Below are 115,499 nucleotides of genomic sequence, written 5' to 3'. Positions count from 1 at the left end.
CTGTAAAATTAAAGGATTCACCTCGAATCCTTTGATTTTTTCGGCGTACACTCGAGGGTTTTGAGCTGCTCCTGGTTTCAAGCCACCAGAGCCGAAACGGTTCGCTATCAAATCCGGGAAACTCTTCGATGTTTTGGGAGCTTCCATTGGTTTGCTTATCCGATTCGGCATAAATTCGTTCCTTTCTCTTTTCCCCTAAATTTGATGAGTTTCTGGGTCACTCTTTAGTTTGAGCTTGAATTGTGTGTCTGTGTGGTCGTATTGATACTTTTTATGACCATATTGAGAACACTTCTGGATTTGCAACTAGGTTGATGGGTGTGAAAGTCTTAGTGCTTGATGAAGCTGATCATCTCTTGGACATGGGTTTCCGAAGGGACATTGAGAGGATAATTTCCGCTGTCAGTTTTTTTGTACATAGGCTCTCAAAATTTGGGTTGGAATCTTGACTGTGTTTTTTGGTGTCAAGGTCCGTCAAATATGCCATGTTTCTCTGAAACGGGATCATGAGTTCATCAATTTTGTACAAGAGGGTACTGGGGAGACGCACCAAAAGGTAAAAGATTTCTTTAGGTTGATTTGAGTGAATGACCTGTCGTATGATTGGATTTATCGGTTTCTTGTGTCTGTTATATCTTTCACACAAATGTACATGATTGCATCACTGGATAGACATTTTTCGCTTCTATATGTGCTTCTTAAAGAACACATCGCTGATAATGTGGACTATAAGCTAACACTGTTCCTCTATTGCCATTCTGAATCACCAATGTCTGTATTTCTGAACTAACACAACCTAATATTAATTAATTATATGTTTAATATTAATTATATGTTTAATTTAATTTTGAGCAACCTAATACAAGTGAGATGGTCTTATGACGTCAAAGCTGACTTATTAATTAATTACTAGAGAGAAACTAGCCGTTAATGATTTCCCCAACGGTCGGCCGAGAAGAACTAGTCTATATTCACATAATAGCCTTTGTCTGTTTCGCGCTACAAAAGACACACAATTCATATCAAGCCATCGAGGATGATCACTCTAGCAACCGTAAACTCACAGGTTTCAAACCGCTTCTAAGCGATTGTTTCAAAGCTCTCATGGATTTTTGCTTGTTGTATTCTATCTTTTTATCTTTTGCTTTGGGGAAAGCTTTGCTTTGTAATCCTTTAAACTTTGGATGTTTAATCTCCCTCTTTGTTTCTGGCTTGATTTGAATGAATGAAGTCACCTGTTTGTCAAAAAAAAAAAAAATTAACTCGGCTATATATTCTAATCCAAAAGATGTAAACCTTAAAAACCGAGCAGTCTTTCTCAGACTCAGTCTCTCGTCTCTTCATATACCCAAATCGTAGGTTAGTTGCTCTCATTAATTAGTGTGTTTTATTTGATAATTGATTTTTCACTACAAGAAAACAGTCGATTTGCGACGGAAATTTGAATCCCTCGCAAATTTGCGACGGAATTGCAAGTACTTTGCTAGGAAGACGAGGGAACTTGCAATTCCCTCGCAAAATTTGCGACGGCACAGTCCCTCGCAAATTTGCGAGGGATTTAATACAGACTTGCGACTCTGCGGAGTTTCCTCGTAAACAACTCGCAACTCTCTCGCAAATTGCGACGAATTAGAGATGACGTTATCTATAGCAAATTTGCGAGGGAGTTGCAAGGGACGAAGATGTCGGCAGCCACGTTTTCCCCGAGTTTAACTGTTTTGTCGGCAAAACAGTAAAAGCCTCGCAAATCCCTTGCAAAAAAATAAACTTTTTAAATATCCCTCGCAAATCCCTTGCAAATTTCCCTAGCAAATACATATCAGTTATTTTTAGTAAGCCTATAAATAGCAAGTTCATGATCCATGGAAACCACAACACAAAACACTTGCAACAAAAACACTTTTACTACCAAAAAAAATCTTGTGAAAGACAAAAAATGCTGCAAAAAAAGGCCTAAAAACATTTAAATTCCATAATAATGTTTGGAGGCAGGCAGCATGAGATATACACAATGCGACAGTGGATGTACAATCCCAGAGATCCGGAGACCGGTGATGTGACGAGAGAGTTTTGTGATGGGTTGCGCGCTTTCATGTACCAGGCGACAAACCAAGACTTTGCTCGTGAAAACGGTACAATATTTTGTCCATGTCCTAAGTGCTGCAACGATAAATATTTGGAATTTAATCTAGTGAAGAAGCATCTCTATAATAGAGGATTTATGCCAAATTACTATGTATGGTTTCGTCATGGAAATGGTTGTAGCAGTAATGTTGGAAGTAGTAGTATGAATTATGCTGATGATCAACCTAGTAATTATGGGCATCAAGAATCTGATCAATTGTGTTTTTATGGGTATAATGAGGAAAATAGATTTCATGATATGGTTAATGATGCATTTCATGAAACTATTGCTGCACAACATTTTTATAATATGTTAGATGCTGCAAATCAACCTATCACGATGGATGTAGAGAAGGGCATTCTAAGTTATCTTTGGCATCTAGGATGATGACAATTAAAGCTGATAATAACTTAAGTGAGAATTGCATGGATTCTTGGGCTGAACTCATTAAAGAGTATTTGCCAGCTGATAATGTATCGGCTGAGAACTACTATGAAATACAGAAGTTGGTTGCGAGTCTTGGATTACCATCTGAAATGATTGATGTGTGCGTTGACTATTGCATGATTTTCTGGAAAGATGATGATAAGTTGCAGGAATGTCGGTTTTGCGGGAAGTCGAGATATCAGCCTACTGAAGGAAGGACGCGAGTGCCATATAAACGTATGTGGTACTTGTCTGTTGCTGATAGATTGAAACGCCTATACCAATCAAAACGGACTGCAGCGGCAATGAGATGGCATGCAGAACATTCTACTAAAGAAGGAGAAATTACATACCCATCTGATGCAAAGGCGTGGAAACATTTTCAAACGGTATATCCTGACTTTGCTCAAGAGTGTAGGAATGTTTATCTTGGGTTGTGTATAGATGGTTTTAGTCCATTTGGTATGTCAGGGAGGCAGTATTCTTTATGGCCTGTTATATTGACGCCATACAACCTTCCTCCAGATATGTGTATGCAAAGCGAATTTCTATTCTTGAGTATTTTGGTATCAGGTCCAAAGCATCCAAAACAAGCTCTAGAAATCTTTTTGCAACCTATGATTCATGAGCTGAAGCAGTTGTGGTATGAAGGTGTTCAGACATTCGATTCGTCGCGAAAACAGAATTTCAATATGCGGGTAGTGCTAATGTGGACGATTAGTGACTTCCATGCGTACGGAATGTTATCTGGGTGGATCACACACGGAATATTATCATGTCCTTATTGTATGGATCGTACCGAGGCGTTTCAGTTAAAGTATGGGCGAAAACCTTGTTGGTTTGATTGTCATCGTCGGTTTCTTCCCTTGCATCATCCGTACCGGAAGAACAAGAAGTTGTTTAGAAAGAATAAAGTTGTGCGTGTTCCACCACCAACTTATGTCTCTGGAAATGATTTGTTTGAGCAGATTGATTACTCTGGCGCTCAAGAAACATGTAAACGTGGGGGTAACTATCACACACCAGCAAACATGCCGGATGGATATGGAAGCGCTCACAATTGGCACAAGCAGAGTATTTTTTGGAAGCTTCCATATTGGAAAGATCTTCTATTGCGGCACAACCTTGACGTGATGCACATCGAGAAAAACTTTTTTGATAATTTCATCGTTACGCTTCTGAATGTGCAAGGTAAAACAAAAGATAGCAGGAGATCTAGGTTGGATTTGGCGGAAATATGTACAAGGATCGATTTACATATTACAAGAGATGGGAAATTACCATTACCCCAATTTCGATTGTCAGCAGAGGCTAAGAAGGTGTTGTTCGAGTGGGTTAAATCTGAAGTGAAGTTTCGAGATGGATTTGTCTCAAAATTTTCAAGATGTGTGGAGCAAGGCCAAAAATTTTCAGGTATGAAGAGCCACGATTGTCATGTCTTCATGCAACGGCTACTACCATTTGTATTTTTTGAGCTCTTGCCAACACACGTTCATGAAGCTATTGCAGGTATATAAGTATATAAAGATATATATATATATATATATATATTTTATGTATTGATATATACTTATTTAATTAATTCACCCGTGAATTTATTATACATTGGTTCGTAGGTATCAGAGTTTTTTTCTGGGACTTATGCACTAGAACATTGACCAGTGATGGCATAGAGCAGTTACGAATAAATATTCCAGTGCTAATTTGTAACTTGGAGAAAATCTTTCCCCTGCCTTTTTTGACGTGATGGAACATCTTCCAATCCATCTACCACATGAAGCTGATCTTGGTGGGCCAGTGCAATTCGCTGGATGTTTCCTTTTGAGCGGTTTATGAAAGCTCTTAAAGGAAAGACCAAAAATCTTGCCAGAGTTGAGGGGTCGATAGTCGCCGGGAGTTTAACAGAGGAAACGTCTCACTTCACATCATATTACTTTAGCCCCACCGTGAGAACCAAAAAAACACGTACTCGACGATATGATGACGAAGGCATTGCACCTACATATAACGTTCCTGATGTTCCAGATATCTTTGCTCAGATAGGAAGACTTGCTCGAAAGTTAAAGGAAGTTTGGTGGGAAGATCATAGCTATTGTCGAGCAGCTCACAATTATATCTTGAGAAATCTAGATTATGTTCAACCTTTTGAGAGGTATTCTTTTTTAAAAACTAAAATGAATTTGATTTTATAAGATAACGAACTAACAAATCTCCATTTTTTTAGACTTTTTGAAATACAGATTCGTGAAGCATATCCTAATTTAGAAGAATCTGACTATGAGGCTTACAAAGAGCGGAATTTCGCTAATTGGTTAAAATACTATGTAAGTATATATATGAAATAAATTTAAATTATATGGTCAAAAAATCTTATTCGTTTATATAGGTTCAGAATGGATGTGGAAATGAACCCTTGCCTCTTTGGTTGCATGAGCTTGTTCAAGAACCAAGAGCGAAGATCACTACTACTCCGATGTACTTTACTCGCGGTTATACTTTTCATACGTACGTACACGGAAGTCGCAAAGCTACAGCAAATTATGGAATCTATGTACAAGCTGGTGATAGCGATTTCTATGGCGTTTTGGAACAAATATTAGAAGTTGATTATCCAGGAAATCTGAATCTGAGATGCGTACTTTTCAAGTGTAAATGGTACGATCCATCGGCCCGAGGCGTGCTAGTAAATAATTGGGGAGTGGTTGATGTGAATGCGAATAGATCGTACGCCAAATTCGATCATTTCATCCTAGCATCACAAGCACAACAAGTGAGCTTTCTGTCCTATCCTCGTTTAAGGCAAAGACGTGAAATGTGGTTATCAGTTATTAAAGTTAATCCTCGAGGCCGTATAATCGGGTTAGTTGATGATCAAGTCGTGTTGCAACAAGATAGAGTCGGTGAAATTTCCATTCCAAACATGTTAACAGAAGATGTTATCCACACTGATCCACAAAACATGCAATTTGAAGATGTTGATGATGTTACTGAAGAAGAGGATGAATTAGACGAATTCGAAGAGTCCGATGATGGAGAAGATTCTAATGATGACAATGTAATTTCTAGTAGTTCAGAAAATGAATCTGATTAACAATTGTACTTTTTTTGTTTTTTAAAAAAAAAAGAATTTTTAAATTGCGAGGGATTTGCATTGGAATTGCGAGGGTATTACTGCCTTCCCTTGCAAAATGGTCGTTAATCACTTGCAAAACCTATACCCTAAAGGTCATTTGCGAGAGACTTGCAAGGGACTCCTTGCAGATTCCTCGCAAATTGCGATGGATGTGCGATGTTTACTCGCTAATCCCTCGCTACTGCCTCACGGTTCCCTCGCAAATGTATATATTCATTGTAATAAACATGTTAATATGGTTAGTGAACATCATTAACATTTTCAAACTAAAGGAGAGCATCACTAACCAACATCAAGAGACAAGAAACTTTTGATTGGTTATTGATAAATGTTGTTTAGGGTATAGGGTTGATAAATGTTAGGGTATAGGGTTGATAAATGTTGTTTAGGGTATAGCTAGGGTTTATAAGATATATATGTTTAGGGATTTCTTTTGAGCTTTTGATTGAGTAAATTTGAATGAGGAGATGTGATGACTATTACTTACCTTTTCTCTTTGCATGTTCTTGAGTTTATAAAAATTTTCATCCATGGTTTATGAATTTGGTTAAAATAGTATATAGATTTGCGAGGGACTTGCGAGGGATTTGTTACATATCCTTGCAGATCCCTCGCAAATTGCGAGGGATGGACGATGTGCACTCGCTAAACCCTCGCAACTGCCTCACTGTTCCCTCACAAATGTATATATTCATTTGAAAAAAGATGTTACTATGGTTAGTAATATTGTTTAGGGTAGGGTTTATAAGATATATATGTGTAGTATACTGATAAATGTATAGTATATAGTCTAGTAAATAATGAGTATATTTCATAAACAAGTCTCTCTTGAGCTTTTGATTGTGTAAAATGAATTTGATTAAAAATATAGTATACAAATTTGCGAGGGCCTTGCGAGTGCCTTACGATGATGTTACTTATGCCGCCTTGCAGATCCCTCGCAATTTGTGAGGGATATGCGATGTGTTCTCGCTAAACCCTCGCAACGTTGGTGTATTTTTATTAGTTAGTTTATCGGCAATATGTGATACGTTTGCGAGGGATGTGAGTTGGTCCCTCGCAAATCACTCGCAAAGTTAGGCGTATTTTTATAGGTCAATTTGTCGGATTGTTGCGAGTGATTTGCGAGGGACCGTAGTTAGTCCGTCGCAATAGTTGCGAGGCATTTGCGATATCGCAAAATATTTATATATACAATCGAGAGACGGTTTGAGCGAAGCTCAAACTCACTCTCCCAAACCTTCTCTCTCAAACCCTAGCCGCACAAACCCTTTCTCCGGCAAACCCTAATTCTCCGATCTCTGTTCAACCTACTTCCCGATCTCTGTTTCAATCTTCTTCGTCTTCTCCGTCCTCTCGATTTCCCGATTTCCCGATCTCCTTCTCCGTCTTCTTCGTCTTCTCGATTTCCCGATTTCCTGATCTCCTTCTCCGTCTTCTCGATTTCCCGATTTTCCAATCTACTTCTCCATCTTCTCTGTCTTGTTCGTCTTCTCCGTAAAGGTATTTCTTAGTTCTTTCTAAACCCAAACCCTAATTTTTAGTTATTTCTATTTCAAGTATTTCTAGTAATTTTCGTAGATCTGATTAATTTTTTTTTTTGATTTTCGGAGGGATTTCTTTGATTATTCTGATTAGTTATTTCTATTTCAAGTATTTCTAGTTTTCTCTGCTTCTTCTTTACAAAAATAAAATTCTACAGACTTTGAAGCAAATTATTTTAGGAGTTTTCTCCTTAATCGAATTTTAAAGCTGGTGAATTGAATATATACATATGATTGTTGTTTAAAGCCTTAATTTCGAGTGTTTGATTTCTGATTTTATTATTCTGATTAATTATTATTCTGATTTTAATTGTAGATGTTTCATGGTAATGATTACACAAGGTTTCTCACTAATCAACGTGTACCCAAACCCACCAGTTCAAACCGTAGTCGGGGCTCCGCCGGTTCTCAGAACATAACGGCGGTCCAAAATAACCGCTGTTCATCGTCGCAACCACTGCCCTCTCATCAACCATCTCCCTCTTGTCAACCACTGCCCTCTCATCAACCGCCCCCTACTAATGGGGATCTAGAGATTGGTACGTCTCCACCTGCTCGCTCGACTTCTACAAGAGCTTCTGCCCAACTGAACAGTCTAACTCTGGAAGAGTTGCTCGATAGTCCTGGGCGTGCAGGTTTAACGAGGCTAGATCCGCGCTGACCTCAAGGAACTCTCTGGTAATGTCTTTAATTTCATATTAGAATTCTAATGTTTTTAATTTCATTTTCGAATTCTAAGGTTGATTCATATTTTTATTTATCCGTAAGTTTGAAAGTTTGATCAAGATCCTGCTGTTGCGGCTACTGTACGAAGCATCTTTGAAAGAGATTTCAAAGAGCCTTATGCCAATTGGACACAAACGCCGAGTGCAGTGGTTGACCGTTGGTATGAAACTTTTGCAGTAAGTCATTTTTTTTGTTTTCAATTTTTACATATACTTATTTGTTGTGGTTGACTCATACTAATTTACTTTTTTTTCTTGGAAGCAAACATATAATTGGGACGAGCCATTAACGAGAGAGTAAGGCAGGAGTTTGAAGACAAGTTGAAGGAAAGGATGTGTGATCAAGTGTCGAGGTGGAAGTTAAAGTGGAAGAAAAAAGGTGATGAGGCAAAGCCACGGTGGATTGATCCAAAAGTATGGGATGGTATAGTACAGTATTGGCCTGATCCCAAATCAAAAACCAAGAGCATCAACAGCCGTAATGCTCGATACCATGACCCAGATGGCACAGGAATATATAAGCACCGCTCAGGCCAAACTTCTTTTAAAGCTTGTGCTCGTAAACATGTTAGTGTAGTTATTTAAATTTAGGCCTTCTTTTACCTTATGCACAATTATTATTTGACTAATCAATTCTCTTTTTCTCTTTTTCAGTCTCAGCTAACCGGTGAGTTAACTCCTGACTTTCTACGCATCTTAGAAGACAGTCATCGAAAGCCTGATGGCTCATTTATGGATGGAAAGTCCGAGTCTCTGTTCAATGAGGTTTCTTCCAAGATTCAAGAGTTGGAATCTGAGCTTTATACAAGGGATAATGGAGAGAGTGCTTCTGCTGGGGTGCACTCGGTAAGTTTTATACACTTTATATACTATATGGATGCAATCGTATAGTAATGTAGAGTACTGTGTAGAGTACTGTTGGGGTTGCCAATCGTATGATAGTAATTGTGTCTCTCTTTCTTTGATTTTCTTATGTTTAACTTACAAGTTCTTTTTTTGTTTTGTTATTAGGTTGCTCCTAAGAAAAAAACAGGATTTTTGGGGTTGGTTCTATGCAATTTGAAGCGTCATCTTCCAGTGGCTGTCCACCGCCTTCGTCTCCGTCTAATGATCCGGTCATTTTGGCTCAGAAACTAGCACAAGCTGAGGAGTGTATTCAGACACAAGCGACACAAGCGAGTCAAATCCAAGAGAGTACACAAAGGATACATTGCTATGATGCTTACTTCGACTATCTCGCTGCAAAAGATCCTGAGTTTGCTGCACAGTTCCGAAACCTGACAATGAACAACCCACCAGAAAATTCTCCAAACCCGACAATGAACAACCCACCACCTGAAGCCAACCTAGTAGCCGGAGCAGAGGGCAACACCGATGAAACCAACATCGGTAGCGGAACTGGAACCAGAAACATCACCTCTCTCTCGCTATCTTTTTAAGACAATTTGAATCTTCTCTCTCTCTATCAATCTTTGACATTATGTTTGTAAATTTTTTTTTAAGACAATATGAATTTTCAGTTTAAATTTTAATTCTATTCGTAATTTTATTTAAAGTTCACCTCAATTTTAATTGTATTTGTAATTCTGGATTAATATCAATTTAATCCGAATTTAATCTAGAAAAAGCAAAACAAAATTTCGTTTTAAAATTTGAGTTGTTGCATGTTGCAACGTATTTGCGATGGATTTAGTTCGTCGCAAATTCCTTCAGACTTGCGATGGAACTGGTTTCTCGCAAAATGCTACGGACTTGCGAGAGAAAATGTCCTCGCAAATTGCTTCGGAATTGCGACAGAAATTGTTTCTCGCTAATTGCTAGGTATTTGCGAGGGATTTGCGATATTTGAAATTTGCGAGATGTGGTTTGCGAGGAACTTTTGTGTCTCGCAAATCCCTTGCGAATGTCGTTTTGCGAGGGAGTTGCGATGAATTCTTCCATCGCAAATCGGTTGTTTTCTTGTAGTGTTTCCAGTCGTACACGATTGTATCCATATTTTTGTTTTACATCACTCTGTAGTTTTAGAGATACCCATGTTGATTTGATTTCTCTGCTAATTCTAAAAGCTTAGATAGATTTCAAAGTTGAAACGGTGGACAATGTACAGTACTAAAATATAAGTCTCATATTTTTGTTGTTATTTCTTTGATTTTATAATGTCAAGAGGCTCCCATCTTTGATTCATCTTCCATTCTCACGACAAGAAGAATGGGCGGCCGTACGAACAAGTACAAAATATCCCTTTCTTTTTAACTTTTGAAATTTCATCTATTTTAACTTTTGAAATTTCATCTATAAAGCTCTTGGTTTCAACATTCTTCTCCCCCTTGTTAATTTTTGTATGTGCAGCACAATCGTAGAGAACTTGCAACTCCACATCATCATACGATTCTAAATTGATAACGATAAACACACTTTATTAGAAATCTCAAATAAGAACCAATGTTCGTGAATAAACAAAGATTCAATCTCGAGCTTACATGAGTTTGATAATAAGAAAACCACTCTAGTAAACAAGAGCAACACACCGATTACAGAGAAAAGCAGAGAAGCGATTACAAAATCAATCTTTGGTAAAATTTCGTAATAATCCGAGTGATGACTCACTTCACTCTTTTATCGTCCACCTTGAACCGCCTTTGACTCCTCACTCTTGATCACGTGCTATGCTCTCATCCAAAACCACCGACAATACGTGTCACACCAACACTGAAGGAACGCGTCACTCCTTTATTCACTCAACTTTCTTTATTCAAAAACTCCCTCCGAACTTCTTTTATTTGCTGAACACCCTCCAGCTTCTTTTCTTTATCTTTATTAGCTCAGCATTGGAATTCCTGTAACAAAACTCCCCTGCTGAAAGAACCTTGACCTCAAGGTTTGAAAGAAGGGAAACGCCTCTGCAGATCAAACAAGAACTCCCATGTGGCATCCTCTTCTCCTTCATTAGTCCACTTAACCAGAACCTTGGTTGCGGCTTGCCCCTGTCGCTTTACCAACTTCCTCTCCAACACATACTCTGGCTCTTTAAGCAAGACATCATGCAATGCAGTAGGCAACTCAGTGGAAGTGTGATAGTTACCAACCAAGACATTTAACTGAGAAACATGAAAAACCGGATGAACTTGAGAACCCGCAGGAAGCAACAACTTGTACGCCACCTTGCCACATTTATCAATCACCTTGTAAGGACCGTAAAACTTAGGAGCCAGCATCTCATTTCCCCTTAGCACCACAGACTGTTGCCTATAGGGCTGTAACTTCACATACACATCATCGCCAATCTCCAAGTTTCTCTCCGTACGATGTTGATTGGCAAAGACCTGCATTCTGTGCTGAGCCCTGAGCAAGTGAAATATCAGAATGAGAATCATGCTTTCTCGTTCCTGTAAACTCTTGGCCACCACTGCAACTGTAGACTCGCCAGGCAGGTAAGGAAGGTGTATAGGAGGAGGTTGACCATAGACAGCTTCAAACGGAGTAATCTGAGAAGCGGAATGAAAGGTGGTGTTGTACCATAATTCGGCGAGAGGCAGCCATTTACTCCATTCATACGGCCTGTCACTACTCATACAGCGCAGGTACGTTTCGAGGCATCGATTCACCACTTATGTCTGACCATCACTTTGGGGGTGGTAGGCACTCGAACAGTTAAGAGCCACGCCTTCTAGAGTAAACAGTTCCATCCAAAAGTGCTCAAGAACACAGTGTCTCGATCATTGACAATGGATTTCGGACATCCATGTAGCTTGAAGACGTTATCCATGAAAGCTTGGGCGACTGTCAGTGCTGAGTAAGGGTGAGCCAAAGCCATGAAATGAGCAGCTTTACTCAATCTATCCACCACTATAAAAATGACTGACTTTCTCGTGGAAACCAGCAATCCATCAATGAAGTCCATGGAGATATCAGTCCAAATCGTTTCTGGAATCGGCAATGGCTGTAATAGCCTAGAGAAGCCACTGTTTCATATTTGCAACGTTGGCAGACTTCACAGCTTCGAATGTACTGTTGTATGTCTTTAGACATACCCTTCCAATTGAATAAACTCTTGATTCTCTAATGAGTCGCCTCTCTACCCGAATGACCACTACTACCAGCACTGTGAAGCCATTGCATAATTGACACTCGAACTTCCTTCTTAGAAGGAACCACTATCTTGCTTTTCCTGCGTTGGAATCCTTGAACCCATGAGAAGTTTGGTTTGGCCTTCGGATTCTGTTTGAGTGCAGAAATAGTGTCGCGTAACTCATCCTCGGCTTCATACTGTTCTTGTATCTCCTTAAGTAGGTCACACTCCACCACCGATAATGCCATATGCAATTCTTCTGAACCTTCCATTCGTGGCAGTGCGTCCGCCACCAAATTTTCCTTCCCTCCCTTATATTGTATCTCGTAATCGAACTCGAGAAGCTTAGGTAACCATTGTTGTTGAATTGGTGTATTCAACCTCTGCTCAAGAAGGTACTTGAGACTACAGTGGTCATTCTTGATGATAAAATGCCCTGGAAGCAAATAATGACGCCATTTTTGAACAGCAAAAACAACGGCTAGCAACTCCTTTTCGTAAATAGAGAGATGCAACTGTTTTCCCTTCAAATGCCTAATAATGTACGCCACTGGATGACCCTCTTGCATCAATACTGCACCAATGCCCTGAGAACAAGCATTTGTTTCCACCACAAAAGGTTTGTCAAAACATGGTAGAGCTAACACCGGTGATGCACAGAGAGCTTTCTTCAATGCTTCAAACGCTTCTTGTGCCTCACCCGACCACACAAAAGCGTCCTTCTTAGTTAAAGCTGTCAAGGGTCTTGCTATGGAACGGAAGTTCCGCAGAAAACGCATGGAATAGCCAGCTAACCCCAAAAACCCCCTCAATTGTTTCAAAGTAGAAGGAATCACCCAAGACTCCACTGCTGCAACCTTACTTGGGTCTGTGGACACCCCTCTTCCCTCTATGTAGTGTCCCAAATACTCAACTTTGTTAGCCGCAAAACTGCATGTATTTCTCTTGGCAAACAACTAATTCTCATCCATTAATTGAAACACAATGCACAAATGCTCTGCATGCTCTTCTTCATTAGCACTGTAAACCAAGATATCATCAAAAAGGATGAGTACGAACTTCCTGAGATGCTCCCTGAACACGGAGTTCATAAGGTTTTGGAAGGTAGCTGGAGCATTGGTGAGGCCGAAAGGCATCACCAAATACTCATAGTGTCCACTACGCGTCTTGAAGGCTGTTTTGTGAACATCAGCCAGATCCATACGCACCTGATGGTATCCAGCTCGCAAGTCAATCTTAGAATAGACTTTGGATCCCCCAAGCTCATCTAACAGATCCTCAATGAATGGAATAGGGAATCTGTCTTTCACTATTAAGTCGTTTAACCCTCGGTAATCCACACACAACCGCCATGTACCATCTTTTTTCTTCACCAACACCACTGGAGAGGCATACGGACTAGAGCTTCCTTGTATTGTTCCCGCGCTTAACATCTCTCCCACAATCTTTTCAATTTCATTTTTCTGATGCACCGCATAACGGTAGGGACGAAGATTCACCGAATCAGCTCCATCCTTCAGCGGAATCTTATGGTTATGATTGGCACGGAAAAGAGGTAAGGTGGTTAGCTCCTTGAAAACTTTTTCAAACTCCTGCAGAACATCATGGACTCCCTTTGATTCTTTTTGAGTTTGCATCTCAACTTCCATATTAAACAATCTACCATCTTCAGAGTGTCCTAACTCAGTTGCATATATCATAGATATTTGTGCCTCCTGCTCTCTGATTTTTTTCAACTTATTGGCCTTTACTTCACGAACCGAACCAGGTTTAATACCATGCAGAACCACTCTTTGTTTACCATACTTAAAGCTCATCTCCAACTGTGTAAACTCCTATGAAATTACTCCTAAAATCCTTAGCCACTGTACACCCAACACCATGTCACAATTACCTAAAGGAATCAACATGAAATCTGCAGTAAAGGTAGTGTTTTGGAGTTTCCATTGGAAGTTGTTGACCACACCACTCACGGGAAGCCGTCTACCATCTGCCACTGACACCCGAGTTAGTTGTGAGACATCAACCACACAGCCGAGTTTCTCTGCCAATCGTGGGTCCATAAAGTTGTGAGTGGACCCTGAGTCGACCAATATGAAGATGATTTTTTTCCCAAACACTCCTTTCACCCGCATTGTATAATATTCCTCTACTCCTGATACTGCACTGACTGACACCCGAGGTTTAATTTCCTCATCATTAGAACGTATCTCTTCACTCTCACTGTCATCGTCTCCACCATCTACTTCAATCAGGAACAACTGCTTCTTCTTGTGCTTGAGATAATGATTTGGTGTGTATTTCTCATTGCAAAAGTAACATAACCCTTTTGCTCGCCTCTCACTCATCTCCACATTAGAAAGAAACTTCTTTGCTCCCAAGCTCTCACCCTTGTCTACTGGTTTCTTCTCCGTTTGGTACTCCTTTTTAGGTGAAACACCAAGCAATCCCTTGCTATTGTAACCCTATCCACCATATGACTTACTCGCAACAATATTCTGCTGAGTAGGTTTAAGAGGGTGAGCCTTCTCATAAAGCCTTCCTAACATTAAGCAGTGATGAACCGTCTGAGGCTGAAACATCCTGACGTGCATCTGCGTATGCATACGAAGACCCGCCAGATAAGCACTCACCAAGTAGTCCTCTGACATGTTCACCCGTGTACGGAGCAGCTCAAATTTCTGGTGGTAGTCAACTATGCCATCGGTCTCAGCAATCGGATCCTCCAACACATCGTCGAACCTCTCTTTCAGCTTCATCTTGTATGCATCCCAATCATGAAGAAAATGATAGTAGAGACCGGACTGTACCAGTGCATTATGCCAGTGTGCAGCATGACCATCAAAATAAACCGTCGTCGTCCTTATCTTCCTCATCTGTGGCATTTTATCCAGCTCAAAGAATTCTTCTACCTTGAACAGCCACTCCTTAACACCACTACCATCAAATCTGGGGAATCGATCTTACCAAGCCTGGTTAAGCCATCAGGATACTCAGGAGATGTTGCATGAGCTCCACATTCCACCCTTTGAGCTTCTGTACACACGTCCTGTGAGGTTGAAGCCCGTGGTGGACTCAGATCTTGAACCAAATCTACGTGAACTGGCTCCTTCGATATTCTTATCGATCATCCGGTTTTGATCCAGCAATTTTTCCTCCAACGCTTCAGTTTTCGAGATCACTTGGCAGATCTGAGAAATGAATACTTCTTACGCCTCGCAAACCACAACTCCAGCTTCGCGAGCCACCGTCCACTAGTAAAAACTTGTCATATAGTTATAAATAATTCCGTAGGTATCTCATGATAATTGTAGCAAAAAAAGGTTTGTTACAGATTTGCAACAAAAAAAGTTAATAACTATTTGGTCGTAGCAAATTTCTCCATCGTAACTAATTGTCGCAAAGTGCTACAAATTAGAGACTACACAATTTGTAGGCAAATGCTACCATTATCTACGATTTACTGTGTATGTTTGATACACAAAGCGACTGAAAGCTGCCTAACAATTAGCGTCATATAGCCACGAAGTAATCATTAACTAATCGGTGGCCTCCTCACATAGTTTTAATAAAAAAAAAAGAATTGGCGATTGGCAATTAAAATATCAAAACAATTTGTTTATAAAATTGCGAAAATGATTTTAATTATACAAAATGCTCCGCCACCTCTCTGCCGCTCTCTTCCTTTCGCTGGATAGATTCTTCTCTATATGCATTCCTTTCTTTGGATCCTAAGAAATAAAATAAAACCCAATTGTTTTTTTGTTGATTTGAGAAGTAAAAACGAGAGATTTACCTTTTAAACATCAAAGAGTGTTGACGGCAACGAGATCTGAAAATAAATGGTCAGATATAAAGGTCATATCTGAAAAAAATGCTTAGTTATAAATGTCAAATCTGAAACGAAATAGTTAGATCTGAAACAGAGGAAAAGAGAGATTGAAAGAGAAGAAGGAGATGAAGAAAGAAGACGTATCGGCGGATTCAGGTCGGAGGTTCGTAAGCGATGACAGTCAGAGACTTGGCCGGATGAAGGAATTAGAGGATGAAAAAAAGATTAAGGAACAATCGGGAAATTAAAAATGAAATGTGGCCAAACCTTTGGGACTCGTCGAGAGAGTGATATCGGCAAAGTAAAGAAAGCAATCGAGAAATGGGTGAAGTGAAGAGAGGCTTGAGAGGCAAAGTAACATAAGAGAGAAAATTTAGGGTTTTTTGTATATTTTTTTTAATTGCCACTGTTTATGGCTATGAGTAGAATTTTGGGCCCATATTTTGGATCTAGCCACAACAATTTATGTGCTACTCGTGGCTATGTTATTTAATTTTTTCACAGCCCATAACCGGGAACCTAATTTTTTTGTCTATGACTTAGCAACAAATAAACTCATGGCTATCCATGGTGTAAGAAAAATATAAAATTTTAATTTTTAATATTTGGGTTTGGATATAAACATATATTGATTAGATCTTTGGTTTATTTTTACAATTTAAAAACAAACTTAGTATGATTTAATTTAGGATATAATAAATATATTTATAATTTTGTTAAAAAATGCATTACTGTGATGTTTAGTTAGAATAAACACAATGTGTTGAAATTTTTATGAAATAACTACAAATTGTTAGAAACAGAATGTATGGATAATTAGCTACGAGAAACTTATGATTTTGATTGTAGCAAAATAGCCACATACTAATTTCTTGCTAATTTGTGGCGAATTAGCTATAAATAGACACAAAAACAAAAATTGTGGCTAAATAGACACAAAGGTTCTACACAACTACAAGTTATTACGATTAGTCAAGTGCTACAAAAAATTTAGTTTCTAAGTTTGTAGTAAATTAGCTACAAATCTAAGCTGTATCTTTTTGTAATTGTTTTCTGATAGAAACTTACAAATTTGTCACAAAATAACCTATCTAAAAATTTGTGACTATTTTGTAATTTCGTGCAGGTAATATTTGTTATAAATGATTTCGTAGCAATTTTTCGTAACTATATGACCAGTTTTTACTAGTGGTGTCTCCTTCAACATCGTCTGTGAATGTGTTTCAGCCATAGATTTTGAGGTCGTTTAGCTCTAATACCTTTAATAATGATAAACAAACTTTATTAGAAATCTCAAATAAAAACCAATGTTCGTGAATAAACAAAGATATCTCGAGCTTACAAGAGTTTGATAATAAGAAAATCACTCTAGTAAACAAGAGCAACACACCGATTATAGAGAAAAGCAGAGAAGCGATTACAAAATCAATCTTTGGTAAAATTTCGTAATAATTCGAGTGATGACTCACTTCTAGATCACGTGCTATGCTCTCATCCAAAACCACCGACAATACGTGTCACACCAACACTGAAGGAACGCTTCACTCCTTTATTTCACTCAACTTTCTTTATTCAAAAACTCCCTCCAAACTTCTTTTATTTGCTGAACACCCTCCATCTTCTTTTATTTAGCTTTATTACCTCAGCATTGGAAGACCATCAATCTCTAAGGTGTTGGCGAGTGTCTATATCTACTCTCAGGTGTCTCGATTTGATCTGCACAATCGAGCCTTTAATTACATCTAGTTTCCTTCCTTCGATCTTCACAAACTCGTTAAACCTAATCAAGATTCTTCTTAAACCAACCGGCTATCTCTTGGTTTAAATTAAGTAACCACAATGATCAGACCCAAGGGAACGTCAAGCTCCCCAAGTAATCTCGAGAGACCTGTAGAGAGACGACTGACTACTTTATTAGAATTTTCCTCATATCAAATAGAAATTATAAAGTAATTTAAAGCTCTCAAGTAACTAAGAAGAGAAGAAACCCCTTGCATATGTCTCTTTTGTTTCCAGACCAGATACAATTTCACTGGTTACTGGATTGTTAACCTGTCAGTGGAAGGCAAACAATACAATTACAATAAAACCATAACTTTATTTCAATTACATAAATCCAATAACCAAATAAGAAAGCTGGAAAGTTTCAACTAGAACCAATCGCCACACAACTAGATGCAAGATAAAGTTATTACCAAGTGAACAACTACTTAAATTCGTTTTAACTTTTCAGATCATTTCTGTAAATTTGAGTATTTGACAAACGCAGGAAAAAAAAAACAAAACAAAAAGGCAGATCAAAAGTACATAAACATTGCATCAAATCAATAAGTATTAGTAAATATGAATATCCAACCCAAAACCAATTGGCAATGAGTAGAGGGATCCATGTAATATGTATATCGCCCCACAAATCTTAGTTATCTCCATGTGGGATATTGTCTAATAATAAGAGATTGGAGAATAGTTCAATGAATGCATAACCTCCAGATATTTAAACTCATGCAACCTGCACCACAAATTTAAGGGCCAGTCATACATAGGGTGTCCAAGTTTCTACTACAATGTAATTCCTAAACAATTCAATTGGCAATTCATGTAAATCTCAGAGAAAGCGTTGTCTGTCTTATTGATATGTAAAGAGTATATATAGATACAATAGACTTTGATGTACAAGTAGAGAATATTGACTAAAGATATACAAAATAAGATATGGAACATATCCTTTTCCCTAACACTCCCCCTCAAGGTGGAGCGTGTAAGTTTAGAACGCCCAACTTGGACCGTAGATACTTGAATTGATCACAGCCGAGGGCTTTAGTGAAGATGTCAGCCGGCTGTTCTTCAGTAGGAATATGAGCGATAGTATTGGTACCGGAAGTAATTTCATCACGAATGAAGTGACAATCACTCTCAATATGCTTTGTGCGTTCATGAAAAACAGAGTTTGCTGCGATTTGGAGAGCTGCTTGACTATCACTGAATAAACGCATTGGCTGAGAATGATCGACACCAAGGAACTACAAAACTTCCTTTAGCCACAATAGCTCCGTACAAGTCATAGTCATGGCACGATACTCTGCTTCAGCCGATGAAAGCGACACACGACTTTGCTTCTTTGTCTTCCATTGAAGAGGAGAATCACCAAGCATTACTATATAACCTGTAAGGGACCGCCTAGTAGAAGGACATTTATTAAAATCAGAATCGCAATAGGCATTCACTTGAAGAGGAGTCGTGGAAGATAGAACAACACCCTGGCCAGGTGAAGACTTCAAGTAAGACCAAACGTTGAGCCGCATCCCAATGATCCATAAGAGGTGTTTGCATAAACTGTGCAAGAATGTTGACAGCATAACTTAACTCAGGACGCGTATGAGTGAGATAAACAAGACGTACAACTAGACGGCGATACTGTGGCGGATCCGAGTGCGGTGCACTTTTAGAATCCAACAACGTATGATTTTGCTCCAAAGGAATATCAACCGGACACGAGCTAGACAAACCACACTCGTCGATGATATCAAGACAATATTTGCGTTGCGAGAGAAATATGCCATCAGGTCCACGAGCCAAGAAAGTATTTCAACATGCCTAGATCCTTCATCTTGAAACAGCGACATAAGTAAGCTTTAAACGATTTGAGAACCGCCGAATCAGCACCACAAACAATCAAGTCATCAACATAGACAAGGACATGAAGAACAACAGCATCACGCCGATAGGTAAACAGTGAATTGTCTTTGTGAGAATGGACAAAGCCATAGTCGAGAAGAGCCGTAGATAACTTGGAAAACAAGCAGCGATGAGCTTGCCGAACACCATAAATGGACTTTTTAAGTTTGCACACAAGAGACGGACCAGCAGGAAGAAAGCCTGGAGGTGGTTTCATGTAGATATCCTCGTCAAGATCGCCATGTAATAATGCATTGTGAACATCCATCTGATGGAGTTCCCAATTTTTAACCGAAGCAACACCAAGCAAGGTACGAAAGGTTTGAAGTTTAGCTACCAGAGCAAATGTCTCCGAAAAATCAACACCCTCTTTTTGGTGATTACCAAGAGCTACTAACCTCGCCTTATACCGTTCAAGTGTACCATCCGAATTAAACTTAAGCTGATACACCCATTTAGAGCCAAGAGCTTTTATGCCCAGTGGGAGACGTTCAAGCGTCCAGGTCTGGTTAAGTTCGAGTGTGTCGATCTCCTTGCGCATAGCGCCACGCCATTCTAATAGTTGACTGCTTGCTTATAAGTAACCGGTTCATCAACCATAGTCACGGCTGCAAGAAACTGTTGATGGGCAAAGCTAAATTTGTCACAAGAAACATAGTGTGCTATAGGATAGAAACAAGTACCTGAAGATGTTGGAGCAGACGAAGGTTTGAGAGAGATGAGAGTTTCAGCATGACGGGCAGAATAAGTAACATAAGGTTTAAGCCGAGTAGACGGCAACTTCGTGCGATGACCACGACCAAGTGGTTCAGTACCAACATCAAAATCATCAGAATTCTCATCAGGGACAGCAGCGGATTAAGGAGGTATAACAACAGTATTACCAGGAGACAGAGGAGAGAAAATAGCTGGAGGAGGCGGAGAATCAACAACTGTAGTAGGGATAGGTGTGGGAAGACTCCCCCTGTTTTCGAGATTTGGAAGTGTTGTCTCGTCAACGTAATCATTTGCGGAGATAAGCGGCAGTGGAATGACCGGAGACGCAACAGGCTGTTCAGAGATAGAAGGTGAACAATAAGGAAAAATATCTTCGTTGAAGATAACATCACGCGAGACGAAAATATCTTTGGTCTCCATATCATAAACATGCCAACCTTTTTGATTAGGAGGATAACCGAGAAAGATACATTTTTGACCTCGTTCTTGGAACTTATCACTACGAGAAGAATGGCGTTTGGCAAAACACAAGCGACCAAATACGCGAAGTTGTGCAAAATTCGGAGGAGTAGAATGAAGAAGCTCATGAGGGGTTTTGCCTTGTAGAAGCGGAGTGGGAGTGCGATTGATTAAATACGCAGTCGTGAGGACACTCTCGCCCCAAAAACAAATTGGTAAGTCAGCTTGAAAGAGCAAAGAACGCGCCATGTTGAGAATATGACGATGTTTGCGCTCAACTCTCCCATTTTGTTGTGGGGTATAAACGCAAGAAGTCTGATGTAGAATGCCATGATCTTTAAAAAAATGACGAAGACCAAGATACTCACTCCCATTGTCACTACGAATGACTTTGATCTTTTTTCCAAATTGGTGATGAGCCATGGCCACAAACTGTTTAATATGAATGGCAACTTCGCTTTTGGCAAGAAGCAGATAAGTCCACACGGCCCGAGAGTAGTCATCGACAATAGTAAGAAAATAGTGTGCTCCACACGTAGAAGCAATTTTGTATGGTCCCCAAATATCACAGTGTATCAAAGAAAAACATGCGTCCGCTTTATTAGTACTCTTGGGAAAAACTAACCATGTTTGTTAGCTTGAATACAAACTTCGCAAAACTCATTACTATCACTACTATGGTGTGCAGAATCCGGTAAAGTAGATAAAAAAACTAGATAAAATCTTCGTAGATGGATGCCCCAAGCGAAAGTATGTTTTCCATTGGGAAGAACAACAATACTTCGAGGAATGTCATGCACATCCATAAGAAGATCATCATCACCTGTCATATGATGAGACGCTCCAGAGTCAAGTAAAAACTCAACATAAGAATGCTTACTGGAGAGCTTATCGGAACTAGAGGTTTGGTCAGGTTTTAACAAGTTCACAATAGCAGACCATGTGGCCTTACTAACACCAGGTAAGTCAGGGAGTTCAGCTTCAGAAAGAACTTGAGCATTGTTAGCATGATAGGAAGCAAGAGAGGAACGCCCACGACCGCGTTTGCGATAAGAGCCACGACCTCTACCTCGAGCTGAGTCTGATCGTGATCCTCCTCTAGTGTCACCATGTTTCTCGATCCACCAATCGGGCAAGCCGTGAAGTTCGAAACATGTATCCACCGAGTGATTGGTACGGCCATAGTGAGTACATGGTCCTTGAGTAAGACGTGCAGCGGATGCAATAGCATTGACACTAGCTTTCACAGCAAAGCTGACAACATCAATACGTGGTCAAGTGTCATGTCGGTGTCGCGGTTGAGACGGCTAAGAATATTGGTACATGTAGTACCAAACCGAAAAGTGTCGAGACCCATGAGAAATTGATGAATGCGCTCAAGATCTCGACGTGCTGGCTGCTTGAGACGTTGAGGACAAGATGGAGAATTGCAACAGCAATCAATAAAGGGCTGAAAATCATCAAGATCATCCCACATCACCTTGAGTTGGCTGAAATAATCAGCAACAGGCTGACCATCTTGAGCACATCGAGCAATAGAAGATTTTATTTGGTGAACACCAGAAGCATTCCCAATAGAGTAACAAACACGCAAATTGTCCCATAGGACTTTTGCGTTGTCAACAAACGAGATCACCTTCTGGACTTGCATAGAGCCAGCTGCATAACATCGATTTGACTTGAACCCACCATTGGTAATCGGGAGAATCAGTAGCAGGTTTAAGAAGAGTACCATCGACAAGACCAATTTTCTGCTTTGTTGCGAGATTGTTGCGTGCAATCTTAGCTCACTTCTCATAGTTTTCACCATTAAGGAGAAACGGAGTAAGAACATAATGATGCGGCTGAACATTAGAGGATAGGTGGTAAGGAGAAGACGTGATCAATTCCTTAGTAGTAGTAGTAGAAAGAGTCGATGTTGTAGCCATCGTGTAGATAGGAGACAAAGAGTAGAATTAGAAAACCTGTTTCCTTGAAAAACAAGAAATAGCGGAGAAGAAAGAAAATTTAGGTATTTAGGGTTTTGTAACTTGGCTTTGATGCCATGTAAATATCAGAGAGAGCATTGTCTGTCTTATTGATATGTAAAGAGTATATATAGATACAATAGACTTGATGCACAAGTAGAGAATATTGACTAAAGATATACACAATAAGATATGGAACATATCCTTTTCCCTAACAATTCACTTACAATTTGAATAATGCAACAACAACATTTCAAATCAGTGAACAAAAACTGAATTTTACCTGACATTCACAGACATATTGAAGCAACCTAATATATTTTAAGTTCACGCTGAAATCCCTACCTAGATAGATAACTTTAACGAATCCATCATTCTAAATACGAATACTTGTTAGAGAAATTCTCGAGCAACTTTTCGATTCAATCGAAAAGCACAAAATATTCTACCATACGAATCTTATCGATCTCGAGCAACTGAAAAAGAGAAACTCTCTTAAGATAGGATCAGATTGAGAAAGTAACTTTACCTCATTCTATCTGAATCCCAAAAGATTTTTGGAATAGATAGATCCATCAACGCACAAAAGGCCTTCGAGATCTGCGTTTTTTCTTTTTTTTTCTTTTTTGTTCTTCTGAAAGTGTTAGATCCGTATTGGTTCACAAACTTTATAAAGATTGGTATAATAAAAATTTACGTCGGTTGTTAACTAAAGTGACGTTAAATCCCATCCCATTGTAACATTTTGGTAACGACGATTGAGAGAGAGAGTACTTCTCGACGGGAGTAGGGGACGGCTCGATAGTTACATAATAGAGTTATAGAGATGATATATACTTAGTTATAGTGAAAAAACACGACTTGGAAACCGGAAAGAGTATGAAACGGTATGTCGATGCATGGCTGATCAAGCGTTATCTAAATTAATAGTTTTTTTGGTTATTATTGAGCCTTACAAAAGAGGATGAGTAGGATCACCAATCATATGGGGACCAACCAAACTACTATGGTCGGACTAAAGAAGAAGCTCTGAATATATATAGAGATACCGGTTTATATAAATCTGAGAAACAAAAAGAAGAGTTACAGCCGTGCCGAGCTGCTCTTTGAGTTCAGGAACATAATAAAAGTTAATAGAATTTTTTTTTTTTAAAGGAAAGTTATAGAAGCTCTGAATATTGTTGTATGTATATATATAAATAGGTTTGGTATGAATTCCTTTGCATATATATATATATAGTTAGAAAACTAAATGAGTGAAATAATTTATAGTTTCTTCTACATTATTTAGTACATTTTGAATATTTGATAGTATTTCTACTATATAACTAATCAATATACGAAATTTAACTAAAGTACCATGTAAACAACGGTCTGTTTTGCTTTCATCATTTGGTCAGTGTTCTTTTTGTTGTTTCGTTTTCATAGTTAGATCATATCAATCTTTAATCTTTTGTAAAGAGTTTTATTCATTATTAATATTATATACTGGTACAAGGAGAATAAGATAAAAGTGATAACAACGAGAGCGTGCATGCAAACTACTAAAGAGGCAACGTGCATGCAGTGCTAAATTGTTAACAGTAACTTGCTGTTTCTGATTTAGTGTCGTTAGTTTCCAACGCCACCACCAGCTCCTCCTTCTGCACTGCCTCCGGCTCCAACTCCTCCACCGGCACCGGCTCCAACTCCTCCACCCGCACCGGCTCCAACTCCTACACCAACATTTGCTCCGCCACCAGCACCACCACCGAGACCTCCACCTCCTCCAACAGCACCACCAAGTCCTCCTCCGCCGCCTCCAACACCACCACCAAGTCCTCCTCCGCCACCACCTCCAGCACTACCTCCGGAACCACTTCCACCACCAAGTCCTCCTCCTCCACCCCCTCCAATACCACCGCCTAAACCACCACCAAGTCCTCCTCCACCCCCTCCAACACCACCGCCTAAACCAACTCCACCACCTATAGCACCTCCAACAGCGCCACCAACTCCTCCTCCGACACCACCTCCAAAAGCACCACCGGCACCAGCTCCACCTCCGACACCACCTCCACCAGCGCCACCGCCTCCAACAGCGCCTCCGGCACCCCCTCCAACAGTGCCACCAACTCCTCCTCCGACACCACCTCCAACAGCACCACCGGCACCACCTCCAACAGCACCACGGACACCACCTCCAGCAGCACCACCGGCACTACCTCTAGCACCACCTCCAACACCACCTCCGGCACCGCCTCCAACAGCACCACCGGCACCGCCTCCAACAGTGCCACCGGCACCAATTCCACCTCCGACAGCACCACCAACACTACCTCTAGCACCACCTCCAACTGCACCACTAGAACCACCTCCACCTCCAACAGCACCACCGACACCGCCTCCAACAGCGCCTCCGACACCACCTCCAACAGTGCCACCGGCACCAACTCCACCTCCAACAGCGCCACCAACATTACCTCTAGCACCTCCTCCAACTGCACCACCGGCACCACCTCCAACTGCACCAGCACCAGCTCCACCTCCAACAACGCCTCCGGCACCACCTCCAACAACACCACCGGCACCAACAGCGCCTCTGGCACCCCCTCCAACAGCCCCACCAACTGCTCCTCCTACACCACCTCCAACAGCACCACCAGTACTACCTCCAGCAGCGCCACCAGCTCCACCTCTAACACCACCTCCAACAGCGCCACCGGCACTACCTCTAGCACCACCTCCGGCACCGCCTCCAACAGCACCACCGACACCGCCTCCAACAGTGCCTCCAGCACCAACTCCACCTCCAACAGCGCCACCAACACTACCTCTAGCACCGCCTCCAACTGCACCACTAGCTCCACCTCCAACAGCACCTCCGGCACCACCTCCAACAGCACCACCGACACCGCCTCCAACAGCACCTCTAGCACCACCTCCAACAGCGCCACCGGCACCAACCCCACCTCCAACAGCGCCACCAACACTACCTGTAGCACCTCCTCCAACTACACCACCGGCACCACCTCCAACTGCACCACCGGCACCACCTCCAACTACACCAGCACCAGCCCCACCTCCAACAGCGCCTCCGGCACCACCTCCAACACTACCTCTAGCACCACCGGCACCACCTCCAACTACACCAGCACCAGCTCCACCTCCAACAGCGCCTCCGACACCACCTCCAACAGAACCACTGGCACCTCCAGCAGCGCCACCTCCAACTGCACCACCGACACCACCTCTAACTGCACCACCAACACCAGCTCCACCTCCAACAGCACCTCCGGCACGACCTCCAACAGCGCCACCAGTACCAGCCCCGATACCACCTCCAACAGAGCCACTAGCACCACCTCCCACTACGCCACCGGCACCAATTCCACCTCCAACAGAGCCACCAGCACCACCTCCGATTGTGCCACCAACACCACTTCCTCCGCCTACTTTGCCTCCAGCTCCTACACCTCCCCCAACACCTCCACTAGCACCACCACCACGACGTCCTCCGCGAGCTGCACCACGTCCACCACCACGACCTCCTCCACCAACACCAACACCACCACCGGCACCTCCGCCGATCCCACCTCCTAAACCACCACCAACTCCTCCTCCGGCTCCTACCCTACCACCAGCTCCTCCTCCGGCTCCTATGCTACCACCAGCTCCTCCTCCGACTCCAATGCCACCGCTAGCACCACCTGCGGCTCCTATACCAACCCTGGCACCTCCACCGGCACCAGCACCATGACCACCTCCTCCATGTTTATGATGCCGGTTTTTGCCACTGCCGTGACTATCTGTATCATATAATCTTCCCAAAACTTGAGTCGACATCAGTAAAACCATCATACACGCCACTACCCAACCCTTTTTCACGAACTGCCCCATATTTACTCTTTGTTTTCTTCTTAAAATACGCACAAGATGATCAGTCAGACAGAAAGATATATATATTCCTAAACAATAATATTTATAAGCTCTCTCAGGACTAGCTAGCTATTTGATTACATACCATGGCGTTAAACCCTATTTATAGCCCAAACCCCCCCCCCCCCAAATCACACACACGTGTCCTTAAATCACAGGTTCCTGAAAAATGATGAAACCCCACTCAACACTCTTAAATCTGGAAGACGCGTCCAGCCTCCTTGGTCGACATGAATATACCCAACTTAGTCTTCTATAAGCACTAACATATTTATTAAAGCTGATAATGATGATCACTTATAAGAAAACTCATGCACTCTCTTTGCTCTGTATGTGCATGTTACAGTGGTTTTTACTTAGTGGGATATTATACGTGCCTCTTTTCACCTCCCGCCAATACGCACTTCCATATATCATTATGCTATTTTAGTTAGTGCCTTTTTTTTTTGGATATTTATGTTTCACAAGGTCAAAAGGGTTTTACTATCACAAACGCGTGACACACAAGGTTTCACATTACAATCAAACTGCGTTTTTAAAACGGAAGATTTCACAATGAATATTTTAAGATTAATTTGTTATATATGAATTTGTATTCAAATGTTTAGATAACTGCAATGGATTGATTACCATCTCAAATCTTATTATGTAAAGTTTGGTTTTCAAAATTTAGTAACTTGCGATATGTGTTAATTTTTTTGACATGTGTAAGAAGAGATTTTAATAAAATTATCGAACAAACTAAAAATTTTAGGTTAGTAATACATATATGATCGCTACATATCAAATCTATTAAGATTTTCGCACGTGTAAAAAATATAAAAAGAAAAGTTTACAATAAACTAAAACTCCTAATAATAAAAGGATTATTATTCAGACTGTGAACACGAATTGGATTCATGAAATCCATGTGAACTAGTTCTAGGACATGTCTAGTGCGAACATCAGGAACAGCTTTGTGTTTGTGTGACACTTTTACCTGTTTCCCTTTGTTGCATAGTACACACACGGACAATTTTTTGATGTGCAAATTTTTGAATAGTGTGAATGTTCAGATGACCCAGCTTATGGTGCCACAATTCAGTGTGTGTCCCTGTTGACGCATGATAACAATGATTTGTTGATTTCCACATATAGCAGTTATTACCAGATCGCTTGCCTTCGAGTTTCACAGACCCTTGTTGATCAACAGCTTGGCAGTCCCACTTAGTAAAAATAACATCCAAACCTTCATCACACAGCTGACTGACACTGATGAGGTTCGCCTTCAGACCATCAACAAGAAACACATCTTTGAGATTGGGTTGGGTATTTCCACCAGTAACACCTTTACCTTTGATTACTCCTTTTGCTCCATCTCCAAAGGTAACACGCCCAGTAGCTACATTCTCAAACTCTGACAAATTGGTGTGAGCCCAAATCATATGTCTAGAACAACCACTATCAAAATACCACTTCTTCTGTTCAGACCCAAATTTATCCTCAGCATGAGCTACATTACAGTAAATATCACTCTTCTTGACATACAGCGGCTCTTGTTGGGTAACCCTTGACATGCGATTGTTGTACCCATAACATTGTGCCTTAAAGTGACTGAGATTTCCACAATACCAACACCCATTCCTTCGACTTCGAAGAACACTGAAGACTGGTCCATATGCCTGCTGAGCTAAATAGGGATTCCCAGCAAAACCGTATGCAGCAAACGGGTGAGTCTCAGGAGTAGCTCTGTACTGAGCTCTTTAAGAAGACTGAATTCTCCTCTGAGAATGAATACCTCTTGTCTGCTGATGATTATCCTTAGATGGTACCGTTACTTGTGCCTTTGGTTCGGTAGGTGCAACATCTTTGTTCACTGAGCTCAGGCCCTTGACAAACTTAGTGGATGTTGAGGCATCATTACCTTGATAACCGAGTCCCCACTTCATATTGCCCACTCTCCCACTACTTAGAATGGTGTCAAGATCCTTTGTTCCTTTGCTCAATATTTTGATGTTTTTCAGCTGCTCATCCAGTTGCTTCTCAAGTCTCTAAGACTTTTCTTCCTCGATTTCGGTGGATAACAATGTGAGTTTTGAAGTCAAAGCCTCTTTTTCAGCTACCAGTTTATCATATTCCTGTTTTTTCTGAACCATAATTGAAATGAGCAGGGTAACTTGTTCTTCAGCTGACACTTCTGCTTTGTCATCTTCTGAGTCTGATACAACAGCTGGTTGAACTTTCACAGCCTGCTCTACCACTTCATCTTCCTCAATGACTCCCAATAAGGCCACATAGTTATTGAGCACTTCACCATCTTGCTCATCATCGCCAGATTCACTATCACTCCAGACAACAAACGATTTGGATCTACTCTCTTTGGTAGGACATTCAGCCTTGGTGTGTCCATATCCTTTGCACCCATAACACTGCATTGATCCTTTGCGCTTGTTGTTAGGACACTCCACCCTGAGATGTATGTATTCTTCACACTCCATGCATTGACGTTCTTGCTTTTCACCCCTCTTAAAGTCCTTTTCTGAATCAGCTCTAATCGTAGATGAAGATCCTCTGCGCTGACTACGCTCCATCTTCTGAAAAAACTTCCTCACTAGTAACCCAACCTTTTCTTCATCTGCAATATCCTGTGCCTCAGTATTCTTCTGTGTTTCAACATCCTTCAGAGCAAATGATCGTTCAGCACGTTGTTCCTTCTTCTTCAGCTGCATGTCAAACGATTGCATCATTCCAACGACTTGACTGAACTTCAATTCATCCAAGTTTAAAGAGACATCAATAGTAGATCTGTGTGGTTGAAACTTATCTGGTAAACTCCTGAGGAACTTCTTCACCAACTTCTTATCTTTATAATGCTTACCCATGACTACCGCCTCCTGTGAGATAGAACTTAAATGACTGCTACAACCAGCAATGGTTTCACCCTCTTCCATGGACAGAATTTCGAAATTTGAGGCCAGATTGTCCAGGCATGTCCGCTTCACATTGCTAGTTCCTTCGAAGGTAACTTGGAGAATATCCCAAGCTTCTTTCACAAACACACATAATTGGACACTGTTAAACTGATCCGTAGCAATGAGTTGAAGATCACTGACAGAGTTTGTGAATTGTGCTTAGCCTCAGCCTTCTCTTCCGCAGTGCATTGTTTCCGAGGTTTGGCCATCAACACACCATTGTCATCTTTAACCATCGGTTGAGTCCAGCCATCTTCAACAGCAAACCAGGCTTCCATGTCAATGCTTTGAATAGCCTGTTTGACTGACACTTTCCAATGTCCATAGTGCTCTGGATCCAGTTTCAGAACTTTTGGTAGCGCAACATACCCTTGTGGTTTCAACATACCTTTTGTCGCAAGATCTCACCTGTCGAAAAGACAAACAGACTTTTATCAGGTGTCTGCTCTGATACCAATTGAAAAGGTATAGAGGATTTACACCACAAACTTCTGCTTGGAAAACACCAAGCAAATGCTTCTGTATTTATTCTTATTATACACGTTAATGATTACAAGAATAAATCTAACCACACTCCTCTTTTCTATCTAAACTAACCCTAGTGTAGATCTAAGAGAATACCCCCACACTAATCTTCTTAGCTTTCTTTGATCAGCCTTGAAGTTTACAATCTTTCACCAAAGGTTTTCAAAGTGTTAAAAACCCTACGACTAACCCATCGGTCTTTTATACTTGACCTAACAAAATCCCAACTACAAGATCTTCCAATCTTTGTCTAAGGCAATTACTTGTTTGCCAAGATCTCTCCTTCCTTAATCGTCGAGAAGAATATCCTCCAAATATCTTCTCTTCTGATTCTACGTTATCTCCATATCCAACTCACAACAACCATGACACGTCAGCTGCGCTTTCTTGTCATGCATCACCTGTCTGATCACAGATGCAGAGTCATGTTTCTTTGCAGCTCGTTGTTCCAACAACAGCCTGCTACGGCAACTGCATCTTCACTTGTGTTGTGCCTCAAGCTGAGAAATGGTAAACACATTTTATGTATGCATGCTTCTAAGTTAGATTTTTGTATTACTTATTTATTTTATATATTTTTACTAACAAATAAGTAAAAATTGTAGGTTATGGAAATTGGTGGTTGGGTCTAGAAATCAATACCATGTCAATTGGGTATTGGCCAGCTGCGATTTGCACGCTCTTATCTAATCGGTTGAGTGGGGAGGCGAAGTACTACACAATAACTTTTCGAGGCAAACATGTTGGCCCAAATGGGATTGGGAGAATTTGCTGACAAAAGATTTAGAAAAGCAGCTTATTTCTGCAATCTTGAAGTCGCTGAGAATAATTATAGCCTTCTCTATGTCCAAGATATTGGCGTACTAGCAAATTTATCCACAATATTTCACAGTTAAGAAGTTGTATAAAGGAGACTGCAAAAACCACTTTCATAATGACAGACAAGGATCTAGCATTCAGGAATGGTTTAGGTTAATTTCTGTTTTTTTTATGATTCATTTTGGTGTTATTTGCTTAGTTTTATTTATTTTTTTGAGTGCGTTTAAATTTTAAAAATAAGAAAATGGGTTTGTAAAACTGAAAGATGTTGATTTGAACGCCTTAAATCAACGTTGGGAATGGGTGATGTGAAATGCTTCTTACAAAAAGTATCATCCAAACTTAATTATTGTTTTGTTAGCATATATCGTTGATATTACTAATCTTATTTAACATGAGTATTAGCCAATAAAATGAATATTCAATTTTAGAATAAAAATATCAATTATTTAGTATTAATTTTTAATTGAATAGAAAATTATCTACCATTTTGATATATATATATATATATATATTATATTTTTTGTGCAAACTATATATTGTTTTATTCATAAGTGAAACACAAATAAATTGAAGAAGATAATGAATTTACTAAAATGAAGTTTTGATTACTTGATGCAAATATTATTATAGTTTTCCTTTTTTTTTCTTAAGTATTACTTATGCTTTGTTTATGTTTTAATTTGTAAATTTTAACCTATGTAAATATAAGTGACCATATAAAAAAAATTAAAATTAAATAAAACTTGATTGATTGACTTGACACTATCTAATAAATTATTTTGAAACCAAATTTAATATAATAAAAAAAGTCTATATATTAATTTATTTCACAAAAGAATTAGATAGTTGAAATACTTTATAAATGTCATAATCAGTACCAAGTATACCGCGGGATAGTTTTGATATTATTTAATATATATTAACTAAATTATGCTAACGTTATTTGTATATAGATTACATAAATTTTTAAATATTTTTTTTATGTTGTAAGTAACAAATTTTTTAAAAATGTTTATTTCGGAAATGTGTAGTAATATGTTTTTTTTTTAATAATATGAAGTTATAGTTGTTTTATTTATGTAGTTTTAAAATAAAGTGTAAAGATGAAGTAAAAGTGGGTTTCTAATATATATGACACATTAGTAGTGTGAATGGTAAAATTTTATATTTTGAATATTTTGATATAAAATTGGCTTATTTATTTATTTAATAATAAAGTTGTGTGTACACGGTGTTTTGACGGGCTTTAGACGGAGATACAACCCTGAAGTAGATATTTGGTTGTTTTTTTTTCAGGAACCTTAAGCTGTAATCCATTTGCTAATGATTATATTCCTTTTTCTTTGAAAATAAATTATCTGCCAAATAGAAAAGTTTTTCGTTTTATATTTTTAATATGATTGAAACTAAATATAATACGTGTGGGGTTTATTTTTATTTCTTTTTCTTTTTTCATTTATTTATATCTATAATCTGAAATAAAATAAAATTTTATTTACTTTGTATTATTATGAGCATAAAGATAATGTGTTATAATATTAGTATAGATGAAACATAAACAATGAATTAATGGACTATAATTTTATAAGTGTTGATCAGTAGAATAGATGGGTTTTTATTGTGAATCCAAAATTGGCCCATTAACACTCTTATCCTCTGAATTTTGTTATCGGGAGAAAGAAAAAAAATGAAGAAACGTCCAAACGATTTACAAAGAGAGTTTGCTTGATCCAGAAAAAAATGATTCAACAACATTGATAGGATTTATCCGATAATCTCTGAGGCAATGATATTTTCAGTTCGGAATCCCAGTAAAAGATCCATCAGCAGATTTATCCGATAATCTGTCTTTTTTTAATTCTCCGATTACACAAAATTGATCGGATTTATCCGAAATCTGTCTTTTTGTAATTCTCAGATTTCGACATCAATGGATATGTAAGGTAATAGATTGATCTTTTAATTCAATTTTCTCCTTCTTCGTCATAGATTCGATGTAGATTCCTCAATTACTAAATATATTATGTATGGATGGATTCCTCATTTACTTATTCTAATATTTTTCATCATAGATTAGGTGTGGATTCCAAACGAATTGGATCGAATATGGGTCTTCTTTAACAGGTTTGAATCTTTTTCCAATTTGTAACTTTTGGTTTCTTGTTGTTTAAATCGAATTAATATACTGATTTATCTTGAATTTTCTGTTTTCCTTTTTTGTTGATTTGTTCTTACAAACAGGAAAACAAATAAAAGAAGCCTAAATGAAAGATAAGGATCCAGAACCCTTTTAAATTATGTCTTTACATCTACTATGTTCAATTCAAAACTCTAATGCTAATCGTTTTCTTTTGACATGGTTTAATTTCTTTGAATTAGACGCTCATTGGAATTGCATAAATTGGATTGAAGAAGGACTGTGAACATATTGGTGTATTGAAAGCAAATCAATGGTAAGAAAGCAAATCAATTGTGGTTTAACACCGACTATATATATCATCTTCTTTAAACAAATATAATGTCTACTTTGCCTATTTTCTCTGCTAATTCTGCTTTTTTCGTTAGTTTAAACTACCTTATAAAATCTGAAGTGGAGTAAAGAAAAAATCTCTACACAATCCTAGTAAGTTATTCTCCTTGTAAGTTATTCAAGATTTAATTCGACACCATTTTTGTTTCTGCTAGTTTTGTTAAAAATAATTTATTTGGCCACTAATTTTAAGTATTTTTGGCTGAGAAGGAGTTAGTAAACCTCTGGATTTCCTTTGCCCGAAATAAATAGAACATGAAAGTTTTAATATTGATGAAATTAAGCCAGAAAGCAATCTAGAATAGAATTTTTAAGAAGATAAAAAACAAACAGGTAGATGGATTGTGATCCTTAACATTTTATTCTTCTAATAAACCTCTCGCCAAACATGCTTCTTTGTATGAATTGTAAATCACACCATTATATGTCCTCATATCTTGATCACTTATTGGTCCCTTGATATACCTTAATAGGAGTTTCAAATATATATCACCATCAATCTTACTTGAAACATATGTTGTCCTTTCCCTCTTGATGATTCTTTGCCTTCTAATGATTTTTTTTTCTTTGGGATTCCAATAATAAAAACCTGAAATATCTTCGAAAGTTAGTTGTCTTGCATATGAACATTGATTGTTCAGATCAAACCAAGCGGATAGGAGTGGATGTTGATTGTTTTTGTTGTTTTGGTTGGTAGCCATACCGAGAAATTAAGTGATAATAAGAATAGTTGAGTGGAACTAAGAAATGTGTCTGATGAGTAGCTCTTTGACAATGTCCCTATTTATACTATTCTAGATTGTATAATTTCTTTGGTTAAGATTTGGAAGTTTTTGATTATTAAGTAAATCATATTTCGTTATTTACGGTAGTAATGAGATTATGCAAATGAAAACATATACAATATTCATAAACTTTGTGGATTTTCTGTAATTTGTTGTCCTGATATGGTAACATGTCAACTGCAAGTTATTTGTTACAGATTTCAAGCAAAGTATATTAAATGTTTTTGTTTATGTAATTGGCAGGGACCCATCTTTCAAACGCAATGTATGCCCTTTATAAGTTTTCCAGGTAATTATTATTATCATGATATCTGCCTATAATATATATTGGTGCACGTTAGTAGTTAGACAGAATAACCATTCATATAATCTAGATTAAACTCTTTCAATACTTTTGTGGAGGTTTTTTAGGGGGCATTTACTCTTCTAAATAAAAACACAATAGTCACGATCTACAAATTGGCTTGGAGAGCTTATACGTTAATCTTCTTAGTGAAATACTATGAGATATAGAAACTCGGAGAACATCAAAACAGAGGTCAATACTTTTAAAATCCACGTATCATACCAGTGTTAACAATGTTAGTCCAATTGTTGTTGACTGTTTGGTCATTCATCCATGTTGAATATAAGCACAACATTTACTGTTATTTGTACAACTTCTAAATAGTTTGAGTAATACAAACTGAAGTTTTTTTGTCAAACACAAACTGAAGTTTATTTAATGAATAATTGACATATATCTTCTTTTAGGATATGTGGACACAGTTAGTAGTAAATATATTAAAATATATGTTTAAGCAGAATATGATGGTAAAGAGAGTTGTTAAAATAAAATTAAAACCAGCAAATGTATTCCATAGAATTAAAGAAAACAATGAGAATCAAGATAAGAAAGCATTTATTTCATAGAATTTAAAAAAAAAACATAAAGCTTAGAAAACCTCTCCAAAGACTTCAATTAGTCGCTTGCCACCATCCAAGTCTTTAAACACTTCTACTTCTTCTGCTTGCCACAACCCAATTTCTCTGGTTCGACCTTAACAAACTTTTGGATTCCATTCATACCCTTAGTAGCCTCTCGGATCAATTTTGTTTTGGTTAATTTCTCCTGCTTAATCTTGAAAACATCCATGGAATCAAGACAAAGCCTTTTCGTAGTGGATGAATGATCCAAAGGAGAGGAGAGATCTTCAATCAGTGATCTCTTAGAGGATGGAGTAGTAGTTCCTGTTGGATCTGGACTGTAGGTAAGCATTAGGGATCCCTGATACAATAGAAGTTTATTCGAGTTAATAAATTTTCTAATGAAAGAATAATATACCTATCTAGTTAAACGTATTGTGCTATTTTACCTGGTCATTTGAATCATCTGGAATATCCTCTTCTTTTTCACCTGTATCATTTGACAGCACCCTAGACACCTTATAGGTATCCAATCCATTAAAGAGATTTTCAGGACCTACACATATCAGGTACTTGAATGTTTTGCCAACCAAGTTCTTAATAGAATCAGGCAAAGCTTCAGGATCAACAATCTGTGAATTCAATAACGTCATTTTAATAGTTAAAAATTTAGCATTAGTGAAACATTTTCATTGTTGCATTGACGATTAGTTTAGAAAATAACCTCATCCCATAATCCGTTCAGAAGATTGCTTACAGGATAGCCAACAATGTCAAAAGCCATACTATCAAAAAGCATCAATTTCATCTGCCCAGTCTGGTCCATCATGTTAACATGCAGCTTGTACCTTTATAAGTATATAAAATTTGGTAGTTATAAACTAGCAATTTGAAAGTAAGCGAGTTATATATGGAACAAAAGTTTGATATACTAACCTAGCTTGAACATTAGTAACTATTCCTTTGCAAGAATCACAATAAAATTGAGGTTTTATTGAAGTAGTTACCACCTGAGTAACCTTTTTATTACACTTCCTACATGCAATGTAATACCAAGCCCAGTCTGTATCTATTGCATATATGGTGCAAATGACCCTGACTCTCCCAACCTAGCATTCATAAAATGCCTATGGTTTAGTTATTCTTGTTATGAAAGAGAACGGACTTTATATTATATTAAAGTTTATATATTTTTTTCTATTTGTATTACCTCTATCATATTGAAAACCTCTTCGATAGTTCTCATAGGAAACTGATCAGCAAATTCAGGACCTGCAGCCACTATCAATTCTGGGTTTGGGTTGTTGTCAATGACTTCAAGGGCAAGACCATCATTTGGCAACCTATAAACAACAATTGCATTATAAGTATAAACCATTCTAGTTTCAGTATACTAAAATTATTTTTAATCAACGTAATATAATATACTTGTTCTTAAACTCCACAATCTCATGGTAGTCTGGATTGATGATAAGTTGCGAAGTATTGAAAGAGTTTGCAATAATACACACAGTTTGTTTGAAAAATAATTTAGAAGTTTGTAGTTTACAGCTCATCTCTTAGTTGGAAATCAATCTTCTTGGTCGGCTTACTATTAACATCAATGGTCTCCATTTCACCCACATTGACAACTTGTCCAACAATGTCTACAATTTTTAAAATAGAATCATAATCCAGTTTTAATAATAAGACTTAACATGAGAATAATTGTATATATTACCAATTAAAATGTTTGTAATTAGACCAGCAGTCTCCACATCTTTGAAAGTAGTCAGAGAGAGGTAGTGGTCATCAGATAGTGGATCAATCCTTGTGACAATGGTTTGAGCTAGTAAATTCATTTTGTAACGGTGGCTTGTTGGTGTAAATTGACCTTCTGCATAAACCAATCCAAAGTGTTGAATGTTTTTCCATTCACCAGGCACCATATACTTTTCGAAACGATTCATACAATCCTTCTTAACAGAAGCATGTATCTTTGTTCCCTGTAATAATGTGTAGTTATGAGTTGACATTCTCCAATTTGAAATTAAACAGGTAGATGAGAAGAAGGTTGCAGTTTAACTTACATATACATCTGCGAGGACCATGTCAAAGGTCTCTCCAAAAGCGGTGGTGTAAGTTTTCCAAGAGTGAAGGACTCGGACTTGCACTCTCCAAGATGTCTTGTAGGGCTTGACATCATTGAGGTAAGTAATTGCTTGAGCCATTAAGAATTACTGAAAGGACTTTGAGTTTTGCTATTTGAGTTTTCGATGCTGATTGATGTGATGAGATTAGAATGATTATAGAATAGATCTATTTATACTGAAGTTGGTAACATAGGGTTTCATAGTGATTGAGTTGTGATAATCTTAAATGGAAAGTACGAAATCTTTTTATTCAATTTTGTTTTGATTTTATGATATCAAATTAGGTATGTTTGATCTTTATTTGCGTTTTTTAAGAAATTATGCTATTATGGAATTAGTTAACTTAGACCTGATTATAAGTTGATTGGAGATATAATAAATTTCAATGATTTGCGTAAATTGATGTGAACTGATTTATACATTAAATCTTATGCCATTAAAACAATCTCTCGATTAATTGGAGTATTTGTATTTTTGCATATAAGTAAGGCCCAATCTTCTTATAAGATTGTCTAACGGCGAAGCCCAAAATAAATAAAGAATACCCAAGTCATTGGATAGGAAGTAATTATCGGGTGGGTATTCGGATAAAGACGTAGACCCTACAGATGAAATCGATTTATTATGTTTTTTAAGTCAATTTTGTCCTTCTCAATTTCAATTAACTGTCTCCTTTAGTAATAATTGAGTGGCAATTTGAGTAAATAGATTAGAGATTTTGGACATTCTCCTATTTGTACTTCTCTTTTTAATTATAAGAAGATTACAAAAAAATACGCAATTGGGTTTATGATAAACAACCAAAAGATTTATGGAACAAGAGCGACATTGAATTTGAGCGTGTTGGATCATGTTCTGGAAACGTATTTCAGTCTCGTCCAAATATGGCTAGCATTAGGAATATACAAGAATGTGGATATTAATACAGCAAAAGCAAATTGACATGTGTAAGAGTATCAACACACCTCTATTTTTCCATTATATGTTATTTCAGAATAAAATCTATTCCAACCAATCTATATATCCATAATGATTGCTATATTTTGCTTTATACATAGATAAATTCTACTCCCTCTGTCTCACATAAATTGATGTTTCAATAGTCTCACACATATTAAGAAAAAGTTAAGTTTTTTATTTTTAAACTAATTTATAATTATTTTATAGTAGAAAGAGAAAACATAACCCACTAAATATTATGCCACTTGAAATAAAATATAAAGTAAAAAGATCATTTTAGTTTTTTTAATATAGAAAATCAATCTTTTAGAGACAAGAAATATTCTCTAAAACATCAATCTATGTGAGACAGAGGGAGTATTTTTCATCTTTAGTAAAGTTACTTTTTAAAATTACAAGTAGTCCTTTCACTTTTTAATTTTACTATATATAATAAGTCATTCACGTAACACTAACACACAAATTCAAAACCCACCCATCGAATCAAATATAGCTCTATCCAACTTTTCGCTTCCTTTGTTTCCTAACTCTAAGTCTCAGACCCCGTGATATTGCTGGAAAAGTATTTTAAAAAAAATTAAATTTAAAATTATAGATTATGAAATCATTTGAATTTGAATGTAATACAATAGTTTGAATACATAGACATTAAACATAAACTGTTACTAAAAACACAACGATCAAAATGAAAACTTATTACAAAAAATATTATTTAGAACAGACGCAACTTTACAAAAAAAAATTGTTTAAAGAATTACATATATAAGATATTTTATGAACAATTATGGTAAAGAGTTCCATTAAAAAAAATCATTATAACAAAATGATCCTAACTGAGAATATTGAACTAATGGTTGCAATAAGTAAACATAATTTTCTATTAAATAATTATAATTAAAAATATATTTAATAATGAGTGAAACTGTATCAAAGAAAAATTAAAATTAAAATACAAAACTTTTAAACAAAATAAAATATATATATATATATATATATATATATAGTTTTTAACAAAAAGTTACGATAAATAGACGCATATGTAAATTCTATATTAATTTTTATTAAATTTCTATATTGCTATAATCATTTCTAAACTTTTAGTTAGATTATAGAATAAATTTGAATATTAGATATTAATATTCAAATTTTTTAGATTCAACATAAAACGGAAAATTTGTTTCAGTGAATAATGATTTGTTAGTTATCGATGAAGAGACAAATATATAGAAAGTTCAAAATTAAAGACATGACTATTTAAATAGACACACCTATTAGAAAGAAAAGTTGTTATAAAAAATATGAATAAAATATAGTGAAAAAATGTAACTCTACAATGAACAGATACAACTGTTTGAGTTAAGAAAAAAACAAATCAAAACAATTTTTACAAAAAAATGTACTACATAAAGTCACAAATGTTGTTCGCATATTGTTATTATTATTTTTAAATATTAAAATATTTATTTTCATGAAAAGTTATGATAAATAGACGCAACTGTAAATTCAATATTAAGTTGTATTAAATTTCTCTATTGCTATAATCATTTCAAAAAATTTTATTTAAATTATAGAATAACATTGAATATTAGATATTAATATTCAATTACTTAGATTTAACGTAAAATAGAAAATTTGTTTCAACGAACTTGTTAGTTACTTATGAAGAGACAAATATAAAGAAAGTTCAAAGTCATGATTATTTAAATAGACACACTTATTGGAACGAAAAGTTTTGATGTAAAAATAGAAATACAATATAGTGAAAAGACACAACTCTGCAATGAACAGATACAACCGTTTGAATTTAAAAAAAAAACAAATAAAAACAAAAATTTTACGAAATGGTACCACGAAAAATCGCAATTGTTGTCTTTGCACTTGATTATACCTAATAACCCATATAAACTGATTTTAAATAGAAGACATCTTATTACCATTTGAAAAGTCAAATCCAAAAACTCACTATATATTCCATCTAACTCTTGGAGAAAAACTCTAGGTATTCTCATTAAAATTTTATATTTAAAATTAACTAAAAATTATAAATTAGATTCATTATTCCAAAAATCTTTTGTTTAATCAAAAATTGGAGGAATTTCTTTACTTTTCAAATAATGAATGCTAGAAAATAATTTAAAGCTGTAAAAACCTTTGAGATTGAAATTTTATATTATTTTGTGTCATGGCAAAAAAATGAAAACAGGTCAAACAGACAAATATATATATATATTTCAAAAGATATGAATATTCGAATAAACACAACTCTACAATGAACAATTGCAACTTAAAAAAAAACGTTACAATGAACAATCGCAACTTTTTATGAACCACACAATTTAAATTTTCTACAAATTTTTGTGGAAAATTATCTAAAAAAGAAACACAACTTTTGGTGACATTTATTGGGATTGTTATTATATATAGATTGTTGAAATATATATACAAACAGAAAAAAATATAGTAAGAAAATAATTGCAATTATTACTTTTCTGTAAACATATATTAGAAAGGAAAATATTATACATAAAAAACAAAGTGCTTAAAGTAGATCATTTTAGTATACAAAGTTTAGTGTTTTGACAAATTGATTTTTAATAAAGTTTTACGTGTCAATGACTCGAAAAGATTTGACATATGTAAAACTAATTATTTGCAAACATATAACAAATAATTGGAAACCAAACAATATAAGAAAAATAAGAGAATCAAATTAAGTATATAAAGTAATTTGGTAGCGTTTTTAATGTTTTCTTATAAATTTAGATGGATGACTTTATTTTCAAAATTTATATTACTAGATTTTAATAAATACAATTAACATAGGAAGCGATTTACACGAAGGAAACAATATTTCTTTAGTAAGAAAATTTGAGTTAGATTTCTTCATATATACGTTGCAAATTTTTATTGTTACTGTAGTTTTGTTGCAAATTTGAGACGAAACACAAATTGAGACATTGCGACGGATTTGGTTTCAAAATATAGATCTTTGTTACCAGCCACTGAGCCACACTTGGGAAATTTAACTAGTTTCTCTTAAATTTTCGATACAGATTTGGTAGCAGCCACGTTTGGGGAATTTATCTAGTTTCTCTTAAAACTCGATTATGTTAGCTAATTTTCAAACCATATTGCACTGCACTGCACTGCACTGCCGTTACTAATGTATCTGCTCTTAGGCTAGCTTTGACTGAAGGTTTCATATTAGCCGAAATTAGTGAAAATTGCTACGGCATTAACATAAATGTCTCCAATGAGGATTTATATTTAATCTTCAACTTCTGCATTCACTTCATCTAAAAGCTTATCGACTCCATCTAAGTCATTTAAACTTTTACAGCTCTGTGCCCACAAGGAGTAAAGTCTTACGACAAGGTACTTTCTCGGGTTTACCCAGCCGCAAATACATGTCCTGATGCCCAATTGGGCCTGTGCCTTGTCTTTCTTGAGTTTAATGATGATCTCCAACTTTACAAAAGCATCTTACAAAATGGATGAACTACCAAGAAGCACTTCAAGAATCCTTGTTCGACGGACCTAGACTGTTAAAGTATTTTTCAGCCGCTTCAACGCCTTCAGTCTTTGCAATCCAATCTAAACTATCGAAATTATCCATTTCCTTCATGCACTCTATAACCCGAGTAAAAGTGGGAAGAAAGAAAAGAAAATAGGATCATTAGCTTCAGTCTTTGAAATATACTTTGGTCAGTAATATTTGCCAGAATCATTTGCAGTGATATCAACAACATTACTAAATTCTATTACAGGTCCTCCTGAAACTCTATTTTCATATATGTTCATGTAATCATCATATATCTAAAAGGAAAAAAACACAAACACATTTGATCCTAATACTTAAGATAAGACATGTCCACAAAAAGGGCATTTGCCTACTTTGGTCAGTAATATTTGTCAGAATCATTTGCAGTGTAAATCAACAACATTACTAAATTCTATTACAAGTCCTCCTGAAACTCTATTCTCATATATGTTCATGTAATCATCATATATCTAAAAAGAAAAAACACAAACACATTTGATCCTAATACTTAAGATAAGACATGTCCACAAAAAGGGCATTTGCCTTCTCTTCCTTGAGTTCAACATAGTAGTTGTCCTCTCAAACCATTACCAATTTCCTTCTAAGAAAGCCACAAACCAAATTGGAAGAAACGACTAATTGACATGAACCTTCATCCATCGAATTAAGATTCCGCATTTAATCCACGCCAGAAATGATAAATTCACTGGTTCAGTGAGGCAAGGGCTGAAGCAGGAAAAGGAATGAAGAGACTAACCTCGACTGGTGGTGTATGAGGTCGAGGAGACTAACATCGTCATCACCATTGTTTCTCCCATAATGAAGAGATTATCGTATACCAATCGCTGCTTTATTTGCCGTCATCAGGATAGCGAGCATCGCATAGATCCTCCTTGATATCTGCTATTTATTTTTCTTTTAATGTATCTGTATGTACGCACATGTTTTATAAACGCATATAGAAGGCAAATTATAACGTGAACAGTGAGTCTGAACAAAATGCTTCAAATGCGTAGTTTTACAGAACATTAACTTATCACTAGAGTCTAGACAGAGTCAAGCTGTAGGATGAATCAAGTGCAAATCTTGCTAAGCAAACATTCTTGCTCTTCGTCTACTTGAATCCCTTGTTCCTCCAACCTCTTTCTCATATCCGGACAAGCTTCCCCTGCAGATAAATACGTCTTCATAAGAAGAGTGTAAGTTTCAGAATCGAGGGGACTCCATTTCGTCAAGGTTTTGCAGAATTCTTCTGCTCCATCAACATCTTTGGCTTCCTCAAAGTGAAGAAAGAACAAACGGATCAGCTCTGAGCTCCAAATCCAGTTCTTGTCTTGATCCAAAACCGCCGCTTCAAAATGCTTCAGAGCCAAATCTGCCTGATCGTTCTTCAACAGGTGCATCATCAAAAGCTGCCTAGCCTTTGAGAATTGACCTTTACATTTTTTCATGGCGCCATTGAACACAGCCTCAGCATCTTCGTACATGTTCTGCTTTAAGTAGCTGCTAATAGCAACATTTGCCATCCGCATATCGTAAGTCCAGCAAGTTGATTCCCACTCAGTAAAGATTCTCTTGACTCCATCAACGTCATTGAGTTTACTCAGTGCTTGGAGAATTATAAGATAGCTTGTATTGTTGACATTAGGGTGTCTTTTCTTTAACAAATCCCAGACACGATAAACCTCTTTCGCATTTGAAACTCCAGCATACAAGCTAATGAGGAAATGAAATGAATCACGCAAGTGAGGATTCATCTTGCTCTCCAGAGATTTCAGGGCCTCTTCAGCTTTATCATAGAGACCAACTTTAACGTAGATTGCTGCAAGATTAGCAAACGTATCCCACGAGGAAGAAGTCTCTTCACCTTCTGCTTTCATTTCTTCAAGAACCTTCTCTACTCCATCCAAATCCTTTAAACTTCCACAGCTCTGTATCCACATGGAGTAAGTGATGTCACAAGGTGTGATGTTCCTCTGTTTCATCGCAACAACCACTTCAGGTACCTTCTCGGGTTGATCTAGCCGCAAATACATGGCCATCAAGTTATTAAACGGCAAAGAATTACTCACATGATTGAGATCAACCATATTCTCAAAATGAGCCTTTGCTTTCTCTTCCTCCCTTTCCACACAGTAGCAGTTCAATAAGGATCCGTAAGTCGACTGATTCTTGGAAGAATCGTCTAAACTGTTAAAGTAGTTTTCAGCCGCCTCTAAGCCTTTAGTCTTTGCAATGAGATCCAAACGAATTGCGTGATCGCTACTAGAAAACGCAATTTCTTTTCTTTCCATCCACTCAAAGATCTAACACATAAAAACGATATAAATCAGAGTCCTTTCTATTGGGATGTTCAAATCAATTCCAAAGAGACGACAAACCTCGAGGGCGCGTTGAGGTTGACGAAACTTGCGAAGATCCTTTGCGTAGCGAATAAGCTCATGTTTTTTGACAGGTACACCTTCCATGACGAATTGATTTAGTGTTTCCTCCATTTTGCCTCCCCTCGTGCCGAGGCTTGAGAGTTTCTTGTATATCGAAGGATGCTTTTTCGCCTTCGTCGGAACAGAAGCAGAAGCAGAAGCAGAAGCCTCGACGCTAATCTCCGCCGGAACAGCAGCGAGCGTTGCACAGAACCTCCTCGCGAAGCGTGAAACGGAATTCATAATCGGATTTTGAATTTTCTCAGTGAATTAACAAAAAATCTCACTATCAGTCGAATCCAAGATTTTGCTAGGGTTTTGGTAACATAGAAACAAAAGACTTCGTGTCGTTTTCGTACTACTACTATAAACGGCGTGTAGTTTATTGTTGTTATTTGGGCCATTCTTGAAGAAAAACTTGCAAGGTTAGATAGAAATGGCTATCTTTCTCCAACTTCCTCTTCCTCCGACGAGGACTATCGTCTTCCCCAATTCATCTTCTACACAGTTAATCCTACGAAGTCCCAATTTCACGCGGCGTGTTCGTTGCTGCTGTATCTCTGAGCCCTCAGAGGTGATTCCAATTTTGCAAATTTTCAACTCACTTGGACCAAATTTTGTAACACAGACGCACATATTATAGATGTGTGATTTTCAATTTTGATGATTCTCAGGTTAAATCAGATGAAGGAGCTTCGAAATTGGAGTACAAGCCAGGACCTTTCGACGATTTCTTCATGCAATCGTTTCGGAACAAATTGGTCCAGGTGAGTTGTAAATTGGATCTGTTTGGTTTCTTCATGAGTTTTGAGTGTTTTGACATTAGTCTAATGTTATTTCTTCATGTTCAAGTATGTGTAATAATAGGAAGTCGGGTCGGATTCAGAGAAACCCGGCTACGTTGGACTTATTGAGTTGGTGAAGCTTCTCTTGTTGAAAGGTCGAACTAGGTCGGAGACTAGTGATGCTGCGGTATATTTCTCATCCAGAAACTATTTTTATAGATAATGTGTGTAGGCTAAAGTTCTGAGTTTTTGGTGCATGTGGAAAGCTTTGATCGAATATTCGAATGCATAACTTCTGTTAAACAGGTGCGAATACTGAAATCGTTGTTTCCTCCACTCATTTTAGAGCTCTACAAGCTTCTCATTGCTCCTATAGCACAAGGGAAATTAGCTGCTTTGATGGTTGGTGAGTTCTGTTGAATCTTCAATCCTCTTTGTCAGTTCAAAATTATCAAAATATTTGGGTAACAACTACATTTTGAATCATAGATAGATTAGGAAGGCACAAAGAAGCTTGAGTTTTTTTTCCCGGATTTGGTTTCCTATTATCTTCCTGACTATAGGATGCTTTGGCTTATTTGAATCCAGCGAGCTAATCGGTTTTTCTTCTTTCTTCTGTTTGATTTCCCCATTGTCAAGCGAGAGTTACTGTACTTACCTGTCAATGGTTAATGGGACCGTCTAAAGTAAATGTCATCGATCTTCCTAATGGAGAGTCTTGGGATAGCGGGGTAATGATCATACTGAACCTTGCATCTGTTTCATATGATTCGTTTTGTCAGTTGTTTTACTATCTTTTTGATAACGAAGAGGAGTTGGGATATAAGTAGGTTTTCGTCGAGAAATGTCAGTATCTAGAAGAAAGCAAGTGTGTAGGAGTATGCATTAACACATGCAAACTACCAACTCAGGTATTCTTCTGCAATTCAACTAAACCAATTTATAACTGTACTGAGTTGGTGTCTGTTCTAAACAAGACATTAATTTGAAGACTTAAGTCATGGTAGAATGGTAAAGCTTACAAGCTTTAGGTAATGTTCTTTGATTGATCCCTGAAATTGTGGAATTTGGAATATTTTTCAGACATTCTTTAAAGACTACATGGGAGTTCCTTTGGTGATGGAACCAAACTTCAAAGATTATAGTTGCCAGGTACATCTTTTTTTGGTCTAAGCCAGGTACATCTTACTTGCCCCTTCTCTAACAATTGACATATCAACTCTTAAATTGTGAGTAATCTTATCTGCCACTGGAAAAGAATCCAGGATTTGGTTAAATATACAAGATCATGGATTTACTTCATTTACTGTCAATTGGTTTTAATCAAAATAAACATGTTGAGTTCTTCGAATGCTCTTATTTTTATTAGCATCTTCTTTGTGCAGTTATTAACCCCATGTTTGAATACTCACTGAGTTTTTCTTTTGTCTTTCCATGTTTGAATCATAACAGTTTAAATTTGGAGTAGCTCCACCTGAGGATGATGGCAATGTTAATGAACCATGTTTTGAGACATGCTCAATCGCCCGCCGCCGGAAATTAAAGTCCAGGGAGTGTACTATGGCGTAAATCGTCGGTTTTTTTATGTCCATACTTGTGCAACTTGTGTATATCAACATTCTAGATTCGATTCTAGTGATTACGAAAGAAAACATAAATTTCTTTACTTAACAGTCAGTTTTGTATAATTTTGACAAGATAATATCTCTTCTACTATGCAAAACTATTTATAAGGTATTGTTCAAGTTCGTTTAATAATGATCTTCTATGGGACTGCGAAGATCACGATGGATGATAAATCTTTAAAGTCTATGGATCACTACATTGAGAATTGAAGTAACCCAACATATTAAGTTATTATCTATATTATCTATATATACATTTTTTGAGACATTATCATGATTTTTTGAAATAAATCATGAAGTTCACACTTATTTACAGATATGCCATTGATAATAAATATTTTTTAATTTTAACTTATAAAATGAAATTTAAAACCAAAATTTTGTGCAGAACAAAATTTCTAAAATATCTCCTTAATCAATCAAGGACTAACTACAATATCTCATTAAATATTTGTTTTGTAAAATTCCTAAATATTTCATAAAATATCTCCTTAATTCATTACAATATTTAATGCTAACAATAAGAATATATGTGCAAATCCCAAATTAATCTTTACGTCAATACATATTTGTTCATTTTATCTGCAAAAAAAAGGAAAAACAAAAAGAATTATCATATTTCATAACTTATTTCTGAATCATATGTAAACAATTCTAAAATTAAGATATTTTGAAGATAATGTATACTTGATTAGCAAGATTTTTGGTACTATATTTTTTTGCATTTTCGTTATTTGGATTTTGAAAAAAGTGCATGTTGTACTTAAGCAAAGAAGAAAAATAGTATTTGGATATCTAGCGAGATGAGTTTGGGTATTAATATATATTAAAAATTATTTTATTAATTATTAGTAAATCATCAGTTCTTTATTTTGTTAACATCATCGACGTTTGAATATTAGGTATATCTAATTAAGTTTATTAAATTACGATTATGTAAAATAAACAAACAGTACTACAACATACCTCATGTTATATTCTGAATTTAACAATTTAAACAAGTAAACCTAAATTTTTAAACCGGTAAACTTATATACCGCGGTGTACCAAAAACCTAGTATGTGTATATAAGTATATATATTCAGTAACTTTGAAAAAAATTAACAGAGAAGTCCGCTTGTGAAAAATATTTAATTGACAGTGACAGTGACACCGTGACGTTTTTTTTATAATATTTTTCTGGCTACCGTTAATGTTCGTTTCCCGTTAACGGCGTATTTTAGCCTGCGTGGACATATACGCTCAATCAAGTACGCCGCACGCTTCTCTTCTTTTTGTCGAGCATTCAAAAACCGAAACGATCTACAAAAATAAAAAAAATATTCAAAAAAATAAACATATTGGAATAAAGAATTAAAACTTTGTTTTTATTAATAAGAAAAAAAATTAAAAAGAAAAGAGAGAGAGAGAGAAGGAGGAGCTTCTTCTTCTTCTTCTACAGTACTAAAAGCGGAGTGAAGACGAAGAAATCTCCGCCAACGGAAAAGTTTTCCTGGGAGCTGAAATCGATGGTGACGATGGCGGATTCTCAATCTAGGGTTTCCGGAGCTCCGTTTATTTGTGTAAATATATCTCCCTTCTCCGATCCACCGTTGAAAACCCCCTGAAGAGGTTTTTTTTTTCCGGGTTTAAGGTCTTTTGCGTTTCGGTTTCTTCATCCGTTGTGAGTTTCTGTTCTAGCGGCGAGTTTTTATTTATAGATCTGAGGGTTTTCAAGCCAACGGAAAGTGTCGGTGATGGAGATTTTCTTACTCGCGAGCTCTTCTGGTAAATTTACTCTTCGTCTACTCTCTTTTTCAAGTGTAGTGATCTCGAAGATTATGAAATAATGAAATCGAAGAGGGACAAAAGTTAGTCTATGGGACCTAGTTACTTTGTTTTCTTTATTTGTTAGGTCACTCTGATTTTTGGTTAGTGAAAAAATGGAAATCAAATCACGATATGGAATTTAGAAATGTAGGTTTGAAACTGATTATGTTTATAGTTTCTAAATATGGTACATGATCTTTAGCTCTGGACCCATACGTTAGATTATCCAGGCTAAAAAAGGCAAAGTAGGTTTGATTTTGGACCATGCCCTTGCATCTTTTCATGACTATAGGTTTGTAGTGGGGATTCATTAGGTTGCTTAAAGACAGCTCTTGTTTTACTCCCAAGTAGTTGAATTTTTTTACCCATCACATGGATTAGCTTTAGGAGATTTCTTGTTTTACCTTATATCTTACTGTTTCTAATGATATGTCTATCTCAGGTTCGCAAAGAGATATCCTAATAATGGCGTTGAAATCGGTGGTTTTTGTATATTGTGTGGTTTCTCTCGTCAGTGTTCAGTTCGCTGCTGCTCTTTATGAAGGACTGCCGGTTTCACCAACTTTATCTCCTTCAACTTCACATGCTACCCCTGATCTTCCCCTACCAGCTCAATTTCCGCGGTTTCACAGAAAGTATTTCGCACCACAACAAGCAGAAACACCTCAGTATCCTCCCCCCTATAGTCGTTTGGTCGCCTCTGTTCACCCCCCTACCAGCTCACATTTCTCCAAACCGTCCGTGAAAAAGAATGCTCAGTCTCCCAGAGCCGGCTTGGTGGATATTTCCCCGGGACAATCTAGTAATAATGCACTTCCTGATGCCTTAACTCAGCCACCTTTGTCCCCCTCCATTTCAAGTAAGACGTTATCCAGATTCATAATTAAATAAACATTAGCCCTTTAATGGATAACATACGTTCTCTTCTCTCTTTAGTCATTTTAAATTGTCGTTTGAATAGCATAGTAGTTCAAAATTCATTGTGTGTATTTGTTTATCTTCCAGATTGTTGCAAACCAGATATGGTGCTTAAACGAAGAAGTATTGGTTGCCATTGCGTGTATCCTATAAAGCTGGACATCCTTCTCTTGAATGTTTCTGAAACTCCTAGTTGGAACATGTTCATGAACGAATTTGCTACCCAGCTTGGTCTCCTACCTCACCAAATCGAGCTGATCAACTTTTATGTGCTAAGCTTATCAAGGATGAACATATCAATGGATATCACCCCTCATTCTGGAATTAGTTTTTCAGCAAGTGAGGCATCAGCAATAAACGCTTCGCTTATCAGCCACAAGATTCATTTTAGCCCTTCTTTGGTGGGAGATTACAAACTTCTAAACCTTACTTGGTTTGAGGCCCCTGCACTTTCTCAAGGTAAACTACTTTTCTCCAATTGTATCAGGGCAAGAATACAATCGGCACATCAGTTCTGCACATTTGAGTTTACATCTGTGGTCACACTCAAGTATATCATAGCCGAAAGAAAGTAGACTGATAGAGTTTACTTTGTTAACAGTAGCATCTCCCAGTTCGATGCTTTTGCGAGTATATAACCGTGTTTCCTTACATTTTCATTAATATAAGCCTTAATATGTTTGCAGCACCGTCAGTGGCTTCTTCACCTCATAAAGCACCATCACAAGGATCCTCAGCGTCTACGTCAGTAAGATCTCCAGGGAAAAAGAGGCATCCAAATCTTATTCTTATCTTTGCTATAGCCTCTGGTGTGCTTATACTTGCTATAATCTCTGTGCTTGTTATTTGCTCCTGCGCACTCCGAGAAGATAAAGCTCCTGATCCTCACAAAGAAGATGGTATGTACCTCTTCTCATAACAAGGATTAAACCTTTTATGTTAGGGTGATCTCAGTTCGAAATACATGAATCATATCAGAAGATACACAGCATGTGAACAGCACATTGGAAAGTTAGCATAGATGTGGGGGAAAATATCAACTTTTCCGTTGGGTCTAAAGTTGTGTCGTTATTTTTCAACTCTAGATCTCTCATTTTGCCTTATGTAAAGGCCAATAGACCGTAGAAAATCAAACAAAAGGATCAGGAAGCATAGGGATACATAGATGATGAATGATTCATGTCGATGTTACCAGTGTGATTTATGTTACTTTCCTAAATCCTGGCAATTTGATTCTTGTTTTTTAGTAAAAACTTAATTGCATCTTCCTTCTTTCAGTAAAACCAAGGAACATGGACGCTAGTTCAGTAGGGGGATCTCTTCCTCACCCAGCAAGTACACGGTTTCTGTCATATGAAGAACTCAAGGAAGCAACTAGCAATTTTGAATCTGCTAGCATTCTAGGGGAAGGTGGGTTTGGCAAGGTTTACAGAGGCATCTTAGCCGATGGTACTGCTGTAGCAATTAAGAAGCTAACAAGTGGAGGGCCACAGGGCGATAAAGAATTTCAGGTGGAGATTGATATGCTAAGCCGTCTTCATCATCGTAATCTGGTGAAACTTGTGGGTTACTATAGCAGTCGAGATTCTTCTCAGCACCTACTTTGTTATGAGCTTGTTCCAAATGGCAGCCTCGAGGCTTGGCTCCATGGTAATAATTATACTCTTCGTTTCTCTTGCTACTTTAAGATCTGACATTACCAAAAGAAGTTATTGTATACTCACTGCTGCAGAAATTTATCTACAAGAGTGATTTATTTAAGTTGGTTTTTATGCTTCAGGGCCTCTCGGGCTGAACTGTCCTCTTGATTGGGACACCAGAATGAAGATTGCACTTGATGCTGCAAGAGGACTTGCTTACCTGCATGAAGACTCACAACCATCGGTTATACACAGAGATTTCAAAGCCTCTAATATACTCCTTGAGAACAACTTCAACGCCAAAGTCGCAGATTTTGGCCTAGCCAAACAAGCTCCTGAAGGCAAGGGTAATCACTTGTCTACCCGTGTTATGGGCACATTTGGGTGAGTTGCTCATCCCTCTCGAAATTTTTCATAAACACCATTAAGTTCTGCCTATTGAATCTAAAATCTGTTTTCAGGTACGTAGCGCCTGAATATGCAATGACGGGACACCTAGTCGTCAAGAGTGATGTTTATAGTTACGGTGTGGTTCTTCTTGAGTTGTTAACTGGTAGAAAACCTGTGGATATGTCTCAACCTTCAGGCCAAGAAAACCTCGTCACTTGGGTAAAAAAGAACTCCTCCAAATCCTTTCCAGGTTTTTGTATTTTCATTGGCCAAGTCTTGAGTGTAAAAATGTGATTGTGGATGCAGACAAGGCCAATTCTAAGGGACAAAGACCGGTTAGAAGAACTAGTCGATTCAAGACTGGAAGGAAAATACCCAAAAGAAGATTTCATAAGAGTCTGCACAATCGCAGCGGCTTGTGTTGCACCTGAAGCTAGCCAGAGACCAACGATGGGTGAAGTGGTTCAGTCACTTAAAATGGTTCAACGAGTTGTTGAATATCAAGACCCGGTTTTAAACACTTCAAATAAAGCTCGCCCTAACCGGAGACAATCATCAGCTACGTTCGAGTCAGAAGTAACGTCGTCAATGTTCTCTTCTGGTCCTTATTCTGGTCTAAGCGCATTTGATCATGAAAATATTACACGAACAACTGTTTTCTCAGAAGATCTTCACGAAGGCCGATGATAGAACTATGCTTTTTTTTTTTTTTTTTTTTTTGAGAAAATTTCGAGCAGAGAAGCTTTTGAGTTTGGGACATGATCATATAGCTCTTTGGATTTTGGGTTCTCCTTTCTTGGAGGATGAAATTTTGTAAATATATGTTTCTTATTTGGTTAATTAATTAAATGTTTACCACAAATCATCACATATGAATACTTTGCCGATTAAAAAAAACTAATCTAAATTATGATCTCGAATGGGTGGAATGACAATGTAAAACTTGGAGCTGGTTGGTGTATCATTTAGTTCGTTACTGTTACAATACTCATTTCAACTTGACATTTTAAGTGATTTGTGTAAAATTTATAAATTATATGTTAATATATTATTTAATCATGAATTTTTAAAAGTCCATTAAAATCTATTTTTACTGAACTGATGATTTAAAAATGTACTTTAAAATCTACTATTATTCAAAATAGTTTGTGGATTTGGATTTTAATAAGAGGGGTATTGAACTTATGTTTTAGAAGATTTTAAAGTATTTTTAAAATCACTTGTTATTCAATTGATGATTTAACAAAAAAAATCTTATGAAATCCTATGTTATTCAACTTGATATTTATGTAAAATCATTTAAAATATTTCACAATATCTTGTTATTCAATCAACCATTTATAAAACTCACATCAAATCTAGCTTTATTCAAAATATAATAACTTTACTAGAATAATGATTTCAAATTATTTTAAGAGATTTTTTTTTACCTTTTTAGTTGAAAAATATGACTACCAAAATCAGATCCCTACCGATGGAATTTTGAAGGATTTCATAAAAAAATATGCCATGACTTAATCAATTCCGACAAACCTGAAGCTACATTCTCCACCGGTGACAGCTCCTCAATAAATTCTGACAACAGCTCTAGCCAAAAGCCCCCGCCGATCACCAGCTACCTTCTCCACCGGTGAAGTCTCTGACGCTGATTTCAACCGCAAATACCTATTTGTTGGTAATCTAACCATCCTTCTTGAGTGAGCAACTTTTATCTCAGTCTCTTTTCCGACGAACCTGAAGCTACATTCGTCTCTTCCTGTGAATCAAACCACCACCATCTCTGTTTGGTAAGCTAGCTTCTCCCTCTTAATTTGAATCTTCCGTAATTGGTATTTAGAGTTCAGAAGCTGAAGGTGAATGCCTTAAAGAAGCAACCAACATCAACAAGTCTCTTTCAACATTGGGGTAAGAAAACTATGTTAGGAATTACTTATGATAGCCATCCACGACACAAACTCCAGCTCAAGTATGTCTTTCTTGGTTTTTTGGTTGTTGTTTCTCAGCATTTTCCCTCTATTCAGCAATATGATGGGGATAAATTGATTACATTACTGCTCCATCAGTTTGCTGCTGATGAGTTGAGTTTCAGATATAGTGAGGGTTCGAAAGGTGTGCTTTTACAGAAGTGGCTTCTTTTGAGAATGAATCCATTGCGAGTTTGGAGAAGCAAGAGATTGCTTTCAAATTTGTAACCAATGTTTCTAGATAACACCTTTAGGTTAGATCCATTGCTAGAGTCAATGTCTACGTTTCTCAAGGTAATGCTTTTTTTTTGTTGTATTCGTCAGGCCGTTACAACCAAACCATCGTTTTGGTCTCAACATTTGGCATGCTCTCATAAAGGTTGTTTTCATAATTTTGTTTTACAGTCAAGAAGGCAGGGCTGGAACACACAAGACCCACTTCTGAAAACTAGGGTCAATGCCAAACGGTTTGTGTATCAAACCGCAGCTCAAATAGAAATCGGTAGCCTTATGTCCCTTGAAACAGATGGAAAAAATTACTAATCTTGGACGCTCTTACATTGCTAACTAGGTTATATCCCGCGCATGCGCGAATTCTTATATATATAAGAAATTATATTAATTAATTTAATTTTATTTAATAATCATAAAGCAAACAAATCTAAATCTAAATGTCTTTAGGAAATTTACATTTTAATCTATAACTAATTTAAATATAATCACACATACATATCTTTTAATTTCCTTTGTTTTTTTATTATTTAATTTTGATAATAATTTTCATTAGTTTTTATGAGGATTTGAGGTTAAAGAAAATGATAAAATGAAAATTAACTATAATATTCAAATACATTACAATTGTCTCTCGATCTCTCTTTCAACTTTTGTTGTAAATTACTTGGGTTTATAATGATTTATAAAAACGTGGCAAGCGTGAAATGTTTTGTTTGTTATTACCTTTGTCCTCCATACTTTAAATATGTTAAATTATATCTTATACTCCAAGTTCCCACAACTTCCTTCAGTAGTACTTGCTAAATCATCTTCCTCATGGTGATTAACTGTGTGTTGGGCGAATATACTTAGTGTTTCATATTAGTTTTTTAATTTATATTGCTAGATTTAGTTATAATTGTTTCATCTTTGTAGTAAAAGCTAGATAGAAAATAGGATATTATATTGTTTTTTGTATAGAGAAATCCTTTTAAGTACATATTTGAATTAAATAAATATAGCTTAATGATGTTTATGTAATTATATGTTTAATCAGAAACTAAATATAATGATGAGTATTCTTAAAAAATGTATTACAATTTTGTTAGAGGTAAGAGAGAGATAAGAAAATTTGATTTGATATTTCATAATTATATTACAAAATTTTCTTTCCTTAGAAGCTAGAACATTACATATTTTTAAGAATCAAATAAATATATATGAATATGTAAGAAATAATCTAACATCTAAAGTAAAGAAAGAAGTACATAAAAGTAAGAAGAAATAAAATGGAGAACAATGTAAAACATATTATTAAACTCTTATTATCTTCATTGAGTTTTAAACCAATGCAAGAACATTAAAAACAAAGAAACAAAGAAAATATTTAGGATTTGAGATATGATGGAGGAGGATGTGAGAATGATTATTTATATGATAAGAAGTGATGAAAGTTACATTTTTCAAAAATTAAATTAGATGAGTCATAATTATAATTGCTAGGGTATTTAACTGAAGTGAATGGAGAAAACAAATAGTCAATTCACAATTTATGTAATTTCAGTTATAATTTAGTACTAAAGTGTATATTTAAAGTATGAATTAATGTATATGGTTAAATATGTTGTATTTTAGGTTTAATTAAAAATAAATATTATATGTTTAAGAAAATAACTACCAAATAGACCAGTAAGGAGAGAGTAAAATTAGAAAATATTATTTAATATAAAAATATAATCTTCATTGAGTTTTCAACCAATGCAAGAACATTTAAAACAAAAACAAAAAAACAAAAAAAAAAATATTTAGGATTTGAGATATGATGGAGGAGGATGAGAATGATTATTTATAGGATAAGTGATGGAAATTACATTTCTCAAAAATTAAATTAGAGGAGTTATAATTATAATTGCTAGGATAATTAACTGAAAGTGAATTGAGAAAACAAATAGTCAATTCACAATTATGTAATTTCTGTTACAATTTAGTATTAAAGTGTATATTTAAAGTATGAATTAATGTATATAATTAAATATGTTGTATTTTAGGTTTAATTAAAAATAAATATTATATGTTTAAGAAAATAAACACCAAATGGACCATTTAGGAGAGAATAACTGAAATTAGAAAGTATTATATAATATAAAATATATAAAATAATTAGGTAAGAAAATATTAAAAAGAGATCACAAAATAAATTTAAAAGAAAATTACATGACAATATGTCACATGTCACAAAAAAAAATGAAAATAACTTTATTTTAAAATTAGATGATAATAATCAAAAATATAAGAGTGTGTTTCTCATATTTTTAAATTAGAAATATGAAACAGAAAAAAAGAAAAATGCCAACAAAATACATGACTTATTTAATGTTTGCCAGAAAAAACACGAACTTTTTTCGTTGCTAGAAAAATACTTAAACTATTTTATAGGTGATAAAAAAATACATGAACTATCACGATTTTCCAATTTCCCACGTATCATTGTTATGATTTTTAACAATGTTAACGTAATCTTTTTACAAATGAAATATTGATTTAAGATTTCTGTTGTTGGTCAACAAAATACCATGGAAATGGAGGTGAAATTAATTAGGGTTTCCAGCGGTAATTGAATAGATAAGAGGGGAGGGTGGGGAAGAGAGAGAGGCGAGAAAGAGGAGAAGACAGAACTGTGAGGTTCCGTCGGTTTTGCTTTGGAAAGTCGAGATATTTTGGTGGCCCGTTAACCATTTATAGCCTAATAATAATTAGCTTAAACATAAGAGAAACCAAAAGATTCAGAGATGCTACTTGGCAGATAGATAAAATTTGCTTAGAGGATGTAAGCCTACTTTATTATATTAGATAGATACTGCTACTGCATAGGCCTGCTTCACATCCCTGTGGCGGCAAATGAAAGGCCTGCAAAGGTTTGTTTTTGTTCATCTCTCTGCTTTCTACACACATGGTATTACGCAACTTACGTACTCAAATATTACGATTCACAAAAACAAACCTACACATGTTTACTCATTTCATTAATCATTACTCTTTTAACTCAATTTTTTGTAATGGAACAGTTGTCCATGAAGGGGTCGAGGATGAATTGAGCTTTGGAGTCACATTTTTTTTTTTGTAAAATATTCTAAAATCTCTCAAAGTTTTAATAATAAAATCTCACAGAATCATAGTTCTATGTTTTCTAAAAAAATATAAAACTCTAAAAAATAATCAAACCTATTAAAAACTCACTCAAACCTTTCAAAACTCTAAAATATTGAAATCATACCAAATCCTTTAAATTCAAGTTCAATACCCTCTCTAAGTTATAGGGATTCTTGAGGATTTGAGATGATTTGTATAGTTAAAAATATAGAAATCCAAATTTCATGGTTTTATGTGTGATTTGAAAGAATTTTACCATAAATCATATCAACTTCCCTAAAATCATTAAAATCACTTAGGGGTGGTATGAAATGATTTTTTGAAGGATTTTATGGGATTTGAGAAATTTGAAATTTTAATGTTTTTAGGGAAGTTGATATGATGTATTGTAAAATTCTTTCAAATACCACATAAATTTGGATTTATGTATTTTTAACTAAATAAATCCTCTCAAATTTTCTAAAATCCATAAAAACCATTAGGGTGTATTCAATCTAATATTTCAAGTGATTTGAATTTTCATGAGATTTTAAATGATTTTGATGATTTTAGGGAAGTTGATATGATTTATTGTAAAATTCTTTTAAATCCAACCTAAAACCATGAGATTTGGATTTCAATATTTTTAACTAAACAAATCTTCTCAAATCCTCCATAATCCCTAAAAGTAATTAAAATTTAAATCCACAAACTGTTTTGAATACCAGTAGATTTTGAAGTAATTGTTTACCCCCACTAAATCCACAAACTGTTTTGAATACCAGTAGATTTTAAAGTAATTGTTTAAATCTATCATATATGAAATTTTGTATATATATGTTTCTTATTTAATTAATTAATTAAGTGTTTACCACAATCGTCAGATATGAATACCTCTTTCAAAAAAAAAAAAAAACTATCTAAATTATGATCTCGAATGTAAAACTTTGAGCTGGTTGATGTATCTCATTAGTTCGTTACCCTTATTATATAAATCATATGTAGAGAAGGTATATTAGACAAGAAGATCTATTATATATATATATTTTATTTTATGCATAAAATTAGAAACGTTTACTTTTTTTTTGGTGTCAGAGAAAAACGCTCAGAAACGCTCGTTTTCTGGGATTAAGCACGCGGAATGACATAGAAGGATCCAAGGGCTGCAACTTTCTCGTGCCAAACCCCTCAAGTATCTCACCTCCTTTTCGCGGATGATACTACTAAGCTAGATGTTACCCTTTAAGATACAAACATTATCACGAATATAGATTAATTGTCCCTTAAGCAAAGTTTCTAAAATCATCAGTCAAGATATAACTATTTTTTTTTTTTGGTTTTAAAAGGAAATATAATAATTAATATGCACACGTATAAGCACTATTCATAAACACGCGTGGCTTCCCTTGTATTGTAATTGTAACCCCCTTCCCAGTTCCACACTCCGTTCGTTCGTTCGTTCGTCCTTCTTAAGAGAGAGAGAGAGAGAGAGGGAGAGATTAGCGGAAAGCTCGAGGACGCATCAATGGTGAAGGAAGATAGCGACTCCTCCGAACGAATCGTAGTCAGATTTACCTTTTGAATCTCCTTTTTTTTTTTTTTTTTTTTTTTTGTGTTTCCATACTTACTTTGTTTGGAATTATATCTGATTTAGCTCGTATTCGCATGATCACTCACTCGCGTTTTTTTTTTCTTCATCTGATTGAATTGTTCGTGTGTATATCCGCTTGATTTTGTCAAATTATGATCGCTTCTCTCCACTTTTGTTTACTGTTTGAGTTGATGATGGACCTAATCTAGTGTTTGTTTTTCTTCCCTTGTTGATTTCGTTTTGAATGTTTAAACTTTTTTTGGGCTTCTAAATAGAAGTCACATGTAGATGACGATGACGATGATGATGATGGTGTTAGTCTCGAGGGTTTGGAGAACAGATTGAGTGAGCTTAAAAGGAAAATTCAAGGAGAGAGAGCTAGGTCTATTAAAGTAAGTGACCTTTCTATATACATGATGTTCTTTCTGATTTTTTTTTTTTTTTTCCAATTTATGAATTCATTTATTGGTTTTGATTATACTCATGGAAATGTAGGAGAAATTTGAGGCTAATAGAAAGAAAGTGGATGTCAATGTCACTCCTCTTTCGTCCGCTGCGTTGAACCGGGCTACCTCAGCAGGGGACAATGGAGATATCAATTTGTTTTCTTCCAGGATGGAGATTCCACTCTGCAAGTTGAATGGTTTTTCTCATGGGGTGGGAGATAGAGACTATGTTCCTACTAAGGATATTATCTCTGCAAGTGTTAAGCTTCCGATTGCTGAGAGGATACCCCCATACACTACCTGGATTTTTTTGGACAGGCATGCACTTTTCTTTCCCATTCTCGTCTATAGCTATCATCACATTGTTTTGAATGCAATTGTGGTTGTTTGTTTGTTTTTCTGAGTATAGTAGTTTCACAATGATCTCCTCATTGGATTGACAAATTCAGCAGAACAATAAACTAGGTCTTTAAATTCAGTTTCCGTATTATGTGATTCTTCTTTTTTCTCTCTGAAAAATGTAACATAAGAATGCAGAAATCAAAGAATGGCTGAAGATCAGTCTGTGGTTGGTCGACGACAAATCTACTATGAGCACCATGGTGGTGAGACACTAATATGCAGCGATAGTGAGGAAGAACCAGAACCTGAGGAGGAAAAACGCGAATATTCCGAGGGTGAAGACTCCGTTATATGGTTAGTTTTGCAGAGAATGGGAATCATGGACTGTCACATTCTTTACTGGGGAAAAATTGTGATACTAGTATACTTATCTTAATATTTGAGCAAAGAAGTACTTGGGTGGAATTTATTAATCAATGAATCGCATTTGTTCATGCTAAAGAAAGATGAAATCTGTCGTAGTTATATCAAATTTCATTCTTTAAAGAATTTTCTTTAGCAGTATGTTTGAAATTTATCTCACTATATATAAATTTCTTAATACCTTGAGTTGAATTGGCAGGTCGATTGGGCAGGAGTATGGCATGGGTGAGAAAGTGCAGGATGCTCTTTGCCAGTTTCTCAGCGTAGATGCTTCAGACATTCTGGTGTAGTTTTAGTCATCTTGTTCTTGTGGTTTAATTGATGTTCTTTTTCTGGTCTTTTTATTCTTCTTCACTAATGGTGTTTGACTTTCTTGTCTGCTGCAGGAAAGATACGATGAGCTCAAGTTGAAGAATGTGGAGAATGTTAAGGGCTTTTCTAATTCCGGATTCAAGCTGGGAATATCTCTAGAAAAGGGCCTTGGTGCTGCTCTAGATTCTTTTGATAATCTTTTCTGCCGCCGTTGCCTGGTACTTGGAATTTTTCTTTTGTGACAGAGATCATGTGTTACGAAGTATTTGTTGTTAATCATGTTTATCATTCTTTTGTTATTCTAACAGGTGTTTGACTGTCGTCTGCATGGATGTTCTCAGCCTTTGATTAGTGCTGTAAGCTTGAATCAGTCTTTATTTTGATTAGTATTGCTAATGTTTCAACATAACAGAGGACTATGGTTGACAGAGTGAAAAACAGCCTTATTGGTCTGATTATGAAGGTGATAGGATCCCCTGCAGCAAAAATTGTTACATCCAGGTATATCTCTCTATGTCTCTTTAAATACTCACAGAGACGAGTATATTCGTAGTTAAGGAAAAACAGTTTTCATTTTAGTGTGTTTTCTCAATAAACTTTATTTGAGCAGTGAGATCAGAATTGATGTGATTAGTATTCTGTACTAGGTTTGAGGTTTAGTATGTAAATGTTTGCTAGAGGAGTAATCTTTCATCATAGTTGTACGAGTGCATAGTCTTATTAATGTATGAGTTTCTGTTTGTTCAGGCGCTTGGATAATCATCATTTTTATGTTAATGGTTTTATCTGCAGGCGGTCAGAGAAGTACCAGGAGCAAGCAGTAATTTTGTATCTAACACCGAAGAGAAAGCTTCAGAAAAGGAAGGCAGCAAGGCTGTCTCTTCTGATGACCTTCATGATGCTACTGGTGGTGTCAATCTGCAAGTTGAAAAGAGAGATATTGATACCATGAATTTAGATTCATCCTCTGGTGTAGCCCATGGCCATGGAATTAGGGGAAAGCGTGAGGTCCCGAATCTCGAAGACTCCAATGATCTGTATAGTTCATCAAACAAGAAACAGAAGACCGCAGCCTCGGATACAAATATATCATTTGTCAATCCTTTCCCTAGCTTAGATCAGGCATTCGATAGCACAAAGAGTGATCAAGGTGGAACACTTGATACCAATAAAGTAGATAGAGACTCGGGAACTGATGCAAAAGTAGCTGAGCCTATACCAGACAATTTGGTCCATGATGGTGGTTCCTCGGTTTGTCAGCCAGACCATGTTAGTGGAAATGGAGCAATAACCATTGGAGAAAAGTCTGAGACAAGTCAACCATCTACAGAGTGGAAGCCTATTGAGAAGGATCTTTACTTGAAGGGAGTCGAAATCTTTGGGAGAAACAGGTAAACTGGATCTTGGTAAAATATTATCTTCAAACACTAAACATGTATTAACATCTAGTATGGTTGTTCATGCTGTTACAGCTGTCTTATTGCAAGAAACCTGCTTTCTGGCTTGAAGACATGCCTAGATGTGTCCAGTTACATGCGAGAAAACGAAGTTTCATGTTTTCGAAGATCTGGCACCCCAAATTTGCTGTTGGATGATGGCAGGACTGACCCAGGGAATGATGTAAGCTCTTGATTTTCCTAGGTTCTTTTTTCTTTTCAGTTTTTCTATAGTCTCTACCACTTTGCGTATTGGTGTATAGAAAGTTAGATTGCCAGACTGATAGGGTTAGAGATATAAACCGGCAGAATAAGTTCTGATCTGGAAAAGCCAATCTTTATACTTAATTTCCCTGAAACTGCATTGGGCAAGAGAAAAGGATAGTTGCCTACTCGTTGGCTTAAACAAGTGATTATCTTATTTGAGTTTTTTTTCGATACACTCATGCCATGTCTGTCTGAATCATCTTTTAGTTTATACTACTCTCTTATACTTTACTTGACAGGATGATGAGGTGCCTCCAAGGACAAGATTGTTCCGTAGAAAAGGCAAAACCCGAAAGCTGAAATACTCTACAAAGTCTGCTGGTCATCCATCTGTCTGGAAAAGAATAGCCGGTGGCAAAAACCAGTCCTGTAAACAATACACGCCGTGTGGATGCGTGTCAATGTGTGGAAAGGATTGCCCTTGTCTAACTAATGAAACTTGCTGCGAGAAATATTGCGGGTATGTAAACAAATCCAAGTCAAATGAAGTAATAGAGGATCTTCTTATACTAATCCCTTGATTTTAATTCAGGTGCTCAAAAAGCTGCAAGAATCGTTTCCGAGGATGTCATTGTGCCAAGAGTCAATGCAGAAGCAGGCAGTGTCCCTGCTTTGCTGCTGGCAGAGAATGCGATCCAGATGTTTGCAGAAATTGCTGGGTTAGGTAATCAGTTTAAATCCAGATCTCTTGATGTGAAATATAAATCGAATATCTACTATTTGATGAGTAATTTAAAAAGACTTTCTTATTTACTCTCAGTTGTGGAGATGGTTCTCTTGGTGAGGCACCAAGACGCGGAGAAGGGCAATGCGGAAACATGAGACTTCTTCTGAGGCAACAACAGAGGGTATAACGTCGTCATTAAATCATGGTACACAAAAAATGCATTCATTGTTAATAAATCTAATTTCTTTTGTACTATATTTACCAGATCCTATTGGGAAAGTCTGATGTTGCTGGATGGGGTGCTTTTCTAAAGGTAAATCATGTTAATCTCTTTTTCAGTAACTATTGTTTCATACATCTTCTCTTTATCTATAAGTAATCTAATCCTCATCTGATCATCAGAACTCGGTCAGCAAAAATGAATATCTCGGAGAATACACTGGCGAATTGATATCACACCGTGAGGCAGATAAGCGTGGGAAAATATATGACCGGGCAAATTCGTCCTTCCTCTTTGACTTGAATGATCAGGTGACTAAATCTCTTACCTTCTATCTGATATATTCCTCTTGGACTTCGTATGTATAAGTTTGTTTTCTATATCTGCAGTATGTCCTGGATGCTCAGCGCAAAGGAGACAAGTTGAAATTTGCCAATCACTCAGCAAAACCCAATTGCTACGCTAAGGTACCAAAAGCTCCTTGCTCATATCAGTTTTGGTATGAAAAACCACATGATCTTTTAGTAATTATACCTTCTCTTTTGATTCTAGTCACTTAAATTATTCAGAAGTTCCAGTTAGAATATTTACTAGGCGTAGGAAAAGACTAGTATCAATAATAAAGGGCCTAAAAATTAGAGGCGAGAGTAGCATTGTATACAAAGCTAAGCACGAATAGCACTAAAGAAAACAAATGATCAAAATCTAGCTTTGTAAATTATGGTCAAACGACAGTTGTGTCTACAATATTTGTAAATATATCATTCTTGATGTGGAAAGAGTTTTATTATGTATACAAGAAAAACTTAAGGGGTCTTTCTTTGTGTTGTAGGTAATGTTTGTGGCAGGAGATCACAGGGTGGGAATTTTTGCAAACGAACGGATAGAAGCAAGTGAGGAGCTTTTCTATGACTACAGATATGGACCAGACCAAGCACCAGCTTGGGCTCGCAAACCTGAAGGATCCAAGAAAGATGATTCAGCCATTACTCATCGAAGAGCCAGAAAGCACCAGTCTCATTGATGAATGCTGACTATGTAAAATAAGAGCCTCGTTTAAACTAAAAATATAGATCATGAGAGATGATATTGAAGCTGGAACTTTGACTTATATTTTAATTAGTGTTGAGATTTTTAATTTATCTTGATATAGGGGATAAAACAATTTATGTATGTATTATTATTTGGGTCAATAAGTAAAATTTTATTTGGTGGACAGGCCAATCAAAAACAATAGTGTTGTCTTTGGTTAATCAGAGCCCATTAATGATAATTATTTTTTTAGTTACTAATCACTGAACAGGAAATGTTTGAGTTGGAGTTTTTTTGCTTCTACACTCGGAGATGGAAGCTCTAATCTGGACTATGTCAGGATAGATTGTCAGGATAGATTGTCAAAATTTCTAAACAAATCACTCTGAATTCAAGTTTCCTAACGAGTGGTTTGGTTGTCTCTAATCTTTTAACCGGACTGTGGTATCTACAGACCGGAGCTTCTTCAAAGCACTCATATCAATTATGGAAATGTATCTTTCGATCTCTAATTATTTCCTTAACATCCCATTCTATATTTCTATATGTGGATGGTTTAATTACTTAAACGAATAAAACTGACTCAAGTTAAAGACTTAAATCGAACACACCAGAGTAAGTAAACCAGTAATCTTATTAAGTAATCCGGACCGCTAAACCGGTTTCCGGTTTTATTAGTTCCGAGGGGCGGATTTTAAAAACACACCTTGGACCAACGTAGGCATAGTTCGAGTCGGATACGGCTCCGTTCCAAGTTTCTCACATCGCATCGCTGGTGAGGTGACCACCTACACTTGATTTAGTCGGATCAACCATCTTCTTGCATTTTCAATTTTGCTTCCGGTAACAGGAATTTTCGTCGTCTTCGAAAAGAAGCAGGAAGGAAGGAACCAATGGCTACGGAGGCAGCTCCGATGGACGAAAAGGCGAAGAGAATGAGAGATCTATTATCGAGCTTTTACGCTCCGGATCCTTCAATCTCGACGAGTGGTTCATCGATCAGCGCCTCTTTCGATAACATCAACAGCACTTCATTCGATGCTGATCAGTACATGGATCACATGGTTGGTCTTCGTTTTTTTTCCCCCCTTTTTATTAGATTATTCGTGAATCCACCACACAAGCGTCAATAGCTTGTAAATTGTTATCCAATTATTGAGTATTTCGATTCACTTAAGTTAGATACGGTTCCTTGATCTTGTTGTGTGAGGAGTTAGTTCCAAAGTTAGGTTCAGATCCTACTAGTATCTTCTGGAGCCTGAAAATAGTTGGTAGCTTTGAATTGTGCCCTTAACAGTGCAAGCTGTATGTAGAGGACTCTTGAATTTTGATTGGGTGTGCAGATATGGATCAATGTGGTGGTTGGTCATGAATTTCTCCTGGCTGGTTTTGTTTATTTATATGCTAGAATCGTATGAGAATTCTGCCAAATTTAGTTTTACTTAGATCTATGAGGTTTATAGTTCCTCACTCAGTTGGATTTATGAGGTTTCTGTTAAGCATGGCGACAGTGAGTGATTGAGAAATATGCCACGATTTGGGGTTTTATTGGCTTTTGCAGATTAAAAAGTCGAATCTGGAGGTGCTTCTGCAAAGACATGTTCAAATGGCTGCGGAGATTAAAAATCTTGACACAGACTTGCAAATGCTAGTCTATGAAAATTACAACAAGTTTATCAGTGCTACAGATACCATCAAAAGGTACTTGTAATGGGTCGTGGATCGTTTCAGGTGTTAAGTGTGTGATTCTCTTAAGCATTTCAACACTTTTTTTTGGATGATTTGATCACACCGCTCATGAGTATGTAAATCCTAAATTCAAAAAAGTTGCTTCTTTACCTGGTAGGATGAAGAGTAATATTTTTGGGATGGAAGGCAACATGGACCAGCTTCTTCAGAAGGTGTTTTGAATATTTAGAATAACATTTAGTTTTAGCTTTTAAATATTGTATGAACTTCTAAATAGTGACTCCTGCAGATAATGTCAGTGCAATCAAGGAGTGATGGGGTCAATACTTCTCTTTTCGAAAAAAGAGAACATATAGAGAAACTGCACCGGACACGTAATCTTCTTCGTAAAGTTCAGGTATGTAGAATCCTTGCTGCTGGCTCATTTTATATACTGTGTTATGTTAGTTGACATGTTGTCACCTAATTATTAAACCAGTGGTATGCTGCTTGCTATTGTGAATTTACTCAAAACTTATTTTTGTAAAAGAGCAGTTCATCTATGATTTACCTGCAAGACTGCAAAAATGTATCAAGTCAGAAACCTATGGCGATGCTGTCAGGTTCTATATTGGTGCAATGCCAATTCTCAAGGTTTATATCTGTCCTAATATTAATTTCCCTTATAGTTCCCTTTCAGTGTTATTGGGGCAATTTTTTCCAGAGTATATATATATAGTTATATACTTATCTTTAGCGATAGTAATTTCTCTTTAATAACAATAATTTCTCCTTCTGTTCAGGTATATGGTGATACATCATTCCAAGACTGTAGACGAGCTTCAGAAGAAGCTATAGAAATCATCATAAAGAACTTGCAGGTGTAGCTTTTGGTCCTAGTAGCAGCCTACACTAATACCTTTTTGTTTATCAACCATATAAACAAATAACTGGTCTTTATGAATATGTATTTGTATTTCTTTGAAATTCTTGATGTGAGAAACTTAATTTTTCTTGTTTGACAGACAAAGCTATTTTCAGATTCAGAATCCATACAGGCGAGAGCTGAAGCTGCAGTGCTTCTTAAGCAGCTGGATGTCCCCGTTAGTACTTTCTCTTAGCTCAATTATTTGTGATGTTTAATTTGTTAATCATCTGTAATCTGGGTGAAGGTTGGAGCTATTTAGTCGTTCCTAATGTTTGTATTCTTTTATATATATAAGTGGAGTGTTTTCTTTATTTCTTACACGGATCACTGGTTGTTGTGACATAACTTTGGATATCCTGCAGGTTGATAGCTTAAAGGACAAACTGTTGGAAAAGCTGGAACAATCTCTTGATGGTCTTCAAATTAAGCCTGAGGAAGCAAGTTTACTTGCGGAGCACAATGATTCATCTAATGATGCGGAAAGCAATGAGCAACTTCCTGCTAAAATTCATGAGGTAAACATGGACTATGTCGCTTCCTTTTGTTTTGTGCTTCTGATGATTGCTAGTTGAAACACAGTAAACCTGAATGTATTACTAAGCACTTTGAATATCAGTAGCTGCATTTCAGTGAATGTTCTCAATAGCTATCATATTAAGAATTCTTTTCTTTTACTTCCTTTTTTCTATCGGACTTTTTTGTGCACTTTCGATATTCAAATGTTTGCCCACTTTTTCTCATAGGATGCTGTGCGTGGATTTTCTGAGGCTATGCGTGCTTATCGTGAAATATTCCCCGACTCAGAAGAAAGACTTTTTAAACTCGCGAGAGCCTTAACTGCAATGTAATGCACTTTTCATTAATCCATAAACAGAGACTCTTATTGTGTCTAACCTGCGTTATTTCTGACACATATGTAGGCACTTTGAGAACATGGAGCTATATATAAGAAAGCGGGTTTCTGCAGCAGATTTTCTTCGAATTTTTCGTGAGTACAGTGGTTTTCCTTGTACCATTGTCTCCTATTTATGTTGCTTTCCATTCCCTTTGAAAGTTTTGATTAAATCAGTCTAATAACTGTATACCTCATCTGAATTATGTTGGACATAGGAATCATATGGGAAGATGTGGTACTTATGGACGAGGTTCTACCTGAGGCTGAACTCTCTGATTTATCTGCAGAGGTTGACCTCAATTAATTTATTGGCTCTAGGTTTTGCTATGATGTGTAGAACTGTATATGATTACTAGTGCTCGTCATTTCAGGCTGCCCAGGTCACTGTTAAGAAATTCGTTGCAAGGACGTTTTCTCATCTTCAACAGGATATATCAGGTTTGCTGTTTCCTAATTTCTATTGATGCGCAATTTCTTAGTATGGGAAAAGGGAGAGGATGAGTGTAGGTTGAATAATTCATAATAAGTTCTGTGACATGGCCTTTAAGTAATCTGAAGAGTAGATTAATGTCTATACATGGCAGATACCATCTTGAAATTCGATATCAACCAAAGGGAAGCAGTAGAGGAGGAAGTCTTGAAGGTTGTCCTAGAAGCTAGTAAAAAGGCAGGGATACAAGGCACCACGGATATATTCCAGGTATATTTCCTTCTTCTATCATTTATTATGATGTTTCAATTTGGTCGTCATTTCCTCTGTACAAATTCCATGCCCAAACGCTTATATTTGTTTTAATCATTTCAGGACTTCCGTCAGCTTCTTGATGAAAACATTGGAATATTTGTCAAGATGAAGGACTTAATCATTGGCTGGATTCAGAATGGATTTCAAGACTTCTTCAGGTCACTTGAAGCTCAATTTCTAGTACTTTCTGGAAAAACTAGCTCATCAAAGGATATTGAAGGAGGTTTGGTAGAGGGAAAATCGAGTGACAAAATCCATGCTGGTCTCATCCTTGTATTGGCGCAGCTCTCTGTCTTCGTCGAGCAAAAGGTCATCCCGAGAGTTTCTGAGGTAACAAGTCGTACAACTGGTTTGATAATTAAAGTTTGAACCACATTGGTAGCGGAATTGAGAAACTTTATATGCTAATTCAGGAAATAGCTGCTTCCTTCTCTGGTGGAAATTCCCAAGCCTTTGAGAATGGACCTGCTTTTATTCCTGGAGAACTATGCCGGGTCTTCCATGCAGCCAGCGAGAAGCTTCTCCAGCATGTATGAATTAAACTCCAAAACTTGTGGTCGTCACAGAAACTTAACTTCAACTAACTAAAATCATTTCATATTTCAGTACATAGACACAAGAACACAGAAGATATCAGTTTTATTGAGGAAAAGGTTCAAGACACCAAACTGGGTTAAGGTATCGCGGTTTTCATGTGACTAGTCTTGTTAGAGAAGCATGTTATCAGTCATTGTTTTCTAAAGATTCTAAATATTCTGCAGCACAAGGAGCCACGAGAGGTTCACATGTATGTCGATATGTTTCTTCACGAGGTTTGATGACAACTCTTCTCTTCCTCAATCTTTATAACTAAAGAACATGCAATAACTCATATTTGTTTTGGATTTATGCTTCACAGTTAGAAGAGGTTGGTAAAGAAGTGAAACAAGTTTTACCTCAAGGGACATTTCGGAAGCACAAGAGAACGGACAGCAACGGAAGCAACACTACAACTTCATCACGAAGTAATACACTCCATAACGATAAGATGACACGGTCGAATTCACAGAGAGCTCGTAGTCAGCTTTTCGAGACACATCTTGCAAAACTGTTCAAGCAAAAAGTAGAAATATTCACCAAGGTTGAATTTACCCAGGTATAAATACGAAACAATAGAGGTTCCCTTTTTAGTTTTTTTTATCAAACACACACACGTTCTGTCATATCCTGATATAATATCTTTGTTGATGCTTATTACTTACAGGAATCAGTTGTTACAACAACAGTGAAACTCTGTTTGAAGAGTTTGCAAGAATATGTCCGGCTTCAAACGTTTAACCGCAGCGGGTTCCAGCAGATTCAGTTAGACATTCAGTTCTTGAAAGCTCCTTTGAAGGAAACAGTGGAGGACGAAGCTGCAATTGATTTCTTGCTCGACGAGGTGATTAACGACTAAAGCTTCTTCGTTTGCTTTTCTTCGTTTTGCTTTTGCAACTGATCATTCACCCTCTCGGACTGTGTTGTGTATTTGTAATAACAGGTGATTGTTGCGGCTTCTGAGAGATGTCTTGATGTGATTCCACTGGAGCCACCGATCTTGGACAAACTCATACAAGCTAAACTCGCTAAATCAAAGGAGCACAACAACAACAACAACACAGTTTCCTCTTAAAAATTGTTATAACTCAAAGAAAGTGTGTCATGATTTTTGCCAATTTTTTCCCGCTTCTTGTTATATCTTCCGTAGTGTAAATCAAAACCATCAAATTGATATGTATTTTTAGAAACTCTCTAGTGTTAAACCAAACCCGGTTTAATTTGCTTTGACTAAATTAGGGTAAATTGAAAAAAAAAAATTCACAGTCGGTTCCGTTTGGCTTGGTCGGTCGAGTCACACGGATCTTTTAGTTACTATAAAAACGTTCACACGGATCTTTTAGTTTCTAAGTTAATAAAGAAAAGAAAAAGGTATCTCCAGTCATGGCCGCTGCGATGGTTCTCTCTTCTCGAACCCTAGTCCACCGTAACCCTAATCCTCGCCTTAGCCGCCACTCTAACGCTGCTACAGAGGCTACTCCTCGCCGACGGAAGCGAAACCCTACCACGACGTCTCAACCTACGGTGATCAAATCTCCGGCGGCGAATCTTGTGATGGGAGAAGTCAAGATCCTCAAACGCGGCGAGACATTGAGCGCGTTTAACAACAAGGAGAACAACAGTAGCTGCGATGTTACAAGACGACCTGTTTCGAAGAAGATGATGAATAATGACGTTGATTTGATTGTATCGTCGACTAATAGACTTGGACCTGAACCAGAGACTGTGAAGAAACAGATCGGAGCTTTAAAACGATTGGAGATCTTCGCCGGAGCTGGTTGCTCTATTTCGCCGCTTCCCAGCTCTGTTCCGATCCCATGTTTTCTGGAGAAGAACAATCTCGTCCTTTAGATCTCCAAAAGAAGAGATTTGGGGGGAAACTAAACCCTAGAAATTGCAACCAGTCTTTAAGAGGCGCGCAGATGTTGAAGATATCATGTGAAGTGAGATAAACAAATTTGTTTGTTTGTTTATCTCAGAGAAGGAAGAAGAAGAAGAAGAAGAAGAAGAAGAAGAAGATGGCGCCTCAGTGCTCCAATTACAACCAAAACTTGGCTCTGCTCAGTGCTCTGTAACAGTGATGACTCTTCTTGTATGGCTTTTGTTTTTGGATTTTGAAGTATGTAGTTGTCATAATCACATCTCTTTCATGCAATAAAACCTTTTTAGTTTAATAGAAGACAAACAAAAAAAAAAACTAATCTTTCTTCTTCACATACAAACAGAATCAAATTTGTTTCAAGCAGAACTGTTTGTGTCATTGTTGTTATCAGCTTCAAGATTTGTTGCAGGTAATATTTTTTTCCAGAACCAATGTTTACTCCATAAGAGAGTCATCTCTTCAATCGGCACTCCTTTGGTTTCAGGTAACAGGAAATAGACAAAGATGGTCATTACAGTGACCCAACCAGCAAAGAAGAGGAAGATTCCAAACTTGAATGCACATAGGAGAGCGAGGAAAGCTTGAGCTATGATGAAAGTGAAGAGGAGGTTTACAGCAACCGTGATGCTCTGTCCCGCTGAACGTGTCTCTAATGGAAAGATTTCGCTTGGTATGGTCCAGCCGAGAGGACCCCATGACCATCCGAATGCTACAACAAAGAGGCAGATGAAGATGACTACGATGACTGAGTACCCTTTTGATAGCTCTTGCTTGTCTCCAAACTTCACTCCCAATATCACTGCTACTATGACTTGACATATTATCATTTGTATTCCTCCACTGATGAGAAGAGCTCTTCGTCCCAGTTTGTCCACTAATCCTATGGAAATCAATGTTGAGAGAACAAGAACAGCTCCTGTTAAAGCTGATGAGTAGAGAGATGCGTTGCCGCCAAATCCCATTGTCTGGAACAGAACAGGCGCGTAGAAGAGAATGGAGTTTATGCCAGTGAGGATTTGAAACATAGGCATGCAAATAGCCATGACTAGCTGAGGTCTGTGTCGTTTCTGCAGGATGTTTCTGAAAGGATGTTTGATGGAATTCGCTAGCTCACTCGCATCTACCATGTCTTGAAGCTCAGCATCGACGTTTTTTGTTCCTCTTAGTTTCTCCAGTACACGTCGACCTCTCTCTGTCAATCCTCTTTCGACCAAACTGTTGGGGGTCTCTGGTAAGAAATAGCCGCCAAGCGTCATAAGCAGAGCCGGAAAAGCAGCTAAACCAAGAGAGAGTCTCCATCCCCAAGGTTTAAGCTTTTGAGTACCGAAATTGACCATATTCGCAGTAAAGATCCCAAGAGTTGTAGCTAACTGAAACATCATGTTTAAACCACCTCGGAGATGAGTAGGTGCCACTTCTGATAAATACAATGGAACTGCCTGACAAACAAAACCAAAGCAGCCTACTTTCATAAAGATGAGACTGGTCTATCCGCCAAAGCAGGTAAAAGTTATCATAAAAGATGAGATTGGTCTATCGGCGAAATCAACCAATCAATTATGTCTAACCTGATTTCCAAATCCAATGCCAACACCGAGCATGATCCGTCCAGCAAGAAGCATAGCTAGGTTCACAGCTCCAGCATTCAAACCAGCTCCAACAAGAAAGCTGATTCCACCACAGACAATACTCGCACGCCTCCCATAGTTCCTAGTGATGGGTGATGCCACCAGAGTTGAAACCAAACCAGCCAAGTAGAGCGAAGAAGTGAAAGCAGCTAACCCTTGATTATCATATTTGCAGTAATTACTTTCATGAGCATGCTTCTTCTTCTCATAAACCGCATGGAAAAACTCGTCAAGAAACTCATCCATGGACGTAACTCCTCCTGTATACAAAACCCATTTCAGCCATTGCTTGATAAAGATTCAGAGATACTGGATTCGAAAAAGAAAAAAAAAAGATGAAGAAGAACCTGAGACTCCGATGTCATATCCAAAGATAGATCCACCAATGGCTGCAACAAGGCAAGCGATTATGACATAACTAGTGACGTTTCCTTGGTATTGTTCTGCTCTCTCCTTAGCCACACCGGTCGGACCAAACGACCCTCCTGCCATTTTCTTCTTCTTCTTCTTTTTCTTCCTCTTCTTTGCTTCTCTGGACCAAAAGACTCTGCTGCAATGGTTGACTTTTTTGTGTGTTTACTCAAATTCCAGAATCTGACAGACAAACAAACAAAAAAAAAGGTATATACATTACATATGCATCCTTCACAATCACGTGGCTTAGATTCAATTAGATGAGTTAGGTTTTCTACTTTGAGAATTGTGATAATTGCGTGTGAATTTGTGTTTGGTGCATCATTGTTTGGTTTTTAGTTTGAGAATAAAAGAGAGGTCATTTTCTTAACCTTATCTCTTTCAGTTTAACACACACAAATTTTAATACATATTTAATACCGAGTTTGCATTTGCATGTCTTCTTACAGTATTTTTCTATCTCCATTTTAAAAACAAATCTTAATGATCGTTGGAATTTTATCAGAATATCCTACTTTTTACATAACAGAAGAAACAAGAAAAAAGAAAAAAAAGATATTTTTTTATACCTTTTTGCCAAATGTCGTGTTAAATAACAAATGGATTCTGATCTTTTTCCTTTTTTAACACATTGATGAAATTTAAGAAAAAAAAAACAATTTTTGGGTTGTCAGACAGAAAGTAAACGAATAGAGACAAAAGTGTATGTGATGATGGTCTTCGTCGTAGGTTGACACAAAACAGATTCCGGAAGAAACTGGGAATACCTTTTTTTTTTTTTAAGGTAAAATTATTAAGAGGACTTACAAGAAGAAGATGTGACGATTTTTTGTAGACTGGGAAAAAATGAATCAGACTTGTGTGTGTTTGCTATTTTATTTCATGAATTTTAATCGCCTAAGATGAAGGAGATGTTAAAGAATGATGTTGACCAAGTTCTTACGAAGGCAAAAATCATAGTCGATCGTATACAGGGAAACTAAACTATAATAATACAAAAAAAGAGAGTCCTATAGCTTTAAAGACTACACATAATTTTTGGATCGTAGCGACGGATTTGAGACAAGTGTCAAAGAAGAAATCAACAACAAAGTAGCTTTCACGAATGGAGGACGATGAAAATGACAATTTTATATGGGAAAAATGTAATTGGAAAAATGTCATTAAAATACTAAAGTTTATATTTTTGTTGATTTAAAACATAAACTCTTTGTCTAATGAAAAAAACATTATTTTTTTTGTTAAATTTTAAATAATTCATGAATTTTTGTTGATTTGGCTTTATGAGACACAACTTTAAGTGGCTAAACAGAAAAATCATACGGGTTTAATTACATGTTAACGAGAATCCGTTAATAATAAAACAACATCGTTTATCAAATCTAAAACCCCCAAATCTAGGGTTTCTGATTTATAAAAAATGGGAATCAAGTTTCAATTTGAAGGTCTTAGGATCTAATTAAACAACATATTATGCTATTAACGGATCTTGTTAACGGCTAATTAATCCCGTGTGATTTTTCCGTTTGACCATTTAATGTTATGCATCATAAGGCCAACTCAACAAAAGTTCATGAATTCTTTATAAATCAACAAAAGAATAAAGTTTTTCTCCGCTAGATGAAAAGTTCATGCTTTAAATCAACTAAAATGTAAACGTCAAGATTTTAATAACATCTATATATATTTTTTGGAGACATTTATAAAATAAATCCTGAAGTTGACACTTATTTACAGGTATGCCATTGATATTAAATAATTAATTTAATAAACAAATCAACTTTAATTATATTCGATTTTTTATAGAAACTAAGTGTTTTAAAAAGTAACAAACATAATTGTAAATGTATGCAAATTTTATTTCTTTATTTTGTAAGGAGGTGAGTGAAGAGCTGTTCTTTAAAAATTTGAAAAACTGATTTGATAAAAAGTGACTTTTAGTCTCACATACTATATTTTATTTTCACAGATTTTTTATGATGAGTTTTTACTGATTAAAAATCTTTGAATATGTTGCGTGATCCGCCTAGCATGGCGGATTTGGACTATAAAACTAACACTAAAACTATTAGTTTATTTCATATACTATAGATTTGTAGTCATATGAAAAATTAACTTATTAATTATTTAATATATGAACTACAAAATATTACACATACTACAACACATTCTTAATATTCAAAAAAAAAAATTGTATACACATAAAAATATACACTAACATACCATATATGCATATAATTCTGTTTAATTATAGAAAACAAAACTAATGTTTTAAAATTTTATATTATATCTAATAATAAATTTAATGTAATTAGGCTATACACTGTATAAAACGTAAGAAGTAGAAAAAACATTCTAAACAAAATTATAAATTAATTAGATAAAAGTTAATTAAACGAGAATTTGAAAACTTAATAAATTTTAAAAATACAATAATTTATAATTTAGTCCAGCAGTGTACCACGGGTGAAAACCTAGTTATTATCATATTTTTCAATACAGCTGCTAATACTATTTAATGATCTACTAGATGTTTTGAATGTATAAATAGGTAAAAGGTGAAGCAAGTACCAACAAAGTGGCTGTAGTATAGCGGTTAGTATTCCACGTTGTGGCCGTGGAGACCTGGGCTCGAATCCCAGCAGCCACACTATCTTTTTAATTTGTTTTTAAACAAATTTCAACAGGGGTATTATCGACATTACGCAGATCACAAATATCATTAGATCTGGACCGTCCATTCACCCCCCGCCATTTCTATCTACGATAATTTTCCCGCCAAATCTCGTCGCCATTTACAACCCTTTCACCGCCCAATTTCGCGGTCACTGCTTCATACCTTCGTCTCTCACTCTTCTGCTACCTCCCTCTCTCTCTCTCTCGACCCAAGTTCTCAAACCATGAAAGACCATGATTTCGACGGCGACAAAGGTCAGAATCTCTCTCTCTCTCCTCCGTCCTCAATACTCTCTTCCGTCTTTTTTTTTTCCTTCTTGTTGGGTTTTGATTTTCACCTTTTCTTAATCCTGCAGCGCTCGCCAAGCAATTTCTCGAGAATTTCGCCGACGCTAATGGCGGATCTAAGTACATGGAGATTCTCGTGAGTCTTCCTTTCCATCAATTTAGGGTTTTCGCGAATCTTCGTAATTTAGGGTTTTACTTATAAATGTATCAATTTAACTGAAATTAGTAAACTCAGTTATGTTCTATTTAATGATTTGTGTAGCAAGAGGTTTCAAATCGTAAGATTCGAGCTATTACGGTCGATCTTGATGACTTATTCAATGTGAGTTGTTTTTTTTTTAAATCTCTTTTTTGGATGTTGCAATTGGATATGAAGTTCTCATTTCTTTGATGATGTTGTATAGTATAAGGGTGATATTGAGGAGTTTCTCGGACGGTTGACTGAAAACACTCGCCGTTATGTTTCCATTTTCTCCGCTGCTGTTGACGAGTTGCTACCCGAACCCACTGAAGCATTTCCGGATGATGATCATGATATTCTCATGACTCAGAGAGCTGACGATGGGACTGATAATGCAGATGTTTCTGACCCGCATCAGCAGATTCCTTCTGAGGTTAAAAGATTTTAGTAAGTTCACAACGCTCTTTGAGTTTATTTGTGTGAGAATATCTTTCACTGTCTGTTAATTGCTGCTGCTTGTAGCCTAGTTGAAAACTGTTATTTAGGTTGGATTCTTCTTTCAGAAAAGTTAGCTAATGAATCTAATTTTTGTCCAGTGAGGTTTATTTTAAAGCTCCTTCAAAGGTAAAGCCATCTACCATCAGGGAGGTTAAGGCTTCACACATTGGGCAGCTTGTTAAAATATCTGGTATTGTGACCCGCTGTTCGGATGTCAAGCCACTTATGGCGGTTGCTGTTTACACATGTGAAGATTGTGGTCATGAAATTTACCAGGTATCTTAACTATGCCTGCAAGATCGTAGTTTCTTCTTTAGTTTGCTAACTACTAACTCTGATTATCTTTCTCTTACCTGCCAAATCAGGAAGTTACATCTAGAGTCTTCATGCCTTTGTTTAAGTGCCCCTCCAGCCGCTGTCGCGTTAATAGCAAAGCCGGAAATCCCATTCTTCAGCTCAGAGCTTCGAAGTTTCTAAAGTTTCAGGAGGTTCTGTTCTGGTCAATGACTGTCATTTATGTGAATGCACTGATATCAAACTAATGAGTTAAAAAACAATATTTTGCAGGCTAAGATGCAAGAGTTAGCTGAACATGTACCTAAAGGGCATATTCCTAGGTCGATGACTGTTCATCTAAGAGGAGAGTTGACAAGAAAGGTTGCTTTTCCTGACCTCTATCTCATGCTACTATAGGAGTCTATTTGTTCTCCGTTAGGAATCAATAGCTGTATTGCTTAGGAATAGTCCAGTGAGAAGTTATTGTGCGACTTAAAAGCATATGTGGAACAGTTGTTGAAAAAACAAAACATTCTACTTAACGTGTTTAACAGCTCCCAAAGGAAACAGTGAACACTGTCAGGATTCTTAAATATTCATTAGATGCAAAGTAAATAACATTTTTATGGTGCAGCTTAGCAATTAAAAAATTATATCTGTACCTTCCCTGCAATCAACAGGAATTTTTTTTATTGCTGTACTTGGATTTTATCTATAGATATTGGGATTTCAGCGTCATTTACTATAGTAGAATTGTTAATTTTTTACTAAATTTCCTTGAATCCTTGTAGGTATCACCAGGTGACGTTGTTGAATTCTCAGGAATTTTTCTTCCCATTCCTTACACTGGGTTTAAGGCACTTCGAGCTGGCTTAGTAGCGGACACCTATCTGGAAGCAACGTCTGTTACTCATTTCAAGAAGAAATATGAGGAGTAAGGCATTGTTACACCTTAACACTAATGAAATTTTCCGATTTAGTAACCTATTCCATGTTTTTGGCATTTGCTTAAGTTACAAAGCAACTATGGTGTGTGCACAATATCAGAAAGCATCTTTATATTTATTATTATGATCTACAGATATGAGTTTCAGAAAGATGAGGAAGAGCAGATTGCGCGTTTGGCTGAGGATGGTGACATTTACAATAAGTTGTCGCGATCACTGGCCCCTGAGATTTATGGACATGAAGATATTAAAAAAGCTTTGCTTCTCCTTCTTGTGGGTGCTCCTCATAGGCAATTAAAGGATGGGATGAAGGTGAAGTCTTCTGTCATCTTGCTATCTTTTATGATAAAGACTATACACTGATTAGAAAGCAGTTGCTTACTTTAGTTCATCTCCGACTATATCGTTTCTACTTCTTTACATCCACTTTCAGTGTCCACAGTCTTCATTCATTGAGTTACGGAGATTTATTATTAACATTTTGGGTTCACATATTTTAGCCATTGAAGAGCACATTGCACTTGATTGGAACATATGATTTGTGAAGACAATTAAAATTAAGACATTCATTGATTATCTTTGCAGATTAGAGGAGATGTGCATATATGTCTGATGGGTGATCCTGGAGTTGCCAAAAGTCAGCTTCTCAAGCACATTATAAATGTTGCTCCAAGGGGAGTCTATACAACAGGCAAAGGTAGCAGTGGAGTTGGTCTAACTGCCGCTGTTATGAGAGATCAAGTAACCAATGAGATGGTTTTAGAAGGAGGAGCACTGGTGAGATACAATGATTCTTCACATTGGATATCCTAGAACATGATGTATTGCTAAAAAGCTATATGATTTAGAAGATTGATACAACCTTAATTTCAGGTGTTGGCTGACATGGGAATCTGTGCAATTGATGAGTTCGATAAGATGGATGAATCAGATCGTACTGCAATTCATGAGGTCATGGAGCAGCAAACTGTAAGCATTGCGAAAGCTGGGATTACCACGTCCTTGAATGCTCGAACAGCTGTTCTTGCCGCAGCCAATCCAGCCTGGTAATTGACCTTTTATGACATGAATAAAAAACTTATCAAAGGTGTGGGATCATTGCTAATGGTTATTGAACTCTGCATCTTTTGTGGCTATGCAGGGGAAGATATGATTTGCGAAGAACTCCAGCTGAAAACATTAATCTTCCACCAGCCCTTCTTTCAAGATTTGATCTTCTGTGGTTGATCTTAGATCGAGCTGATATGGACAGCGACCTTGAATTGGCTAAGCATGTGCTTCACGTGCACCAGACAGAAGAATCTCCTGCGCTGGGCTTCGAGCCGCTGGAACCCAATATTCTCCGGTAAGTTAAATCACTTCAGTAACACTCGTCTTGTTTTACAGAGTCACAAGCTCTAACATGAGCATATATGGTTCTCTAGTGCATACATTTCCGCTGCGAGAAGATTATCGCCATACGTACCAGCGGAGTTAGAAGAATACATAGCAACAGCTTATTCCAGCATCAGGCAAGAAGAAGCGAAATCAAATACTCCGCATTCTTATACGACAGTGAGAACTCTCCTCAGCATTCTGCGCATATCCGCTGTAAGTAAAATAAGAGGACTTGAAGTAGGAGCTGTGGCACAACTTTGAGTAAAGAAGTTTGTCTATTGAGTGTGAATATATTTGCTTTATTGGCTCTATAGGCACTAGCAAGGTTGAGATTCTCAGAATCAGTAGCACAGAGTGATGTGGACGAGGCGCTTCGACTGATGCAGATGTCGAAAATATCACTGTATGCGGATGACAGACAAAAAGCAGGACTGGATGCGATATCAGACACATATTCAATCATAAGAGACGAAGCTGTAAGATCTAACAGGACCCATGTGAGCTATGCAAACGCTCTTAACTGGATCTCCAGAAAGGTTAGTTACTTGTTCATCTTCATGTTGTTCTGATAGGTGGATAATCGCTGAGACGAGTGATTTGGGTGTGTAAACAGGGATACAGCGAGGCTCAGCTAAAGGAGTGTTTGGAGGAATATGCAGCTTTGAATGTTTGGCAGATCGATCCTAACACCTTTGACATCCGTTTTATTTGAGATCAGTAATGGTCTTATCAAGTTATTATGTTATGTCTGCGTTTTTATTGTCTATTACATGTCTTAACTTAGAGACAGTAGAAGTGGATTTTGTAGAAGTGATCTTTTTATTTTACCTGTTTAAGAAATGCCAAACAAAATTTACTTTTATATAATTCTTGGAATTTTAGAGGTGATTTGGTCTATATGATGAATTATTCGCCTGTTGCTGTTGAATTTTTTAGCTAAGTAAAGTTTAGAATAAAGTAAAAAAACTAAAGAAGATACTTGTTGATGTTGGTTCACTTTGGTTTTGATCTTGGTTTGATTAAATTATTTTTAACCAAAGTATATTCATGGTTACTTGGATCACATGTTTACTTTGATTTCAGTGTTTAGTGTATGACAAACTTACAATGATGATTTCGAAAAGACACCATTATTTTAGAAGAAAAAAAATTCAAAATACACTACAAATTTTAGATTTTATGAAAGACTGAACTTTTATAAAAGCTTTGTAATGTTATAATTTGGTTCAGAGGTTAATTCCGGTTCAGGATCGGTTTAAGCCCACAATAGCTAGCTATACCGGGCAAAGCTTTAACGGCATGAATATCTCGAGAGACGGAGAGAGAGAGAGAGAATCAGGGAAAGAGTACTACAGTATTTCCTAGTAGTATTTTACTGAAGGCGTTGTTTCCCGCCAATTTGCAAGTTTCGCCGGCGTATTTCCCGGTGAAATACTCCCGCGCTATCCCTCTACTCTACATAATAATAGGCTTCTCTCATCAATCACAGTCTCTCACTCTCTTCACCGGCTGTTTCACTTCCCTTCTCTCTCTATCTCTCTCTCTCTAATCTATTTCGCTTTTTTTTTTTTTTCACTCTCCGATGGCTCCGTCTCGCCGTCAGATCAGTGGAAGATCTCCGTTGGTGAACCAGCAGCGTCAAATCACCTCTTTCTTTGGGAAATCTGCTTCATCATCTCCTTCTCCGTCACCGTCACCAGCTCCATCTCTTTCCAATAAGAAAATCCCCAAATCTAACAACCCTAACCCTAATTCTCCGTCACCGTCTCCGCCTAAGAAAACCCCCAAATTGAACCCTAATCCCGATCCTCCTGCTCGTAGTCCTAGCCCTGGTCCTGCGACTCCTTCTCCTGTACAGTCCAAGTTTAAGAAGCCTTTGCTCGTCATCGGACAGACTCCTTCGCCTCCTCAATCGGCGGAAATCACGTACGGGGACGAGGTGGTGGGAAAGCAGGTTAGGGTTTTCTGGCCGTTGGATAAGAAATGGTATGATGGGAGCGTGACTTTTTATGATAAGGGTGAGGGTAAGCATGTAGTCGAGTATGAAGATGGGGAAGAAGAGTCTTTGGATTTAGGGAAGGAGAAGATTGAGTGGGTTGTTGGGACGAAATCAGGTGATAGGTTTAAGCTATTGAGACGAGGCGCTTCGGCTTTGAGAAAAGTTGTCACGGATGATGATGATGGTGATGTGGAGATGGGTGATGTGGAAGAAGAGAAAGAAAGTAAAAGTGATGGTGATGATTCGAGCGATGAAGACTGGGGAAAGAACGTGGGGAAGGAGGTATGCGAGAGTGAAGAAGATGATGATGTGGAATTGGTTGATGAGAATGAGATGGATGAAGAAGAGAAAGATGAAGAAACTCCCAAGGTTAATAGAGTTTCCAAAACTGACTCTAGAAAGCGGAAGGCTAGTGAAGTAACGAAGTCAGGCAGTGAGAAGAAAAGCAGGACTGATAAAGACACTATTTTGAAAGGTTTTAAGGCTTCTGTTGTGGAGCCTCCGAAGAAGATTGTAGAAGGTAAACCTAAGAGTATCCTGTTGTTAACATATATCATGCTTGTTTTTTCATCTTCGGTTTGTGATATATGTCTTTTGCTCTGACTATGGTTTTTCAGATAGTATTTGTTGTTGGTTGCTAAATTTTCTTTGTGTCTTAATTCAGCTGATAAGGTAGTCAAGGGTTTGGACGATACCATACTGGATGGAGATGCTCTGGCTAGATTTGGTGCTCGTGAATCTGAGAAATTCCGCTTCCTGGGAGTGTAAGTCTTTCACAAATTTGTTTCCATCTTAGAGGCCATTTGCTACGGTAGTTAAGAGTAGATAATTTAGAGAATCTAGAATGTCTCTGTTAACTTCCAGATTATTTAGATACACATAAGGGTACTTCGTCTCTTAAGCAATATTCTTTCTACTTGCAGTAACATCTCTAATTTTCTTTTCAACTTCATGATGTACTACTATTATGCTGCATGATTCCTATTTTAGCGAAGTTTTAATGTGTATGTTCTTAAAAATTATTTCTGGTGAACAGAGACCGAAGGGATGCGAAAAGGAGACGCCCTACCGATGAGAATTATGATCCGAGGACACTCTACCTTCCTCCTGATTTTGTGAAAAAGTTAACAGGAGGCCAGGTAAGAAGAGCACATGTAAATCGGGTTCAGGATATTTGGTGAAGCTAATCAACTTTCACTTATTTGATTTTATGGCCTTATTTCAGAGACAATGGTGGGAGTTTAAATCAAAGCATATGGACAAAGTTGTATTCTTCAAGGTAAAACAATAATTACTTCTTTAGTTAGAACTTATTAATTGATGGGAGATTCTCGGATAAATGGTCTTCTTTTGTGACAAGCAGATGGGTAAATTCTATGAGCTTTTTGAGATGGATGCACATGTAGGAGCCAAGGAACTGGATATCCAGTACATGAAGGTAACTCTTTGTACTCATAACAAGTTGACGCATTTGAATACATCTTTTTTAACTGTCCAAAAACCCAAAGATCTGGCATCAGATCATGCTAAAAAGTTTCTTTTTATTGGCGTTACATTACAAATTTATCATGTATTGTTTCTAATGTTTCTCTCTTTGCAAGTATCTGACATATGCATTTGTTTTGTAGGGAGAACAACCTCATTGTGGATTTCCGGAGAAGAATTTCTCTGTAAACATCGAGAAACTAGTTAGAAAGGTTTGTGTCCAGAATTATAGCTACTCCACTTCAAGCATTATCTATTTCTTGTTACGAGTGGAGAAATTACATTCATGGGCAGAAGTTGTACTTTGGGTTAGAAAGAAATTTGATTGGATTGAATGGAACAGGGCTATCGGGTTTTAGTAGTGGAGCAAACAGAAACACCTGATCAGCTGGAGCAACGGCGAAAAGAGAAAGGTTCCAAGGATAAAGTATGTCCCACTATGAATCTAATTTAGTAGGCATCATCAGTTTCAAGTGAATTAATTTGTTTGCTCTTGAAACTAAAATTTGTTCACCTTGGCTGATGCCAGTTTAGAAAAATTATGATAGGGAGGACTCCTAGTGACGCTACTCCTGTTTTTGTAGGTTGTGAAGCGTGAAATATGTGCAGTTGTTACAAAAGGCACGCTGACAGATGGGGAGATGCTATCAACTAATCCGGATGCATCTTATCTAATGGCATTGACTGAAGGAGGAGAAAGTTTAACTGATCAGAAAGCAGAGCACATTTTTGGTGTCTGTTTGGTTGATGTTGCGACAAAGAAGATAATGCTGGGTCAGGTGAGTTCTAGTCGTTGGATTTTTGTGCCTGGTTGCACTTAGCATACGTAACATTTCTCGAATTATCACTCTCTTAGGAACAGTCTTGGTGGATTTTTTGTTTTTTTAGACTTTTCTATTCTAATTGATGGCATTTTTTTTCTGTTCCTACCAGTTCAAGGATGATCAAGATTGCAGTGCATTATCTTGCCTGCTATCTGAGATAAGGCCGGTTGAAATTATTAAACCAGCTAAGGTGTTGAGTACTGCAACCGAGAGAACAATAGTTAGACAAACCAGAAATCCCTTGGTAAATAATCTGGTCCCACTTTCTGAATTCTGGGATGCAGAGAAGACCATGCATGAAGTTGGAATTTTCTACAAGCGAATTAGTTGTCAACCGTCTTCTGCTTATTCTAATGAGGAAAAGATTCTAGGTGATGGTTCAAGCTTCCTTCCAAAAATGCTGACTGAATTAGCAACTGAAGATAAGAATGGCAGCCTGGCACTCTCTGCTCTTGGTGGTGCCATTTACTACCTGCGACAAGCATTTTTAGATGAGAGTCTGCTTAGATTTGCCAAGTTTGAATACCTGCCTTACTGTGATTTCAGCAACGTTAATGAGAAACAGCACATGGTTCTTGATGCTGCTGCTCTCGAAAACCTTGAGATATTTGAAAACAGTAGAAATGGAGGCTATTCGGGGTAAACTTTTTTCTCAATCTTACAATGTTTTATTAAACGATTGATGTGATCTTGACCTAAGAATGTTGTCTTTTGAAGAACGCTGTATGCTCAACTGAATCAATGCGTCACTGCATCTGGGAAACGGTTACTAAAAACATGGCTGGCAAGACCTTTATATAATCCGGAAATGATCAAGGAACGACAAGATGCTGTAGCAATTCTGCGGGTGAGTCTTCTAACAAGCAATAGGATACGTTTCTCTGTTTCTCAACTAGAAAATAACTTGTCAACTTGGTTTCCCATTTAATCCATTTTCATTTCTATTTTTTAATTAATGAATCTCTCCAGAACTACACTATTTCCCCATTTATGTTCAAGATCATGTTTTGTCACTGTTTAAACTAGCTAAGATGATGCTTTCGTATGCTTTCAACTAATTATGAAGCTTACTCTTCTTCTTCATTTACACTATCCATCTAACAACTCTTATGTGTTATGGTATTGCCCCTACCTTCAGGGTGAAAATCTTCCGTACTCACTGGAATTCCGGAAGGCGTTGTCCAGACTTCCAGACATGGAACGGTTGATTGCACGTATTTTTTCTAGCATGTAAGGGATTAGCTGGACTGGGACATGTTAATTCTTACACTATGTTTATACCAAAGATTTACTAAACATATTTGTTAAAAACTCTACGTTGTGTAATAGTGAAGCTAGTGGGAGAAACGGAGATAAAGTGGTTTTATATGAAGATACGGCAAAGAAGCTGGTACAAGAATTCATATCAACTCTACGTGGTTGTGAAACAATGGCAGAAGCATGCTCTTCTCTCCGTGCTATTTTGAAGCATGATAAATCCAGGCGTCTGCTTACTTTATTAACTCCTGGTACATCAGTTTGGTGCCTATCCAGAGCTTCATTTAATAACTCCTGGCAAATCGCAGACCATCTAATATCATTTTTATGTCAGGTCAAAGTCTTCCGAATATATCATCATCCTCCATTAAGTATTTCAAGGATGCCTTTGACTGGGTAGAAGCTCACAATTCGGGGCGTGTAATACCCCATGAAGGAGCTGATGAAGAGTATGATTGTGCCTGCAAAGCAGTAGAAGAATTTGAGTCCAGTTTGAAAAAACATCTGAAAGAGCAACGGAAATTACTTGGAGATGCATCAGTGAGAATTACTTCACTTTTTGTTTTCTTTAAATGGCTAATCAACCGAGGGTTTTCTAATCAGAGCTTTGGTGATATTTTGTCTTTTTATCCAGATAAATTATGTTACAGTTGGAAAGGACGAATACCTCTTGGAAGTTCCTGAAAGTTTAAGTGGGAGTGTTCCTAATGATTATGAATTATGCTCATCGAAAAAGGTAAAAAATTGACATTTCTAAAGAAATTGGCATTTCACTTTCATCTCAACAAGTCGATATGATGGTTTTAGTTGAGTATTTCTGCCTCGTGCTTCATGATTGTGAGGATATGTAGTCTTCTCGTAAATGCGGATATATACTAAATAGACCCTTAAATTTAAACATGAGATTTTCTTGTTGTTTACTCTCTTTCAGGGTGTTTTCCGATATTGGACTCCTACCATCAAGAAATTATTAAAAGAGCTATCACAAGCAAATTCTGAAAAAAGAATCGGCACTAAAGAGCATTTCACAGAGATTAATTGGACGTTTCTGCGAGCATCAAGAAAAATGGAGACAATTGGTTTCTGCAACAGCTGGTATGGACAAGTTCATGTTTTATAATTTTTTGTATTAAGAAATTGTCACCATCTTCGTCCAGAATAAGTATATTTCGTATTCAGTTCCTGTTAACTGTCACCCAGTGCTAGCTTTGTGGGTCATCGCTTGGGCCCTTTTCGTTGTGAACATTTTTCAAGCTAGTTAGAATTGGGTTTGATTCCACACTTTATAACCTCAGTTAGAAGTAGGCATGCAGACGAAAATGAATCTTAGGCAGAGGTATAGTTCAATTACATCTTATAGGCAAGATGGGTGGAAAATTGTCTTATAGAATTAGGCATGCATTCTTTGAAACAATGCATTGTTGACGTTTATGTGGATACATTGTTGACATGGATTCATTCTATTGCAGAGCTCGACGTGTTGATCAGCCTCGCTTTTGCAAGTGATTCTTATGAAGGAGTAAGATGCCGCCCAGTAGTATCAGGTTCTACATCTGCTGATGTTCCACACTTATCTGCCACTGGTCTAGGGCATCCAGTTCTAAGGGGTGATTCGTTAGGCAGAGGTTCTTTTGTACCAAATAATGTAAAAATAGGTGGTGCTGAGAAAGCCAGTTTCATCCTGCTCACAGGCCCTAATATGGGTGGAAAATCTACCCTTCTTCGCCAAGTTTGCTTGGCTGTAATCTTGGCTCAGGTAAGCTATCATTTAAAAATTTTTGAAGGCAATGGACCTTGACCCATTTAAATGTTGATAAAAGAGAATCAAGCAATGATGATCTTTTCACAGATTGGAGCAGATGTCCCAGCAGAAACCTTTGAGGTTTCGCCTGTTGACAGAATTTGTGTCCGGATGGGTGCAAAAGATCATATCATGGCAGGACAGAGCACGTTTTTAACGGAACTTTCAGAAACTGCGGTGATGTTGGTAAGTAATGTTCATATTATTTTGTCAAATTGATTACATGAACCTTTCTAAGATTAGTGTGGAACTTATCACCGTTGTTACCTTTTTTAATGTTGGTCACACTTTTGTTAAACTATGTGAAATAACAACAAACAGATTGATAGTAAGTTATAATATAATAATATGCAGACATCAGCTACCCGAAACTCGCTGGTGGTGCTAGATGAGCTTGGACGAGGAACAGCCACATCGGATGGACAAGCCATTGCGTATGTTGAATCATTTATTTGCGTATCTTGTTGTTGGGACTTACTGTTATTGTTCAGCATTTGAAATATTTTAACTATTTACAGGGAATCCGTACTTGAGCACTTCATAGACAAGGTGCAGTGTAGAGGATTATTCTCTACTCATTATCATCGTCTCTCTGTAGATTATCAAACCAATCCAAAGGTATTGTGAAAAGTGTCTGCTTTAGTTTCTGAGTTTGAAAGACTTGAGACTATCAGTCATCTGGTTGTGTGTGCATTCGAAAACTTCTCAAAAACCGATCCATCTTGATATTGTTTGTTGGATAGGTCTCACTTTGCCATATGGCATGTCAAGTAGGAGAAGGAATTGGTGGAGTAGAAGAAGTTACATTTCTCTATAGATTGACACCTGGTGCATGTCCTAAAAGCTATGGAGTTAACGTTGCTCGGTTAGCTGGTAAGAACATCGAATTCACTTGCCTCAAGCTTTCCTTTTCTTCTCACTTAAACAGAAACATTCACTCATCATACTTTTATTGGTTTACTCTCCATAGGTCTTCCAGATTACGTACTTCAGAGAGCTGTGACAAAATCCCAAGAATTTGAGGCCTTGTACGGTAAAAAACATGGAAAAACTGATGGTGAATTGGCAGCTATGGTAAAGCAGATCATCAGTAGTGTTGCATCAGATTCTGATAACTCAACTTCAATGGACTCATTGTCTAAGCTACACTCCATGGCCAACACATTTTTCCAGTTAACCAGCTAATTTAACAGCTCTATGCATTTCTGGTTTGTCATTCTTCTTATAACGCATTAACCAATGTTGATCCATGAGCTTCCCTCGTGTCAAAATCTAAAACCCGAGTCAGTCGGAAATTTAAACTCCGGGTAGACTCAGTTTTGAGGTGTGGTTTTGAAGCCTTTTGTGAAGTTTTGGGTTTTCCAGACTGTTGTATAGTTGTAGGATCGGTTAATTTTTGTGAATAGAATGTTTGAGAGTACTCTCTGATTATGTTTCATCTTCATTGTTGAAAGTTGAAACAAGTAGGCAAAAAATAAGAAAATTATCACAAGAAATTAACAAAATAGTAAAAATTAAGTGAAAGTGACAATTGTCAAATAAATTTACTGGAATTAACAAACTGTTATTTAATTTTCTTTTGTTTTATAGCTAAGTTGATGATATTTTTTGAATTTTTTTTTATCAAACTGTAATGGTATGGAAAATATTCAAACGCGGAGGAGAATTAATAAAAACATGACTTTCTTATGTAAATTTACGTTTTTTTTTTTAACTATACTTTGTAAATTTTGTAATGACCATAAGCATCGAATAGATGCATTTCGTAAAAGAAAAAAGAAGAATTAGAAAGAAAGAACATAATGCGTTAAGTTGGTTAAGTAGCAGGTTTAAGCCAAATGTCGTTGTTGCTCTTCATCATCTTCTTCTTCTTCCAAGTTGTAGTCGTCGTCAGACTCAGAGCTCAACGTATCTTCTTCATCAGATTCCTATTTTCAAAAGTCAAACGTCACCAAAAGTCAAAAACATATAAAGAGAGAAAGAGTTGAATACATTTCACATTTGGCATTAAATGATGATATACGTATTAACGGATTTTGGACTTTGTTATAAAATCGAAGTCAAAGTTCCTTTAGAAATATTTTTTTCCCATGAACATGATCACAAGTCACAACAAAATCCTCAAAACGTGGTACCTACATACTATTAATTCGTACTCGCATGCCTGAATCGTAATATTCACACCTCACATGCATTTTATTTGGAATATATATGGTCAAACATGCTAATAATATATTTATATATTTTTGTTACGTAGTAGTATAATATAGGAGTTTTGCGAAATTAAAATAAATTCGGTAACTTACATGATACTGAAGACGACGAAGAGTTTTTTGAATAGCTGCGATTGTTCGAATTATTATAAACATTGGCAATAGTATCCCAATGGCCTTTAATGTTAGTACCTGTAAAATATTTCATACATATATAAATAAAACATGCAAAACAAAAAATAAAAATATTACTAAGGATTTTAAAAAAGAAAATCTCTGAGTTAATGATTGGTTGTTTAAAAGGAAGAGTGTTTTTACCGTAAATACTGTGAATGGATACTCTTCGGTTCCATAAATCACATCGAATGTATGTTTCATCAGCAAAAGCACTGAAAGCTGCAAATAACAAAAAAAATGTATTACATTATTTATTTATGTTCATCGGTCTATGATTCTACCCAAATATAAAAAATTCAAGTTACCCAATTTTTGTTTATGTAAAGCAATACAAATGGATGGTAGTATAATGAGATGTAAACTAACCCTGATTTGGTAAAGGGTAAGAAATTATTTTGGTAGGAGTTGTGGACTTAGGTGAGACAAGGTTTTGTATAATGTGTAAATAAGGGCTAAAAACTCAAATTCTTGGCCAACCACCAACTTACCCAACCTATGTCCTTTATTTTTTTTTTGTTTGCAACAACATTCCAACCATTCTTACCCCAAATTAGCTATGAACTAAAAAAAAAAAAAATGGTAAAAGCTATGGAGGAGAAAAGGCATAATAATACTTCATAGTTCATACTAAATGGTAAAAAGACTATGAATCATGAAAAAATAGTGACAAAGATATATATAACGGTAACATGTACATATCATTTTTTAAAAATAAGTTAAAAGAGTTGTTTTATTTTCATGGTGGGGAAAAAAGAAACATTTTAATATCCCACACACAAACAACAACTTACAACAAAAATATTCACATTTATAGGCTTTGCCACATAACTACGAAATAGATTTGGCCAAAACAAAAAGAAAAAGCTATGAAACAGTAAGTAGTGGTTGCCATATCTATTTCAGAGCTCCTTAAACTATGGACTTTTCCCCCAATGTCTCATCATTTGTTTTTAACTAATTTTTATTATTATATTCATATATTACTAATAATTTTCTAATTATCCAAACTAAAAATGATCAAAAGAGAAGAAAACAAAAAAAAAACTTACAGTAAAAGTTAATGATCTGAAAAAGGAAGCTCCTCTATCAGCAACAGATTCACACTGAGACAAATCGGATTCAGCTATAGACACTAATCTTCTACTTCTTCTTCTTCGTCGTCCATTTACTCTGTTCCATTAAAACAAAACTAGCAAATTTTTAATAAATTGTTGTAATAAATTATTTGTAGAATATGAGTAATAAACTATTTGCAAGCTATCTATCTCCCTTAAACGCGTAAGGAAGGAAAGAATCAAGAAACCACGTCAATGGGGTCAATTTTTTTGCATAATTCAATCTATTTTTTTATTTGTTTTTTAAAATGCCTTCTTCTTAAGTCTTAACAAAATAATTAATCTATTTACCTGATTGTGACTTCTTCTTCTTCTTCTTCTTCTTCAATCACTTTATATTGTTTTGAAACTGCTGTGTATCCATCTCTATACACCTGCATGGTTTCTTGATGTATTCTTAATTTGCACTACTCGTTATATCTCAAAAAAAAAAACAAATACAATAATTAAAAGAGCCTAATTATCATATGGTTTTCCAACTTTTTATATTTTATAATATAATTCACTGAATGAAGGGAGAAAAAAAAGAGCCGCAAGTCCACAAGTGATTGCGACAATCAAATTATTATCTTTAATTCATTCATTATCGGCATGAAAATAATTCGACGACAAAAATAAACAATGAAGAAACAGTGACGCACTAAACAAATTCAAGAAACTAAAGAATTTGGAGACAAACAAAATATTAATATATTTTTTAATTATCTGAATACAGCGAAGCGCACATCACAAAAACTTTTTTTTTTCGAAATCAAGAAGCCAAAAAAAAAAAAAAATGATAATCAAGAAGCTAAAAAAACTATACCTGAAGACAGATTTCACAAGTTGTGTTTCCTTTTTCATCACACCAACGTTGTATGCAGCTTCTGTGTGCGAACTGATTTGATCAATTCACCAAAACCATCAATTTCGAAAAATTTGAGAAACAAGAAAAAAGAAAAGTGAAATGAATTGTATACCTTAACGGTGCCTGAACAAGCACAAGGAACTTCGAAGAAACTTTCTTCTTCTTCGTCATGACAGATTCTGCAACGCGTGATTCTCAGTTTATTTGAATTCGTCTTCTCGTCGTTCTCTATGAACAAAACCACATCTCCCATCATCTTTCTCTCTTTCTTACTGATCCTTTTTGTATTCTTTTGAAACTTTTCTTCCTAGCTCTGTTTTGTTATGTTTGATTTTGGTTATCTTCTTCAAGAAGAGTTTTTTTTTTTTTTTGGCAGAGAGAAACAGAGAGTCTGAAACTTTATTATATACACAGCTTTTCCTATCAAATATAATACAAATTTCCGATTTTACCCTTAGTAAGTCTCTTTCCTTCAAACTAGGTAATATCCCGCGCAAATGCGCGAATTGTTATATAGGACTCTCTCCGTTTCATAATATAAGATGTTTTAGAGGAGATTTTTTGTTTCATAATATATCATGTTTTCGAGTTTCTATACAATTTTTAGATTAATTTTTTATTTTATATTATGCAGTATTGTTTCCGATTGGTTGAACTTTTTAAAAGTAAACACTTCTTAATATGCATGTTTTTAGTTAAAACATTATATATTTTGAAACGGAGGGAGTAGAATATATTAATGGATTTAAATTTATTTGATAATCATAAAAAAAAACTTAACAAATTTATTTAAATGTCATTAACATTTTTTACACTTATATTTATTCAAATCATACAATATCAAAATATATAACTTATTTAAATATAATCATACATACATTATACATATCTCTTAAAGTTATTTGTTTTTTATTGTTCAACTTTAGCGATAATTTTCATTAGTATTTTTGAGCATTTGAGGTAATAAAATATTATTATTAATAAAAACAAAATTTTACTATGTGATTTAAATATATAATTTAAGTTTTTTCATATAAACTAACACATAACCTAAAATATTTAATAATTAAAAAATAAACTATTTTGAAAGAAAAAAATACATATTTCCTATAAAATCATATGAAGTGCAATCAAAGTTTTAAAATACTATTCCCAAAGGTTGTTTTTTTATATTTCCCTTAGTTTAAGATATATTGCTAGGTTTAGTTATAATTTTTAATCCTTGTAATAAAAGCTAGATAGAAAAAAAATCAATTTGTTTTTTATATAGAAAAATCTTTAAAGGACATATTTGAATTAAATTAAAATAGTGATTTTTATATCATTATATGTTGAATCACAAACTGAATATAATGATTATTATTCTAAAATAAATGTATTACAATTTTGTTGGATGTTAGTGAGAGTTAAGAAAAATTGATTTGATAATTATATTACAATTTTTTTATATTCCCCTTAATTTAAGTTATATTGCTAGGCTTAGTTTTAATTTTTCATCGTTGTAGTAAAATCTAGAAAGAAAATAATTATCAAATTGCTTTTTTATATAGCAAAACCCTTAAAGTACATTTTTGAATCAAATTTTAGAATAATGATTTTTATATAATTATATGCTGAATCACAAACTAAATATAATGATGAGTATTCTAAAACATATTTATTACAATTTTGTTGGAGGTAAGAGAGATGTAAGAAAAATTGATTTGATAAGTATATTACAAAAATTTCTTTCATGAGAACATTTGAAAATTTAAGAATAAAATAAATATACATGAATTTGTAAGAACTAATCAAACATCTAAAGTAAATAATTAAGATGTTTTCTTTAGCTTGATTCCCTTATTATGAGATGGTTATAACCAAAATATTATTATGGTCATCAAAATTTTATCATACATATTATAATACATATGTATTTTAAATCAAAATAATGTAAGTAAACAAAGAAGAAAAGAAGAAGTACATAAAACAAAGACAATAAAATTCAAAACAATGTAAAATATATAGTAAACAAAAAATATAATCAAACTCTTAATTAGGTTTTTAACCTATGCATGAAGATTATAAAAAACAAAGAAAATATTTAGGATTTAGGATATGGTGGAGGATGATGTGAGAATGGTTATTTATAGGATAAAAAGCGATGGAAGTTACATTTCTAAAATAATTAAATTAGAAGAGTTACAATTATAATTAATAGTGTATTTAAATGAAAATGAATGGAGGAGAAAAAGTCTATTCACAATTTATGTAATTTCAGTTACAATTTAATAGTAAAGAATGAATTTAAAGTATACATAATGTGTTGTTTAATTAAAAATAAATATTAAATTTTTAAAATTAAATGTCAAATGGACCAATAAGGAGAGAGTGAAACCTTACTTTTATGTATATATGATTCTAATAAAATCAAATTTCTTCTTTTAACGTTCTAATTATTCCAGTAAAATCAATTTCCTTGTTAACATGTTGTGTCTTTTTTCTTCTTCATCTAATTACAGAAATTATATCAAATAAATAAACAAATGATGACGGATCCATGATTTAACCCACAATATGCAGAGGAGTTTGATGTCAATATAAATGAATACATAATATTGAAATTTCATTCAAATACATTGCAAAAAAAACTGTTAATGAATCTTTGACCAACATAAAACTGGGAAAGAATCATCAATTCAACAACATTTGACTCCCAGTTAACATTGTTTTACTAGTTTTTTCAGATCATTTTTAAAGATAAAGACTTTTGAATTCTCTTATTTGGAGTTCATATAGATTTTTAATAGTAGTAGTTCATGTAGATTCATATATGTTGAAAAATCAAAAAAATATTCATGATATTTTGCATGAAACAAAGCAGGATTTAAATACTACTTAACATATTAATATTGCATGGCAGCTTTTGTCGTGTTTCAAGACCTTTTTTTGTTTGTTTAAATTAGAAATGATTGGGTTTATAGCAATGAGATATTGTGATTGAAAAAAAAACATTAAAAAAAAAAAAAGAGTTTATCAAACAAAACGCGGTTAAGTAAATAAGAGCTGGAAGAATGATTAATTCAATTTCGAATTTAAGAGTCGAGGGAAAAAGAAAGTTGTCAACTATGAGATCACACAAGTCAATATTTTTTTTTTTTTTTTGAACAAAAACGACATTTCGATTTAATAAAGTTTAAGGTTGAATATAAGCAAAACGTAGAGCCTCCTTTGCCAGGAGATTCTGAGTACGAGGGATGAAATTGAAAGATCAACAATTGAAATTAGAGGATAGAGAGAGGACATCGTGGAGAGTCCCATGAAGTTCCTTCTGATGGAGCTTCTGATTAAACGCTTGGACCAGCATAAGCGAGTCGGATGCGAAAGATATGTCTCTGATGTTCGATTCGAATGCAACTCCCACTGCTGTGAGAGTTGCCAACGCTTCGGCCATCAAAGGGGAGTTGACATGAGTCATCGTGGTAGAGCCTTCCCCTTAGATCTGATCAAATTGATCCTTCAGCACCCATCCTAAACCAGCTGTACCGTCACACCACGCGGCATCGGTGAAGCATGTTAGGGTAGCTCGAGATCGGGGGGGGGGGGTTGCGGGTTAGTTCTGGGACATTGATCGGATTTAGGTGATGGCAATTGGGCATTCTGCCATTCTTTGGCTCTTTGCATCGCAAGGGACAAGGTTTCCTCAGCAGAGACGATCTTCTTGTTAAAAATTAGCTGATTACGGGTAGTCCAGATAGACCAAAGCAGCCATGGGGCAATGGGGCCAGTCCCTACACCAGTTGGAGGTAAACAGGTAAGTTTATTAGCTAGATTGATACCTTCCTTTATTGATTTGATTGTTCCCACCCGTAAGGTGGATTTAACTGGGAGCATGGACCAGGTTTTCTCTACGAAAGGACATTGGAAGAGAAGGTGTAGGATAGTTTCTTCACCATCACAGTGAAGGCATTTTGCAGAGTCACTGACAGAGCGGTGTAGGAGGTTAGCACCCACTGGGAGGGCGTTGTGGGCTGCTTTCCAAAGGAGCAGCTTGGTTTTTGGGGAGGTTTTGAGGGACCAGATACATTTGTGCCAGTTGAAATCTTCTAAGCTGGTGGGGTTGTCCTGATACCTTGATTTGTTTTCATCCTCAGAGTTAGTGGACTCAAAATAGCCCGATTTTGCCGAGTATACACCATCTTTGGTAGGTAACCATGCTCATATATCCTTAGCTCCTCGTAGACTTGGTTTTAATAGCCGTATTTCTTTTTCATACGCTGGTAAAATGTGTTTGATGAGCTCCAAGTTCCATTCTCTGGTATTTGGCAGGATGAGATCTGATACGGTGAGGTTCTGTGTAGTTTCGGTGGGAGGGCCCATTGGGGCAAGTGGGGTGGAGACAGAAAGCCACGGTGTTCTCCATATAGGGATGGAGGTTCCGGATCCTACTAACATACCCAAATTGGATTGGAGTAGATCTCTACCCAGACAAATGCTCCTCCATCCATGAGAGGCTGATGACGGTACTTTACACTCCAAAATAGATGAGTTTCTACAATATTTTCTTAGGAGGACCTTGGCAAGTAGGGTATGTGGTTTTGTCAACAATCTCCAGCATAATTTTGCCAGTAGGGCTTTATTGAAGTGTTTTATATCTCTGATACCCGGACCACTAAGTTTCGTTGGTTTTGTTATCTTTTTCCATGCTAACCAGGACATCTTCTTCTTTTCAGGTTTTGTGTCCCACCAAAATCTTGTAAGGGCTGATTGGATGCGTTTGCAGAGAGATCCAAGTAGTTGGAAACACGACATGGTGTAAGTTGGCATTGCGGATAGAACTGATTTAAGCATGGTGAGCTTGCCTGCAGTGGAGAGAAATCTAGAGGACCAATTGAGAGCTTTCTGTTTGATGCGGTCAACTATCGATGTAAACAAATCCTTTTTCTTTCTACCAAACAGTTCAGGTAAACCAAGATAATTACCCTGTCCTCCCTCCTTTTGTATGTCGAGTATAGATTTTGCTTGAGCTCTCGTGAGGGGTGGTGTTTTCCCAGAGAAGGTAATTGAGGATTTAGCCTGGTTTATTTTCTGACCTGACGCTGCTTCATATTTTTGTAGTATATTTTTTAACTTGCGACAGCTTTGTTGATTAGATCGGATAAAAAACATGGTGTCATCAGCAAAGAGTAGGTGGTTTACTTTGGGGCTCCCTTTTGCAACTCTGATGCCAATAAGGTTTCCATCTTTCTGAGCTTTCAGGCAAAGACCCGATAGAACCTCGCTACAGATAATGAAGAGATAGGGGGAGAGAGGGTCGCCCTGTCTGATGCCTCGTTGGGGAATTACCATGCCTTTTGCTTGATCATTAATAAGGAAAGAATACAAAACCGTGGTAACGCACTGCATAAGCCATCCTATCCAGGTATGGTGAAAACCTAACTTTTCTAAGGCTGCCTTTATAAAATTCTATTCAAGTCTATCATATGCCTTACTCATGTTTGTTTTAACAGCCATGAAGCATCTCTTCTCAGCTCCTGACGACTTTAGGTAATGGAGAGCTTCGTGTGTGATTAAAACATTGTCCGAGATGGCTCTCTGAGGCACGAAGGCGGATTGGTTTTCAGATATGCATTCATGTAGAACAGGTTGTAGTCTTTTTGTGAAGAGCTTAGCGATAATCTTGTAGTAGACTGAGCAAAGGGCAATTGGTCTATAGTCATAGACTTTCTGTGATGTTGTCGTCTTTGGAATGAGTCTGACGTGTGTATGGTTTATCTTCTGTGCTAGGATTCCGGAAATGAAGAAAGCTTGGACCTCAGAAATAATGGCATCTCCTACATTACACCAGTTTGATTGAAAGAAGTTAGCTGAGAAGCCGTCTGGTCCTGGGGCTTTATCCGCATGGATATCAAAGCAGGCATTTTTTATCTCTAGTGGATATGGCAAAGCAATAAGTGTTTCATTCATTTCACTGGTAACACACGGTTGGAGGGCTTCTTGAACCACCTTGTTTCTTTCTCCCTCATGAGAGGTAAATATATCCTGAAAGTAATCAGAGATAGTTTTAACGATTTCCTTTTCCTCATAAACTTTGTTTCCTGAGGGTGATTCTAACACTGAGATATTGTTTATGGCTCTTCTGGTTTTTGTTGCAGCGTGGAAGTAACCCGAGTTCTTATCTCCAAGGGTAAGCCAGAGCTGTCTACTGCGTTGTTTCCAATACTCTTCCTCCTGTTTGTATCCTGACACAAGTTTTTGGTTTAAATTGTCTATGGTACTTTGACTCGCATCATTGTTGCACATAGCTTCTTCAAGTTGCTCACTAAGCGCTAGGATATCTTGTTTGCTATTTAATAACTGCTCTTTACTTCACTTGATAATAGCCACTCTACACAGGTGTAAACGGTGATCGATGGAAGCAGTAGGATCTGAGTTCCACGCTTGAAAGATAAGTTGACTAACCTCAGGATTGTCTTTGAATCTTCTGTCATACCGAAACAGGCTCTTTCTATATTTTTTAACAGGATCAAAGGAAGTTACGAGGGGACGATGATCCGAACCTTCGAATCTTAGATACTCGCTTCTGCTAGAGGGGTAAGCCATAACCCAATCACTGTTTGCCATTGATCTATCTAGTCTGCACCTGACCACATGAGAATGTCTTTTTCCTCTCCATGACAGGAAGTTACCTGTGTGCTTCAGATCATAGAGGTCATAGGTCGACATGAAGGTTCTTAGATCAGTGTAGGAGCCTTCTGAACGTTCTAGACCTCCCACCTTCTCATCACTGCAAGTGATGTCGTTAAAATCTCCTGTGACGAACCAAGGTCCTGATCTGGATTCCGCGAGGTCTTGGAGTTGATTCCACATGTGGATTCGGTTTGCTCTCTCCGGTTCACCATACAAAAAGGTCGCAAAGAAGGTTCTTCCTTTAGCTTCAACTTTAGTGTCAATAAAGTGCTGGTTGGAGTTTAAGATCTCTACATTCAAATTTGATTTCCAGAATATAGCAAGGCCACCCGCTGCTAGGGAGTGAGGGGGAACCAGATGGTGTTGTGGATAATCAAGCCATTGGAGTGTCTTATGGACTACATCATTCGGGTTCTTAGTTTCCATCAAGAACAAGATATCAGGGTAAATCTTCTTACGGATCTCCCTTAATCTTTGAACTGTTGTGAGGTTTCTGAAAATCTGCCTTTCTCTTTTTGCTTACAGGGAAGATTGTTATTTTAGGTGAGCTTGTGGTCGCTGGAGCTCTAGGGGGAGAGCTTGAATGACTAGGTTCCTTGCTCTTTTTTTGAGCAGTTCGGGACAGACCTGATCTTGTAGGAGCAGTTGAGGTACTCGATTTCCTTGGGGACCCTTGAGCAAAATTTCTTTTCTGAGTTTTTGCTCCTAAAAGCTTTTGATTCGATTTTGCTACTTGATTTTGCAGTGGGGGACGACCACGTCCTCGTTTAGACGATCCAGCTCCAGCATTATGTGATGCCAGCAGGTTTTTTTGGGACGATGTCATGGGAATTTGTTCATTCTAGAGTCCCTGACTAGAGGTATTTTGAAGCTGGGAGGAAGCAAGGTTTGATGCTTGGATAGAGTTCGCAATAGTTTCCACCATGTCTTCTTCTTCACTGTGTAAGACTCTCACTCTTCGGGCTGCACTTTCAATAGGGCCAGGACAGGAGATGTACTGAATGGTGACCTCCTGCAGCTCGTTCAGGATTTGTTCGCGGGAAGGGAGAGGCGGTAGTGTGTCAAGAGAGTCAGGAAACTGAGATGGGGGAATGGTGGTTTTCGCAGTGGGGGGAGGGGTTCTCTGGGGCTCGGAGGTGTCAAGGTTGCGTTCTAGGGGGGGGGGGGGGGTCTCCTCGCTCTTGATGAGACAGAAAGTTCTGCTGGGCTTTCAGCTGATGACATTGTCTTTTCCCTCCATAGGGTGGTACAAGGCGGGGGTTGAGAATATTGAAGATTTCTCCTGCGAAGATAAGAGGGATCCTCCCGACTATATGAGGTGTATGATCTTTCTCTCTTAGGCCGAGTTTTGGGGTGTGTTCTTGGGTTGCTGTAGGAGATTCTTCTTCCTGTTAGACTTTTGGAGTTATGGTTCATGTCATCAAACTGTCTTTTCCTTGAGAGAGAGTTCCACACAAGTCAACATAAACCTCGACTTTTCTCATCTAGTATGTCTATATGTAAAATAATAAGATTACTCTAGTTACGTACTTGTATGTCTTTTGATTGGATGATGTTTTCTTTACGGGTAATATGACTGCAAGAATAGTTACAAACCTTCAAATCACTGTGGTCTTTAGATCTAAAAACTCAAATTACACACTAAAGTGTAGAAGAATAATACATGATTAGGTTAGCTTTCAATTCATGCAAAAACTTTTTCTTGTCATTTCCTGCCTTTTTTTTATATATTTAGTATTTGCATGCATTTTTAAATAAATATTTGGATTAACTAATAATGTCAAACCATAGGATTGACTGGTTCAGCAACAAACTAAAACACACCCATCATAATAAATGCCAATCAAATTTCAATTTTCTTCTTTGGAATTGTCGATTTGTATACACATTCTTCTGGCCGGGGAAGTTCATTTGTCAAACTACTAGTAATAATTATTAGTTATATCAAATAACACGAATTGTAAGTTTTTCTTTTCAAGGTAAACCTGATTCATATATATAAGGAAATATATATCTGATTATGGATGTAACGTATACTATTTTTTCTCTTTTTTTGTTCAACACTTCAACCTGTGAAACTTATATAATATATGAAGTTGGAACTAATTTTGAATATGAATTGTATGATTGCTTTATCAACGGTCGCCTGGTCATCTCTGCGCTCAGTACACCATAAATTTTAAACTCGTGGGTTCCACTTTTATCCAAAAAAAATAATAATCTATCAGTGTACCAAACAAACAAACAATAAATCCCTAGTAATTCTTTTTTTTCTTTTTTTAATCTATTGTTATTTTATTTTTTAACCTGTTAACTATTTGATGTTTTCACGTAAATTACTTTACAATTTACAAATATTAAATAAAACATATAATTTCGTCATGTTTTATTGTATTAACTAAAAATCGATTTTAAAACATAGTAGAAACAAATTGTATAGCTTCTATAATTCAGTTATATATCTTTTTTGAAGGCAACATATGTAAATAAGTACTAAATCAAAGGTTTCTTTTAAAAAAAAAAGAGTATGCTTTTATGAAGATTGACCATACTAGCTATCAGATACTAACTATAGACATAGTACGTTTTTACTTTCATTATTTTAACAAAACACATATTGAAGATATTGTTAAGGTCAATATCCATTTTTGGATTATAAATTCGTCGATGATCCCATGCTCTGATGTTTTCTATCTAAAACGAAGACACAACCATATGTATATATATCAAAATATCACGACACTAGACAATTATCTCTTCATTTGTCATAATAATATTAGTAATTATCAGTATTGTTATGCAATTATTATTGTTATTATTATTCTTGAACAATTATATATCAAAAATATCATGACACTATATTAGACGCTGACATTTGTGCTTATCTCCATTTTGTGTTTGGGGACCTTATCCTTTCTACGTTGGATTTTTGTTGGGGGTTTCTATTACTAAAAGTCTAAAAGGAAACATCTAATTATAAAATTCGCCGACTAATCAATTTTTTTCTGGTAGATTCTTGTATTATGCACATTATTGATTTGTTCAACTAATAAAAAACAATACTACTATAAGTTAAATTGCGCAGCCACAAAGTATAAATATTGCTTGGTAGAGATTCTTGTCTTATTTTGTTGAAGAATATGTCACTAAAAATGTTCATTAGTATTATAAAAAAAGTGACCAACAACAAAAAAAAATTACTAAATTAGATATATCCGTTAAAATTGTACATAAAACTATTGATATCTAAATGGGCTTATAATTGGGCTTGCTTTGGACGTGAAAAGAGACACAGACGAGATCCATCCATTGTAAAATCCGTTTGTGATTTCGGAATCTGCACTGCTTGCCGTTTTTACTTTTACTTTTTCAAAATCCAGAATCCGAACTGCTTGCCGTTCTTCTTCTCGTCCCTTTTACTCGTCTTCTTCCTAAAGCTAAATTAGAAAACCTGAAACTCCCAATCTCTCTCTCGATCGAGAATAACTTTTGAGAGTTTTTGTGGTGGTTCGTTGTATGATCTGAGCAGTAAGAGACGAGTCAGGTCATCATCATGTTCATGGTTGATTGGTTCTACGGGGTACTCGCTTCGTTAGGGCTATGGCAGAAAGAAGCTAAGATCTTGTTTCTAGGACTCGATAATGCTGGTAAAACCACTTTGCTTCACATGTTGAAAGACGAGGTTCGCTCTCTCTCTCTCTCTCTCTCTCGATCCAATTCGTGTTCCTGATTTATGATGACAAGTAGTAGTTTCTGATTTTGGAGTAGAGATAGCTTTATACTTGGATCGATTTAGGTGTAATTGTTGTTATTGACTTATTAAATTGAATCTTTTAATTCGAATTTTGGGTAAAAAAAAAAAAAAAAAAAAAACAGAGATTGGTACAGCATCAGCCGACGCAGCATCCAACCTCTGAAGAACTCAGCATTGGGAAAATCAAGTTCAAGGCTTTTGATTTGGGTGGTCATCAGATTGCTCGCAGGGTTTGGAAGGATTACTATGCTAAGGTTCTTTTTTTTTTTTGAGATTTCTCTTTTATCTCTTTATGATGGTTTTTGTCAATTCTAGTTTTTATGAACCATGGGATGATTACTCTGTTTTCTCTGCAGGTTGATGCTGTGGTCTACCTAGTTGATGCCTACGACAAAGAGAGATTTGCAGAATCTAAAAAGGAACTCGACGCCCTTCTCTCGGACGAATCTCTAGCCAACGTTCCGTTCCTCATTCTAGGAAACAAAATCGACATACCGTATGCTGCATCAGAGGACGAGCTACGTTACCATCTCGGCCTCTCCAACTTCACAACAGGAAAAGGTAAAGTGAATCTAGCGGATTCTAATGTAAGGCCGTTGGAGGTTTTCATGTGCAGTATCGTTAGGAAAATGGGTTATGGCGAAGGCTTTAAATGGGTCTCTCAATACATCAAGTAAGACTAGTCTCACTCCCCCGCCCCCCATGCTTATACTATTGAACCTTGTTGCCTTTGCCTTTTTATTTTTTTTCAATGTGTTGTTGTAAGAAAATGTCTTAAAACGTAGTAGCTTCTCGTTTGTTTGATCCTTCGACTGGTTTGTTTCTTCTAGTGAATTTTTTCAACATTACATGTTTCGCAATTTATTCTCGACATATATATATATATATATATATATATATATATATATATAATTAAAATAGAAGATGAAAAAGTTGTTCTTTTTTATGTGAAGTTAGTTAACTAACCCAATAGAGAAAGAGATGTGTGGTTGACCAGTTTTTTTCACTTTCGTTTCACGCATTAGTCAATATATCAATTCCTAAGAAAAGTTTAAAATACGTGTGTAATGTAGATATAGATGTACTAGCAGCTAATGAGTTTCTCGACCGTTTGATGAAACTTTCAAATGAAATCAAACCATCCGTGAGATTACTCAACAAACCCATCACTTTTTTTTCCTCGTCCATGATCCCACCATTACGCTCTTTGTTTTGTATATGAATAAATTATCATTAAAGTAAAAGATGGAACCGTTTAACGAACTCAATACAAACCAAACCATTTCACGAGAATTGTGTGTGTGTGTGTGTGTTATATATATTTACATAGACACGAAGACATAGTTAAAAGAAGATCATTCTGATCTGACAATGGGTAACGTTGCCGGTTCTCGGGAGTTGGATGCGGCAGCGATGGCTGCCGGAAAAGTTGTATTATCTGATGGAAGAGTACAAAATTTAGAGGAAGAGACGACGGTGGCTGAGATCATGCTGGAAAATCCGCAACACGTGGTTGTCGAATTTGATCCGTCATCAATATCATTCAACAATCGCCACCGCAAAAACAACGACGCTGCAAAATCGGTGAAGAAAAAGCTGGCTCCTTTGCCGGCGGACAAAACACTCGAGCCGGGGAAGATCTATTTGGTGCTCCCCGCCAAAAGAAGCTATAGCGGTGCCACCAAATCATCATCATCGTCGGCAGTGCTGACGTCAGAGGAGATGCGGAAAATGCTATTTAGCGCCACGGCGATGGTAAGGTCATCGTTTAGCTACTATGAAGGGATTCTCCCTTGGTTTACTACTAGAACTAATAAGAATATTAATCCGGCCGCCTACGCGGTGGTTGCTGCTACATCGGTTGGAAGGTTGGAGGCGGAGATGGACGAGGAAGAAAGGCCGGAGTTTTTGAGCAGGCAACTGTCGGGAAGAGGGTGGAAACCAAGCTTGGATCCTATTAAAGAGAAGAAAGCAAAGAAGAAAATGCATCAACGGTTCTTGTTTTAAATACGGCGTCGTTTTATTTATATCATTTTCCAAGTAAGTATTTTGTATTTGTGTGTGTGTTTTGCGCTAAAATTGTAAATCGTTTCTATACGTGCGTGCGTTTGTGTCTGTACGCCGGTCACGAGAAACTCACGTGAATCCCAGAAACCTCTGTTTCGATTTATACTTGTAGTGACTGCTGTAGTAGTGAGTGTATACTATGCAAAACTCAACTTTTATATCTTCATTGTATCGAGGTCCTCTATGTGCCTATATTGTTCATCGTTATAGTTCTCTCGGCTAACAAACCTTTCCGATGACGCCTGCGCTTTTTAATATTGATGTTCTTGTGAACTAAACCGTTTTGGGCTTTTGGCCCTAGGTGTGATTGCTAACTAGAAAGTCTAGAGATATATAATATATAAAACATATAGAGAGAGAGCTGAAAAACGCACAAAGTAAAATAAAATACCATGATATAAAAACTATACCATTTCTTTTTTTTATCTATAAACTGATATTTTGACTTGTTAAAGGGTGAAATTTTTTACCCCTTTCTCACCGACTCTTAGACTGAAGGGTCATTCAAACGCTTTTTTCTACTAGTTTAATTTCAGTCCAAATACTTCACTGATATCCATAAAAAATTATAAAGGTGATGCTGATGCATGTTGCTTTTTCTTGTTGATTAAAGATCTAGAAAAAAACTTCAGACGTGTGTATAGATGATATACTTTGCATAAAGCAATGTATATGAACAGGGCAAAGTATCGGTAGAAAAAAAAAATTCCAAAGAATCGGTAAAAGGGTTACTGACATGCAAGTTAAAGTCGGACAAATTAAAACAGGATAAAATTGTGGTACAAAGTTAAATATGTGAATGCAAGTTATTTATTTACTATACTAGATTAAGACTCGTGATAGAGCACGAGTAGCACGGGTTGAAATTCATTTTATTTACATTATAATTTTTATATAAAATATAATTTATATGATTGTTTTTAAATTTTTTTTTTGGATAAAATATTATGCAATAAAATCATATGCTAAATATGATGACTTGAAAAATACACTTATTTTGTAAGTTTTATATTGTTAATGATTCTAGATAAGTACATGTGCTATAACACTGGTTAAATTTTATTTTATACAAAATTTTGTATATTTTTATTTTTAAATAAAATTTTAATATGTTGTATTAGTTTATGTACGTGGAGTTATTTCAACAATGTATATTCTACCTCATGGCTTGAATGTTATTATAAGACATAATATTGTGAATTTGGTTTTTAAAAAGCGAGTTATTATATTATGAGTAATTGAATATATTATTATACTTTTTGTTTTAATATACTTGGTTTTTTAAAATTCTTTCATATTATAGTGACATATTATTGACATTGCTATAACAAACCAATTTAGAGTGTTTATAGTTTTTAACTTTAATATCTAGTTTCAATATTTTTAAAATATTTCAAAATAAATTATTTAAAGTTTATTATATTATATAAAATTATAAAATTCAACAAAAGTATGAAATTGAATTTAAATATTCAAATTTTGACCCGTTACTCAGTAAAAATTTTAATTCAATAGATATTATTTTTAAAGAATAATATTAATTAAACTTGAATATTTTATAGATTGAATCTTTTATATTTGTTTTTAAAAATTCAACTTATGGTATATCCGGAAATAAAACTGTTTTTTAATTATAATAAAAAATTCAACTTATGATTTATTGTTTCACAACATAGACTTATATATATAAATGAGAGGTGGAGTATGATGATAATTAACAAATTAATATGTTAAGTTAGATATCAAAATATTTTATTTGATGAATATTTTAATAAAGAAAATTAATATGGTAAGTTAGATGATATCAAATGATTTTTTAGAATATTCTCTTTAAGATTTTTAGAAACAATAAATCCAGACTATACAAATAATATAAAACTTAATCTATAACCTATTTGTAACCAACTAATTAAAATTATATAGTTTACAAAACAATGTTGTGTATTCCGTTTTATTATATAAGAGATATGTGAGACAAAACTTTTGTTTATAATCATGTCCAGCTCAACAAACATTTTAGCGAATATAAGATCAGACCCATAGAGTCAGGGACTGTTTATGATAATCGAATGAAACTTTAAAAGCAATATTTTATGCATAAGAAATAAGTATCAAAATTTGATGTTGGTACGTATAAAAAGAGATATTTAAAACAGGAAAAAATACTAAAAGAAAAATATTTGTATTTTAGTCTAAATACTCGATGAGAGTTGGTTACAAGAAAAAGAAACTATAGGATCATAGAAAATTTCGTACATGGAATACAAAATTTTTGAATAAATAAGGCATAAAGATAATCAAGCCTCCATCCTTAGGCATAAAGTTATCTTCCTTCATTTCTTCATAAACACCTAAACATGTCTTCTAGTTTCAGCGTAATTAATTCCAACCACTACAAGAATTTGGAGTATTTATAGCCTCCGATAAATGCTATGTATTTTTTAAATAACGTTTTAATAAGCGCTATATTTACCAGTTGTGGCTTTACATAGCGGTTTTTTGTTATGCTACAATAGATATGTTTACTATAGCGGTCAGTTTAGCGTAATTATAGAGTTTATAATAGCATTAATTTTTTGTTATTGTTCATTTTTTACACAGAAATTTTTATTATAGCATTCACTTTTTGTAGTGCTATTAGTTATGATTTTTTTCAAATTGCTAAATGCGGAAACCTGCTTTATGTAAACGGGACCAAACATTTCTTGATGAAAAAAAGACGTTATTAATAAGCAAAGCCACAGCTGACTACGTTTCACACGAAAACATAACAAGTTATTAAGCAAAGCCACATCTGATAACTAGTTATACTTCACAAAGACAATGTTTCAGATAAAAACAATTTTGTCATTTGGCCAAGCCACTGTAGTACCTAATGCATAAGCAATGATCTCGATTTCTGAATTTGGTCTCCAGACTGGTGCATCTCCAACTTTAGAAACTTCTACCCAAACTTTGGTAGCATTAGCACCCAATGGAACAAAATGGACGACATTTGTTGGATTTGTAGAACAAACTCTGCCTTCTGCAACCTTTTCTCCTGTTCCAGAGCAATCTAAGAGGATGCATTTCGTCATTCCACCTTTGATGGTGTTGGTGCAGTTACTTAAACTAACACTAGTCTACTACTCTACAATCAGTAGTCAAAAAAATCATCTTAGATTCAATCACTAGAACAAATTATTCTGAAAATGCAACAATCCAAAATCGAACCACAAATCAAAGACAAAAATGTTTAGAATTATACCTTAGGTGATGAATTTTTTGAAACTGCACGTTCATTGCGTGATTGTGGTTGAATGAGCTGTATCTTATGTATAGGCCATGCGATGTTCTCCTCTAGGACATCACCCATGAAACTCTTGTCAATACTCGGTCTCCATAGAAAAGCGTCTTTCTTAAACACTTTACAAACCTTCAGAATTGCAGAATTTGGACCCAAAGTAATATTGTTGACCAGTTCTTTTGGGTCAGTTGAAATCAAACTACACTCAGCAATGAGTTCATCCTCCGAATTCTAATCAAAAATCAGGATCATATCATCTAATGCATTTGGTGCCTAAAGATTTAAAAAAATAATATATATTATTATAGATCATCTAATCATAAGCCTTAAATCTGTACAAGTTCAAAGGAAAGAAATTGTACCAACGAACTAGCAATCTTAATTCCATCTGGTGAGTCCATATTGTCCAGAATTATCTTACTGAATGGCCATGCAACTTTGCATACAACTGCGTCGCCAAGTGAAGTCATAGTTGTTGTAGGCCTCCAGAGGAATGTTTCTTTGTTTGATACAGACTTCACTGTAACAACTGCTGCATTGGGACCAAGTGAAATACGTTCAATCTTGTACATTGGATCAACAGAGCAGAATTCTGCTTCACCGACAACAATCTCAACCTCTGAATACCATTCCAACAGCTGACACTGTGGTCCTCCAATGTTAACAGTACTGGACTCGGTGTTGCAACTGTCATCAAGTTGTCTCAGAGAAGAAAACAAAGAAATGTTTAAAATTTTACAAGTTTACATGAAATTAACGAAAAACAATCTAAATATTAAATTACCTTTTTCCCTGCAGCTAAGCCAGGCACTACATTTTGTAGGTCTTGAACCTGGCTGAGCAATTCTGCTTGGGTTGCTTCAAGCTTTTCTACATGTGTGTCTCTAGCCTCTATGAATGCTAGCTTGGTAGCAGATTTATCTGCCCATTCCTCTAACTCTCCCAGATTTATCTTTTTCCAATACTTGACTCACAACATCATCTCGGATACTACTAGTAGAGTCCATCTGACTATCTATCACTACAAGAAAACAGCCTAATTTCCGACCACCATTTCCGACCAATCCCGTGGTCAGAAAAATCCAACTATTTTCTGACTAATTTATGACAAATTTTCAACAAAAATATATTAGTCGCAAATTAGTCGGAACGTTTTCAAAATTTTCGACCCAATCAAAGTAGTAGGAAATTAGTCATAAAATTTGGTCGGAAAAGTTGTAGTTGTCGGAATTTTGTCAAAAAAACAATTCTTTAATTTTTGGATCTAAAAAAACAAAAACAAAAAAAATTGGTAGGAAATTAGTTGGAATTTTCCTACCAATTTCCGACTAACATTTAATTATTTAATTATATTTTTATTTTTATTTTTAAATAATATTTGGTAGAAAATTAGTAGAAAATTTGCTACCAAGTTTCGACTAACAATATAATTATTTAATTCTATTTTTATTTATATTTTTAAATTATATTTGGTCGAAAATTAGTCAGAAGTTTCTGACCAATTTCCAACCAAATATTTAATTATATATTTATTTTTATTTTTAAATAATAGTTAGTCGGAAATTAGTCGGAAATATATCGGATAGTCGGAAATTTGTCGGAACTATATAGGATGGTCGGAAATTTTATGGTTTGATATGTTCCCGCTTTTGTAAATTTAAATTATTTGAATTTACCGCCTTGTGATTTCGGACCAATATCTGACGAAAATGTAGTCGGAATTTTTTTCCATATATACCTAATGAGTACTCACCCATTTCACAATCTAAACACACACCAAACTCAATTTGTATTAACATCTTCTTCTCTCTACTTTTTAAAAAAAAAAATTCTATATATACCTAATGACACAATCTAAACACACACCAAACTCAATTTCTATTAACATCTTCTTCTCTCTACTTTGAAAATAATTTTCTAATATTCAAAGTTTCATTATTTTTCTCCTCTTTTTAAATTATTTAGTATAATTTATGCAAATATATTAATTCATTTTTAACTAATTAAATTTTGTTTCTCATTTGAAGATAATAAATATTTAGTTATTTGAAATTTAAATCTAATAATCTTATTTTTGATTTTTTTTTCAAAAAATATAAAAACCGTCAGAAATTGGTCGGTAATATTTTTAAAAATATTTTTATTTAATTAATAAAATGGTGGGAAAATGGTCGACAATTTCCGACCAAATTCCGACTAATATATGAACTTTCGTCGGAAATTAGTCGGAAAGTTTCCGACTAATTTCTGACAAACGTTTCCGATGAGTTTCCAACGAGATATATTCGTCAACAATTTCCGACTATTTTTCTACGAAAGTTGGTTTTCGACCAGAGAATTCCGACTATTTTAAGTTGGTCGGAAATGTGTCGAAATAGCCTATTTCCGACCAATTTCTTACCAATACCATGGTCAGAGAATGGTGTGTTTTCTTGTAGTGTATTGTTTTTATTTTTTTCCTGAATCAAAAAATTTGAACGCAATCACTCTAAGCTACACACTAATTCAGTCCATATAAGAAGTTGATAAGTTCTTAAAATAATAGCTTCAAACTCTGGCTTAACAGGTCTCCCATCCGCATGTGTATGTCTTGCTACCCAGACTTGACTTCTTGTTACCTTGCTAGGGTCAGAACTCTTGTTCTTCTACAAATAACAAATGAATAAAATTATTAATGAAGTCACCTTTGTCTTTTCATTGTAACTAATTAATATAGTACGTTAATCTGAAATACCATTTCATGAGCAAGGCGAACCATTCCTTTTCGGCTGGTGGTGTGAGGTATCTGATTCCTCCTCAAAGTCCTATATCTTTCATTAACTGCCTGCAAGTATAACCCAAAATTGAAGACAACAAAAACTGCAAAAAACACTTTATACTATAGAGAATAGTTAACATATATACACAACCTTAAAAGACGTGGATGCCCTACTCTTAACCCAGTTTGTCCAAGCTGTCACAGATTGGATGTTGTCTGGTTTCAAGTTAAGGACATGTTGTTTACTCTTTGCTGATCGCACTTTGGTGAGAAGCTTAGACTTAGAAGCTCTCCATGTATACCCCATTTGTTTGAAAATACAATCTTTTTGCCAATCTTTTGACACATCGAACCTCGCCTATTGCACATTATAAAGTATACATAAACACTTTGTAAAAATATAGTTTTTGAAACTTAAAAAGAATACCTGGATTTCCTCATATAAGGTGTATTTCGTTTGCTCATCAACGTGCCTCCAATCTGACAGAGTATATGGTATGTGCTCCCTCACGAGTGGTCCAAGAAAGGAGGAAAGTGTGACTGATCCTTTCCCAACATGTTCACCAAGACGTGTAAATTCAACTTGAACCTTCTCCTCATGTTTTTTAGCCACTTGATTCATCTTTGTTGGTCCTCTTGTTTTCCTCTTCTTGGTTTCTGAATGCTGGGTCTGACAATCTTCGGTGGAATGATGCTCAGTCTGTGCTTCAAGAGTATGAGAGATAATTTCCTCTTGCAGTTGTTCGTGTCCTTCATCCTCAATCACTTGTTCTGTTGAATGTTGCACAGGTCTTGTTTCAACCTCCTCAGCATCCTTTCTGGAACTTTCAGCAACTTCTGGAACTTTCTTCGTTTGTCTGGCTTTTTTCACTTCGATGGGAGACACTTCCAACCCTTGCTGACGCTTGCAGAAGAACATGGTGATCGTGAGACTTCAAACCACCAATTGCAGGAGGATCAACTGAAACACAGTTAGCAATATTTGTTCGTGTCCTTCATCCTCAATCACTTGTTCTGTTGAATGTTGCACATGTCTTGTTTCAACCTCCTCAGCATCCTTTTTGGAACTTTCAGCAACTTCTGGAACTTTCTTCGTTTGTCTGGCTTTTTTCACTTCGATGGGAGACACTTCCATCCCTTGCTGACGCTTGCAGAAGAACATGGTGATCGTGAGTCTTCAAACCACCAATTGCAGGAGGATCAACTGAAACACAGTTAGCAATATTTGTTCGTGTCCTTCATCCTCAATCACTTGTTCTGTTGAATGTTGCACATGTCTTGTTTCAACCTCCTCAGCATCCTTTTTGGAACTTTCAGCAACTTCTGGAACTTTCTTCGTTTGTCTGGCTTTTTTCACTTCGATGGGAGACACTTCCATCCCTTGCTGACGCTTGCAGAAGAACATGGTGATCGTGAGACTTCAAACCACCAATTGCAGGAGGATCAACTGAAACACAGTTAGCAATATTTGTTCGTGTCCTTCATCCTCAATCACTTGTTCTGTTGAATGTTGCACATGTCTTGTTTCAACCTCCTCAGCATCCTTTTTGGAACTTTCAGCAACTTCTGGAACTTTCTTCGTTTGTCTGGCTTTTTTCACTTCGATGGGAGACACTTCCATCCCTTGCTGACGCTTGCAGAAGAACATGGTGATCGTGAGACTTCAAACCACCAATTGCAGGAGGATCAACTGAAACACAATTAACAATATTTGCACTATAGCCATCAGGACCTCTGAATTCAGACAACCTCTTGCAAAATTTTGTTTTCTCTACCTTTGAGAGCCAATAAGCAGCAGGTGGTAAGTAATTTTTCTTGCCACGTACTTCTGTGTGTAGATTGCTTCTAATCCCCATGTCTTCTAGGTCTTGTCTTGCTTTTAAGCCATCTTTTGATTTTGCACTTTGCATCATAATTGATAACATGGCATCAGAAACATTCTTCTCTACATGCATTACATCTATGTTGTGACGCACCGGCATATACTATCACATAAAACAAAACAAAAAATTATTAAGAACAAACATTTTAACTTAACCAACCCAAATTAACTGATATCTTAGCTAAAACATAAAATTTATATTTTTTTTTTAAAACTAACCTTCCAGTAAGGTAGTTCGAAGAGAATAGACCGCTTCTTCCACCTCCACTTATCAGAGTCTTCTTCACATTCTTCCTGTGAAAGCTCCTTATTATCACCCAAATCAGATCTTTTCCTTTTGCTTTTCTTCTCTAAGCGTCTTCTAAAATCATTTCTAAAATCTTTGAGTGTCTCAAATAATTCAGATCCAGTCTGAATTCTACGTGCTAACCCTTCTTCCACAGAATTATCAAACCATTTTTTTCCTTCACTAAGGATGCCCGGGTCTGAGCCGTTTCCTATTGCCCATATAAACATGTTTTCGACTAAACTTCAGCCATCTATATGGTGTATCCTTTCCACAGACATTACATGCTTGTTTACCTTTCACTTTACAACCAGCAAGTGTCCCTAACCCTGTATAATCACTGATAGTCCATAACAACATAGCTTTAAGTATGAAATTCTCCTTAGATATCGAGTCGTAAACCTCAATACCTTCATTCCATAGATCCTTTAGATCATCTATCAGTGGCTGAAGATACACATCGATGTTGTTGCTCGGTGCAATTGGTCCAGGAATCAGTAGAGTCAACATTATGTTTTCTTCCTTCATACACAATGTCGGATGCATGTTGTAGTTCACTAGAAATACTGGCCACGTATTGTACTTCGTGTTCTGAATAGAAAACGGATTCAGACCATCTGTACATAGACCGAGTCGCATGTTTCTCGATTCAGCAGAAAACTCTGGCCATTGATGATTTATTTGGGCCCAAGTTAATGAATCCACAGGGTGTAGCATTGTTCCATCAGTACTAGCATTACTAAAATGCCACCGCATTTTGATCACAGCTAGCATAAAGTGGAGTTTCAGCATCGTTTAACTTCTTCTTAAACTCTGAATCTTCTTTACTTTCAACATCCGCATGTTGATCTCCATTGTCGTTCCCAGACTGTAATTTTTCCTCATCGTCAACAACTCATAAGCTTCAAATTAAGAACTCGGAACATCATCTCTCTTATCCCTAATATCACTATGAAAACTCCATCATGAATTCCTCTTATACTTCTGATTCATACCCCTAATCACTAGATGATCAAATACTGTGTCTGCTGGTTGATGGCACACATTCCGACAATCAATACATGGACAAAACATGGTGGGAGGATAACCCAACTTCCTTGCTGCTGCATTAACAAACTCAGTTGCTCCTTGCTCAAACTCAATGCTATTTCTGTAGGTTAATAAACATTTCAAAGTTCAATCAAAAGTAAGAAACTAATATATAATAAAAAAATCAAAGGATATAACTAAAATTAAGATGAAAGTTCATACCTTTGAAGCCAAACCCAATACTTGTCCATGTTTCAGCAACACCGAAGCTCCCCGACCAAAGAATACATACATTTAATTTGTTATAAAATTATCTTCAGTTACATCTAATAACTAGACCATATCAAACTCGCAGAAAATAATGTGAGGATCTAAAGTTTGACTTACCTTTGCTTGAATCAAATACCAAAATCTTCCTCTGTAAAAACCAAAACAAAACAAAACCTCAAATCATAATGTAATAAACAAATCTCACGAAAGCACAAACTGAAAACAAAAACCCTAAAGTTTCTCATACCTTGGCTTCAATCGAACACCGACTGAACTCTTCGCCTGCCAAAACCAAAACCAAATTAAAAAAATCAATTCGGTAAACTGTAATCTTAAATCTTAACTCGAAATGAAATCATAAAAAATTTGAGATACCTCTTCAAAACTTCAATTGAACACAACAAGCTTCCTCTTATAAAAACCCAGAAAGTAGAAAAAAAATTAGTACAAAGCGGGCAAAAATCCAGAATCAATATGAGTATCTAAACCCAGATCTGACTAACCTTCAATTTATCTCTTCAGATATGAGTATCCAAATTCAGTCGTAACAATGGAGAAGAGAGATGAAGAGAAATTAATTGTGAAAAATATTAGTGAAAGAGGTGAAACGATGGAGTGATAGAGCGGGCAAAATTTTAGTGAAGGAGGTGAAACCAAAAAACTTAGTCCCAAATTTTTAGTTGCGAGGGAATACAGAGCGGGCAATATTTTAGCTTTTCCGCCCAAACATTAGACAGCGTTCAAGAGATTATTTGTGCTGTGTATAGTACGTTGACATAAAAGCATAACCAACTTAAATTATTGACTATTTAGACATAGCGTTTACACATTTGGAAACGCTATATATAAAAAAAAAAAAAAGATCATATCTAGCATAGCAGACCAGTAAAAAACGCTATACTATGCTACAAGTACCCGAAATTCTTGTAGTGAACCCTCCCTCTCAAATGCTTTAGTTGTGGCTTTTGACTGCTCCATTTGATATTTACTCTCATACATTTTTATTCATCAGCATATGTGAAATTGTTTACTTTCATTACTTCGCCATTCTTCTGTTTCGTATTAGTTTCCTAAAAATGGGTTTTTAGTGTTTAATCTTTTTGGCTTTTAATTATGGGTTTGATCCAAACAAGCTACATGGCATGGGCTGTCATGTAAATTTGTTTCCTCTCGTTCAATTTAAGTTGAAAACTTCTATACAAAAATATATATGTACGCAGTAACAGGATTAACTTCGGGCATGGTAACAGAGAAATCATCATATATGTAAGAATTATTTTGATTTTCATTATTAGAATGCATCACATCATCAAAGAAAGCAAGACCTGTGAAATCGTATTAGTGATAAAAGGAAAAATAGTTTCTTGAAACACAACATTACGAATAATAGAAAGAACATTTGATTCAAGATCTAAAACTTTATATCCTTTAAAACCAGGTTGATAGCCAAGAAATGCACATGATCTAGCTCTTTCAGTAAATTTATGCCTATCATGTGAATGTGTTGAAGCATAACATAAACAACCAAACACTCTTAGAAAAGTAGAATCATGAATTTTCTTATTTAGGATTTCAAAAGGAATTTTATCATGTTCTATTAATGAGGAAAGCAGCTGTAGAAACACATTATGGCCAGTAAACTAGAGAAAGATTTGATTGAAAATATAAAGATCTTGCAACATTTAAAAGATGTTGATGTTCTCTCTCAACAACATAATTACGTCGAGGAGTATAAGCACAAGAATGATAATGAAAAATGCCAAGTTTTGCAAGTGATTATGTGGATTGAAGTTCTGGAGCATCATCAGATCTTAAACTATTCATGATATGTCATATTATGGGTCAATTTTTTTTAACTATTTAATGTAAAGTTATTTAATATCATTTCTCATAATCTAATTAACATTATTTTTTTCTACAAAATTTGGGTTTATAAACCATTATTGATCAAATTAAACCTATCACACACCATTTCCTTACGAAAAAACGAAGATTCATGGATTTTTGTTTACAAATGATGAAAAATTTAACTTTCAAGTTCGATTAAGAAATAATAATTTATTGGTAAATTCTACAGTTCAAGCTTAACTTGATATTTTTAAAGAATATAGTAAATATTTAACATATAAAAGAGTTACCAAAAATACTTTAATTATATATATATATATATATATATTGAAATATATTGAAACTATTTATAGCAGACTACATGTTAAATGTAATGAGTTATAATTTTTATAACGGGCGAAGGTTTAAATGTGAAATGTTAAATTATATAATTATACTGTTTTAAAACTAATACAAATAAAATATATTTTAACTTATGAAAATATACAAAATTATTGTATAAAATAAAATTTAACTCGTGTTATAGCATGTGTACTAATCTAGTAGTCATGATTATTCATATCATTTAATGGCTAGTCAATGTTCAATGGTAGAGTATATTCGCTAGTCAATGTTCAACGATAGTATATATGCCTTTTAGCGGAACAAATTTATTGAATATCAATAATATAACAATTACAAAATCTTATATAAACAATTGAAAATGTTTTTTTTTTCAAATTCACACTAGTAAAGAGACAAGGTATTTTTTTGATATTCTACAAATATATTACATTTTAGTTTTAACTCCATACTCTATAAATTATGTGAGTTCATGTTGTAATAAATTGGCCATCATCATATGATCGAAGGATCCACATTTCAAATCTCACCAATGAAACAAAAAAATTTATTTATGAGAAAATCTAAATTATGATATGTCATTTGAAGATGACTTTGAGATCAAGCACAAACTCAATATAAAATATCTGAAACATAATTCTTGATCTAGCATGTCGTGCAACATAAGCTATCGTTTAAGGATTTTTTGATTCTATGTGAACTTTTCCATATTCACTTTAGAATGTATAGCCAAGTATTGTAAAACTTTTTATTTGTATATATTATGAAAAAAAAGTTTACATCCAAACTCTCGCATTCTTATAGATTTTAATTTAATTCAGATTTAGTTAAAAACTCTTCATTTTGTTTTGATTAAAGTCAAAAATGTATTTTTATATCCAAGTTGAGTTGAGAGAAAACGAAAAACAAAGTTAACATTAATTAAGTTGAGAAATACAAAGACAGAATGGTCACATAAAAAATGTCGAAATGGGATTAGCAAGCTCGCCCAATTTAATATTTCAAAAATGTGACAATCCATTCTTCATATTTTTCAACTGTTTTTACGTTAACTTTTTTTTTTTTTGCTTAAGCTCGGAGGTAATACAACTTTGATTTTATATAATAATAAAAATAAAGAGTTTTAAAATTAAGTATATTTTTTTGTGAGATATGAATATTAAACTAAATGAAGAATACATTTACTGGAAATATTAAATTATGAAGAATTATGAATACTAAACCAAAAAATAATAGT

The 115,499-nt window shown here is 36.0% G+C and overlaps 15 protein-coding genes, 4 long non-coding RNA genes, 1 other non-coding gene and 1 pseudogene across 37 annotated transcripts; 13 read left to right on the top strand and 8 right to left on the bottom strand.

Moving 5' to 3' along the window:
• The first annotated feature begins 2,011 nt into the window (after positions 1–2,011).
• LOC147940425 (uncharacterized) lies at positions 2,012–4,068 on the top strand. Its single transcript, XM_087463195.1, has one exon. The coding sequence runs from the start codon at positions 2,509–2,511 to the stop codon at positions 4,066–4,068; it is 1,560 nt and encodes a 519-aa protein (XP_087319321.1). The 5' UTR covers positions 2,012–2,508.
• Positions 4,069–15,540: 11,472 nt separating this feature from the next.
• Positions 15,541–16,219, bottom strand: LOC147940424 (uncharacterized). The gene is made up of 2 exons (XR_015563211.1): positions 15,819–16,219; positions 15,541–15,753 (listed from the first exon to the last, which is right to left on the bottom strand). It is a non-coding gene; the product is annotated as an uncharacterized LOC147940424 (long non-coding RNA).
• A 900-nt stretch (positions 16,220–17,119) lies between these two features.
• On the bottom strand, positions 17,120–18,272 carry LOC147940423 (uncharacterized). 2 transcript variants are annotated; one of them, XR_015564676.1, is made up of 3 exons: positions 18,050–18,272; positions 17,850–17,906; positions 17,120–17,742 (listed from the first exon to the last, which is right to left on the bottom strand). It is a non-coding gene; the product is annotated as an uncharacterized LOC147940423 (long non-coding RNA). The 2 variants fall into 2 exon arrangements; XR_015564677.1 differs by having other exon boundaries at positions 17,850–18,050.
• A 5,851-nt stretch (positions 18,273–24,123) lies between these two features.
• On the bottom strand, positions 24,124–26,670 carry LOC147940422 (uncharacterized). The gene has a single exon (XM_087460513.1). The coding sequence runs from the start codon at positions 26,549–26,551 to the stop codon at positions 24,284–24,286; it is 2,268 nt and encodes a 755-aa protein (XP_087316639.1). The 5' UTR covers positions 26,552–26,670; the 3' UTR covers positions 24,124–24,283.
• A 5,908-nt stretch (positions 26,671–32,578) lies between these two features.
• LOC104707906 (uncharacterized) lies at positions 32,579–34,883 on the top strand. Of its 2 annotated transcripts, XR_015564615.1 has the most exons (7): positions 32,579–32,831; positions 32,961–33,012; positions 33,130–33,341; positions 33,454–33,511; positions 33,629–33,751; positions 34,447–34,492; positions 34,615–34,883. It is a non-coding gene; the product is annotated as an uncharacterized LOC104707906 (long non-coding RNA). The 2 variants fall into 2 exon arrangements; XR_015564614.1 differs by lacking the exon at positions 33,629–33,751.
• A 317-nt stretch (positions 34,884–35,200) lies between these two features.
• Positions 35,201–37,319, bottom strand: LOC147940421 (replication protein A 70 kDa DNA-binding subunit D-like; annotated as a pseudogene).
• A 5,367-nt stretch (positions 37,320–42,686) lies between these two features.
• LOC104707905 (pentatricopeptide repeat-containing protein At4g01990, mitochondrial) lies at positions 42,687–44,519 on the bottom strand. The gene is made up of 2 exons (XM_010424359.3): positions 44,124–44,519; positions 42,687–44,048 (listed from the first exon to the last, which is right to left on the bottom strand). The coding sequence occupies exons 1-2, from the start codon at positions 44,406–44,408 to the stop codon at positions 42,816–42,818; spliced, it is 1,518 nt and encodes a 505-aa protein (XP_010422661.2). The 5' UTR covers positions 44,409–44,519; the 3' UTR covers positions 42,687–42,815.
• On the top strand, positions 44,480–46,687 carry LOC104707904 (beta-carotene isomerase D27, chloroplastic). 2 transcript variants are annotated; one of them, XM_010424356.3, is made up of 8 exons: positions 44,480–44,739; positions 44,840–44,932; positions 45,033–45,137; positions 45,257–45,356; positions 45,590–45,681; positions 45,781–45,861; positions 46,034–46,102; positions 46,403–46,687. In XM_010424356.3, exons 1-8 carry the CDS (start codon positions 44,602–44,604, stop codon positions 46,517–46,519), a joined length of 795 nt encoding a protein of 264 aa, XP_010422658.1. In that variant the 5' UTR covers positions 44,480–44,601; the 3' UTR covers positions 46,520–46,687. The 2 variants fall into 2 exon arrangements, with proteins under 2 accessions (XP_010422658.1, XP_010422660.1); XM_010424358.3 differs by having other exon boundaries at positions 46,034–46,128.
• A 1,140-nt stretch (positions 46,688–47,827) lies between these two features.
• Positions 47,828–52,194, top strand: LOC104707903 (receptor-like serine/threonine-protein kinase ALE2). The gene is made up of 8 exons (XM_010424355.3): positions 47,828–48,342; positions 48,827–49,243; positions 49,390–49,761; positions 49,989–50,201; positions 50,581–50,952; positions 51,083–51,326; positions 51,404–51,551; positions 51,639–52,194. Exons 1-8 carry the CDS (start codon positions 48,312–48,314, stop codon positions 52,017–52,019), a joined length of 2,178 nt encoding a protein of 725 aa, XP_010422657.2. The 5' UTR covers positions 47,828–48,311; the 3' UTR covers positions 52,020–52,194.
• Positions 52,195–52,773: 579 nt separating this feature from the next.
• LOC147940420 (uncharacterized) lies at positions 52,774–53,940 on the top strand. Its single transcript, XR_015564702.1, has 3 exons — positions 52,774–53,237; positions 53,336–53,590; positions 53,702–53,940. It is a non-coding gene; the product is annotated as an uncharacterized LOC147940420 (long non-coding RNA).
• A 3,716-nt stretch (positions 53,941–57,656) lies between these two features.
• LOC104707901 (histone-lysine N-methyltransferase EZA1) lies at positions 57,657–63,573 on the top strand. 3 transcript variants are annotated; one of them, XM_010424352.3, is made up of 17 exons: positions 57,657–58,202; positions 58,505–58,621; positions 58,725–58,993; positions 59,213–59,371; positions 59,640–59,724; positions 59,827–59,970; positions 60,061–60,108; positions 60,182–60,253; positions 60,545–61,143; positions 61,225–61,372; positions 61,695–61,915; positions 61,988–62,119; positions 62,216–62,303; positions 62,388–62,435; positions 62,525–62,653; positions 62,732–62,809; positions 63,175–63,573. In XM_010424352.3, exons 1-17 carry the CDS (start codon positions 58,164–58,166, stop codon positions 63,364–63,366), a joined length of 2,568 nt encoding a protein of 855 aa, XP_010422654.1. In that variant the 5' UTR covers positions 57,657–58,163; the 3' UTR covers positions 63,367–63,573. The 3 variants fall into 3 exon arrangements, with proteins under 3 accessions (XP_010422654.1, XP_010422656.1, XP_019084204.1); XM_010424354.3 differs by having other exon boundaries at positions 57,797–58,199; XM_019228659.2 differs by having other exon boundaries at positions 57,913–58,202; positions 58,508–58,621.
• A 391-nt stretch (positions 63,574–63,964) lies between these two features.
• On the top strand, positions 63,965–69,421 carry LOC104707899 (vacuolar protein sorting-associated protein 51 homolog). Of its 6 annotated transcripts, none has more exons than XM_010424347.2 (21): positions 63,965–64,149; positions 64,225–64,438; positions 64,936–65,075; positions 65,221–65,275; positions 65,353–65,460; positions 65,598–65,696; positions 65,846–65,923; positions 66,068–66,145; positions 66,333–66,485; positions 66,714–66,814; positions 66,891–66,958; positions 67,081–67,154; positions 67,237–67,303; positions 67,450–67,565; positions 67,671–67,940; positions 68,024–68,140; positions 68,217–68,288; positions 68,372–68,422; positions 68,509–68,745; positions 68,854–69,030; positions 69,130–69,421. In XM_010424347.2, the coding sequence occupies exons 2-21, from the start codon at positions 64,268–64,270 to the stop codon at positions 69,259–69,261; spliced, it is 2,364 nt and encodes a 787-aa protein (XP_010422649.2). In that variant the 5' UTR covers positions 63,965–64,149; positions 64,225–64,267; the 3' UTR covers positions 69,262–69,421. The 6 variants fall into 6 exon arrangements, with proteins under 6 accessions (XP_010422649.2, XP_010422652.2, XP_010422651.2 ...); XM_010424350.3 differs by having other exon boundaries at positions 63,978–64,154; positions 64,254–64,438; XM_010424349.3 differs by having other exon boundaries at positions 64,051–64,154; positions 64,248–64,438.
• Positions 69,422–69,569: 148 nt separating this feature from the next.
• Positions 69,570–70,173, top strand: LOC104707897 (uncharacterized). Its single transcript, XM_019228658.2, has one exon. The coding sequence runs from the start codon at positions 69,570–69,572 to the stop codon at positions 70,035–70,037; it is 468 nt and encodes a 155-aa protein (XP_019084203.1). The 3' UTR covers positions 70,038–70,173.
• A 140-nt stretch (positions 70,174–70,313) lies between these two features.
• On the bottom strand, positions 70,314–73,275 carry LOC104707898 (sugar transport protein 7). Of its 3 annotated transcripts, XM_010424346.3 has the most exons (4): positions 72,389–72,498; positions 72,044–72,290; positions 71,637–71,956; positions 70,314–71,507 (listed from the first exon to the last, which is right to left on the bottom strand). In XM_010424346.3, exons 2-4 carry the CDS (start codon positions 72,186–72,188, stop codon positions 70,425–70,427), a joined length of 1,548 nt encoding a protein of 515 aa, XP_010422648.1. In that variant the 5' UTR covers positions 72,189–72,290; positions 72,389–72,498; the 3' UTR covers positions 70,314–70,424. The 3 variants fall into 3 exon arrangements, with proteins under 3 accessions (XP_010422648.1, XP_010422647.1, XP_087319191.1); XM_010424345.3 differs by having other exon boundaries at positions 72,044–73,275; XM_087463065.1 differs by having other exon boundaries at positions 70,314–71,530; positions 72,044–72,452.
• A 1,413-nt stretch (positions 73,276–74,688) lies between these two features.
• Positions 74,689–74,760, top strand: TRNAH-GUG (transfer RNA histidin (anticodon GUG)). Its single transcript has one exon. It is a non-coding gene; the product is annotated as a tRNA-His (tRNA).
• Positions 74,761–74,869: 109 nt separating this feature from the next.
• LOC104707896 (DNA replication licensing factor MCM7) lies at positions 74,870–79,215 on the top strand. Its single transcript, XM_010424343.3, has 15 exons — positions 74,870–75,041; positions 75,143–75,210; positions 75,337–75,396; positions 75,479–75,702; positions 75,852–76,029; positions 76,119–76,241; positions 76,321–76,410; positions 76,821–76,963; positions 77,111–77,288; positions 77,562–77,753; positions 77,850–78,022; positions 78,118–78,321; positions 78,401–78,566; positions 78,668–78,889; positions 78,967–79,215. Exons 1-15 carry the CDS (start codon positions 75,011–75,013, stop codon positions 79,063–79,065), a joined length of 2,151 nt encoding a protein of 716 aa, XP_010422645.2. The 5' UTR covers positions 74,870–75,010; the 3' UTR covers positions 79,066–79,215.
• A 458-nt stretch (positions 79,216–79,673) lies between these two features.
• LOC104707895 (DNA mismatch repair protein MSH6-like) lies at positions 79,674–87,202 on the top strand. Its single transcript, XM_087461605.1, is given in 22 exon segments — positions 79,674–80,872; positions 81,017–81,116; positions 81,389–81,491; positions 81,578–81,631; positions 81,716–81,790; positions 81,981–82,049; positions 82,181–82,264; positions 82,422–82,616; positions 82,771–83,300; positions 83,379–83,508; positions 83,800–83,891; positions 83,991–84,169; positions 84,253–84,458; positions 84,553–84,654; positions 84,850–84,918; positions 84,920–85,013; positions 85,388–85,674; positions 85,768–85,905; positions 86,074–86,153; positions 86,238–86,337; positions 86,463–86,592; positions 86,690–87,202. Coding segments are annotated over 22 exon segments (3,969 nt in total). The 5' UTR covers positions 79,674–79,935; the 3' UTR covers positions 86,905–87,202.
• A 183-nt stretch (positions 87,203–87,385) lies between these two features.
• Positions 87,386–90,526, bottom strand: LOC104707894 (uncharacterized). The gene is made up of 7 exons (XM_010424340.2): positions 90,184–90,526; positions 90,030–90,101; positions 89,516–89,598; positions 89,159–89,279; positions 88,251–88,328; positions 88,026–88,124; positions 87,386–87,647 (listed from the first exon to the last, which is right to left on the bottom strand). Exons 1-7 carry the CDS (start codon positions 90,325–90,327, stop codon positions 87,549–87,551), a joined length of 696 nt encoding a protein of 231 aa, XP_010422642.1. The 5' UTR covers positions 90,328–90,526; the 3' UTR covers positions 87,386–87,548.
• Positions 90,527–99,840: 9,314 nt separating this feature from the next.
• On the top strand, positions 99,841–101,342 carry LOC104707893 (small COPII coat GTPase SAR1A). The gene is made up of 3 exons (XM_010424339.3): positions 99,841–100,422; positions 100,617–100,748; positions 100,851–101,342. The coding sequence occupies exons 1-3, from the start codon at positions 100,294–100,296 to the stop codon at positions 101,169–101,171; spliced, it is 582 nt and encodes a 193-aa protein (XP_010422641.2). The 5' UTR covers positions 99,841–100,293; the 3' UTR covers positions 101,172–101,342.
• A 399-nt stretch (positions 101,343–101,741) lies between these two features.
• LOC104707892 (uncharacterized) lies at positions 101,742–102,727 on the top strand. 2 transcript variants are annotated; one of them, XM_087462472.1, is made up of 2 exons: positions 101,742–102,249; positions 102,363–102,727. In XM_087462472.1, the coding sequence occupies exons 1-2, from the start codon at positions 101,866–101,868 to the stop codon at positions 102,453–102,455; spliced, it is 477 nt and encodes a 158-aa protein (XP_087318598.1). In that variant the 5' UTR covers positions 101,742–101,865; the 3' UTR covers positions 102,456–102,727. The 2 variants fall into 2 exon arrangements, with proteins under 2 accessions (XP_087318598.1, XP_010422639.1); XM_010424337.2 differs by having other exon boundaries at positions 101,755–102,727.
• Positions 102,728–108,274: 5,547 nt separating this feature from the next.
• On the bottom strand, positions 108,275–112,948 carry LOC104707891 (uncharacterized). 5 transcript variants are annotated; one of them, XM_010424336.3, is made up of 11 exons: positions 112,576–112,889; positions 112,448–112,483; positions 112,320–112,354; positions 112,190–112,220; positions 112,025–112,071; positions 110,707–111,923; positions 110,381–110,590; positions 109,033–110,295; positions 108,757–108,963; positions 108,582–108,671; positions 108,275–108,492 (listed from the first exon to the last, which is right to left on the bottom strand). In XM_010424336.3, exons 8-11 carry the CDS (start codon positions 109,522–109,524, stop codon positions 108,331–108,333), a joined length of 951 nt encoding a protein of 316 aa, XP_010422638.1. In that variant the 5' UTR covers positions 109,525–110,295; positions 110,381–110,590; positions 110,707–111,923; positions 112,025–112,071; positions 112,190–112,220; positions 112,320–112,354; positions 112,448–112,483; positions 112,576–112,889; the 3' UTR covers positions 108,275–108,330. The 5 variants fall into 5 exon arrangements, with proteins under 5 accessions (XP_010422638.1, XP_087318596.1, XP_010422637.1 ...); XM_087462470.1 differs by having other exon boundaries at positions 112,448–112,477; XM_010424335.3 differs by having other exon boundaries at positions 112,025–112,220; positions 112,448–112,477; positions 112,576–112,948.
• Between the last annotated feature and the right edge of the window lie 2,551 nt (positions 112,949–115,499).

This window comes from Camelina sativa, chromosome 8 (assembly GCF_030686135.1).
Source record: "Camelina sativa cultivar CO46 ecotype springtype chromosome 8, ASM3068613v1".
NCBI lineage: Eukaryota > Viridiplantae > Streptophyta > Magnoliopsida > Brassicales > Brassicaceae > Camelina > Camelina sativa.
Note: the sequence above shows the minus strand (reverse complement) of the source record. Positions and strands in the feature narration are given on the sequence as shown.

Coding starts and splice junctions, on each gene's coding strand:
- LOC147940422 (XM_087460513.1), bottom strand. CDS start 26,551: ATGGGGCAGTTCGTGAAAAAGGGTTGGGTAGTGGCGTGTATGATGGTT.
- LOC104707901 (XM_010424352.3), top strand. CDS start 58,164: ATGGTGAAGGAAGATAGCGACTCCTCCGAACGAATCGTA. Junction 58,203..58,504: donor ACTCCTCCGAACGAATCGTA/GTCAGATTTACC, acceptor GCTTCTAAATAG/AAGTCACATGTAGATGACGA. Junction 62,304..62,387: donor TTCTGAGGCAACAACAGAGG/GTATAACGTCGT, acceptor TATATTTACCAG/ATCCTATTGGGAAAGTCTGA.
- LOC104707905 (XM_010424359.3), bottom strand. CDS start 44,408: ATGAATTCCGTTTCACGCTTCGCGAGGAGGTTCTGTGCAACGCTCGCT. Junction 44,049..44,123: donor AACCTCAACGCGCCCTCGAG/GTTTGTCGTCTC, acceptor TTTATGTGTTAG/ATCTTTGAGTGGATGGAAAG.
- LOC104707903 (XM_010424355.3), top strand. CDS start 48,312: ATGGAGATTTTCTTACTCGCGAGCTCTTCTG. Junction 49,762..49,988: donor GGCCCCTGCACTTTCTCAAG/GTAAACTACTTT, acceptor ATATGTTTGCAG/CACCGTCAGTGGCTTCTTCA. Junction 50,953..51,082: donor CCTCGAGGCTTGGCTCCATG/GTAATAATTATA, acceptor TTTATGCTTCAG/GGCCTCTCGGGCTGAACTGT.
- LOC104707896 (XM_010424343.3), top strand. CDS start 75,011: ATGAAAGACCATGATTTCGACGGCGACAAAG. Junction 75,042..75,142: donor TGATTTCGACGGCGACAAAG/GTCAGAATCTCT, acceptor TTAATCCTGCAG/CGCTCGCCAAGCAATTTCTC. Junction 77,754..77,849: donor TTTTAGAAGGAGGAGCACTG/GTGAGATACAAT, acceptor CCTTAATTTCAG/GTGTTGGCTGACATGGGAAT.
- LOC104707898 (XM_010424345.3), bottom strand. CDS start 72,188: ATGGCAGGAGGGTCGTTTGGTCCGACCGGTGTGGCTAAGGAGAGAGCA. Junction 71,957..72,043: donor ATATGACATCGGAGTCTCAG/GTTCTTCTTCAT, acceptor TTTTGTATACAG/GAGGAGTTACGTCCATGGAT. Junction 71,508..71,636: donor GCATTGGATTTGGAAATCAG/GTTAGACATAAT, acceptor TTTGTTTGTCAG/GCAGTTCCATTGTATTTATC.
- LOC104707904 (XM_010424356.3), top strand. CDS start 44,602: ATGGCTATCTTTCTCCAACTTCCTCTTCCTCCGACGAGGACTATCGTC. Junction 45,357..45,589: donor ATTAGCTGCTTTGATGGTTG/GTGAGTTCTGTT, acceptor CCCATTGTCAAG/CGAGAGTTACTGTACTTACC. Junction 45,682..45,780: donor GAGAGTCTTGGGATAGCGGG/GTAATGATCATA, acceptor GGATATAAGTAG/GTTTTCGTCGAGAAATGTCA.
- LOC104707891 (XM_010424335.3), bottom strand. CDS start 109,524: ATGTTCTTCTGCAAGCGTCAGCAAGGGTTGGAAGTGTCTCCCATCGAA. Junction 108,964..109,032: donor CCTTATATGAGGAAATCCAG/GTATTCTTTTTA, acceptor AATGTGCAATAG/GCGAGGTTCGATGTGTCAAA. Junction 108,672..108,756: donor GGGCATCCACGTCTTTTAAG/GTTGTGTATATA, acceptor TTATACTTGCAG/GCAGTTAATGAAAGATATAG.
- LOC104707897 (XM_019228658.2), top strand. CDS start 69,570: ATGGCCGCTGCGATGGTTCTCTCTTCTCGAACCCTAGTCCACCGTAAC.
- LOC104707892 (XM_010424337.2), top strand. CDS start 101,866: ATGGGTAACGTTGCCGGTTCTCGGGAGTTGGATGCGGCAGCGATGGCT.
- LOC104707893 (XM_010424339.3), top strand. CDS start 100,294: ATGTTCATGGTTGATTGGTTCTACGGGGTACTCGCTTCGTTAGGGCTA. Junction 100,423..100,616: donor TTCACATGTTGAAAGACGAG/GTTCGCTCTCTC, acceptor AAAAAAAAACAG/AGATTGGTACAGCATCAGCC. Junction 100,749..100,850: donor GGAAGGATTACTATGCTAAG/GTTCTTTTTTTT, acceptor TTTTCTCTGCAG/GTTGATGCTGTGGTCTACCT.
- LOC104707894 (XM_010424340.2), bottom strand. CDS start 90,327: ATGATGGGAGATGTGGTTTTGTTCATAGAGAACGACGAGAAGACGAAT. Junction 88,329..89,158: donor TCAGATCATTAACTTTTACT/GTAAGTTTTTTT, acceptor TGTTATTTGCAG/CTTTCAGTGCTTTTGCTGAT. Junction 87,648..88,025: donor TTCGTCGTCTTCAGTATCAT/GTAAGTTACCGA, acceptor TTTTGAAAATAG/GAATCTGATGAAGAAGATAC.
- LOC147940425 (XM_087463195.1), top strand. CDS start 2,509: ATGATGACAATTAAAGCTGATAATAACTTAAGTGAGAATTGCATGGAT.
- LOC104707899 (XM_010424347.2), top strand. CDS start 64,268: ATGGCTACGGAGGCAGCTCCGATGGACGAAAAGGCGAAGAGAATGAGA. Junction 65,461..65,597: donor ATCTTCTTCGTAAAGTTCAG/GTATGTAGAATC, acceptor GTAAAAGAGCAG/TTCATCTATGATTTACCTGC. Junction 66,959..67,080: donor AGATTTTCTTCGAATTTTTC/GTGAGTACAGTG, acceptor TGTTGGACATAG/GAATCATATGGGAAGATGTG.